The following is a 144,179-nucleotide window of genomic DNA, read 5'->3' on the forward strand; positions in this document are numbered from 1 at the left end:
GGATCTGAGGGCTCTGAGGATAAGATGCTGATAGTATTTCTGTACTACACTCAGACAGCCTTTCCAAGTAGGGCATGCATATTTCAAGCATCTGCAGGCACCCCAAAATGTCTTTTCCTTTTATAGTTTAAATTCGTTTCCTGTATTTCAAGCATATTTTAAAACAAGTTTTAAAATATATGCATATAACTGTCCATCTTAAATCCAAGTCCTCTACCTTACATTTGAGAACTTTTATTTCCATATAATTTTCATATCCATTCTCCAGTGAGGTGGAGGACCATATAAAATAATTTATACTATATCCTTCTCTGATTAAAGTAGTATAGCATCACTAACTGTAGCGTTAGTTTGCTGGCACCAGTTCTAACCCTTTCAATGGCTGTTTACCTGAAGGAAATTAGGTTGGCTTGTAACAGAAACATACACTACACCTGCCTGTGACAAATCTCACTAGGATCCTCCCAACAGATTGAACTTTCAGCCTGTGTTGAATATTCTGTTGGCCTAAAGACACGGAGGAGAGACTAACACTTCAAAGGTGAAAAGGTGTTCCTTGCCAGTATTTCTTCACATCCAGATCCTAAGGAGTGCACATCCTCCTACATTAACTGGCCAGGTTGTTGGAATTTATAAACTACAGCTTGTTGAAAGAAACCTCAAATCACTTAGCTGTTACATATAACAATTTAGTAGTTTACTTAATCCTCTCCAAACACCAATATATAAATGCATGGCAACATGGGAAAATATTTTTTAAAAAACAACCAAAAAAACCCCTCCTCCACAAAGCACAGAAATAGCTTCAGGCAACACCTTTCCCAAGATAGTGTAAATTATTACTTAATCCAGCATCACATCTCAGGCCCTCTTGAAAATCACTTAAGTGATGACTACTTTGGTCAGAGCTTCAGCTGGAGAACAGATAAGCACCCCAACCATGTGAGGTATGAGACTCATGCAAATTTATGTAGTCACAGGTTCACTTCTGCTTCACATATTCCTTTAGTGTTCTTTACCATGCCTATAAATAAGGATTTGAATCCTGGAAATGTTAATCTTTTTTTTTGTTGAATAGGTCTTTTTTCTCCAAAAGGTGCCACGACTCAATGCATGGGCAAATTGTCACCTATTCAGTCTGTGTAGGAAATGTGATTCTTACTTCCTGAAAGAATTTAACAACACTTCACAAGTTTCCTGTGAGCCAGAAGTGAACTAAGTGTTTGTCAGAACGGCCTTCAAGAGACAAAGAATAAGGGCAACTCATTTTTTAAACTAAATATCAATTAAACTTCAGAACAACACATTCAATAAAAGACATGGAAGATCATTTGGCTCTTTAATTTCCAAGCACTATTATGATATTGCTTTAAATGGCATGAGTTACACTACTTTCAGGAAAGAAATCTGTGGCCTGCTGGAGTTGTGTGCATAGAACCATCCTCAGAAATGCATATTCCCAAAAAATGCAGTCCTGGAATGGCCAGTGTCTGGACAAGAGGAACGCACCCCTTACACTTCCCCTCGGAAGACTGTTAGCTACCCAGACAACATCCTTGTAGCACTGCAAGGGTCCCTTGCACCTCTGCTTCAGGACAGGATTAACTTAACAGCCCCACCGAGCACAAAGCTCCTCCATGGCACGGACTGGAGCCTGTATTTTAAACACTTTGAGCCAAAGTCAGTGAACCACTGGTGTCACATGAAAAACACAGGACTTCCCAGCCCTCCCCTTGCCTCCTGATGCTCATATGGTCACTACTGGGTAACTTCTGTTACAACCCATCCTGTGGCTAAGCTCCAGCAGCTCATCATTGATACAGGCTGATCCTGGCTTGCCCAAGATCCTGCTCCCCCTAATCAGTTCATGGGCAATACTGCACAATGATGTGGAACACAACAGTCCTGTAAAAGTCAGCGGGGCTGTACATCTGCACAAACTTGCTGACACGTGTATGCATTTTCACAATCAGTGTTATCCTATATGATAACTCTTAATTTAAAATTGGTCAATTAGCATAGTGACTGGGCGATGCCTGAGCAGATTGACACATTTGATAAACAGACAGCTTCTCTCCCAAACATGCCTGCTCAAAGGACAGGTAATCAGCTGGCAAATGCAAGGAGAAAAATTGATGAGAACCACAAAAGTACTTGGGAAGAGGTATAGGGTTCCAAGACAAAAGGAAGAGCATACACAGACCATATCCTTACATGAACACTGTTTTTGTATTTTACAGGGTTTGCAAAGGAGAAAGGAACACACATATTCCCCTTTGTTCTCCCCCTCTGAGCCTGCAGATCATCAGGGCTGTGTTTAGAGGCACAGGATACCTCGCAGGTACCTGAGAGAGAGTTGGCAAACACTGGGGTTTAAGACATACTCCGGCACCTCAAGCTATGTCCAGCTGTAGGCCAGACAACCTGGGCATCAGAGTTTTCCTCCAGCATTTTCAAAACAGAGTACTTACTATCTCAGCTGGCATGATTCTCTAAGTAAGGACAGCACATCCTGGGAAGTTTCTGTATACCTTTTAGGTTTTGTGTTTCCTATGCTATTTTTATATGCATTACATTCATTGTCTCTTTTCCCTATTCAAGTGGGTTTACCTATCTTTTGCTCTTCACTCAATTCCTACTAACAATATCAGAAACAATATTATACATCCCATATGATTGCATGAGGTAACACTAGGTAAAACGTTGCAGATCATTCCAGGCCGACAATTCTATAAAACAAAATAATGTAGTATGGTGTTAGCTGGGAATACAGCAGTGAAAAGTCTTCTGTATCTCTCACTAAGCAGGGGTATCAGACTTGCTAAGCTGTAATGTTTTTCATTGAGAAATCACTTTCTTGGCTTTTCCACAGACTGCACTCTAATTTATAAAGCAGAATTATTTCTGTGGTGACTCACAGGTTCTGTTTACTAACAAAGACTTGCTTCACTCACACAAGGCAGCAGATGATTAGCACCCACATTCCAGAGAATTTGCTGCACCAGGGCACCAGGCCAGTTTTGTAAGGACTGAGCCTCCAGGCTGACTACAATTAATTCAGCACTTAGGGAGAGATCTCCAAACATACTGTGTTTTTACAGAGTTCATGGAAATGGCTTGGAAGAAGCAAGAAATCTTGTTATCATCCTCCCTGAGTCAAAGTTCACACAATGTTTTCAAACTTAATTCAATACCTGAGAATCCCTACAGAAGCAGGCTAATTGAGAGCAAACTGGTCTTTGCATGTTGTGGTGTTCACTGAACAACACATTTAGGAATGTGTGAGTGGTGCTAAATACACACCTTTTGAATAATTTGAATTTTTGTTCTAAGTTTACCTAACAAAGAATTGTCCCCAGGCAATCTGCAAACAGCAGTTCAGAAACCAAATGACAGGTGTGGAAACAGTGACCACACCAGCTTCTGTACAAACCACAGCAGCAGAGAACGTGTTCATTGGTAGAAAATGTTGAGAAAAGCTGGACTCTTCCTCCTCTTCATCCCAAAATAATGTGGTCACAGCACTCCCCAAGACAGGCAGCAGTACAGATCAAGATCTCCCACAGCCTCAGAGGACAAGAATCCCCCAGGTCCCTGCTAAATATTCTAATCACAGGTTAGACGCCTCTTTACCTCTCCTGCTCCATGGTGCAATTTGGTCTTTCAGAATGTCATGCAATGGTGCTGTTTATCATAAAATAACTCCACTCCTTAACTACTGCCAAATCAGCACTTAAACACTGCTCTGCTATGCATGCAGACATCACTCAGCACTCTACTGCTGCTCCTTTTATCAGTGCAGGTTTCTGCCAGTGAATCAGTCTGCTAGTGGAGACAGACAGACTGGGAACTGCAGCAGAAGTCAAAGGGCAGGGCAGTCAAAGCAGAGGTAAGTTGCTTGTACATATGTATTCACTGTCTCTTTCTCTGTTGCCTATCTCCATAAAGATGTGCGGTCTCACTTTTGTGCAGTTGCTTGTCAGAGTAGACAGCCTGCATCCTTTCTGATCTGCAAGCCTGATGCTGTGCATCAGAGTGCATGTTTGCTAAAGTGGAGGTGAGGAAGAAGACTTTGACCTGTGCAAATGGGAAAAAGAGTAACTGATGGTTTCATTTTGTTCTACTTGTTGGGGTTTTTTATCTAAGGATGTCACTGTGGATGCATGAAAATCTTGGTATCAAAAGTGTGTACATAAATTGGACCTTTTGCTCTCATAGTTCCAAATGCATTAAGCTTTTCTTGTAAGTTCACCAGAAGATTCTGACATCTGCTAGCCACATTAATTGCCCTGGTGCCTTTCTGTCCCATTTACAGTGTATGTGAAAAAAATGTTATTACTTTCTCAAGAGTACACTGATGAATTTCTAGAAGGTTTAAAGCTTATTTTCATCAAATATAAAAAGTCTCCAGAAATGGCCTTTTGAATGTATCTTTCAGGTCTCTTCCTCTACTTTTTTTTTTTTACATTAAACATTTCAGTTAATTCCAGTTTGCCATGGTAAATGCCACTCTTTGGCATTGTTTCATTACATAAAAAGACTAGATTGCTGTTCAAGGCTCCTACAGTCAAGACTTTGCCGCTGAAATTAATGAGAGTGCATGCCAAGCCTTGAAGTTAATTGGTGCACTCTATCTGATTTACAAAGCATTCATCTGGAAGTGCCTTAAAGCACGCCAGCTAAGCCAGGTGACAATATAGTATACATAAAAAAAGTATACTCTAAGAAGTGCAACAATTTAGCTACCCCATTGCCCCACCTTTAGTAGAAAAACCAACTGTGACTTAAGCTGAACTTCTTAGTTTTTGTTCCCAAATGATGTTCCACATGCAGAAATAGAGGAACAAGTTTTACTTCTGTTTGAACTGAATAAAACAGCAGAAAGCAGTGGAATATCTACTATACAACTGTGCTTGCAGAGCACACAGTGGGAGGATTTCTGTTCTGTTGACAGAAGAATGAAAGTATTCTCCTACAAAGTGGATGGACTAGAGTCAGTTTGGATGCCAATATTAAAATTAAGGGTATATCCCAGTTTTGGTTTAATCCAAATGCTCTAGTGACCCAAAGGGTATGACAGATTTAATAAAAAATGAAAAGAACTGAGAACTCCCTTCCTCATGAAGAAGTTCAGAGAAAACAAATCTTTTAGCTATCCTTTCCAGGCTCTCCAAACCTTAAAAATCTTCCCCATGATATGTCAGATAATACACTCTGTTTGTATGACCAGTCTGTTTCTTCTATGCTGATTACAAAGGTGGCTACAGCCAAAAAGCAGGGCACTAACTAGATAGACTGCACTCAATTTCTATTCAGAAAAGCTTCCCTGTGACCATCAGTCAACCCCTAAAAACCATGAAAATGCAGTCTTTCCCCCAGGTGGCCAAGACGCAGAATTACAATATGGAGCACCATATGTGAGAGAGAAAGGAAGGAACTCGTGGCACAAACCAGCACTGATATCATACAAGCACATTCCCCCAGGTTGGTTCTACATCCTCCTGGAGCCTTTGACTCATTCCTGGCCCCTGTTAAATGGGGTAAGCTGTAGACAGTCCCTCCTCACACACGTCCTTATTCTGGCAGCCCCTTGGGGAATAGACCTTGGGCAACCTTCAGGAGACTCCCCACTTGGGTCTTCCTGTGGAATTTCACACCACTCTCTTCCTAACACAGATACCCCTGCATGTGCTCTTTCACACAGCCCCAAGATGTGGTGCCTCCTCGTGCTGCTCTGCTCCCAAGGAATTGCCTTTTTATCAGGATTCACAACACCCTCCACTCTGAATTCAGACACAAGCCAGTACAGGAAGCCTCGCAACCCTGAATGCTTTATGAATGTTGTAAGTTGGGTCACTTTCTCTCCCTTTCTTTCTAAAGTGTCTCTCCCAGTACCGCTAACACTGCCCCATCACTAACAGTCCCTGCCAGAAGGCTCAAAGTAGCCCCCTTCAAAGGGTTCCCTCCAGCGTTGTGATAGGGAGCACCCACCCAGAAGAAACCTTGATGCTCCTACCCAAAAAGTCTGAGCTGCCGGAGAGAAAAATTCCTTTGCAGTAGAGACAAAGGCTGCTTTCTAGTCTCAAGGGAAGCAGAGTCCTCCCTTTCTGTAACAACCTGTTTCCTCAGTACAGTGGCAAGGGAGGATGAATCTCTTATTCAAACTGCAGATTCTCACAACACAAAGTAATGCAATGATTGTCATGACCCAGACTGGACAGACCAGGGAGTCATTTTTAATTCAAAATTCCCTCAGGCTAAATTAAGGTGAAACAACACCAAATGATTAGTTAAAGATTTTATTCATGACAGAAGCAAACTGAACCAGTGAGGAGTGGTAGTAGGTGGCAGGGTTTCTCACAACAGGAATTGGCATAAGACTACTGCTGTAAACTGTGTGACCCAGGGTAACCATATACATCAATTCAGAGAATAAGGAGATCCCTCCCGTTGAGTCACGAGGTTCAGAGCAGACCCCCTTGCTTTCTAGACTCCTCCTCAGAGAAGGGCCCAGGGGCTGCTGGATCCACTCTTAGTCTCAGACTTAGTCAACCGTTTTTGTCTTGAACGGATGAGGTGCAGGGATTGTGGAAAAGGAAAGGGAAAGAGAGAGAAGACAGAGAGAGAAAGAGGAAGAGAGAAAAAGATTTCACCGGTCCTGGGTCCAGAGTTGGTTCAGTCAGCCGAGGGGTCCAGTCAGCCGATGGGTCCAGTTCCGGTGGGCTTGCACACCCGGGGCTTCAGTTTGTGTCCTTTTATCATCCTTGCCCCTCCTTCAGGAGGGCACCCGAACTCATCAGGCTAATGAGCAGTTTGTGAGCCTTTGGGCTTGAGGGTCATTTGTCGAGTAGCTTCTCCTTCCCTGCAGATGTGGCCATTGTTTGATCTTTGTATCAGAACAGCTTATCAGAACAGGGAGCTGCGCACCCTCCAGCACACCCTCCCCCTCCTGTTGCTGATGTCTGAACTGATGGGCTTTTCACCTCCTTTCCTTGCAGTGCAGGGTTTGTCTTTAAGCAGAACTTGCCCCACCACAATGTTAGAGACATTAACTCTTTCAGTCTCTCACAATGATTTCCTCAGAATAGTGGCAAGAGTGTGATGGGTGGTGCTGTGAGTGAGTCTGTAACAGGATATCCACCCTACCTGGCTTGCCTAACCTGACTTTGGCAAAAAAGGATTCATTATGGCCCAAAACACACAGCCTTTGCAACTGTCTTATACAGATACTGCTGCATGTTTACTCTCTAGAAAGGTATGATCTGTATCAACCTTACAAAACATGACAAACTATCTCCCAAAAGGTTAGTCACTCAACACAGTTCTGCTTTGTCCCATCATATGGGGTCAAATACCAGACAACTACCACCTAAGCAGGTCTGAAGAAGACTTTGATGCATCTTTGTACAAGACCTGTAATATTTATTCTCAGCCATGGTCCCAGTGGCCAGGGGCTTTGCACTACCATTACAGAACAGCCCACATCCACACCGCTTAGCTTGGTTACCTTCCAAAGCAGGACAGCTTTATCCGAGCTGTTTAATAGCATCATCCCTGAAGTCTAAAAGAACAAAGATGCATCCAGGAAAAGTGGTGGAGAGCACTGGCATGCTCAGGGAAAAGCTACTTCCAGGACAGTCCTAACACATGACAGCACATACAACCAAGCTGCAGGTCCCAGGAACAGTCTCATTTACTGCACAGGTGAACTCCGCCATCCTGCCACTCTTATAAGCCTGTGTAGTGCTTGGGTACCACTGCTACAGCAATTACTACCTAGCCAAAAGCTAAGCAATATGGGGTATGTCAGGAAAGCTCCAAGTATAACTAGGTGCTTCTACCTGAGCAAACACAGCTCTTGGTACTTCAATTTGAGAGATACAACATTAAAGAGCATACACAAACAACTTCACACAAACACAGCTCAACTGCTCTCACTGCCATTTGCATGCTCCAGCCTCCATGGCTTTGTAATAGCACATATCTGGTCATCCCTGAAAGAGAGAGGCATGGGTTGTGCTGATCTGCAGGAATCTCTTTTGGGTCCCTTCCTACCAGTACAACACAGAGCAGTAGAGAAAAAGCCAGTGATATGTTATCACATTCATCTTCCTGGCACGTTCTTGGTTAGCTTTACATTCCTGGACAGAACCAGCCTCTAGACACCTTCTCCACCCATCTCTACAACATAAATGCATGTTAACAAACTCTCCTTTGGCTTACCACAGAGTGAAATTATCAGATATCATGGATACCCCAGTGAGGAATATCAAGTTACCACGGAGGATGGATACATTCTTGATGTCTTCAGAATTCCTGCTGGGAGGAACAGCCAAAATACAGGTGTGACGCAGTTATAGGTCATAAGGAAATTCTGAGACCCAACTCTTACATGGGGCCCCCACCTTTCCCCTTTGCACATGCAATGGCATGTTCCACAACTTTCCCTCTCAGCAAGAGCACCTAGTCAGGAATGTGGCCTGAATTCTGTATACAGGTTAAAAAACTCCTGCAAAGCCAGACTTTGCATGCCAGTTTTAACTACACATTACTTACTACTACAGAATAAGAAAACCCACTTCTTTTTCAGGGAAAAAGCCTGCAGTCTTGCTACACCATGGTACTTTAGCAGATTCTACTTACTGGATTTCTAACCTGCCCAACAACAGCCTAGGCTTCATCCTCGCAGATGCCGGCTATGATGTCTGGATGGGAAACAGCCGAGGGAACACTTTGTCTTTAAAACACAAGACCCTTAAGCCCTGCCAGAAAGAGTTCTGGCAGTACAGGTACTCCATGGAGAAAGAATTACTGAAGAAAGTAACTTTTAGGGGACTAGCAAGATTGGGCAGTTAATATTTGGATGCAGAACCTTTCCCCTTGAAAGTTATATGAAAAAGTATGGTTATATGAAAAAATCCCCTTCTGGATTATATGAAAACCCTACTGGTTTTCATATAATCTGACTTCAGGTGGGACATGCAACATCTAAGGAGACTAGACCAACTCTTTTCCGCAGATGCAGCCATTTCTGGGTATGTCAAGGGGGTCATTGGCTACATGATCTGGACAGGCCCTTCTGGAATCAGCACATACAGAAGCAAAGCTGGAAGTACATAGGACACCTTTCTCCATACACAGTGCTGGTTTCCTTGAGGAAAAGATTTCCAAAACTGGGAGGCATTGGTAACCTTGAAGTCTCCCACCAGATACCATGTCCCAAGTGCAGACAGGAGAGGACACTGCTCAGCTCAGCCTAGAAATCTGATCTATCACAACTGATGTTAACTGAGACAGAAATACTTTTTGCAACCCATGCTGGTGAGAGCAATGATTAAATTAACTTCTGCAAGAGCCTGAGCTAACGGACAAAACTGGCACCTCCTTTGCAGAGAGCCCAAGGCATCAGGCAGCCTGGCAGTACAGCTGCATCTCCCTACCCCCTTCCCCAACTCACGCAAAATGCAGACGAAGTGTGCAACCTCGTCTTTCAGTGGGTCCTGCTTGGTGCAATGAACAAAACTGACATTCAGTTACTCACACTGTGATACTTGAATTATCTGCTAGCTTTTTGTGTTTCTCCCCTGTAGCTTTGATGAGATAGGTAAATACGATATTCCAGCAGAGCTGTACTTCGTCATGAATAAAACTGGACAGAAGGATGTATATTATGTTGGTCACTCAGAAGCTTCAACTGCAGGTAATGTTAGGACTGCCTGGGGTACAAAACAGTTATAGTGTTTATGATTTATATAGAGATCCATGAGTAGATATTGGGGTTTATGCCATGGTGTGCCATGGCTCTTTTACAAAAATAAACCCAGAAATAGACAAGAAAATGGGGGAAATTGGCATGTGGCCACATTCTTAGACAATTATTTTCCTTTCTTCTCATATGTGCATCCTAAGGATCTTTTTGCAGAACAAATCATTCAGGCCAAGACATCACCTTCTTTGTCTTTAGATACCTATGTTTTAGGCAACCAGTTAAAGTTCTCACCAAATCCATCAGTGGAGAAATTTAGACATGTTCAGAAAACAGGATGGAATGCACCCTTTTTGGTTTTCCTTCCTTCCTTCCTTCCTTCCTTCCTTCCCCATACTCTTCCTTTATGTGTGCATTCATTCTTACCTGAGTTTGCACTTAGTTACAAGTAAAAATTCTGCTCTTAATCTTCAGATAATTATTATATTACTGCATGCCAACATAAACATATACAGTCTTTTAGAGACTGCAAGCTGAAAAACTCATAATTTTATTAGAGTTTGGGGAACTTTAGAGGGAATTTGAGTTAAGAAAATCTGATTAATGCATATTCTCCCCCAAAAATGGCCTTAACACAAAACTGTCAGTTCTGAGAAAATCAATATCTGGACATACTCTAATGAACCTGTATCTTTAGAATGAACTCTGTCTCCCAAACAAAAGTTTCAAGAATCAAGCACTTTCCTTAGGTCTGCAGCACAGAAATGGACAACAGCCAATGGGCTGCTAATCTAGTCTCACTTCTTTGATGCCTACTGCTTTTTTATTTATTTGGTCTGTGGAGATCTCTTCACTAACTTGACTTTTGTCTTCTGTGTTTGCAGGCTTCGTAGCATTTTCTACTTATCCTGAGTTGGCACAAAGGGTTAAAGTGTTCTTTGCTATGGGACCAGTAGCCACAGCCACACATGCTACCAGTCCTCTGGTAACATTTACACGTCTTCCCCAATCACTGATCAGGGTATGTCATTCCTCTTTCTAAAAGACATAATTATCTGCTTTGTCTCTACTGGACTCACTCAACCTGAACTGATTTTAAGGGGGTGATGAGTTAAGAATGAACTCAGTGTATCAGACTGCTGACAGTGCTGGTAGACTTCAGACTTTCCTCAGAGGTAAGCTGCAAGGCTTGACACGGTATCTCTTTTGCAACTTCTTTAAGATAACAAGCATACTTTCACCACTATTTGTTTAAATCAAATATTTTTGGAGGAAGTTCACAAATACCAGAATAAAAGGAGCCTAACATTGTCCACTAAATCTAGCCTTAAGCACTAGTAGAAAACTACAAAGAAGATATTTCACATCTTAATTTTATTAGACATGCAGTTCATTTATGCTTGTGAAATATTTACTTGTAAAATGATAAAGGAAACTTAAAGGGAAATACCTATTTCACACCAGAATTTGCCAATTTAATAATTTGCTGGGAATGGTGAAAATCCTGCATGCTATACCTATACCTTCTATACCTTATGTCAAACTGTGGGAGCACATCCTCTTACTCTCCAAGCTGTACCCATTATGTGACTATAGAGCATCCAGCTCTACACCCTTCTCGCTTGTCTGTTCCCTCTTTACTTAGTAGCAATACTCACAGTACGGTTAGTGCACCTGCCTGGAAGAAATACTAGGGCAAAAAGGGACTTCCTACACTCTGCAGTCATGAGTGCAGCCAACTGCCCTTTCTCACTGAGGTCAGTGCACTAAAACCAGGTGGATAGTGACCTCCAGCACTCATGCCTAGTAAAAAGAAGCAGGAAGAACACGTGGTATACTGTTGGGAAGAACACACTTAAAGGATACTGGGATAGTAAGCAGTTTCAGCAATCTTGATTAAGAGGCAAGGCTATTAGAAAAGAGGGAGTGACAGTTTTCTGCATTAAATAATCCTGCAACAAGCTGAAAAAAAACCCAGTTTTGCACTTTTCCTCCCCTCAGTTACTACTTGGCTGCAAAGGAACTCTTCACCAGAATAAACTGCTGAAAGGGCCTCTCACACGGATCTGCAGATCTCTGGGAAAATTTTGTGGCAGTGTGCTCTACTACGTAGCTGGGGGCAGGGTACAAAATGTGAACACGGTAAGCATGTCCCAGAACACCTTAATACAAGTGAAGCTAAAGTAATTTTGAAGGAAAACAATTTTTCTGCCTTATGTCTACATACAGTTGCAGGGACATAGAGAAATATGTTGGGGTTTTCAAGTACTACCAACTAGGACCTCAGCTAAAGATGAGATGTGCCACCTGACACATTCAAATCACACAAGGAAGAAAGGCTGAGTTCAGAATGGTCCTATCTTGCAATGATGTCCCTCAGTGTCCTCTCTTCTGGGGCTAAGCCAAAGAAAAGTTGGACAGATACCAAAGCTTTTTAAAAGAGATAACTGGGTAGAGGAAGATCTTTTTTCTTTTGCACAATTCATATTTTCCTTCCTAAAGAGAAAGACATCCAGATCATCTGAACATAAGAGATTGTTTCTTTTTGGTCGTTACACATCAAAACATTTACAGGCAGAACTCAAAGCTGTTTCTTCACATTTCTCTCAACAGCAAGATTTCATTCCTTTACTCTGGTTGCTGCCTTTTTTTCTTGTAGACCTTCCACATGTCTATTCTCCAGTGGCCTTTGATCTCTCATACTCAGAATATTTAACAAGTGTTCCCATAAAAAGCTCCCACACATGTAGCCGCATTATGCTTAAGCAGACAGTCTATTAAGGATCCTCCACTACTGATTAAGCAGAGCACTACGTAAAAGCATCATACAAACTGTAGAAACTGGAGAAAACAGAGACAATACACACTCCTCAAATGATGTTTTCCATATAACTAGGCACTAATGTGGGAAAGACTCTCCCAAAGGGATAAAATTCTACATACTCATTCCCACTGTAAACACGCATATTTGTGAGTCTCTCCTCAACTTTCTTTTTGATGCTTAAAGAACATCCTATTAAAATGGAGTTTTAACACAGCAGTAGTATGTTGCTCAGGTCCTTCACAGCTTTATTCAGTCACAGCACTGGATCACTGCCTTTATAACACTTCTGCTTTCTCTCCAGAGTCGGATAGATACCTACGTAGCACATTACCCTGCTGGAACATCCGTACAGAACGTTATTCATTGGCATCAGGTATAACTGTGTACTGATGTGTAAACAGACTCTTACTACTGCTTTTTATGCAACCAACTGCCTACAGGGAATTCCAGAGGCAGTGGATCTGGGAATCTGCCCATCACATCTTCTCACAAGCTGCCGTGAGCACCTGCCACAGAGGGAGCACTCTTTCCCATGGCTCACCAGACCATCACCTGAATTGCCCCTTTGGTATCAAGCACCGAGATTTCCCCAGGGCATATCAGGCCTCTCTGCATGTTGGGCTCTAATGGCTTCCAGCCTTCATTTTCATTTATGAAGACATTTGCCTTGAAAGCTGCAGAAGTGAGTGCAACCACAGCCTAGGCACTTGGCAGGCAGTAGGAGGATAGTGGAAATTGAGCAGCCAGGGGATGAGCTAGACAAAGAAGAGATCCAGGTTAAAGCTTTTCTCCCAGAGTGTTAATTGCAGCCTGGATCACTTCCCAAAGCCAGCTGACTTACACAAACGCTTCTGCTGGCACCAGCGGCAAGTGGGGAACTGCCTCTTCTGCTGGCACCTTACGTCACTCTCAGACCTAAGCTTGTTCTGCCCGTGCTCCAAATCAGACCAGGGCAAGAGAGCGTCGGCTCAGAAACGCATCACTGTATGTGCACAGAATTGTGGCCACTTCTGCCAGCACTTCAATACATGCATGCTCCTGCACACACCCCTGACTAAAATTCCAAGGATCCAGACTGCCAGCACCCAGACCCAGAAAACAGAGACAAGCTAGCAGATTTCTAGCATATCCTCAGTTACTTAAAGGCTTAGGTAAAAAATATGCACATACATTTTCAGTAAGACAGATTCATCTTTTTTTTTTTTCCCTTCTAGACAACACGCATTCAAGATGACAATAGTTTAGTGTTAAGCTGATCGCAGCCTGCTCCCAATAGCCAAACTCTTGTAAGAGGTACAGAGCTTCTGGAAATGTCGCCACTACTGTGAGCCGACCAGACAAAACTGACACACGAAAGTCAAGGTGTGTGAGCAGGTATCATATGTTACACTAGACTAGTAATAGTCCTGACACACCTCTGCATCACAAACAGGGACCCCAACTTTAGCTAACTAAGATAGTCAAGCAAAATTTTAACGATAAAACATGCCAAGGGTGGCGGCTGAGGATCAGGAGACAATGGTAGCAAGACAAAAGGCAATGAAGCCACTCACCCTACGACCCATCCTCAGAATCCCTGGAAGCCTGCCCACTGCCTGAGCCTTGGCTTCAATCAAAGGCAAGAAAACACCTCCTGCACTTTCCTCTGTCTCTTAACACTTTCATTTTATCTGTCCTTGTTACAATATTAACAGGTAATACGTGCAGACCAATTTCAAGCTTATGACTACGGCTCTAAGGAAAACATGAAGAAATACAACCAGGTAAGGCAATACAGATTTCCAGAGAACTCATCCTTGGGTCCTGGCAAAACTAAGAATAGAAAAATCCAGATTTCAGCACCTGTGAGTGCTAAAGAGGGGGAGAGTGGTCTGAGGTAATGTTTCACCTGAATCTAATACTCATACATGTAAAAGTCTATTCACAGACAAGGCATAGACACATCCTTGTGGACAGCTAACAGAAGTTCGTTTTGCCTCCCCTACTGATGCAGGGATGTGTCCAATGACACGTCAATTTACCTGCCATTCCCAAAAGGCTGAGAGCCACACCCAAGTCCTAGGACTTCATGAGTATGGAGCTCTTCACTTCCCCCAAAATCCTCAAGGTCTGCCTTTCAGTTAAATGCTAGACTGGCCAAAGGGGGAAAGGAAAAAAAAAAAAAACAACGCGGGGCGGGGGGGGGGGCGGGGAGAAAAAGTGGAAATGCATACCTTGGTTTTGGGAAGCTACTTACCACAAAAATAAAACAGAAGGGATGATTCACTACAGCACAGTGGAGACTACTGCTGCGGTGAACTAATATATCCTGTATGGAAAAAAGGAAACGGACAAAACTTGGTCACTAGGAGCTTTGGTTACCACCTAGTCAACACTCAGAAATGCTGCGATTCTCCTGCAACACCGATAACTTGCCTGACAGTTTTTTAAGATTTGATCAGATCAGTTGACATGTCGTGAGCTTTTCTGAGTCAGGGCAGGTTATTTTATGGGTGGCACGTTATTTTACAGGTGGAGAAGGACTCCAAAGAGTTCTCAGACACCTTCCATGCACACATATGGTCTTTAAATACTGAAGTTTAAAGTCTGGAATGGGCAATGTTGTAGCCCCAGTACTTTGGATGGTTAGGAAACTGCCCCAAAAAACAGTCAATGAGAAAAAGAACAGAACCACCCTTAGATAATAGGGGTCAATTTAAAAGCATCTTGTGCCTGGTCCCTTACCACCCCATAGACGAATAATCATCCTGCATTAAGTCATTTGGCTCAGGTCTCAGAAGATCCCCATTCCACTTTTCCGTGTTTCTTTGATTTCCTCTGTGATGACAGACAAGGCAAGTATGCTCACGGGCTATTACTCCATCAGTAGCAACACTGTGACCTAGAGGGAGCGTCAAGTGAAGTCTGGAACAATACAACTAAATATCTTTCACTCCATGCCCCATAAAAGCATGAAGAGGACTGCATATAAGCCAGAAACGGAACACCCATGAACAACAACTCTGCGGTCCTTGCCTGGTAAACACAGACACTGCTCTTGCCATATCCCCACCTCTGAAGGGCATGAGTAGGTGTCAAACTGCAGGACAACTCTTAGCCATGCATTAAGGAAAGACACAGGAATAGGATGGATCATTTCCTTCCATGGTCAACAGGGAATGGGGTTAGGGCAACAGGCACTAAGAGGGTGGCCTTCGTCCTTACTGTTTTACTGTAGTGAGTGCAGAAGGGAAAGAGATGCTTGCACAGAATCCTTTCTCTAAACACAACTTCTGATACAACAGCATTCACTCAGGTCTCCTCCCTTTCTTACAGTCTACTCCTCCTGCATACCCAATAGAGAAGATAAGCACACCAATTGCTGTTTGGAGCGGTGGACGTGACAAATTTGCAGATCCCAAAGACATAGCAAAGCTACTTCCTCGGATTACTAATCTCATTTACCACGAGCATTTCCCTGCTTGGGGACATCTTGATTTCGTCTGGGGCCTTGATGCAACTGAGAAAATGTATTGGAAAATCATTGAACTAATAAGAAAACACCCTTAAATCTTCACACAGGGAATTCATTTATCCAGTAGATATTTATTTAGCAGTAGAATATGGGTATAGGGATTGGTGTAGGGGTTTACAAACCACTGTCAATTGGTTTGCAATGTTTTTATGTTGTTTTCCATGGTGTTACATTACTTTGGTGACTGCAGTCTCTCTGAGTAAGTTGCGGTACATGGGGATGACCACTGAAAATACAAACATGTTAGAAGGAATACTTCAGGGATCACTTATTTTGGAAGATTTTAGCTTTTATAGGGCTGATTTTGCTTCAACTAAGGTTTCATTTTCTCTTCCCTTGTAGAACAATGCCACATATTCCACGTGACACACAGGTGTTATCCCATGAAAACCCAAAAATGGGAGATACTAATTTCTCTGTTGATGTATTACTTACCTTTGTTTAAATTAAATCATCTATCCTCTTGATAGAGTGTTTTGCCTGTTTTCCTCTCCTCATGTTACCAACAGCAGCAAGCGAGACCCAAAAGACCTTCACCTGTAAGACTACCCTGGAATCTAAGCATACAGTAGTTGGCTTTGATGGCCCAAATGCCAAGGAATCCAACATCAGAAAACCTATGTCAGAGAGAAATCACTTGATTGTTGGACAGATGCAGATACTCGCTTACCCTCACACTAAGTAATAGTTTGTTAACCCTCTTACTACAAAGAACACAACTGTCTTCATGCTCATAACCTGGCAACTGAGGACTGAGGAGATGCAGACATAGCAGCAGCCTGCACACGTAGGAGGACACCATCCATCTCAAGAAATATTCCTGGCACTGTCAGTAAAGAAGTTGTTTCAAGTTCTTCTGGCTTCTCAGTTCACTGTGTTAGTGTGTCCCACTTGCTCACCTACAATATTATTCCAGGAGGTGAAAGATCATGTTAAAGGGTTCATCATTACAGGCCAAGACAGGGTAGCTCAGGCACTATGGGTGTTTCTGGGTGGGAGCTTAAGCCCAGATTCTTCAGTCAAGGCTTGTGGCAAATGAAACTCATTTGATGATAATCCGAGAGAGAGACATCAATATATAAGCAAAACATGCTTGTCTCATGCAATATAGAAAACATATGCTATGGAGATGACACATCTTCTCTAGCAGCCTGTGGTACCACTGGGAACTGAGCTCACAACTTCTGGAGAGGTTCACAGTCCAAAACACAGATTGCCAAGTGGCTACTCTCACTTACACCACACTATTTATAAACCCCAGTGTCCTGACTGCCACAGAGAACTCAGAACAGACCTAGCCCACCTCCACAACACAGCAGGGCAGACCTGGCACAGGCACATCAAACATTATACCCAATAAAAACACGAGCTCTAGGTCTGAAGGGAAGGGGAGCAGGACCAAGAATTCCAGCTTAGGTAAAAAGGAAGCAATCACCTCTTTGAACTGTCTGGCAGCAAAGCCCTTCACCTCTGCTCTCACTCACACTTCTGCAGCACCACCTAACATTCAGACAAGATGCACATGATGAACCTGCACAAAACTTATGACGGAAGGTAGGGAAAACAAAGAATCGCAACACCAAACTCCTTCTGCCCTCACCAGTCCCTTTTCCATGCTGCAGAATCAGGGCTAACCATGAACTAAGATTCTCCATAAACCAGAGCACATAGCTCTGTCCAGCTGAAGAAAGCAATGGGCAGACACTGAGGACCGCCCCTCCTGGGAGATGAATGAAGGGGGAATCTAGCAGTTCCTCAAAACCTGGTTGTGTGAACACAGGTCTGAGATTAAGCTCACTCAGCTTGGAAGCAGCCACCACGGGGCACTCCACGACATCAAGTTCAAACTTCCCTAGAGGGCCTTCCCATGCTGTACAAGAAGAACCAGCCACAGACACGCCCTGCAAGAGGTTACAGGGAAGCATTCAGGTCAGCGACCAACACTGCTTGGGAAAGAACACAACATGCATGTCTTCCATACCAAGCACCTAAATCAACGTAATGTTTAACCTAACATGACCTCTGACCTGAGTTTTACAAAGGATCGCCAAATTCTCTAATGGAAGACAACAGTTTCCAAATGCTCATCAAATAATAGGCTCTCCACTTACCAGAGCTTCCTGCAACCAGTTGTTATCTTCTTATTGCCATCCGTCAGGAATGCAGTCCTGGAATGGCCAGTGTCTGGACAACAGGAACACCCATCCCTTACACTTCCCCTTGGAACACTGTTAGCTACCCAGACAACATCCTTGCAGCACTGTAAGGGTCTCTTGCACCTCTGCTTCAGGACAGGATTAACTCAACTCTCTACACTGAGCACAGACAAACCCCTCCATGGCATGGACTGGAGCCTGTACTTTATAACACTTTGAGCCAAACTCAGTGAACCACTGGTGTTGCATGAAAAATCCAAGATAACAAGGTAGATGTTCAAACAAACAGGATTTTTGTTGCTTGCCCAAATCAGACCCTCCCGTTCTTAAAGCCAGAACCAAGACCTGTTGCCCCACACCACAGCCACTAGCACCAGGAGCGGTACTTCCAGGCTGGGATGCCAAGCGGCCACGCGCACAACGAAAGGAAGGAAGGGAAATGCCCTTACTGTCCCTGGGGGTGCAGGATGAGCTAAATACAAGTATCTTAGACCACATCTAGACTTCCCTGTCCAGGTTTGGGCCCCAGGAAAGACATCAATATGATCAATATCTGCTGAGCAAGTTCAGCAGAAGGCCACCAAGAAGGTCATCCAAATTCGTCATGGAGCAACTGCTGTGTTGGCTAGACATTCCCAGCAGAGATGTGGGCCAGCCCACAGCACAGCACAGTACTGCACTGCTCTGCCCTGCCCTGCCCTGTCCTGCTGCCTCAGAAACCCAGGCTGACTGACTGCCTTCCTCCTGCAACTCCCTACCTCCTCTGCCTCCGGGGACAAAGTCTCCTCCTCTCCATCGATCCCTCTTCCCAGGTACCACAGCCCCATACTGACCACCACGCCTCAATTTCGACCTTCCTCCTTACCCACAGACACCTTCCTCAGCAACAGTGCTAACCGGGTTTCCCCTCAGATCGCCGCATCCGAGGTTTAGATTAGCCCAGGTGCGGCGTGCTTGCCCGCCGGTACCCAAGGAGGCGCGGACTTAACTGAACCGATGGCCGGACTGACAACGCCAGGAGCGAGGGAAGCGTGGAGGGGACACACGCCAGGTGAGCACGGGCCATGCTGCAGCCCCCCGCCCCTCCCCTCCGTCCCCCTGCCCTCGCCCCCGCCGCCGCCTCCCTCGCCCTCCCGGGCAGCCGTTGGGCTGCAACGGCGGCCCCGAGCGCGCGGCGGCGCCCCACGGCCGTCGGGCTGCAGCGGCGGCGGACCCCGCGGCGCAGAGCGGGCCGCGGCCACGCCGCTCGCCCCGGCGGCGCGCAGGCTCCTCCCTTCGCCCCGCACCGTAACCTGGGCCGGCTGCGGCGGCGCAGGGCGCTCGGCTCCCCTCGGCTCGGCTCGGCTCGGCTCCGCGGCGCCGCCGGCACCTGCCGCGCCGTCCCGCCCCGCCCCGCCCCACCCGCCGCTCCTGCGCGGGGCGCCCGGGGCGCCGAGTGCCGGCGGGGCGAGGCGAGGCGAGACGAGGCCGGGCGGCGGAGGCCCAGGCCCCGGCCCCCCGCCGCTCCCGCCTCCCCCGCCGCGGCGGGGCGGGCGCCCCTCGCTTTGTCTCCAGGAGCACCGGCCCGCTGGGGCCGCGCGGACGGAGGCGAGATCCGGTAAGCGGCCGCCGCCTTCCCCGGTCTGGGGAGCGCGGGGCAGGGAGCTGGCGGGGCGCTGCCTCCCCGCCTCCATCCCGCCGCTTTGCGCCAGCGGCCCCCGCGGACTGAGGGAGAAAGGGACGGCGCCGCGCCGCGCCGCGCCCCCTCCGCGGCCGCTACGAGCTCCATCAGCTCGGCTGCCCTGGCGAACGCCCCCGGTGCGCGATCGGTCCGGGCCGTCCCCGCCTCGGGTGTCAGGTGCCGCGATCCCAGGAGGCCTGTCGGAAATCGCCCTCCTCCGGGCAGGGCGGACCTTTCGGCACGAACGGCCTCAGGCGGGGCGCGCCGCGGGGCACGGAGGAGCGAGGGAGCGGCCGTGGGTGCGTGGACGCAGCGCGGGCATCGTGGTGCCACCGGCGACTTCTGGGTGTGCGGGGCGGCGGGGGAGCGGCCAGCCCGGGCTGGGCAAAGCTGCCGGCTTCACTGCGCCTACGAAAATAGGCGATTGTGGTACAGTGGGTAGCAGAGTTCAGAACGCCGCTGCGTTTCGGAGAGAAAGCGAACTTAGAACAGTACTCTGTTCTTAAATAATTTCCGTAGGCATGTGAAAGATTAGCATCGGAACAGAAAGCGAAATCGTGTAAAAAAAGAAGAAATCGTGTCCGCTGGGCACCCCTCTCAGAAGCTGTTTCTGCTCTTGTACTTCATTTTGTACCTGCCTCGTTCAGACCTCTGTAGGATCTACGGTGCGCCTCAAGCGCACTGAGGAACGTAACTCGCTTCTCTCACACGTGGATGCACTGTCCTCTTTCAGGAGGGTGGCAAAAAGTCTCTTCTGGGGGAATTCCTCTTGGTTTGGAATTCTTTTTATTTAATATGCACATGGTTCTGAATGCTTGTCTCAGAAGTCATGGGCAGGAAAAACATCACCTTCTACTGAGAATGTAAAGTGGTGAGATTATGAGGTCTTGGATGGACTGCAGTTCCCAGGGAGTTCATTCCTCAGGTGAAGACTGGCTTTGAGAAAGTTCTGTCTTCGCAGAAGTGGGTTTTCGCCTCGTTGCAGGCTAAAGTGATTGACTGTCCAAAGCTGTAGTTAGCATATATTTGATAAATTGCCTTAGACCATCAGGTCCTAGAAAATAGGATACAGACTCAGAACTTCATGAAATATTCCTGGGAGAATGGAGTCCAGGTTTGTTGTTGTGGGTGTTGCTGAGGCAATATATTGTGTTACTCTGTAACAGCTGGGTTTCCTGACTGGCTAAATGTATTACTGCCTGGTATATTGCATGCCTAGGTGCTAAAGGTACCAACAACTAAACCAAAGGCTGGTGCTGACAAGTCCAGAGTTTCATGGATCACAGGAGAGTGTAGGAAGCATTCCTCCCAAACCCTGTATAATTCTGTAGGTGCGACTTTCATAGTTATGGTTTTTTAATAGTATTTAAAATGGCTATAAGTGCAGAGAGGTTATTTTGTAGTATTATGATTAAAAACAGGGTTCAGTGTCTCGATCAATCCTGCAGTCGTGTATTAGTGATATTGCTGTGGGGATACTGTGAAGGCATTTCTCATGTGGTTTTCTTTATGTGCGTGAAGTATGCTCAAGGTCAGGCCTTAAGGCATTTCCTGGAAGTTAATCACCAAGCTGAGGAAGGGTATAGCTCAAGGTGAGGAGTGCAGTGAAATCTTCAACTGCTGATGGAGCGGCAAGGTGACTTATGCATTAAGACACTGAGCAAGTGCTGTATAAAAATAAATATTTGGTCTCTGCTGAACTTGTATGCGTAGTGGTTTTTTTCCTGTTCTTACCTGACTTCTGAGATTTTATTTCTGTGTTAAAGTTTACATTTCCAGTTTGTGTTCTGAAACTTAGTTTGCTGCCGTGTAATGAAAGTCTTTGTCTACATCTTTTTAATAAATATTTAACATTTAGATTGCCATGCCAGAAAACATGTTTTCTGGTCATAGTTTCCATTATAAATAGAAGTATCAGTCCATGAAAGCAAACGGTCTTGCTTGTACAGTTCCTGAATGATCTGCGTGTAGTGGCTTAGTTGCACAGGCATCCCTTTTATAAAAACCCAGCATTTTCAGTCTTACATGGATGATGATACCTCATGGTAATGCAGTGAGTCAGGCACCTGCTCAGACACAACCCGTTGCCTACCACTTCCTGCTGGCAGCTCTAGATGACTCACAGTTCAGCAGACAACATATGGAATTGCATTAGGGAAGCTGTGGGCTCACTACATAATCAATGTAGAAAGTATCTTCCTCTTTTAGCATCTCTGAACCACTGTCAAAAGGCCTTCAGAGATGTCTAGCTCTCTCAATTGATATAGAAAGGAGCTTGGATAGGCTGCAAAGATCATTGGACTCATCCTGAAGGGAAAAGCAAATAATTTGGAAATAGGCTCAAAGGTAGCCGGTGCATAACTTCACTGGAATGAATAGCCTGTTGGTCTTCCAGCGTACGAGATGTTAGCCACAAATCATTGTGCTCAGCTTTGATACTTTAGATAATTCAGATGACTTTCAAGCAGCCCTTGAGCTGTCTGTGTTACAGTCAGTGCTGCTATAAAACTTGTGTTTGCCATTGTCAATCTTAGCAAACTTACAAAAGAGAAATTAAATATTGTAATTATCCAAGTAGAAAAAATGGTCTAAAGCACACTGAATTCTTCTTGTGAAGCCAGACATTCCTGGTTTTTGTTTGTTTGGGTTTTTTTTTTTTTTCCCATCTGCTCATGGTATGAGACATCCTGAATCATCTAGGATAGGGCAGGAGGTCAAAGACTTCATTATGAAATCAACTAACTGTGTTATCTTGATATAAGCATTGTACTGCAGAAACATGCCAGATTAACTGGTAGTTATTTTTACTGGTTGACCACGCTCCATCCATTTACCTACAGGTAAACTATCGGGTTTTTACCTGCACTTTTCTTACTTAACCATTAGTGTACTAAATAGTCAGAATCCATTGAACTAATGTGCCAAATTATTTTTTCAAGATCTAAGGCCACAAGACAAGCTTCATTCTTTATAGACGATTTAATAGACTTCAGATGAACTGTGAATTTGTATATCAGAAATGCCAATTAAATTTAATTCTCCTTTTTTTTTTGTCACCTACATTATGAACAGTAAGAAGTAAGACAGAATAGGAATTCATCATCAGATAGAAACAGAAATTGATTGTTGCAACCAGTTACCCAATTAACAAATGTCTGTATTAGAGGTTATGGAGTGTGAAAGTGTTATAAAACCAAGTAGCAAATAGTGCCAGAAAAATCGTTGCCTTTTATAGGAAGAACAAGAAGGTTCTTAACCCTTCTATCCTAGTGGGACTTTGCCTCTGAGAGAAATAGGGCTACAGGCAGAAAAATCTGTGAAACCTGAGGATTTGCAAAGAATCATGCTTGCTTTGGTTTTGGAAGTCTAAGAAGTGTTGCAGACCTCTGTGCTGATTTTAGCCTCTCATTTGTTTCCCTTAGCAACACAGCTTCTTGTCTTCATGGTGGAAGTTAGTTTTATCAGTGATGTTATGTATTGCAGGTATCTTTTTTCAGTATTTCAGCTGAATCATCAGAGAAGAAATTATATAACAACAGCTAATTTTTTATTTCTGTCCCCTTCTGGCTTAATGTGTCCTGGTACACTAATTTTGATGGGGGATTGTTGTGAATTTTCTAAAGGAAGGAAATGGCACTGTTTTTCTACACCATGTCTAGAACATCCTTTTAGTGGGTCGCTGGAATGATGCCGTTCTGTGTTGCATAAGTATATTTCAGTGACTGCCTAAGAAGGCTATTGCTTGTAATCCAAGACATTCTAACAATGGTGATACTTTATCCGTTATGTTAAAAATGCTTTTCTGCTGAAACTGAACGGTGTTGCCAAAAAAGGGAGAGGGAGGGAGGGATTTTGTTTTGTTTTACACAAGAAATCACAAGAGAAAGAACTGTCAGCAGTTCACAGATGCATGTTTCAATGTTCGATATTTCCAGTCTGTTTTTCAGGACATTCTTTTAAAAGTGACTAATATCTTTGTAGACAGAGCATATTAATAAATCTGGTAGCAAGCCATCACCTATGTGTACAGCTCAAATGCATAGGGTTATGCTGTAGTAGCACAAACATATTAGATCTTGACTTCAAAATAGTCTGCATGAAAATGAATAAGAAAATAGGTGAAAGTCAGTGATCTCCTCTGTGCTCTGAAGCAATGGGAAAAGCCTGTAGGTTCTACATTCCTGTTCTCTGTAGGGAGTCATGTTGGACGTTATCTGCATATTGTAGTGGTTTATCAGAGTCTTAGCAGACCCAGTAGCAATCTAATTTTATTGATGTAGCTTCTTAATGCAGTAATGTTTGTATCTGTTCCAAAAGGAAAACTGTCCCTAGACAACAGCCAGTCAATGATATTCAAGTAGCTACATTAACTAATTGCAGTCATCCAAATATTTGCAGAACAACTTTTAAAGTCTTCAAATAATTGTTCTAACTTTTTTATCTGTGAGAAAACAGAACCTTGTGTCACTCACATTTTCTTTAGATGAAAATAATGCTCAGTTTTGTGTTATAAGATACAGCACTGAGTGGCATAACCATATAGGCAAGACTTGGGTTTGGCAGACCTGTGCATGGAGAATTTCCACTGCATGGTGATTTCTCCCTCCCAGTACCCAAGCAGGTGAAGCTGCTACTGTCAGCACGTCGCCGACACAGTCTGCAGAGGGACCTCCAGGCCGCCTGCTGGGAGGTGGGTGGGACTGGTCCTTCACAGCAGGTAAAAAAGAGGATATAACCTTGACCCACTTCTAAGAGATTGTATAGCTCAGCAGCTGCCTCTGGGAGATTGTGGGGCCTGGGAGGGGATCTTGGCAGTGCTGTTTAAATGGAGCCATGGAGCTAAGGGGCAGTGTTAAATTATGAACCATTACTGAGACAGGCTTTTCTAGACCCAAGCCTAGTAGCTCCTACTATGAAGAGCAATTTCTCCATTGAAAGACGCGGGCTTCTCAGCAAGCGGTTCCTTACGGTGCTTCTTTTCACTGAATGGCCATTCTCTTGGTTTTGGTTGTCTGGGTTTTTTCTCTGTGCAAGAGAATGATCTTGCCATGACATTCAGTGCTTTGTTGTTTTTTTCCAGAAGAGACTACTTAACTATACTAGCTGAATCACTTGCTGTAACAGTGAACAGTTGTTTCAAAAAACATGTTGACAGAAGAACATGCTGTTTCTTTTTGGAGAGAACCAACAGAAGGCAGTTTGCTATTTAGGCTGGTTTTCAGCATATTTTATATCAAACCCAAGTGTGTGTATAAATGATTATGTGCTGTGCCAATACATGGCCTAGCACTTCAAAAAGAGCTGAATGAGTTTGGTTGCCTGTATTTCTAACATATTTTTCACCAAATTCCCTTGAACATCCACTTCGAAGTTGTGGTGGCTTGACCCTGGCCGGATGCCAGGTGCCCATCAAAGCCATTCTATCACTCCCCCTCTCAGCTGGATAGGGGAGAGAAAATATAACAAAGGGCTCGTGGGTCGAGATAAGGACAGGGAGAGATCACTCAACCAATTACCATCACGGGCAAAACAGACTTGACTTGGGGAAAAATAACTTAATTTATTGCCAATCAACTAGAGTAGGGTAATGAGAAATAAAACCAAATCTCAAAACACCTTCCTTCCACCCCTCTCTTCTTCCCGGGCACAACTTCACTCCCAGATTCTCTGCCTAGCCCCCCTGCCAGCGGCACAGGGGGATGGGGAATGGGGGTTATGACCAGTTCATCACACGTTGTTTCTGCCGCTCTATCCTTTTCAGAGGCAAGACTCCTCACACTCTTCCCCTGCTCCAGCGTGGGGTCCCTCCCATGGGAGACAGTCCTCCATGAGCTTCTCCAACGTGGGTCCTTCCCACGGGCTGCAGTTCTTCACAAACTGCTCCAGCGTGGGTCCCTTCCACAGGGTGCAGTCCTTCAGGCACAGACTGCTCCAGCATGGGTCCCCCACAGGGTCACAAGTCCTGCCAGAAAACCTGCTCCAGTGTGGGATTCTCTCTCCACAGATCAGCAGGTCCTGCCAGGAGCCTGCTCCAGTGCGGGCTTCCCACGAGGTCACAGCCTCCTTCAGGTACCCACCTGCTCGGGCGTGGGGTCCTCCATGGGCTGCAGGTGGATATCTGCTCCACCGCGGGCCTCCCTGGGCTGCAGGGGGACAGCCTGCCTCACCATGGTCTTCCCCACGGGCTGCAGGGGAATCTCTGCTCCGGTGCCTGGAGCATCTCCTCCCCCTCCTTCTTCACTGACCTGGGGGTCTGCAGGGTTGTTTCTCCTACATGTTCTCACTCCTCTCTCCAGCTGCTGTTTCTGTGCCCGCCACAACTTTTTTCCCTTCTTAAATCTGTTCTCCCTGGGGCGCTACCACTATCGCTGATGAGCTCGGCCTTGGCCGGTGGTGGGTCTGTCTTAGAGCCGGCTGGCATTGGCTCTGTTGGACATAGGGGAAGCTTCCAGCAGCTTCTCACAGAAGCCACCCCTGTAGCCACCCCCACCCCCCCCAAAACCTTGCCACACAAACCCAATACAAAAGTACAGAAGTACAAGTATCTGGATCATGCATGACTTATTGCTATGAAACAGTCCTTTATCTTCATGTGGCAATGACTGGATGTGCCCTATTTCAAGTTTGCTGAGACAATTTAGTTCCATTATGGGTAATTAAAAGGTGGGTTTTGCACTTGCTAATTTGGCTATTTTAATGAGAACTGACCCCTTTATTGTTTAAGATGCATCTTTATTCTAGGATTCTATAATCACCACACTTCCTAGTATAGTAAATGGAATATTACTGTTTTAACTCCTCACAACAATACTAAAGTAAGCTTTTTCTTACCATGGGATGAATGCAGAATAGTGCTCTCAGGAATAGTTTGTAAAAAACAGAACTATGACACATTTTAGCTCCTATATTAGCAAATATTTCTACATATACTGTAAGGATCCAATCCCAATGAACCAAAGTGAATGATTTTGATGGGAAACACATCTGGGCTTTACATTCCACCAAAATATCAAGCAAAAGGATGAGTATTTCTGAAACAATCCACTATTAAAAAATATGTAAAGAATAAATCATTGGTAATGTCCCAAGTCCCTGTCATTCTTAACAGAACCTAAGCTTTGAGTGGAAAAAAGTGCTTTGGAAAATTTTACCAGTGATCTCTTTAATGCAGCTTTTTAGTAAGACCAATAGTCAAAATATTGACAGATGTTGCTGACGGCAGTGAGGTCAGTGTCTTATGACTAATTCACTTGGAATTTAAAAATATCTTACAAAGGGGAAACTAATGTTTCAAAGTAACTAATAACAATGTTTCAAAGTAACGAATGTTATAAAGTGGAAACTAATGATTAAACTAATGCTTATTGAAGTTAGGCAGTTACTTCTTTAAAAATCTGAAAAGCTCATTCAGCATTTAAAAACCTCTTCTGAAGAAGGAAAAGCAGCCTCAAGATGATGATAAGGAGCTGAAATTCAGTCCTCATGCTCTGCAGTCAGCTAGTTTCTGGGAGGTACTGGTACCCTGAGCTCCTCTGTGGCTGTGTCTTCTCCAGAAAGTCTGAGCAGTGCAACTCCTGCTGGGGCACCACCAGTCCCTGTGTGCATCCTTTGGCAGAGGATGGTCCTGCTTGGCTTCGTTGTCTTTGCTGGTACAGTCACCTCACACAGTCAGGTGAAGGACATGCCATACTAAATAGACATTTCAGAGCCAGTCATAGGAATGCATGAAGACTGATACAAGCTCTTTCTGCCCAGACTGTGAGCTGGCTCCACACAAGGCATTGCAAACACAAACTGTGTAACTTAAATAGTTCATACTGCGCTTGAGCTAATAAGTCTTGCTGTGCAGCCATGTGTGCCACCTTTCGCTTTCACAGAGCGCCGTTACATAGCTTGCAAACTTAGCTGGGTCATGCCTCCCGGGCTCTGAGCACAGGCAGAGGGGCTCTTGTTTGTCCACATCCATCCATCCCGGCAATTGAAACATGCCAGCATGCAGCGAACTGTGAGGACATTGGAGAATTTGTGATGAATTATGATATTATACCTCTCAGAAAACTATGAGAGTTTGTGTATGCATTCTCCAGATCTTCTCATACCACCTCTGTCTTACTAGCCTACTCTTGAGGTACTTGATGTATCTTGATATACTTATTCTATCTTCACGTACTACTATTTGCCTATACTTTTAAGTTGAAATTGCTCTCTCTGCTTTTCACTTCCCTGGTACTTGGCACCACGGTCTTTAGCCTGAACAAAAAGAATGACTTTCAATGCCATTTAAAATGCTTATTTTCTCACTTTGCTCTATTTCCTGTGGCTGAAGGCCTTCAATTTAATAAAGCTGGATTTTACAAAGGATTAATGCATAGTATAATAAGCTGGATCGTATAGGAAAACAAGTGGGTTTTGAGGAGGAAATGGGATTTGGTAAGGAGTGCCGTTACCAATGAAATCAAGAAAAGTTTCTTAACCGTTGAGTGAATTCTTATATTCTGATAATGACTTTCAGAATATTCATCATTAGAAAAAGCTTGATTTGCATGCTAAATGTCCAAACGTTTCTTCTTATTCAAACATTACCTAAGTCCATCTAAGTTAGTTGGAGTGCCCAAAATTGTAAAGCAGAAAAATGCATCTTTACTCTTAGAATTTAGAGCACTTTTTACACTCTAATAAACTAATGCATCTTTACTCTTAGACTTTAGAGAACTTTACACTCTAATAAACTAAGACAGCTCCAAGCTAGCATTGCTACTTATCCCTGGTGGTTGGGGTTGGAGTGTGGTTCACTGTATTAACATAACAATGTTGAATATTTAAATATAATTAGTTTCAGTTACACAGAGAGGTTTGATATTTGAATTTCTCTTTACTCTTGTAGAGTGAAATATAAGTGTATTTCCAGAAGACAAAGAGTCACTCATCAGGACTGGGCAATTCTTATAGGTGCTGTACAAGCCCTTAGGGTGCGTTTTCAAAGACAGCTCATATCAGTCTAGGACAGCACTGCCTTGGAAAGGGGCAAGTCTGTCTGTTTTGCTGGCTTCATGTTTCTGCCTCCTCCCTTGCATTCAGAGTTTGAGAAGGAAGTAATTAAGTTTAAAAGTCCATTTGATTTTAATTTAGATCAGCTACAACTCGCCTTGAAGTCACTGATGCCAACAAAGTGGAAGTACAAAGAAGTATGGTGGGGGCGAGGGGAGCCCCTTGGCAGTGTCATGGCCTTGGACCAGCTGAAGGTGATTGTGGAGCTGCACCAGGAGGAACATTATGCACAAAGACATTCCAGGGAGCTGGCAGACATGCCTGTGGCGGTGTTTTTAGTAAAGCTTAACTTTCTGCATTTTAATTGGTTACAATTCTGGCCGGTGTGTCCACGTGTTAAGGATAATATATCAGAGTGCAGTCATAAGTCAGCCCATGTTCTTTTTAGGATTTTCTTTTTTTTTAATTACACTGCCACCTGTAATAGCTACTATAGTTGAGGCTCATTTGACATTTTTGTAGAATTGATACAAATTCATCCTAGTAGTTCTTTATTTACAGTGTCTGGGTTTTAATATGCTCCTGAAGCCAAATTTTAGAAGTCAGTTTCCTCTTTCATTTGCAGCGATTCTTCTGCTAAGCTCTTGCACTGTGGCTTGACTTGTGCTCTCTGCAGAGCTTCTTCATCCTTTCAAAGCTCTGACACAATTTTGAGGAAGTGTGAGTTTCTGCTGTTACCAGATGTCTCCTCTTTAAAATACCTGGCATTAGACCTTTTTTTTCTTATTTTTAATGCTGCTTTAGGTTACAAAAAAATTTTTAAAAATCACTGAATTAGCTTATAAAGATAACTTTTTTTTTCTTAGAGGCAACCAAGATGAGAAATGTTTGCAAGTAAAGGATTCCATGATGTCTTCCTGTGCCAGTTCCAAAGAGATTTTGGCTGGGGGATACCATAGGCTTCTTTAACAAAGACCTCTTTGGGAATACTGCCCCCCTCAAAACCAAACCAACCAAAACACCAATTAGTGGCTTTTGTGTTTCCACTTGCTGCACTAACATTTTTCCACTTCCCTACCAGCTAGGCTGAAAGGTCTTTAAGGTGTGGTAATAGTTGAAAGCAGCATATGATCCATATCCCACGTCCTCCCTAGGGAAGCATCTCAAGAGCTTTCTCTTAAGTGTCCATTTCCTCACTAGATTTTGGAGAAAGTCTGTAAGGGAGAAAGTGCTTGAAAAGCAGTTTTCTTGCTCAATAGTTGCTAACTGAAATAGGGAATTGAATAGAAATACATTTCTGCACCCTTTACTTTTGAACAATATTTTTTTTGATAAATTGAATTATGAGAATATTTTGCAGTTTGTCATACTTGGATGCATACTTTAGACCAAAATCAGCCTTTGATTCAGCTATCGTAGATCTCCCAGTTGCTTGAAGGGGAAATTAAAAAACAAAACAAAACAACACAAAACAAGACCACAAGTGATGGATAAATGAGTAAATAAATGGTTTTAAAATATATGCTTTTTAGCTCTCAGCTATGTTTTTTTAAATGTTATTCCTGAGCCACACAGAGCATAGGAATGCAGAGTCTCTTACTGAAGATTTTATTCCTGCTTGGAATCTGAGCTGCAGGGGCAGAAGACTGACATGATCTCTGTGCTGGCCAAGCTTTTAGCCCTCTCCTTTCACAGTCCACCACATCTACAGTGGTCCAGCTGAAGAAGGGTTTCAGGTGGAACAAGCCATAAGGCAGTATGTTTCTTGGTGTAGGCTAAAGCAAAAATATTTAATTATTGTTGTCCCACAGGGCCTTTCTGCAGTCTGTGAATAGGCAATGAATAGGCTGTCTGGCCAAGCTGATCATTTACATGAGAGCTCCACGTATGTACAATTAAATCATTTAGAGAACTGTTTCCACTAGCGCTGCAACCACAACTAATGTTGATGTCTTGGGTGTACAAGCCATGCTCCATTTTTTTTGTCACAAATTGTGCAAGCATTTTGAATACCTTAATTTGAAAAAAGCAGGTCTTGAAATTGAATTCACAGACCTGTGACGTACCTGATGATGAGAATAAAAATCTTGAAAATGGAAAACATGGATATAAAGTTAAGCCAGAACACATTCATTGAGACTGGGAGGTCATACATAAAAGCAGAGTAAGATTGAATTAATAAGGTGGAATAAGTACACCAGTAAGGGCTTTTGCAAGTAAAACAGGATGATTCTGATTATTTTAAAGAAAGTGTATTACTTAAATGAATTTAATCTCTCCTGTAATACTTGCACTAATTGTTAAAATTAAAGACGGATCTAATAGACACTGTTAATTTTTGGAAAAAAATGAGGAAGACCCAAATACGGAAATCAATACTTGAGAAATGCAGCCAGCTAAAAACACATTAGGGTTGTTTTTCTCTAACCCAGAGTCCTCTGGCCTCTAGAGAGAGCTGTGCTTAGAAAATATCTTTGCCAAACACACTCTTTATGTTTTTACAAAAGCATAAAGCATATTCATTGCAATATATAAAGTGCCTTCAACATTCAGGATCAAATCTGTTTAGATTGAGTGCACAGAAGTGAAAAAACACATTAGGAGCTTCATTTTCATATTTCCAGTGCAATTTAAATAATTCATTTCCCTTTCAGGGGTTTGTTGTTTTTTGGTTTTTTTTTTTTTTCTGATGACCAAAACATGTCTAAATATTTGTCTTTACTTGTTTAAAGCTGTGCAGGAAGCAATTACTATCAGTTGATTCATCAGAGTTCATTGTATTTTGAGTGGTGTTGAAGTCAGCAAGCTGTGCAGGTGGAACATGTGGTGCTTGAAATATTTTCTCTGCTTTATATTACTGATATGAGTTCATGTGATAAATTTTATTTTTAATTATAGGCTTAGCAGGAAAAAAGATGCCAGATTCACACTGTTTATAAATATTTTTGTCAAAACATATGCTCAAGGAAACACAGATTCTGTGATTAGTCTTTGACCTTTGAGTTTTTCACTTAATGCTTGAAAATTGGGGTTTTTTGAAGTTGCTGTAAAAATTGTAAAAATAATTTGTTATATTGTGTTTAAATCCACTGTAATAACATTAGAACAGGTCAGCTAGTCCACAACTGTCCTGTAAGCCCCCATGCATTCCCATTTTAAATTCTAGATGCCTGGTAAATTTTAGATTATTATTAAATATGTAAGTACTATGATACCGAAGTAATGAGTGGGTGCAGGCATGCAAACTTATGTGACGTTTGAATGTATTTCTAATCTAAATGACTTGTCATATTTTTTCCAGCACAAGACCACAATCAACATATCTATGTTCAAGTTTCCCTTGGGTTAATAAACCCTGAGACAGCTGGCTGCAAATATTGAGCGCTGGATTGATACTGCCCTTAGCAGTCAGATGGAGACTTTGGAGGAAAAGAGCGATCTCCTTGGTTTGCAGACAGAGAACAACATGGAACAACCATTCACTGTTAGCTCATTGGTATGTATTACAAATAAATGCTTTAATGGTTTAGCACTCTTTCAAATAGGAAACAATTCAAGAGGGCTGTTTAGCAGTGTTGGCTGTCAGCTACAAGGGTCTCTTCCTGCATGTTGCTGGTTCCTTGCACATTCTGCCTCATGGTTTTGTTGGAATTTATTTTATTTCTATATATGTGCTTTATGGGGGTTTAGCTTGTTTTGGTGATCAGGTTTTTAAGAAGTTGAAGTGAACATTTTGAATAGGAAGAGTAAAAATTTTCATCAAAGCAGGAGGAAACAACTTGCTGCAGCCCTTATTTAGCCACCTAACAGGAAGGTAATGACTATAATAAGCAGCTGTGCTTCTTCTTCAGTAGAATTAGTTCTAACTTCTTAGACTTTAACTGCCTTGTTTGAAACTGGAAATGAACATTTGAAGTGAACTGTTGACTGACCAGGGAAACTTACTCCTCTCTCTTAGCTGAACTATACCCAGCAGTCATACCCTATACATCATATAATAGGAGTCTGAGTATTCAGGCCCTCCACCAATTATCTCAATAACTTAAGGCAGAATCTTATAGAATTGGGGGGGGGGGGGGGGGGGGATTCTAAAGAGGCCACACTTTATGTTGCCTTTGATAATTTCTACAGGGTTTTACTTAATTTTTTTTTTTCCCCCTAGGATTTTTTTGTATTTTGACGATTTGGGGAGGAGAATAGATCACTTCTTATTTGTAATTGCAATCACTATTTATTTGCAATTGAGAAACATGTTGGAATGTTTCAGCTGTGGCTAGCGATGGGGAAACCAATGCCCATTTTGAGAAAAAAGCTGAAGATTTCCCTTGAGTTTCTTGAATTAGATCACTTACTGAAAGTGAAACGTAATATATGGTTCTCTTTGCTAATCTCTCTGTTCTTTCTCAGAAAAAGCTCGTAGCTATTCCTGACCATACAGACATCTCTGTGACCCCAGAAGAGAGAGTACGTGCCTTAAGCAAACTTGGCAGCAATATCACAATCAATGAAGATATCACTCCACGTCGTTACTTTAGATCTGGAGTAGAGATGGAGCGAATGGCATCAGTATATATGGAGGAGGGAAACCTGGAGAATGCTTTTGTTTTTTATAATAAGTTTATAACGTAAGAAGCCATTTGTAGTCATTACAACTTATAATTCTGAGTAAACCAAAATGAAGAGTTGCAATGAAAACAGGGAACCCCTTTAGATTAGGAGAAAAATGTTTAGTGTTTTCTTGCAGAATAGCTTTGCTCTCTGAAGATCTTTACTCTAACCACAGGCTTTGTTATAAATTCATCTCAACTGTTAGTCTAGTAGTCCTGTCTATCTATTGACTGCCAGGCTAATATACAGAGGTTTAAGTTTACTGTACCAGGCTATACTATGAGCACTGTTTCCCACAGATTATGCTGTATCTATCAGCATGTTGGTTAAATACAGCGTGTGGCTTAAAAAGCAATGTTTAGATAAGATTTCTGAGCCTTTAATAGTTATGCTCTATGAGCTTCTGCTGATCTTAAAGATGGTAATATTGCACAACACTTAAGAAAATGAAAAAATGGCTTTTTGCCTCTTTTTACTTTTCTTCCCCAAAAGGATTAAGTATAATTTATTGCTTCTTACAGGAGTAAATGCAAAATTCACTATATATGTTCATTATATGATTATTCTCCCCACCCAGAAGAAACCAAATCCGGGCAGCTTTCATTACAACTCTCAAAATAGCCAGCTGAAAAATACATCAGTGGCAGATTTAAACTTTTTAACTGGCTAGTTTTGCTGTAGGATTGATCAGTTTGTTTACTTACTTCTGAAAGGGTTGGGGTTTTTATATGCATATTTTAAAATTTTTATAATTGGAGACCTCCTTCCCACCCACCTTATTTTTCTCATACTCTGAAAACCAGACCAAATCTTTCTTATTCCACTGAATTTTACATGTATGTATCTCTATAAAAAGAGGGTCTGGAGGTGAACATTGCACAAATTGCTGAAAGAATGATAGCAGCTGTGTATTCCAAACTCTTTGCAGCTGAGTGTTGCCATAATTTAGATGTCTGGGTAGGTTAATAATACTGAAGTTGGCTGTGCAGCTTGGTCTGGTAAAAATAACTGCTTTAATGGTAGTCGCTGCTGCATTCTGGACTTCCCATTTAAGATGCAGCATTTCAGCTAAGGACAGATAAAGACAGTAGAAATAGGATTTATTAACTCTGGCTAGGGTGGAGGGTGCTTATGAGGGCTGTTTTTAAGTGCTGTCTGTTAGTTAGTCCTTTTTTTCACCCAACCCACTACAATGAAAACGAAAATATATTCAGATGTAGAAAATAATCTCCTGTCATTACCGTATGTGTCCCATACAAGTCTATACAAGAATGTCAGTGTTAGTTTAAACAAATGTGTAGAAACCTGCTCCAAGTCATCTGGAATTCAGTGTTTAACAGTTACGTGAAACTTATTTGTCTGCCAACATAAAAGCTATTGCGGATATTCCTCTGGCTACTGAGGTGAATACATGCATGTTTAATTTTCTAGGTTGTTTGTAGAAAAGCTGCCCAGTCACCGAGACTATCATCAATGTGCAGTACCAGAAAAACAAGATATTATTAAGGTAGGGTTGTGGTTTCCTAGCCTTTAAGAAATATTTCCCCCAGAATCTGTCCATTCTTTCCTAGCACTCCTCTTCTCCCAGTACACACATAGCCCACGGCAACCACCACAGCTTGAATTTCTGATACCTCTCTGCACTAGTCATTCATGTTTTATTTTGGTTTAATCACTTGATCATTACTGGAAATGAAATTGTTCTAAAAGGTGAACAAGAATGGTCTCTGAATAAGTTGGTAGACTTTTGGAAACCTAGGTACAGCTACTTCTGAAAGTTTACATATTAAACATACACTAATTTAACAACACTTAAGAGTTTGATTCTGGTCCCAGTTATGTGAGTGGCTAATGGTCCAAACTGACTATTGCAAAGAGAGGAAAAGAGAGATATGTGGCACTACTGGTGTCTGTGCATTATTTGATTACCCTGCTAAATAATCAGAGTATATTTTTGCTTTCTTTATTACCAAATATATATTTACTTAGTTCTTACAAGATTTTTTTTTCTCTACTTGTATACAAAATAGTTTCACTTTTTTTTTCCCCCTGAAAAAGAAATTTCAAATACAGCCTTATACTGAGCTTAAAACATCTGGAATTGCCCAATGAGAATTATTAGAATAAGCATAAGTGTCTCTTGCTTCACGCTGCCATATTCACATACTTTCTCTACTGTTACAGCTTAGTAAAGTTATATTCAAAGCCAAAATGCTTCATGCCAAATTTTTCACTGTGGGCCACCATCTAGGAAAACACCCCTGTTGAGAAAGGGCATCTAACATGTGCTCCCTCCTATGGCACTTAGTAGGATTAAGCACATGGTCTCCCTCCCTTGCCTACAGCCTCTAAATTATTTTGTAGTAGCCTCTGCATCAGTAGAAAACATTGGGCATTGTTTTTGTTTTACAAAAGAAATTTGTTTTGTCTGCCAGGGCTGTCACAGGAAGCTATATTTGTAGCTATATCTGCAAATAAACACACACACACACACACCCCTCCCCCCCCAGAAATGGGCATATTCAGTCATATTTCTGTCCAGGGAGTCCCAGAGAAAAATGTGATGATCTTACTTGAAACATTGAAAGTTGGATTTAGCTTTTTTTTTAAATAAATTACACCTACAACAAAAATGTTAGTCATCACACAGCTATTAAACAAAACAGAGATAACAGATTGCTAGAAAAAGGACTAATCTTTCCTTGAGATAAGAAGTACTCGTATCACACCTTTCACTGACATAAATTAATATAGCTTTATTGAGATCAGTGTACTATAGAAGTTTCATAAGCTGATGATTTAGTGTGTATTTCTCCCTTTCTTTCCTGGGAGAAGAGCAGTATTTTTTTTATTTTGTATTTTTTTAAATTTGTATTACAGATGAGTTTCTTTTCCAGGTGGTTCTTTTAAAAAGTGAAAAATAAACTTGTTTGTCTTTCTTCCCCACCCCAAAGAAATTGAAGGAGGTTGCATTTCCACGGACAGATGAATTGAAGAGAGATCTTTTAAAAAAATATAACTTAGAATATCAAGAATACATGCAAAACAAAGTAAGTTTTATATGGTTATTAAATCTTTGATACAATATTTTTTCTGTCCTATGAATCTTCTTAGAAATTAAGCAGTAAAATGCCAGTTCTACAAGAACATAATCATTTCACGGGCTGCTTAGAATGACTTCTCACTTCTTCTCACGGTCTAATCGGTTGGTCATTTGAAAATAAGTAATAAAAGTGTGTGTTTGGAAACAAACATGCTGTGATATTTATGTAATATCAGTGTATGAATATCTGAATAGTCCTGGGTACACTCTGATTTTGTTTTATAAAGAGGATACTGTTCAGACACTTGCATGAGTATGTGGAAAAAGTCTCTTGGCTCCGAAAGTGCTCGAGTTTGAAGCGATCCTCTTTGAGTCTTTAAGTAACTGTAAATACTTGCATCTTGTGTATTGAAGTCACTGAAAACAGGACCTGTAGTTTTAAAAACTTGTCTTGGAAAGAGCATCTGAGAAAAAACACCTTTTCTTTTCTTCCCTTGAAATGGACCTAGAGAATTAAGAAGAAAACAATAAACCACAATCCAACCCAATGCCCACACCTGTCACTGACTGGTTTGAGGTTTTCTTTCCTGTTCTATTTTGTTCATGACATTTAAGAAATTACTTTGCTCTGGTTTTTTTTCCTTTGTTTCTGGAGATGCTTGATGCTCTCCTTTACCAGGGAGCAGGAAGGGCTGTTGAAACCTGAAGCTTCTCTTGCAGTCTGTGAGACAGCAGGTGGCTTGGAGGCAAGGGGGCATAGACCAGAGTGGGGAAGGCACCTACTGTGTCTGAGGCTGGGGAGTCTAGGCACCAAAGCCAGGTTAAGCAATCCAGGGAAAGCTCAGGAAGGAAAGTGGCAGAAGAAAGTCAACAAACCTATCCAAACAGCAGCGACAAGCAACAAAACCAGATAACAAAATGGATTATGAAATCTACCCAGAAACCCCACGTGCTTATGGATCTGCTGTTGCATTGAAAATTGTAAGGGCTTACACTTGTGTCTAGTCTCTTTACCGTCACTGTTCTGAAAAGCCTTTTTCTAATGACTTTATTATAATGGGGAAATGAGGCCAGCGCTATCAGTACTGAAGTAAAAACACAAAGCACCGCAGGTATGCAGATTGGAAGCTTTGTGATAGGAATTCCTTACTTACTGTATTTCCTTCCATATCACAGTACTTTTGGGGATATAGTTGTATTTGCCAGTTGAGCAAATGGGTTCCAAAAGGCTTAATTTTTAATGACAGGATTTAATGGTTTTATTAAACAATTAGATTCCTTCTTTCCCTTCATTTTTTGTAGCTTTTTTTAGTGTTCTGAGAATGTCACTCTTTTGCATATGTTTCAGAACAAATGTAAAACGGAATTTCTGAAGAAACTAGAGCATCAAAAGCTAATAGAGGCAGAGAAGAAACGAATCGCACATATGCGGCAACAGCAGCTTGAATCAGAACAGTTTCAATTCTTTGAGGATCAACTAAAGAAGCAAGAACTAGCTCGAGATCAGAAAACCAAAGAGGGCATGGTTATGTCTGAACAGATAGATGGAAGTATGCTATCTTGTATTTCTGTACCACAGAACAGTTCCTTATCTACTGCACTGCTAGAGAAAAAGGAGAGGAGCGGCATATCTGGCTGCACTGGACATTCACCTCCAGTAAACCGGGTCTTAAAGCCAGCAGCTACTTTAAGTGCTGTTCAGAGTAAGTGCAGAGACCTCTTTTTTTTTCCTTTTTGCAGCCTCTTTGCTGCTTATAGGAGTCCACATATTGCATATACATATGTATTTACTCACCGTGAGGATGTCCATAGTGAAATAAGCATGAACAGGTTGATGTACACACAACAGTTCCATATAGTCCCTTCATTTTAAGGGAGGAGATTAGGTGCACAGTTTCACATTTTCCAGTTGAGTACCAATAGATGGATCTAGAGATTGAGCCTTAGTGATCCTGTGGAATGAAATCTGAATCTTGCTGTGGACTTCAAGGGAACAGAAGCAGAACCTGCAGTGGTTCACCCTGGAAAGCCCTGGCCTGGGAGATGGCATCAGCTCACTGTCACCGCAGGGGCAGGCTACTGAGTGTATCTTATCTTATGGGCTGGTGACCTCAGTTTAGGGTGAAGTGCTTGTGCTGTAGATTTATACTCATTAGAAATCTGTGATGTGGTAAGTATAATTCTTTCACTTTTAGTAATTTTCTGTAACCGTGTATATTTTCTTATTTTAGGGAACTTCACTGTGTAAGCTGCAAATGTCTTTTTACGTCTTTCTCCTTTTTTTTTTTGTTTGGTTTTTTTTTTGTTTGTTTGGTTTTTTTGTTAGCTCAATTGGCCGAAGCACTCAGAGGCGTCATTTTGCCCAGGGATCTCTGTCACAAATTTCTGCTGCTAGCAGAGGCAAATACAGTAAGAGGAATAGAGACATGTGGAATTCTCTGTGGAAAACTGGTACAGTTTAACTCTCACATTTGTATGGGGAAGACATATTTGATAGTACTGTATTTTCCTGTAATGTATCAATTTCAGAGCAAAAGCAGATCTAAACAATTAGTCTTTAATGTAATTAACTTCATATTATAACCTGAGTGGTCACTTCAGCAGTGTGGGCTTGCCTTACTGGGGAAACATCTGATCAAAGTACACTGCTGTCATTATAAAATGTAGCAGGTTTTTCAGCATGCTGTACAATACAGGCTTTTTCGAGTACTTTCTCTGGCATTCATCTAAGGTAAGTGAGGTTTAGTTACAGGACAATGAAATATAAAGACTGTTAGAATCTACTGGAGTCATCAAATTCATAATGGCACAACAAAAAAGAAGAAGAAAATCCCCCCATCAAGCTGCAGAACGTCTGATTTTCAGGCTGTTTTTTTCCTTTGACCTAGATAACACTTCATGTCCTTTCAGAGCAGGGAAAGATGTCATGGCTGATGCTGGCATAGAAAGAATGTTAAAGATGATGTCCAAGTGTATTTGAATTGCATGAAGAGAAAGAATAGCAAGAGTAGTGATGTTCCAAGTTTCATAGAAAGTAGCTATAGTGTTATCAAACCTCTTTTTTCATGTTTTCAATTATTTTAAAGGACAACCTTTTCACACTGGTCTCTGAGAACATTTCAATACAACAATCTCATGTTATTACTAATATTACCCTGTATGTTTCAATGATAAAATGTTAAGGCATATTTTCAGGTGCAGTCAGTCAGTATAGCTGCACTGGAATCAGTGGAGTTACACTGCTTTGTTTTAGCTGATAGGCTGACATCTTTCAGATTCTGATTCAGCATTTATTCACTAGATCATTTCTTCCACTCTAAGTCAATGTTTGTTTTACAGACACATAATGAATTTACTATTACCCATGTAGTAGTGCCAAAGCAATCTGCAGGACCAGACTACTGCGACATGGAGAATGTGGAAGAATTGTTTGGTATTCAGGATCAGTATGATCTCCTCACTTTGGGTTGGATCCATGTATGTACAGCTCATAGATTCTGGCTTTTCTATATTGGTTCTGCATACTATGTGAAAAAAAAGCCAACCTGGAAATAACAAAGAAATAACTGGAATAATCCAAATTAACTTGCTTACTTAATTCTAATTGTAGTGATGTAAATGAGCACTAATGTTCACCACAGATGAGTATTTCTTAATGCAGTTGAGGCATCCTGTTGACACTATGTGCCTTCTTTTGCCAGTGCAACTTTTGTTTATGTTGATTTAGAGGTATTTTATTACTTTGTAATGCTATTTATTTTTCTACTGTATTCAAAATGTGGGGGGAAGGTATTGTGTTGTTTAAACTTTATATTAATTTATTTCACTCTTAGGGATTTTGGACAATCAAGTCATTTCCCTTTGTCTTGTGCTTCTTCATTCCACCCTTTCCCCCACCGATCAGAAAATTGCTTGTACATCTGGTTGTGAATGTGACTCCATAAACCTCGTACTGAAAAGCCCCCCTAACAATGTAGAATCTGGGTTAGCAGGAACTTAAGAAACCAACCTGGGGAAGTACTGATGCTTCACTTGTTACAAATTATTGTTCCTTCTTGAATGTATGTCAACCTTGATTTGTAAGAAATATTTCATGATGTTGAGTTTTCCCTTTCTTTTTGTAGACACATCCAACACAAACTGCATTCTTATCCAGTGTTGACCTTCATACTCATTGTTCTTATCAGCTAATGTTGCCAGAGGCCATTGCAATTGTTTGTTCACCAAAGCATAATGAGTGAGTTCTGATTTTTCTAAGTAATATTTAGATATTTTCCCCTGCTCCTTATTGTAAAATTTGATCAAATGCAAACAGCACATGTGAACTGGGATGAAGGGCAGAAACATTGTATTGTAAGTTTGTTTTCTTTAAGCTGTTTAGACTTGCATTCCAGTCAGTCTTTATGCACAGTATTGTTTCTGGCTTCTCTCTCCTCCTCCCTTCCCAGCCTTAGGTTTTAAATTTTATTTATTTTTATACTCTGCTTAACCAAGTAGTAATGACAGGAGCTGTTCTTCTGGAGAAGTCATTGCCAGTGCCCTACCACAGCCCTATCTTCATTCTGTCTGATGAAGGAAGTGGAGAGGTTAGATGTATTTCTCTAGCATGATATGAAAATTGCAGTTTGGGGAGTAGAGGGAGAAAGATCTTTTTTTGATAATAAGGTCCCAATTTTGTATTTCATAAAATACAAACAATAAGTATCTGGAAAAAACTAGAACTGTGTAAGTATTAATGCGAAGGTTTATAATGGAACAGGTTACATTCTACATTATTGGAGATATTCAAAACCTGACTGGACAGGGTCCTGGGCAACCTGCTCAAGGTGATTCTGCTGGAGCAGGGGCATTGGACTAGACAATCTTCAGAGATTCCTTCCAACCTCAACACTTTTGTGATTCTGCTTTGATGTGCTTGGCGTTTCAAGGCTGCAGACCTAACTCCATAGTTTAGACTGTGCATTTCTTCAGCCTTTCTTTCTGGCCTTCCACCGCTGTAGGTGACTTCTGTGAATCCCATTCTGGTTGCCTAAGTTCCTGTATGGGTCATTCAGGTAGCACAGCTGTAAATACAGGCTGAGTGGCAAGTGCACAAGCACTAGGCTTTGTAACCTAGAGCACGTCTGCATACCTTTTCAAATCTCTGGTTGTCTTTCATAGTTTATGCTGATAGCCTGTAACTAACTCTAACCTGTTACTCCTATCATCTGTAACATTTATTAATCAGGTGCTGTTCTGTAGTTATTAGGTATTAATGTTCTTTACAGAAGAGTGATTTTTCTAAAGTTTTATTCAATACTCAAAGTGTTAGATCATACATATGGAGCATTGCATTTTTCTAGTGCTTTGTATTACTTGATTACCTAAAAGAGTGTGGAGGATGGGTACTCTCACTAGTCACTTACATAGCTAGTTTAAAGACTGTTCTCTTTAAGTTGCCCCTCTAGAGTTCAATGAGTGAAATGCAATCCAGAACATCTAAGTTTCTGGTTTGTATCTGCTCCTGTATGAACTAGCCTCGGCCTTTAGTAGGCTAACCTGCCTAATGGGAATAGCACCAGTACTGTGATTTTTCTCTCCCTTTCCTCTCAGCATCCCTTCCTTTACAGGAATACAACTCCCCTTGATTCTAAATACCTTTAAGAATCCAACTCAGCCTTGGCTCCTGTGTATCAAAGGTCCCTGAGTACCATTCTGTTGTCCATCTGTTAAGATAAGCCAAGTCATTTCTATGTGGAACCTTGGACTTGTATTATGGAAGCAGTATGTAACAGGAGTTTCACCTTTTGCTTTCCAGCACTGGCATCTTCAGACTTACTAATGCTGGTATGCTAGAAGTTTCTGCTTGTAAAAAGAAGGGATTCCATCCACATACAAAGGACCCTAGGTTATTTAATGTAAGTATATAATCCAACATGGTTTTGACTATTCAAATTCTTGCCCGTGGTTCTGCTGCAAGCAGAGATTGTATGTACTTCAGATTATATTTCTTTCTAATTTTCCCCCCATTTTAATAATTTATTACCCTCCTTCAGTGACCAAGGCAAACATCAGGAGTCTACTTAAGCAGTCGACAGCAGCCTTGAGTTGAGTGTTACACACTGCCATTCAAATGGTGGCTAACCAGAGGCAGTTACCATCAGTCACCACTTTTACCTGCTTTCAGAGTAAGCAAAAGCCACAGTTTCAAATAACTACTCCTGAGCTCTTCAGTTTTTAAACAGAGAATTCAGTTTGTGTCCCAAAAGAACATCCTAGCTGCTAAAAAGTGCAGCTATGAGTAGATTAAGCCCCATTTCCTTCATTGCCCATAATTTTCCCCAGCTTCTCATAAGCCTTTCTCAGTAACTACCTTATCTCCACCATATCTTTTGATGTTTTAATAGAATAGTATGCTATATGTATGGCTGAACAGTATAGTCAGTCAGAATTATCAGAAATGTCAATGTTATGTAGAAGACAACAATCTTTACCTTTGAATAATTAAGTTTGGTTTTTTTAAATGGGTCTCACTTCAGATACAGAGCATCTCATATAGCTCAAAATAAAATGATCAAATGCAGAGAAGTAATACTGAAAGAAAGACATTGGAAATTACTTCTTTGTTGCAGGACTCTCAGAATGTCAGTATTACTCCTCAAAGGAGAGGGTGGGGGTTCTTTGTTTTGTTCTGTTCTTTTTTCATTGACTGTAGGGATAATGAGAAGGTAGTCCAACTCTGAAAAATTTTAAGACTTTTGTTCCAGATGGGTTCTTTTCAGTGGTCCTGTGCAGACTTAGTTCATTAATGAAGTTACTGGCTACTTGAGCTCATTTATAATCATTAGACACGCTGCTGCTATCACAGATCAAATATCCTTTCAAGTACAATCCCCAAGCCACATTGATCTTCCAGCAAAACCAGATCACAGCCTCGTTTCCAGGGGTGATCTGGTAAAAACTCTTCTCCACCGTCCCAGTACAAGCTGTAACTTAGTGATGATTGTGTCTAAAGACACAAATCTAGTCTTAAATGCTTAAAAAAAAAAAATCCGTCATGCAGGCGGACACATCTGAAACCACTGTAGGAAGAGAACAGAGTTCACGCTTTCCTTGCTGCTGTCCCCCATGCACGTGTTCTAATGCAGCACACACCAGCTTCCTTCTCCATTTCAGGCATCCCATGCTGTGATACATAAAGGATAGCACAGAACTATAATCTGTTTCACAGGCTAAGCCGTAAACAATATCCTCTTTAGAAATTTCTGATTGGATGTTGTAGTCCTTGCTTTATTCAGCAGTCTATACCTGTGACAGTCACATTTGCCTGTGAACAGGCACAGTGACAGGCACACACAAAGTTGGATAGATAGGCATAGTATTAAGCAGGCTCAGAAAAATAAAAGGAAACAATAGCCCTCATATGCTATTTTACTGAAACTGATTTCTGTGAGTAATGGGTTGATTTCTTCTGCAGCCATGTACCCACGTGTTCGGGAAAGACATAAAGATAATTGTGCTGGATCTAAGGTGATACGGATGGATGATAGCGATGTTACTATACAAATGGCCAAAACAGAAAAATGGATTCCTGTTTTTCCTACATTTTCAGAAAGTACTTTTATATTTATACATTTTAGATTGAATGGTTTGATATTTATTGCTCTAGCCTGTTTTGGAGTTATTTTGTTGCTCTGTCAAGATGGAGTTCAGTGGCATTACCCTATAATCTGTAAACAAATCTCACCTATAAAACACAACAATAAAATGAACTTCAAACAACAGTAACTGTGTTGAAATAAGTAATGTTTCTTTTGTCACTTGTTGGCCTTAATTGCTTTCCGAGAATTAGAGATTTTTAGCAGTGGTTGGCTTTTTGTGACTTCCAGCTATGTACCACTGTTCACTGCTGCTATGAATTTACATGATATGTAGTAGAGGCAAATACATCAGTTTGGGTGATTTTCTTTCATCCTTTTCCCCATTCCATCCTTGTATAACTCAAGTTCCGGCTAAGTTATTATGCAGAAAACACTTAGGAAAACACAAGTCCTTTACCTGAGAGCTGACCCTCATCACATCTTGGAATAGCAGAGATGCATCAGCATCTCTTGGAGAAAAGTGTCTCCTCCAGCAACCATCCAGTAGAAACTTTTATTTGAAATCAAGTTCTTATCCTGAAAGGGATTCCCTGGATCTATCTAGAGTTAGATAAAAAGATCTAGATAAGTAGAGTTAGAAGGAAGAACCATACAAAGTTATTTGCTTTTACAAGAGTTTATTTAGTGTCTGTTCCAAGAACCTAGATGACCTATACTTTAAATAATAAGGTTAGTACAAAAAAGTTTGGAACATGTGCTAACAGTCAGAAGCTGGACAAGATCTGGAACCCAGGGGTTACACAGACATGGTAAATAACAGGTGGTGCTGCAAAGAGCTTACAGTTTGAAAGATAACAAGTAACAGGCGAGTGAGGTAAACTATTGAGTTTAGACAGGAAAATAGGTAACAAAAATAAATAGCATCCTCTATCCTGAACTCCAACGAATACAGATTGCAGCAAGTTCCTTAGAACTGACCTTTTCCAGGTCTGTCTTGGTGAATTCGTTATTCATATATATACTTTTAAGACAGTATTACTGGCTTCAGCTTATATGCATATACTTCTAGTTGAATATCAGTTCTGATGTATTTAAGACTATAAATGGAATCAGAAAAATCACAGAAAAAGCAAGCTGTCTAAATTATCTACTTTGATTACCCCCCCCAAAAAAAACAGTTCTGAAAAGAAAGTGTATTAAGCCAGCTTAATTACCCTTTAGACCTTGCCAGAATTCACAACATAAAAATAATAGGCTGCACTCATCCTGAGGGCATATGATAGGAAAGTCATATGTTCAGTCTAATATTAGTGTTTAGATATGCTCCCAAAGGAACAGGTCTCGTTTCTTTAAAGAAAACACACAGAATTGTGGTAGTACGCATCATACACCTCTGGGTCACACACTGTAAGAAATTAGCTTTTCCAGCATCACAGCTGTGAATTAAGAAGTGATGTGGATAGATACTACTTCTGGATAGAGCAGATGCAAAGCAGAGAGCACATGCTCATCCTGATATCGAACAGACACTATGCTCCTTTGGTACTGCCCAGAACTTTGGAAAAATCAAGACTGGCTCTGTTTGCAAACTAAAATGTTTTCTGAGGCTAAACTTTCACAACATGCAGCCTGATAGCTGAGCATTTTCTAGCATCGGTATCATTGAGCAAAAAGTACCACTTCTTCTAAGCTCAGTATAGTGTAGTAACAAATTCAGGCCACAAGATGGAGCTTCAAACCAGCTGTAATGGTACCTCCACAAATGCATGTTGGTTGTTTTTTTTTTTTAAATAGGAGCAGCAATTTCATAGCATATTTAAAATTTATAAAAAAAAAAATACACAGTATCCAATTAATTAGAGTAATTACGATGAAGGATTTATGGAATGAAATAATAAGAATGTATTTTCCTGAATACATTCACAGTAATACACTAAAGAGACATATAAAGATAAAGCAATTTAAAAGCATTTGCGGTGAACAATAGATGGGCCAGCTTCATCATATTCCTGTTTGCTGATCCACATCTGCTGGAAAGTAGACAGGGAGGCAAGAATAGAGCCTCCGATCCAGACAGAGTACTTGCGTTCAGGAGGAGCAATGATCTGTTTAAGAAATAAAAGCATTAAGTACAACAGTCTACTGTGAATAAAATACATTTGTTGTAAAAATATATCAAAGCAGTGATATTTGATATTAACAAAAACATTGTATCTATGTGCTAGTGTTATCCCTGGCATTACAGTAAGCCATTGCTACAAGCAGTAAAGTTAGTCTAAGCCTAAATCCTCAATTTCTCTGCCTGAGTTAGTCTGCCCAGTAAGAGTAGTGCATTTGTGTATTCATGGCTGCCTATGAGAAAAGGGGAGATAATTGCTCTGGAAACATATAATGATAGCCCAGGAGGGCTTGGAAAAACAAGTGACCTATGGAGCACTCTTATTGGTATAGCTGATAAAATGTTTGTAAAGCAAGGAACAGAAGACTTGAAACAGCAGAAGGAAGATTGGCTTGTCAGAGGCTCTTTCCTTAACTTGTGGGCCAACGACGAAACCAGCATTTTCTCTCTCCCGATTCCATCAGCCAAAAAGGGCTGAAGAAGCTCACATGTAGCCCCAGAGGAAAATTTATGCTGCTGGGTCCACGTTATTCTTCTTTGGTCATGTTAGGGCAGTTTGCAGAATTCACCACGAACAAGGAAATGAGAGGAGAGAAGGCTCTCTTCTTCCAGCAACAAAGTTACCAGGTGGTAATTATTGGCTAGAAGGTACTGACATGATTCAACATATGTACAAAGCACTTACTTTGTAAAGTGTTGCTATGTTTCACTAGGTTTTTGAGGACTTTGTAGATGCCAACTCAAATAATCTACAAGATTGCACCATACCTTGATCTTCATAGTGCTGGGAGCCAGAGCAGTTATTTCCTTCTGCATCCTGTCTGCAATACCCGGGTACATTGTAGTGCCTCCAGACAGCACGTTGTTGGCATAAAGATCCTTTCTGATGTCTATGTCACACTTCATGATGCTGTTGTAAGTGGTTTCATGAATGCCAGCAGATTCCATGCCTGGGGAGGGGTACAGAAGAGCACTGAGGAAGCAACTCCGTAAAAAGAGTTAAAATTGTTAACACAAAACTGACAACATGAACTTCAGTGTCTCTTTGGAAGACAGCAGTCTTCAGAGCTGTGGAAATCTGGAACGTCATTCTGGAGCTGCCTAAATTATTTGCTTAGGAGTTCCTTGGTGTACAACCCTCCTCTCCCCCTTACACACACAACACATCCCTAAAAAGAAAGCTTGGGGGGTGGAACAGTAAAGTTTCCACTAGGCTTTTGCAGGCAATCTCAAATGTCCTAAGAATTCCTTATATGGTCTTGGAATAATTTCTTTTTTTTTTTTTTAATTAAGCCAGCTCAGAGCCAGAACAGTCAAAATATGTCCTAATACCTCTACGTATGCAACTACTTTATCTATTTCTGAGCTGAAATTCTGCCGATTGGCAGAACCAACACTGGATTTCTGTGTGACCTCGTTGCAAGTCTGCCTTCATGGCTGTTGATTAGCATGGCATTGTCTTGGCTTTGCTCTGCAAATATGATGAACCATGGATTCAGGACTTGGAGCAGTCTTTTTGAAAAATAAAGTAGTGCTTCCTCTCATCCATCCGTCGTGTGTGTCCCCCCCCCACCTCCCTGCAAACACATTCAAACTACAATCCTCACACTATTTATAAAAGTGACTTTGCAGCTACACTTCTTGTAGTAGCCAACTGTATAACATACAAAAAATGGCATGGGTCCAATGCCAGAAGCCAGGAATAAACATTCAGGGTTTATCTGGGGAAAGCATTTTGCCTTATTGTTTGACATGAGGTTCCTCCCACCATACTATCACTAAAAGATTATTTCATAATGGGTGCTAGGACATACTTGTGTATAGGTCTGAACGAGTTTGCAATGGGACACAATCAAAAGAAAGCGGGGGCTCGATATTTATGTGCAGTTTACCAAGGCAGAACAATCATTCAATTTACCAATGAAAGATGGCTGGAAGAGGGTCTCTGGGCAGCGGAAGCGTTCATTTCCAATGGTGATCACCTGACCATCAGGAAGCTCATAGCTTTTTTCCAGAGAGGAGGAAGAGGCAGCAGTAGCCATCTCATTTTCAAAGTCCAGGGCCACATAACACAGCTTCTCCTTGATGTCACGGACAATTTCACGCTCCGCTGTAAAGAGGATTCAGTCTTTAGAATGGCATTCAGGAAGGACCCAGACATGTTGATAGGTTGTTCCCTTACATCCTCCAACACCCTCCCCATTTTTTAAACAAGTCCTCTGCTAGTCTTGCAGGGGACTTGCCTGTTGGATTCCTTCTTGTGTCTATTCAACTGCAGAACCACTGCTAATTCTTCTAAAGCCACTAGAAACATTGCACATTAAACAACTCTCCTCCTCAGTCAGCAGCGTGTCCTTACCAGTGGTCACAAAGGAGTAGCCACGTTCCGTCAGGATTTTCATGAGGTAGTCTGTCAGGTCACGGCCAGCCAGGTCCAGACGCATTATGGCATGTGGCAGGGCGTAGCCTTCATAAATTGGCACATTGTGGGTGACACCATCTCCAGAGTCAAGCACAATCCCTTTGAGAAGATAACACACAATTCATTCCCAGGTGCACATCAACACACTTAACTATTTCAAACATCTATGCCATGTTCCCCAGAGGCCTACCTGTGGTACGTCCAGAAGCATAGAGGGACAGAACGGCTTGAATAGCTACATACATTGCTGGCACATTGAAAGTCTCGAACATAATCTGAAATGCAATGAAAATAATTGCCTTAACACTAGGGGTTTTAGCTTAGTTGAAGCAATTTACTGAAAGAGGAAGACAAGATTTTCATATTTCTTGATGGTTGGTAATAACAAGAAAGGAAAATACAAATCTAAATCAAAAAATATTTGGTCCATAAGACATGTCCCTGTATCTGGCCTATATCCTTAATGTATGTATATAGACACATGCGCATATTAAAGATAATTTTGTAATAGGCCTGGGCATAAAACCAGATTAAGATGACATAAAGCTTGCACAGACTGAAGTACTCACATTCAAAGCGGATACACTGATTTTCTGAAGTAAATATGATAATATGCAAATATGATAGGTGGCCACTATGCACTTTCCATCTTCCATAACTAAGAGAGATAGACTACTGGACAGCATGACTACCTGAAATGATGAAGTTCACATCCTGTTGAATTCACCAAGTTGGAATTATTCCGTAGCTTTAGTGTGAGCTTACCTGGGTCATCTTCTCTCGGTTGGCTTTGGGATTCAGTGGTGCTTCAGTCAGCAGAGTTGGGTGTTCTTCAGGTGCAACACGGAGCTCATTATAGAAAGAGTGATGCCAGATCTGAGGACAGTGGGAGAAGCCAAAGGGAACACCATCAGCCAACAGCTCAGAATCACTTCCAGACAGGTATTGTGCTCCAGCACTCTGCTTACAGGCCTAGAGATGGGCTAGTAATGTTTCTCATGCAGTTGTTCTTACTGCCTTCATAGAGATTACCAAAGTAACTTAGAAATAAAAGCACTATCCTCAGGTTTTACTGCTAGTAATATATGACTTATTTTAAGGACATATAAGTTCATGAAAATAAATATGTTATTCTTACAGTAGAAGAGACAGAGGAGGACAGACTTGGTTCCAGCAACACTATTTCAATAATGACTGAAAGTGAAACAGTTCCAGACCAGCTCTAGAACATATGCAGACCTATGTAGTAGAGTTCAATAGATAATGGGTCTTGAAGATAGTTTCATCTTTTGGTTTGTAGAGGCCAGCCCAAGAATTCATAAAAAGAAAGGAAGGCAAATGGTTTGTGAGGCTGAAAGCCAACTTGTATTCATCACCTTCACATGACACATTCCTACCAGCTATAAAAATCCGAGGCCAAGTGGACCGCAATGAGGAGGTTAATACACCAGTAAGAAGTAAAACCACCAGAGACTTTCTAAAGGCCAAGAGTTTTTTCCTAAGCTTGTTTTCAAGCTGGTGGTAATTAGGGACTTGTTGATATGTTAGGCATCTGAAAGGTTCTGCTTCCAAGTAAAACCTACAATGTTATGAGTGTCAGTAAGTTCTGTGTGACTCCACACACTTGCAGTGTATTGTGATGTCCTGACTCTTCCAAATAGCCCTATTTCCACAGCATGACATTAAATAGAAATACCATCTTAGAAATTATATCAACCATACACACTATAACTATAAATATGGTTCTAGAACCTTTTCATCCAAATACTGGCTCTGAAATGGATGCATTACACTGCAATATTGCTAATCTTTCAAGCACTAAAAAGTAAGTGTGTAAACAGTTCCCTTCACATCAGAATTACATGCTTTGCATTTTTGCAGAAACAGATACCTTCTTAAATTCCATCTTCTTGCTAGCAAATTGAGGATATTCCTTTTCTTTCCTTTTTTTTTCCTCCCCCTCCAGTAATTAGCAAAGATTTATAGATCAGACTGGAGTAAAAGAACTCCCAATAACTATTTTGATGTACTCCTAGTGATACTTCAGCTTTAGATGCAAGTTAACCTTTGCTGTTAACAAGCTTCTCATTAAACCATACTTGATAGCATGATGTTTTCATCTAAAATTTAGTGGGTATTCTGTAAACATTTGGTTCAATTAGTTCTGTTTACCAGCAATATACATGAACTTTCAAAGCTGCAATACCTTCTCCATGTCATCCCAGTTTGTAATGATGCCGTGTTCTATGGGGTATTTCAAGGTCAGGATTCCTCTCTTGCTTTGAGCCTCATCACCTACGTAGCTGTCTTTTTGACCCATACCAACCATCACACCCTATAAAATAACACAAATGGAGTTAGTCGCTCAGGGAGAGGTGTCACAAAGTAGATAGAACATTAGCTCTGAAATAAACCCAGTTGCCAGTTATACTAGTTGCAAAATACGAATACTAATGAATGGAGAATTACTCACTGCTCTTTAATTGCCAAAATTAAATGTTTAGTTCACTTAAATCTCTGGAGTTCATGTTTCCACTACAGTTTAAGTAAACAGGACAAGTACAACATTAAATGCATCAAGATAAAGTGGAAAAATAGGGTTGTTTTAATGTTTGTTATTATTTAGGGATGAACTGTCTGCTGAACTATATAATAAAGTGGAGTAAAAGCAGAAAATGATGTTGTGCCATGTAAGGGTGAAGACAGAGCAATATACACTTTACATTTCCCAAAGCTTAAATTTCAACATTTTTTGATCTTCTTTTTGAACACTATCATACTGTCATTAGAGACAGACAATTTAAAATCTAGTGGTGCAGGCTTCTTTTTAGGTATTTTCATGGATCCTGTAGAAATGGTCCATGGACCAGAAGCTGGAAACTACTCTGGATATACAGTAGTCTCTATGTTAAAGGCAGAAATACTGGAAAAAAATAGTATATAGTAGGATGTTTTGAGTGCATAACACTCTTATCAGAACTTAGTCATTACAGACTCCAAACCTTGGCTTTGCAATTTTTGATGGGATGATCCTTCCTCCAGGGGACTAATACTATCTGTGATATGTGATCAGGAAAGAAAGGTTCTAGAAATCTGTATTTGTTTCCACTGTGACTGTATGGCTTGGTTTTGAGCAATTAGTACCCTTCACACTATCTACAGAAGCTGGCATTTGAATATATTTTTTTAATTATGGTAATGCCCAGAGGCCTCAATTAGACCTCCAGCCCTAGCTGCTATACTGAAAGGCAGACATTTCTCCAGCCCTGAAGAACTTAAGATGCAGTTGCTGGGTATATAAAGTGCCACATCTTACAACCAGTTTACTTCTTTCCACTTCATCAGGGCCTTGGATGGCACAGAAGCAATTAGGTGGATCTGCTAATTAGGTGGATTAGTTTGTTGTGGTCTAGCCAAGCTGCTCTAGTTCATGCTAATGATGATCTGGCTCAGAAACTCTCTAATTTAACAGCTCAGATAATAAATGTATTTTGCAAACTATTAAAATTGAGTGGAATGCATCATATACTCAAATGTAAACCTTGAAGCTAAAGAAACTAAACCCTAGACAGGTGCCCATTTGTGATACAGCTAAATGAATAAAGTCAGGAAGGTTACAAGGAAGCTGACTGAAAACCTCCTTCTTCTTTTAGTTTTCCACACATCACCTATCATCAGCTTTTAGGGCAGTCAAAATTTCCAGATACTTCTGCGTTGGGCTTTTTTGTTTTGTGTTTTTTAAACTAGCTTTACTCACCAAAGTTCTCTGGGTGATCCAAAAGTAAGCAGGGGAAAGAAGGCATAGAAAGGAGTGACAAATTTTAGAAGGATTCCTCTCACAAGGCAAGAGACCTGCTTTGACTCAGGTGAGTGCACCGCTGGACTCATTTTGCCTGGAAATACTGTGTTACCCAGGGCTGGGCTAACCCCAGACACAGGAAAAGGTGGCTCTGGGGTGGAAAGCTGGGGATGGGGCAGCAAAGCCTTCTACAAGCCCAGTATGGAACAACCAAAGCAGTTCATCACCTGGTGCCTGGGACGACCCACAATGGAAGGGAATACTGCTCTTGGAGCATCGTCCCCAGCGAAGCCGGCTTTACAGAGCCCTGACCCATTGTCACAAACAAGGGCAGTGCTGTCCTCTTCCTCGCACATCTTCTACGTCAATGTCCTCAGGCCCTCCAGACAGAAAACGGCCCTATGAAACAGCAGGAAAGAATTTAAAAAAAAAACAAAACAAGGCCAAAAAACATACTCAGGTAGCAGACCCACCCTTGAAGACAGAGATGGCTGTATGAAAGCAACCAGCACCAGCAAAGAGACGTATGGCACCGGTTTGGCAATCGCAGGGCCATACAAGGGAAGAGGCTTCCTTTTGAAAGCACAAGAGGTTTCAACCACGTTTGCCGGAGGGTTGTATGCACCAGAGATTATCCCTGGGATTCCAGAGGAGACTTCCAGTCCTGCAGCATGGTCAGACAGATCAGGGAGCAGCAAAAGTTTATCTAAATTTGGTCACAGAAATCCACGACTGGGGATGGGTGGGAGACAAAAGAGAATGCTAGACTGACAGCTGCAAAAACAAAGATCCATTTGCGTCGGATTCAGCACAACTTCCCCCACTTTTCTATCACCCTGACAAAACCCTGACATGTGGAAAGCTGTCAAAGGTAAGAGCAGTTCAGTCTTCCACATTCAGTCTTGGGCTTCCCAAAACCTAACCACGTTAAATGCTATGCATGTACCAGGGGTGTTTCCCTGATGCAGATATTAACCCACTGGGGCGAGGGGGGAAGCCTTTTCCAGCCCTCCCTTAGTCACTCAGAAGAAATAACCCACATTTAAAATGAAGTCAGGAACAGTATGTGTTTTAAAAACAGGCCATAGCATATGCTCTATCATCATTTCAAAGCAGCTAATAAACTCAATTTGTAGAGTGGCAGAGTAATTTATGTTGGCTCCTTGTCTCAGTAAAAAGAAACTGTTTTCCTCCTCTGGCAACAGGAAGATAATATGGGTAATAAAAATGCTTTGAAGGCTTTGTATTAAAGTGAATTACAGAAACAAGCACTGAATACCAGGACTTGAGAAGAACTATTTGCTCGTAATTTATAGCGTAGCAGGGAATCACTTGGCTAGCTCTGAGCTCCGGCTTTCATGCAGAGTTCAACAAATTGCAATGTGTTAACAGCTAAAGGAGACAGCTGTCATCTACAGACCAGCTGGCTCCACATGCAGTCTCCGAAACCTTCTGCCACAGGAATACTGGAAGCACAGGACGAAGTGGGAATGGGGTCAGCGAGAGCCATGGCCGATGAGCAAGGGAGCCCACAATCCGTTTAGCCTCTACAACGGATGGAACAAGCATGGACAGTTCTCCCAAATCCTTCATTTGAGATCCTCTGTCACTCCCCAGCCAGGCAACCACGAGACATGGCTGCAGCCCCGCTCCTGCTGCATGGGCATAGCTCCCAGGAGAAGACAAGGATAGGGAAATCCTAACCTGATGTACTCCAAATATTTTATCATTATTATTGGAAAAGGAAAGTAGGTTGCAATTTTTGCATTTATTAAACTCCTGGGAAAAAAGGCTCTTTATATTCAAACATTTACTGAATGGAGTACAATTGCCATCTCACATGAATGAACAGACTGGTTTGGACAAACCATTTCCTAATTAGGAAATAGGCTTTTCAACCGTCTGTTTTTGGAACAGAGTTCGAGGTCAGGGGGTTTGCTCAAACCCATGCAGCTAATGCAATGCCAAAAATCACTTGGGGGAGGGGAAAGAAGGGGGCAGGAAAGGCTACATTTCTGAGCTTAGTGGACTCTAAATGAAAACCATATTTAGTAATAAAGCACAAAAAGTCGAAAAATCAAAGCTGAATGATTTCAGACAGGGCGCTCTGCTGCCAACCAGTGAGTTACAGCTCAGGACTGCCATGGCATGCAGTAGCAACATCTTACAGCAGCAAATGTCACTCAGTACTGTGGAAGAAAGGAAATTTTCCTCCCAAGTAATTAACAGAGTATTTAGCCTCTTTCTTCTACCTGCTTTACACCTAAAGATAACCAATCACCTCACCAATCTCCACAACAAGCTACTAAGAGAACTCCAGCCCCACAAGAAATACTGTGTGTAGCCTGTTCCTTAATGAAATGTTTGGCATTTTACAGAACAGTACTTTCATATACATAGAGACAAGGATGAATACACACACATCCTCATTGTATCCTATTAGACACTGCTAATTTGCACACTTCCAGCTCTTCTTACAGTCACATTCCCCAAAACACTCACGTCACCTTACACCAGGTTAACAGCACTGAAGCAAACCTGCTGAGAAATGCTACCACACACCCCTTCAGGAACTTTGTTCTGTCCCAAACTAACACCCCAAGGTCACATGGGTTCATTTAAACATGAATATAGCTGTAATTCCAGCTGTGGCATTACACAGACTGTGTCTTTATACAATTGCTGGAGAGCTGGTGGAATCAGGAAAATCATCAGGTAGAACTTTTCCTTCCCTTTCAGGAGTGCTGTAAAATACAGACAACTCAGTATAGATATTACAAGCATTTTATCAGTTCAATTCTAACAAGTAAGTTTGCTTAAGCAAACTACAGCACAGCAGTGCATCCTCCTGAATTTGCTTCCATTTGACATTTATTTACTTTAAGTCCTCCAGCAATCTGTAAATCATGCTATTGGTTCAGTGCCACTTACCCTGACAGTGCTTGGCTGGGGATAGCTGCTCTGAGAAGGTGCACTGTGTATCTGAAAGCTCTGAGGTTATATAGCCCCTTCAGCTCTTCTCCTCCCACTAGCTTCCCAAACAAGGAGCAGAGACAGACAGAGACAGAGCTGAAGTCTCTAACAAAACCATATAGGGACCTTATTACAAAAACCTCTAATCTGGGTGGCCACAGGCCCTGGGTTTCTTCCACTGCATTCCAGTGTAGAGCTCATGAAACAGGAGGAGACTTTCAGCTGTGTAAGGTAAACACTTTAAAACTTCAGGAGAGTTGCTAAAATACAGAGAGACAGAGTATGCCCACAATAGACACCCTTTGGCAGGAGGAGCATGTGTTCAAACAAGAGAGGTCCGGGCCTCCATAGTAACATCGAAGAGGCAGAATGAGAAATTGGAAGAGCAGTCATTTATAATAGGGAAGGCGTTTTTAAAGAAACTTTGCTTTCATTAAATATTTTGATAAAAACAATGAAAATGTTTCTGGCAAGCTAAACAGCTGCTGAATTTTGCTACAAAGTCTCTTTAAAAGCTTGGCATTTTGCTTGTATGCTAAATAGTGCCCATAGGCTTAAGGGTAGTGAAAAAAGTATCTGCTGTTGTATAGGGTTCACAGTGAATTCTTTGAAGTTGTGAAAATGTTCTGTTAAAAGATTGTTATGATCCCCCTCTGGATTGTGATGGGCTAGAATCCATCCTGTTTCTCTGTCAGCTTATTTTCAAAACCCTAGGACCTGTGGGCCAACTTTGCCCTAGTGCTACTCCACTGATGGCCACGAGTCTGGACTGTCGTAAACTCACATCTCATTGTTCATCATAAAGTTGTTGAATTTTATAACCCCAGCTAGCTTTTCTGTTGAACATATTTTTAGCAAATAAAGCAAGGGTTCTCACTGTACAAGTTATTTTCAGCACAGGACTGGATTTTTACAGCTGTAGCCAGCTGTTCTCTGGACAGGCTGATTCTAGCGAAGCAGCCCTTTCGTAGTCAATAATATTTTGTCATTAAGTTTGTTCTAAAGACCAGAAACCAGCACCTCTAAACTCCAATACTAAACCATTACAAATTCAAAACTGCTCTATGCACACGAGCTAAGAAAGATGTAAGAATCCAACTGAGATCCTTGCTTTGTGGGTCCTGTTACAATGGGGAGGGGCTTCATGTGTTTGCTTACAGAGTGTTTGCTGCCTAATTGAGTAGTCATAATGCAAGAAAATCTCCCATAAAACCGCAGCGGGAGTTTTTCTGATGTGGAGATTTAAGGATTAGGCCACTAGCAGAGTTAGCAGATAGGCAGAATTATGGATTGAAGACCAAAAGGAATTTAACTTTTAAGGAAAGGAACTTTTAAGGAATGTAACTGCCTTTGAGGGTCAGAAACAGAAGCTAACAAGCGTTGGAACATGAGCCCTGCAAAAGCTATTTATTTTTTCACTTCCAGCATCGGGGCAAAAGATATTTATTTTTAAAAAAAAGGGGGGAGGGGGGAACCCCACCAAGGTAAGTAACATAAAACAGAGGATATAAACAGATCCTTTTTTGCATATCTCCAACTGACACTCAAAGGACAGCCAAAACCAAATTCTTTGTTTTCAAACAACACTCAAAAAACACAGCTGAGAAAAGTTACGTACCTCCTATAGAACGTATAGTATTAGATCAGGGAACTCAGGTCAAGGGGAAGGAGAATTTCACACAGCAGAACCCTTCACTGCAGTATCATGTCTGATTTTGATACAAACATCAATTACCTCCTAGATTGGAGGAAACATAATCCAAGGTTTTCAGAAGCATCATCTACTACTACTACTTGGAAATACCAAGACTGGGACAAAGATCCAAAAGAATCCAAAATCTTCACCTTAATGAGAAGAGGTTCATACTCCCAAAAAATCTTACTGGTGATGATGCTGTAGTGGATACAGCACTGCAGACCCAAGTCAACAACCCTTCAGTAGAACTGGTATATCATTCATACTGCACCTAAGCATAGCTAGAAATACAGGCAACAGTTTTCTACAAGAGGCCTCTGTGGATATTATAGGAGGCAGTGGCCACGCAGATACCACAGACACCTTCATATCTCTGTTAAGCTTCATCACAATTCCTGTAAACTTAGCTTGGTACGTACCACAATTACCAGTGGTGACAAAGATAGCAGCAGCAGCCCCTTGGTTGCTATGACTAATGGTTGTTTGGGTGGGGATCACACATCAGCTTGCCTGTCATGGGCTCCAGATTTGGGAATCTTAGCTTTCAGGGTGCTCATCAAAAAGATACAGCTGACACAGAGTCTTATTCAGAGCAGGCAGTTGTTGATACGGCGATAAAGAGGAAACACTCTGAGAGGAGTTGTCTGGAGGTATCTACCATATGAAGGATATTTGTTAGAGACAGGGTTATGCAGACTAGAAGAGAGAAGTAAGCCCAGAGGCTGACTGAGCAGTAGTGATGGATACACAGGAACGGCACTGGAAAAACGTAGAGTTGTTGCACAGCCGAGCCTCCAGCACACAATGGAGAGCCAGCGCTCAGCAGGCAGCTTGTCTCTGGGGAGTTACATTATGGAAGGTCCCGGGGCAGGAAGGAAGGCAGGCAAACAGGTGAACTATGCAAGGAAATTAGGTCAGTCTGGCTCAAGGGACATTATAGAATAAAGGTATTTCTTTTCTTTTTAGTGATTCCATGCTCGAATTGTGATCACACAGATATTACTATAGATAAAAACACACAGGGGAAAAAAAACCCCAACATTAGTAGTTTACACCTTTCTTCTTAGCAACATAGGTCACTTCCAGAGGGGTAGGGGGGAGGTGGAGAATGTACTTGGCATGAGACAGGAATAAGAACCTAAAGAGAACTGAACAGAACAAGTCTTCTGAGGACCAAGTCTAAATGCTGGGGATTAAACCTCTGAACCCTCCTCTGTAGCTACAGACACATACCAGCTTAGCCCAAATATATAAATAATTTTTTGCAAGAAAAAGAACATAACACCATTCCTGAAAGTAGTTTATCTTCCACCTTGGAGGCCAGTTCCATCACCACTTTCTGCTGCCTATCTTTCAGTACTTATCCCACTCATTTGTAAAGAAACAGCCACAGCGCAATCTGCCCAGTGTGTCTATACCCCGAAGTTCCTGTTCTTTCATTGTATCCATAGCCAAACCCCATGGTTTTCATTTGTCTTCCCCTGAGAACTTCTCTGTCCACGCTATACCCTTTTTCAGTCTCCATCACAGGAGCGTGTCTGGAGTACGATCAGAAGAAGGACAATAAGTGGAAAAAATAATTTTGGCTCTTTCTTTCATACCCTTTTTCCTGATCTCTTTATAGTGATACTAGCAAAGCTCCAATGCACATCGTGAACTTCCTTATTGACTTCAAGCATCTTCCAAGATGTCAGTGGAAACTCTTAGCTACATGTTCCTTAAATTCTTTGCTTTTCAGTAACTTGTGCAGATTGTCATATGGACACAAAATGTGCTTGGGACTCCACAGCAGCGGGAGCTGTATAGACACCACGCCTAGGAAATGGGCTTCAGCTGACCTGAAGAATGCCAGCTCAGAGGCCATGCACCGGTTTGTAGATGCCATACTTTTTTGGTAAAGGAGGGCAGAAGCTGCAGTCTTATCCCAACTGCTATAGAAAACTGGGAATAAAGTAACCCCTTTGCTCATAATGTTACAAGCCATTACTTTATAAGGGAAAACAACTTCTGAGACGTACATGGAGACCTTCCTGCCTACATCCAATTGGCTGTTTAGGAATGAGGCTCTGCTAAATATGTCTCTGGCTCCTTTTTATTTGGGGATTCCTTTCATCTTCATAGCATTAGCAGAATCTCTAAATGTTTTAGTTTGTCTGGCTTCAGGCCCTCTCCCCTATCTCATTGATAGGCTTTACACTTCCCCCACCCCCTGTTTTGAGAAAGGCAGGAATAAATAAGTTTTAGGGAGCAGAAAGTCCCTCTAATAACCTGATTCATTGCAGCTGTCACACAGTATGCATCTGTAAAGCGTCAGATCAACCACAAGCTGTCAGACCCATAGACTAGCTTTCTCTATGATTGTCAGGTTCTTGCACTGGTCTCTCTCTAACAACTGAGACAAAACAGCTCTAATCATTCTCAAATATGGCAGCTTTCAACCTACAAAGTTTGGAAAACAGTTTTGTCAGTGCTGTTCAAGAGCTCGAGGATACAGTGTTTGCCTCCTGGGCCTCTTGAGCAGGGTGATGAAGTGTGTTAATTCACAACCTTCCTTCATCTTCTTGACCAGGTATCTTCCTCCATGGTAATGTGGTAAAGTTATCATTCAAGGAACGTATTCAAAGTAAAAATGAGCTAATGGCTCCCTCCCCACCCTTCTTAGATAAATAAATAGAGTATAAGAATGAGCCCTGCTGGGTCAGGCTGATATCCATCTAGCTCAGTATCCTGTCTCTGAGATTTCCTGATAGCAGATGCTTAGGAAAGAAATGGGACGCCTACAATGATAATTTTCTTCCTATATCCTTTCTGCTTCCTTATGTGCAGCATAAGGATTTCTTGAGACAGGAGTTTGCACCTTTATCTTCATGCATAATAGACAGATTTTTTCCTCCATAAATTTGCCTTATTTAAACACATAGTTTTGGAGATAGAGTGCCCTCCATGATTTTTTGTGGAAATAAGCTCTACATTTTATCTGCAAGGCAGCACCCATAGCTGACACTCCAGCTGGTGTAGACATGCCTAATGTTAGAAAGAAAATATCAAATATATCAGAAGCATAGTCGAAGGAACACTATCTTTATACCAAGAGCTGAAAATCCACCAGAGATCCTGGATAAGCCCTCAGGCCACTGGCCCAGGCTGAGCCCACCCCACTGTTCGTGAACTCTTAGCAGCACCTCAGTAGCTTGTTCACAGTTCATGCAGACATATATGACCTAAATGACACTGTAGACAAGGCTTCATGATAATGTTATATTGGCAGATCTCCTAAGAGCTAAGAGGGAACAAATTCCCCCAGACGATTATCAGAACCTCTCCAGTGACATCCTATCTAAATTTGTCAAAACGTAAATGAAATCTTCCCACCATATCACTGCAAAAACCAAGCCCTGTACTCCTAAGGAAGTCGGACCTACACAGCATGTGTGTGTGTGTGGGGCAGGCAGAGCACAGGGGTCCTTCCTCCACAATAACTTCTGAGCTCCCCAACCAACATATTCCCAGACTGACAGCAACAAGAAGGCTGAGTTCCCACCACATTTTTGGAAGCTGTTGCCCTGTTATTATCTCACCAAAAGAAAGGTTTCAAGGTGAGCTTGCACATTATGAGAAATCAGATCATTCCCATCTCAATTCTCAAACTGAGAAATTTGCTGGAAGTGGGTTTCATAAGGCTATTACTTAGATTAAACCTGTGGACTCTGCATGCCTACTTCTATCACACGGCTTCACAAGCTCAAGTGCCTGTATCAGCCAATTTGGCTGGCCCTCCAGCAAACAGTGAGGAAAAGGACCTCTGCAGGTAATTTCTTTCACTACCAAATTTAATGGTTTTCTGTAGGGCCAGAGTTTCGCTTTTTCTGACCAACACAGCTTCTTTGCCCATGGGCTCTGGATGATGACAAACTGTGGAGTCCCTCTCACCACAAATGTCAACAAGTGGGTACCTGCCTCTCCAGATGGCCCAGCCCTGGTCTCCAGCCCCCTTCTCCTGGCGCCTGGGCTGGGCGCACTCGGGGCAGTTAGGTGTTGCTGCGAGGCAGGACAAGGAGACATAGCCCTGCTGCCACTTCCTCATCTTCTGTATGAGCCACGCAGCACAACCTGTAAACAAAAAACTCCTGAGAGCACAGATGAACTCTTTTTTTAAATCTACATGAGAACCACTGTGTCACAGCGAAGCAATGAGCATTACGTGGCAATAAACTGAAGAACGTACAAAAAATACAAGGGGAAATCTACAACCTGTGTGACAAAAAGTGAACACATACTTTTAAAAATACCTTAGGATAAAAAGGAAACATATTTCTGGAATTGGCATGCTATTATATGGAAATATATGCTGTTATATGGAATTGTCAAAAATAACGTGGCAAATGCAAACATATTTAATACACGTGCATTTTCTGTACCAGGAAAAAGTCAGATGTCAATTCAAAGGATTGCAAAACACTTTGGGGTTTTCTATTTCAACTCCATTGCAGGAAGGTGCTAAAAGAGCCAGCAGTAAAGTTGTGCGTGCGGCAGGTCTGGAGAGCCTGCATCCATCCAGGTGTTCCAGAGAACAGGCCAAAGTGCCTCCAGAACAATTAACGCTTATTTTCATTAGTCCTTAAAAATGCTTAAGGGGCTTTCCCAGAACAGGAAGAAAGGCAGTTTAACAAAAATTTCAAGCATGTAATGGTGAGAAGTAGCTAATTACAAACCTGCCAGATGAACACACCACTGTAAGTCAAACTATCACAGCTGCCAATATAGCATCCAAATAATAAAAAATAAAAGGAGATAATATAATAAATGGTGATGAATAAGGCTTTATAAAAATGACTTCTTGTCAAAATTTTTTTGACAAATATTACAAATGTAATAGCCCTCTAAAGCCTTTTGCTTTCTAAAACATGAAATAATTAAAAATAAGGCAAATGCAGAACTGACCTATGGAGACTAGCATGAGAACTGTCTAGCAGAAGTCTCACAGCACAGCAGCGCAGGGAAATACTGCTGAGTGGGTGCGATTCTGTGGGACTTTCCCTACCCATCATTGGCTACGCACCTTAATGCCTTTATCAGTGATCTGAACAATAATATAAGTTACAGATAAATGCCACAGATAAAGCGTGTATGTATTTTTATAACTTGCTACAATCTACATTATAGATCTAGAATAAAACAGAGTCCTCCCCAGCAGAATCCTGTTTATAATACGAAGCCTTTAGAAAACTCCTTGCATCTCGGACCTGTGGAAAAGGATCTCTACCCCCATACATCACACTTTTGCTGAATGTAATTTTGGTTGATGAAAACAAGGTGCAAACACACCCGGCAAAGTGGTGCCTAACTCACCGCAGGTTGCAGGAAGGATAGGACTTCACTGGTGCTCTCCTCTGCCCTGTGTCCAGTGTCAACCTGCCTCTGTCACACCTTCCTGCACGCATCCCGAATGCTGCTTGGGCCTGGAAGACCCTCCTGTTATCTACTGTGGTGCTCAAGGAGACTGACAGCTGATGACGCTTGGTCACTTAGCCAGGAGGAACTTAGCACACAGCTATTACTCATGCTCTAGCACATTCAGTTTATAAACCTCTCCCCGAATGATGCTCAAGTCTCACAAGAAGACTGAAACAGGCAGGTTTTTCGCCTTTGCTTTGCAGATGCATCTTAGTTACGTAAGGCAGTTTCTTCTTCCTCTTTCTTACAGACAGTCACAAGAACTATGGAAAAGTACAGATAACTTGCTATTTTTGTTTAACAATTTGGTTGGTTTTCTGAAAGTGCGCCAGCATTTTCCAGCCAAATGTAGGGGGGTTTTCTCTCTTCCACTAAATGGGTTTTACATGTCCACCTTTAACTGTTTGCTCAAATTCCCTATCAGACCAAAGAGCAATGCTTTGTTCTTTTCTTTTTATAACTGTAAGAGAGACTTAGACACACATTTCTGAAATAAACATAACCATCCCTCAGAAATAAGGAAAAATACAGAATCCTGCAAAGCTTTTGGTCATTCCAGCCCATTTCAAGACCAACTGTTGTACCACTGGCCTTGTGGGGGATGAAAACTGTCAGGACTCAGGTCTACAGCTGGAGATTTCTCAGCTGCGTTTTGATCCATTTCTTAACCAGGATAAGATCACAGATACTGTCCTGTATTGCACATACACATATAGTGTGCCCACAGGGACCGGTACAGACACAGCTCTCACTGCACACAGCTCTCCATTCCATAGACGGAAGGCTAACATCTGCCTGGTTTCACTGCAGTTTTCAGGACTTCAAGAATAACCCAAGTACCTACAGGCAGAAAATGCCAGAGCCAGCTGATTCGTGTTCTGTTCTTCTTGCAAGTCAGTAACAGCGCTAAATAAAAGACAAGGTTTTGTATATCTCTGTCTCAGAATTATAGTTTCTACCGTGTTGTCATTCCTGTAAGTACTTCCCAGGTTTCTCTTTCTTTCAGTTCCTTGCTAGTAACTTCTTGAATAGACATAGTAACTCCTTTCACTGCTGCAAAACACTCGTGCCCAAGGATCTTGAAAATGCCTGGATAGTTTCCACATTAGGATACCAGAACTACATACAACTCTTTCAGCTTCCTAATTAGAGCCTGTTACTTACTGCAGTGTATTTAGCTGTCTCTGGGAATTCATTTACAAGGTCAAATGCTCAGACCTCTTCAGCATAATATAAATCATTCCCCTGCACTCTGATTAGTCTGCGTTACACAGCGTGAACACGCTGTTTAATAAAAGGAGAAAATTATGCAATTAGGACATCTTCAGCATAAACACGTCCTTTCTGAATCACATTTAAAAAAACAGTGTTGCTATAGCATTTTATAGCATTAAAAACTCAGCGCCACTTGCACCGCAAATGGCCAGGCCTTCCCAGAAAAATGGGCTGGGGGGAACAGGGGACCACCACACTCGGGGAAAAAGGGCTAACTTCTGTTTTCTTTTTTTCTGCTTACACAATACAAGCCACTGTTTTCATGGGGGCTAAACCTTCCCTATTACCTTGATTTTAATAATTTATAGTTATTTTTCTGTAGATCTGTTTTTGTCAGATCCTGTTTTTCAGGTATGCCCCCTGAAAAGAAAACATGTGGGGTTTGTACCAGGTCACTCAGGAATAGTGGAACAGTAGCTGGGGGAGCAGGGAACAAGCTCCCCGTAGCAACAGCCCTGCACTGCACCAAGCTGAGATGCTCCAGGCTCTGCCACATGGCAAGTGCAGGGCAGACCAGGCTGCCCCTTTGGGGGGCTGATGGAGAAGGGGCTGGCGGCCAGCCCTGCCTCCCAGAGGGAGAGAAGTCCCCAGCTGCCAACACAACGTATCTTTACATCCGCTTTATGCACATGTAGTGAAATCTTAGCTTCACTCAAAACAACATCAAAATTACCATTGATCTCAAGTAAAATCACGGCTCACTGAAGTGATACAATGCGAGCTGAGAATGCAGTCCAAAACCTCTACTTTAAGGAGGTAAGACAATTTCCTTACACTATTGCAGCAAAGGGATGCGAGCCCCTCTTCATTTCTCACACAAAACTGAGGAACTGCTCTCCTCTCAGCAGGCTACCTCCAGACAGGGGGTTTTCTGAGCACCCCTGAGCTGGGAGAAACGCATGGGAAACCTGTGGCTGTTAAAGCTGCAGCCTGCGCTGGCACCAGACTCTCCTGTCCATCCCAGGGAACCAGAAATGCACGTTCTGCTGTTCATCCCTCTGCGGTCCCCCATCCGGTCTCCCGTTCTTGTGTGTGAGCTGGCTGACAGCAGAGAGGCAGCTACTGTGCAGTGTGGAAAGGATGCCTCTTCCAAAATACTCGGCTTCCAAGAAGTATTGAAAGAAATTATTCAGCTGAAAAATATCACTCATGTCTTATCTGGGAACTTAACAGACTGCTTCAGACAGCAAACATCAGGGTATCCCCCCTTGCTATGACCACCCCTGGAGACGCACAGCTTTCTAAGCCCATCATTTAATTGCTGATGAGAACCACCGACAGAAAACAATCAACTGCATTTTGATAGAAATATAAATTAATCTGTACTACATACTCATTTCATTTGCTTCATGCTCATAAAAGCTTGACTATGCAGTGGGCTGTGCAGCTGAACAGAGAAGATATGACTCACTCCTGTAACTGCATGAGCTACCCAGGCCTCTTGCCTGTTTGTGCAGATGTGTGGTAGAAGTGGGCGAGTAGGTAAAGGTAGGGAAAAGCGACAGCCCCACCACCTCCAGACCTTGCTCCTACCACAACAGCCCCTCTCTACCAGAATTTAGCTCTTGATCATCTACCTGAAGCACAAGCCCTGGTTAAAAGCGCACAGCAGTGCCCAGGAGACAAACATTCAGAGCGAGATCACTGCATCCTGTTCTCGCTCTGAAGAACATTTGATGCTGCAGAGGATGCCAAACTGCATCTGAGACGTTAGTGGGAGGAATAAAACTCTTCACATCACTGTCCACCCCCCCAAGAATTTTAAAGGTTAAGCAATATCCAAAAAAAACCCTCGAGAGAGTTTGGAGTCTCAGCCACAAGGCATTGCTTTATCTAAGCATGCTAGTCTCACTTGTTAGACGACATCCCAGAAAGAGGAGCATGACAGAGCAAAGCAAAATGGTGGAACTAAATCCCAAAAGACATAATATTTCTTAGTTTCAGAAATTCTGATCAACTTACAGTATGCTAAGATCTTTTAAAATCCTTCCTTTAGCTTCTCCCCCCCCCTTTAATAAAATTTGTCTTAGTTAACCTTAAAATTATTATGAAAATTTTTTTCCTTGAAGGGTGGCTGTTTGAGTGTCACTTACTTAACATCTGAAATAAAGCCATCTGTTAGCGCCTGTTACTGCCATCTTCAGATCAAGGGTTAAAAGCAGAACTAAAGACCTCCTTTTACTTGCATTTACCTTTTAACTCCAGACATTTCTCTACAGATCTTTCCTGTCTCATCCTCAGTAGGAGGATTCAGCCTTGGATTTAACTCACAAATGCAGGAAACTACTACTACTCCCAGACTAAATCAGCTGTGCTCTGTCCAGGCAGTGCCTGAAGGGAAAAGGTTTGAAGACTTCCTCACTCACCTCTGGAGAACATCTAGCCTCCCTAGCACATTATCTCAAGAGCTTTTACAGTTCATCCATTACACATTTGACAGTTAGTATTTGTTGTACACCAAGCTTTGCAAGTATAAAGCATAATCTTAGTATTAGTAATACCATCCTTAAAAAACAACTAAGAGCAATTAGCCTGAAAAAAGAGAAAAGAGCATCAGCCAACCTCTGAAGCTAAAGTTGCCTGCTGCAAGTTCTGGATGGAAACAGAGCTCTGCAAAACATTTAAAAAGAGATGCGTTTACAATATATCAAGTCACAAAGTCAAATTTTAAGTGAGTGCGTGTGATGTGCAAGATATTTGCTAAATAATGCAGCATTCAGGATCTCAGCACTCGCTGGTAGAGTGCACACACAGAGGACTGGGACAGAATGGTCCCATGGCTAAAATAAAGTCAATAATCAACCCTAAGATAGAAACACATCTACATTTATGGTAAGGTTATAGTGATTGGTTGTAGGAGCCACTAGGCATCCAGCCAATTTGCTTTTCCAGTCTAAGGAAATGCTCGGTTTGTTTGAAAAATGATATTTTTTCCCTGCTGTGAAGAATGCATTGACGTCATCAAGCTGGGTCTGTTGAACAAAAGCACGGATCCAGGGTTGTGGCAAGAAGTTGAATTACAAGAGAAAGAACACACATCTGTTTCAGCTTTCTTTTAGAGTGACAGAGACTATTCCGAATTCTCCTTTATCACCTTCTCCAGAGGAGAACTGCTAGAGGGGACAAGTGACTTGCTATGAGTTTTGTTTTCCAATCTGTTTTGTTCCACTCTGTTTTGTTGCTAGTGTGGGGTTTTTTTAGATAAACACGAGCATCTATGGCTCCACAGGCCTGTGTATCAGATCACTATTACTTCTAATAGGAACATGCTGTATGCCAGAACTCCCTGATCTGATTTGATGTAACACCATGCAGCACCCTTACAAAAAAAACCCACAGGGTGTTCATAAACCTCTCTGATCACACACTGCTTTCCCACTTCTATGCTGTCATATCAGCTTCTCCACCCGCAGAATGGGGTGTTTGGGCCAATAAAGTGCTTTGCTACCACATCCTCTGACCAAGAACTTTTCACTATACCACTAACCCATGTGACTATAAGTACTATCTTAGAAAGTGAGAAGGATAACCTCGAATTGTCAGAATCCAGCCATATCACACTGCAAAAAAAATAGCCAATAATTATGGTAGTTACAGATCATTTCTGGTCCACAAGACCATAGATCAAAGGGTGCAGCTGGTGGGTGGAACAAGGTCACCAGTTTAATGTTTCACTGAAGATTTGGAAAACGAAGGGCAAAACTGTATTCAATAAGAGCTGATGATTTAAGGACTGATGTCACTCCAATCATTTCCCAGTAGGGTTATCTGATGCTTGTGAAAAGAGTCACAGAATGGAACAGGTTTGAACCAAGGATGAAGGAGATGCAATAGAGCTGCGTGAGTAATGGATTATTCAGTCTAGTACTTGAACCAAAAGCCCAAATTACGTTGTTCTGAACATACATGAAGGTGGGGAGATGCAAAACAGAAAAACAAAACAAAATGCAGACAGAAATGACTCTACTTTGGGCCCGATTATTAAGTGTTTGAGCTTTATCCCCCTTCCCTTTAAACTTCAGGTTATTTAGAAAACATGAATCAGATAACAAAATGTTCATTAAGTATCTCCAAAACGTATATTCTGTATTCTCTCCTATTTTCCTCCTCTTGCAGCCAAATCAAGTTGTCCAAATACAACAGTTGTGTCCATTAATCTACATTTTAAGGCAAACTTACTATCTACTAAAAGACAGATGAATAAGTAAACATATAAAGACAAGAAAATGCAAAGCTAACAGGAAGACAATTGTAGTGAGGAGCTCATAACTCTTCTCAAATTCAACAACTCCTACATTTATGATATTAAGATATCCCAGTGTAAGTCTTCCGTGCAACAATAACCTTCTAATGTGTATTGTAGGTCAAAAGAGAATTTAGGTCAAAAGAGAATTTAAGTTTGATGGAACTACTTTGGTTAAGTTATACTACATTAATCTAATTGCCCAATCTTAGTATAGAAGAACTGCTAAATAATTACCAATATGCCAAAACAAATCTAAACCAAGTATTTAAAAAAACCTCACAGTATATTTAAATGAAAAAAAGTCTGTAACAATTTAGCAAAGAAAGAAGTAGTAGAAAGCAAGTCAGATCTTATGCTTCCCCCCCTGTTATTTTCCCCCTGGAATATAAATATGGCTTCAACATTCTGAAATGAGACCAATACAATGCACAGGCCTCTGGGCCCTCAGTCATTTCACCTTGACATATTTTTCTTCACCTGGAGAGACTAATGAAGTTAGCCTTCTCAAAAACTTAGCAATTCATAAGGTCATAATATCCTGATGGAGTCAGTTTCTCTAGGTGCAAGCATGCTTCTGGAGAGGGAAGAAAAGGTTTGATGCCAGTTAAGGCATGAATACAGATTCCAACTCAGCGACTCTCAGAGCCAGAACATTGCAGTCGTGTGTGTCCAAAATTATTCCTTGGGTGTTTTTACAGCTATCTTGAACAGAATTTCCTATGACCAGTGCACACATGTGGACATACAACAACAATAACAAGAAAAAAAAAAAAACAACACAAAAATTAAAACAGCACAGTAAAAAAAAAAACCCACAAAACTTCACTTTAATTCCAAAACCTTACATTTTTAAAGCTGGAATTGCAAAGGCACTAACAAGTCAGTCTCCTGTGTGTTAACTGTTCCTGGAGTTTGATCCTGCCACTGTCTGATCCCTCTTCGCACATTAGGAAAGGCGCAAGGCCACCTGCTGGAAGGAAAAACAGTGCAGCGTCTTGTACTCCTGAATTAAGCTTTAGGTGAAGGGTGAGTAAATAAAATAGACAAGGCTGCCACTTTTACCAGCCCCAAAAAAGCTGCTGCAACCCCAGGAACAGTGAAAAGATGAAAACACTGACCTTACAGTGCTGACTGATACCAACTCAGGATAGTCAAACAACAAACAAAAACACATTGCTGCCTCTCGGTTTGTATCCATTATATATATAAAAAAAACCCAAACAGCTATGCTTATTAACTACATGAGGTATGACTCCAAGTCATATGCAGACACTTGTTTTGACAAGAATTCGGTGGCTTCTCAATGTCTCTCAAAACTCCCTACCAAGACAGAAAACACTCCACCGCAAAACAGATAACGTGCATGCAGTCATCACACCTCCGTGGGGGCGGGGAAGAGTGTAAAACACACGCGGCTAATAGACCCTAGCTACATTAGTGGAGGATATTGGGTAACTAGAGCAAGCAGCACACCAAGGTGTTACTGAATGCTAAGCGATGCCTGCTGAGGGTCCAGTCACGTCAAGTTTTGGTTTTAGGACAAATAACAATCCCCCAAGTGATGAATTTAGAAACAACTCTGCTGAGCTTTCTGCTGCAGCAGCCATCCAGATTTGGACAACGCTGCTCACAGTCCCTACTCCACCCCTACCCGCACGCAAATTTCCGCTAAAATTAACAGCCTTGGGTACACACTGATTTGGGTTTGCCCAGTAGGAACTACAGACGTGTAACACAGGCACTGCACCCAAGAGAGATGCCTCTCGTTCATCATACTTGGTACTGCCACTGGAAAGGCAAAAAGTTGGTTGTTAAAGGATACTCCAGAGGCAGCACCTCTAAAAATGTGTCAGCAGTACATTTTGTTTTATCCGGAAGTGGTTAAAAAGCCTGAAATATTTAAAACAGCAGCTATTTTTTGATGATGTTATGAACCCAGCTCATCTGTATGGCAGCTAAGAGCCATACACACAGAAAATCTGAAGGGTTTCTGAAAATCTGAGTCATAAACCACTGAAAAATGGTGTTTAAAATGAAAACGCCAGCTCAATTGCAACCATGGTCTTCCCAAGGCAACGGCATCATGTCAAAACCTGAAAGATCAAAACACGTATTGATAACTGACACCATCACCCTATTTCTAACACTACAAAGGAGGCCAGACTACCAGCATTTCAAACCACTGAAAGCTTACAGGAAAAACACAAGGAGTGACTGGAAATAGCCACGAAATAGAGGTCACAGGCTCGAGCAATCCTTTCGATAGGACGGCAAAAGGCAGTATCTTCTGCTACAGTGAATTTAGCCTATTCGGAATGACTGCTCCACCCCTACGGATTCAGGACTCCCTGCCCCAAGCCTGTCCTTACCAAAAGTGCCGAGTTGTGGAGTTTCTGCCCTCGGTGGGGAGGCAATTGCTCCACCCAGCATCTGAAGTACACGAAGCAAACGCCTTATGCCCAGCCCAAAGTCTGTTGGCACTTTGCTTCATCACCTCGGGGCCGCGCCTGGCATTCTCAACCTGCCAAGCGGGTGCACCCACGCCCGTACAGCCCAAAGACTTAAGATCCCCGTGGGGAGCGTGGACACCCAAAAGGAGCCGGCGTGCCCTTGCCTCCCTTCCGCAGAGCGGAGCTCAGCGCGGAGAGCGGGGGACCGCCCGTCCCATGCCTGCGGGGTCATTCGGGGGCCGAAGCCCCCGCCCGACGCCGGCTCCCGAAGCCGCGGGGCGGGGAAGGGGCGGCCCTGCCCGCTGCCGGCCCCTCCGCGGGCCCCCCTCGGCGCGGCGCCTGGACGGGGCCGGGGCGGGGGCCGGGCCCGCCCCGTGTTTACCAACATGGGAGGAGCCGGGCGCGGGCAGGGTGCAGGCTGCCGGCGGCCGCGGCGGGTCGGGCCGCTTTCGCTTTGCCGGAGGGTGCGGGACAGCGCTGGGCCGCGGCGGCATGGCCCGGGGACTCCTTCCCCTGCTTCTCGTAAGTGTCTGCCCGAGCGGGTGGGTGAGCGGGGCGGGCGGCGGCGGGGCCAGCCCCGGCCGGGGACAGCCGGAGCCGGGCGGGGACGCGGGGTGCTGCGGCAGGCGGTGCCAGAAGCGCTGCCTGGTTTCGGGTCGCCGCCGGCCTCGGCGAACTTTTTTTTCCGAGATTTCAGGTAATTCATTTAGGCGATTTTTTTTTTTTTTGTCTCCCTTTAAAAAACCGCCACCTTCAAGTTCAGGCACTTTATGATTTTACAGTCCCTTCTTAGGGTGCCAGGTGAAGGGAAGCGGGCCTTGTGGAAAAGCGGAAGGAAAGAATAGGGGGGATGGATGCAGGTGGCTGCCAGGGACACCAGGTTGTGTGCCATAGCTGGGGGCGACCCAGGGACAGCTGGTGTTGGCCTCGGTCTGCAGCCACCCAGACCCGGCCAGAGGCACTGGCGAGGCAGGTTCAGCATCCATGCGTAGACAGGATGGTTAGATCTGCGGCTGGGTATCTGCCTGGGCAAAGACCATGTTAGTGAAAGTCAACTTGCGCTGCACCTCAGGGATCTGTAACAAAGTGATCTGGTAAGGCAACATAAAAGGCAATACCTGTGGCAGAGGAGTTTTGAACCACTACCAACAGTGACCCAGGAAAAGCTAGAGCAATAGTCTGAGTCTGGTGGCATGAAGTGCAGCGTTTACTGGAAGTAGTAGGGCAGGGCCTTCCTTACTTGCCTTAATCATCCCCTATGCACAATACGAGCCTCTGCAGCTTCAGAGCTTAGGTCATGTGTTTAACTGTCATCAGTAAAGTTACCATCACAAACACTCATTTTGAAGGGCTACTGCCAACAAGGAAGGTAAGGAAGTGTTTCAGTGTCTGCAGCACAGGGATCTCCACTGCTACAGGTACATTAGGCCAAAGAGCTGTAGTGGCAACAAGCTCCTGGGCAGGAGACCTAGGCATGGGCAGGCGCAGATGCACTGGCTCTGTCTACACGCTGGCACAGCTGCCCCGAGGCAGCCCTGCCCTGAGAGCCCAGAGGTAGGATAGTGGGGATTAGGCAGGTGGCAGTAAGCCCTGCTGCGTGGTAGAGCCGTGACCTGCGTGGAAGTGTGGATGCAATATACATTGCTTCCCCAACCCCAATTCTCACCTATTTCAGAGAGAACGTACTGGAGTTCACATTCAAAATGTCTTCACGGTGTAGTTACAGTGCTAATGAATGCAGTTTGCTTTGAGGTTTGGCAGGTTAAAATCAGGTGTTAAGGTAAAAACTACTCAAATTCTGATCTGATTTACTATATAGCAGGTAGTAAACTATTTAAAGTGATTCAGAGGGTTATATCCATGCCCCTGCACAAAGCACCAGAGCATAGTTAAATACAAAGAAGGGTGTTCATCTGCTGACAGAAGTGTGTACTATCTATTCCTGTACAGGAGCAGCAAATGACTGCCAGAAATGTCAGTCTAGCTCAGTATCTTGGAATTATTCAGAATATAAATTAAGATTAAAAAATACTTTCTCTTATCACACTGCTCCCAGAGAATAAACATAATTTCTACTCTTATTTTCCACTTGTTTACAAATTTCAGTACCCCTTAGACTATAGCACTCCCACATACTTTCTGTTTTAAAAAAATTAGGGCATTTTTTTTTTTTATTAGCATGTTGTTCCACTATTTGTAAATCAGTAAACCTGGGCAGTATTTGACATACTGCTTTGATTAAACCAGAACATGAAAGTAGTTTGTTGAATGAGACCTCAATTTTGCAAGGAGCTCCGTGTTGCACTAAAGTAGAAGCAGTTGCAGGGATAGTCATGCGAAATAGCAATGGCCTATGTAGTTAGAAAACTAACTTTACTGTGTAAAACAAGCTGCAAAACCACATACTATTCGGAGGCACACTCTAAAGTAATAGGCCATCTTAAGAGAGTGAAGTGTTACCTAAATATTTTGTAATTGTCTGATATGACTACAGAGCAGGCAGTTTTCTGGAAATTTAGAAGACATACCTTTGAAAACAGGACTCCTACGTTGCCACGCTGACCCTTCTTTCTCATTTCCCAGGCAACTAATGCACGCATTTAAATGTATATGTCTAAACAGCCATAAAGTCATGGGATGACCCAAGACAAGTGAAAACTATAAGGACCCCAATTCTGGAAACATTTGTCTGCTCGCATTTCCACAATTAACTGCCTTTATCTTTGAAGCAACTCACTGAACAAAGAGAAAGTGCCAACAATAAAACTGTATTGTGTTACAAAAGGAAAAAGGGAAAGAGTTGCTAAATTTCTATGCCGTCCAGCTCTTATTCATCCTTAGCCACAACATCATCAAAGTGAGGTGGGAGCTGTTAATATTGCTCCAACTCTCCCAAACTGTATGGTATTTATTAGGTGTTCACTAGTACAGTACTCCTAAAAACAAAAAAAAAAACCCAAACAAAATGACCAACCATACAACCCCCACCCCCCAATATATTACAATAATTTGCATGTGAGCCAGCTGAGATGTGAAATAGTAATGGATTGAATTTGGACAGCGACTGTTTTAAAACACTGGACAGCAACTGAAACTTCTTACTCTCACAGGCACTGAACACATGCAGCTCACTTGAAATTTAAGCAGCTCAGGATGCTTCTAGTTGTAGGGAAATACCAGCTCCCATTGCTGGGCTTCAGAAAATGGACCTGGATTCTTTTTGTCCTTCTCATAAAAGATTTTAGAACTCAAAATACTATTTTTAGTGGTTATTTTGGTGCTAACTATCAACTTCTGCCTTGGGGGGGGTGGGGGGAAGAGATGGGGGAAAAATTATACTGGAGGTATTGGAAGCAGAAATTACTTACCATAGTAAAAGAATTGGAGTAGAGAATCCTCTTAACAAGCAGTGTGAAATTACTTAGTCTTTGAAAAAGCCATCCTGACAGGGTTAATGCAAGGGAGATTAATTACATAGAAACTGTATTGAATGGATGTAACTCTAGCAACCATTTGTAAAAAGTACCAGAAGCAAATCAAAACTCAGAAAATGAGTTAAGGTTTTTCTCAGCTCCCACTAGGCAAAAAAGCAAGAAAAATCCTCCTCCCCCCCCCCCCCCTTTTTTAAACACTTAGAAAGCCCCCGATGAGCTCATGCATGTTGCCCCATGTAACAAATGTGGAGTGGAAGAAAAAGGCCACCAAGTTCTGAAGGCATCAGCCTTCTCATCTATAAGCATCTATGGATAAGAAATGGGAGAAGTGGTTTGCTAAAATGTATTATAAAGATAACAGGAGAAAGCAGAGACAATTTTTTTCTCAGCATTAAAAGTTGTAAAGCTTTAAAAAGTCCTGTATGCAAATAACATGTTCACACACTTCCAAAGCTGAGGTTACATCCCCATAAGGTAGGGCTGCTGAAACTTTTCAGTTGAAGGAAGTGGACCCGTTGCAAAGAATACTCTGATGCAGGAAGGATTGGAAGCCTGAGAATCTCAAAATGACATGAGTTTTCAAAGAAACTAAAGTTCATGTCACTCTGCCTTGGGAACACAGATGAAAATAGGTTTTATAAGTCTCCTTAGCAGATGCCTGGTGGTGAAAGTATTTTGGAGGACTCTGTAGGAGTGAAGGAGAGGGAGGAGGTAGAAAGCTTTCTTAAATGCCTGGGCAATGCAAAAGGAGAGAAACTAAAAAATTTGGGCTTGTGATAATTTTTATGGATTCTGCTAAGGTTGGATATCCCTGATTTTATTCCTATTGACTTCTTGGTTGAATCTAAGTCTTCAGTTTAGATGACAACTATTTGTTAGGCTTAAGATGAGGAAGATAGAAGAGAGCCTCTGTGAGTCATTTTAGCCTGAAAACATACAGCCGCTGTTTGAAAGTACACATCATAAAAAAGCACCTAGCACCCCTGCCTATGTAAAAGCCCCTAAAGTGCTTCCTTTCCACTATTAGCGCTCACTGCTCAGTGACAAGGAAAGCAATTAAGGTGTGCACAGGAAGCTAAATGACTATTGACTTTTTTTTTTCCCTATAAGACACACCAAAATTTTTATATAGCAAATGCATTGCTTTTAAGAGGGTGCAAATCCAGGAGGAGAAAAAAAGTTTGAAAAAATTAGGGTGTTGCTTTGAAAAATCTCCACGGTTTTCTCATTATTCCTTGTACGGGAAGGCGGTGTAAGACGACCCTGTGAGCAGAACTGATGTAGGTGTTTGGTGCTGCTTTAATGTCAAATTCTGAGAAGTGATCCCCACTTCTTGTAAGTGTACCAGGAAGTTCATCGCTGTGAGCGACAGTGGAGGGCTTCCATCAAAAAGCATTATATTTCTGTCGTGTGTCCCCCCCCCCCACTGTATCAGCATAGCTCATTTGTATAAAAGCATAAGCAGGAGGTGGAGAGGTTTGTTCACGTGAGGGAAGGCTGTGTCTGCACACACACTGTGATTGCAGGCATCCAGTAAACACACACACACACACACACACAAAAATCGGCTAAGTGTTACTGTTAGTCATTTAGAAAGATGTTTCCTTCTTTCATTATATCTCATTTTCTGCACGACTCTGGACGTTTTCTTTCTTTGTGTGTGCTCTGTGCTTCACCAGTGCTGTTCAGGTACCGTTTGTGGGTGCGTTAGGGCTGTGGTAATCTTCTCTCTCCCTCTTCTCTTTACTGTTGCCCAGGGTCTTCCCCCCCCCCCCCCAAAAAAAAAAAAAAAAAAAAAGGCTTGACTTCTCTGGTCTAAAAAGGGGAGATGTGGGTGCCGAAATCGGGATGCAAGGTGTCCCTGTGGGTGCAGAGTTTCTCCAGGTGCGGCTGTGAGGGCAGGCGAGGCGGCGGGAGCCGGGCCCTCACAGCGGGGTGGGTTAGTCAGAGCATCGGCTGCGGCGGTGTTCAGGCGCGGCGGGGAGCGGGCTGAGTCACGGTTCCTCCATCAGCGCGGGGAGATGAAGGAGTCGTTGCCCCACCAACTTCCTCTCGCCACGAGCGGCGCTTGCGTTGGCCCGCCACATGCCCCAGCCGCGGCGCCTGCCTCCAGCACTGGAAGCCTTCTGGCACCATCAGCTTTCCTGGGGCGACCAAAGATCTACCGTGCCGCCTCAGGGCCCCCCCGCCCCGGCGACTGCCTCGCTTCCGCACCGTTCTGCTGGCCGAGGCCTCACGGCAGGCAGGCCGGGTCAGGGTGTCACCATCCTCCAGCTCCGAGAGCCATGGCAACGCGCGTCCCCCAGTGTTGTCCTGTGACCGTCCCCTCGCTCAGCCCAGTCCAACATGTGACAGAGGAGCCACAGAGGAGCGATGGAGGTACAGGTGTTCACCCTGCTTCGGGGAAAGCCAAACTAGACTGGACACACGTCCCCGACTACATTTTAGTAATTATTTTTCCAATCAAACTTGCTATCCCAGTTTTTAGTAAGACAGTTCTCCCAGGCAAAAGGAACACAAATCACGCTAATTTGGCACATCCATTTGACAGCTTCTGGTAAGGCCTTACGCTAACTTTAGCCTTTTAACATCATTATGCTGGGATTCGGAGAAGAGCACCCTCAAAGCTTTGGCAGCAAAGGAAGAGAGTCAGAGTGCTGAACTGGGGAAGTGACCGGCTGAGCACCTGTTCCCACAGTTTCTGAAGTGCTAAACTGCTTTTTTAGCAGCTGAAGCTTCTCCTCCAGGTGCAAAGAAAGGCCTTCTTAATTTCAGTCTAGTAACTAATGTTATATAAATTTTAAAACAGATGGCTGCTAAGGAAAGAAAATGCTTTTCACCTTCCCATCTCTGAATAGACTGGAGGATCAAAAGAAGTGGCTACTTGTAGAAGTCAGCAGACAGTGGTCGTATTGGTTACTTCAATTAATTAGCCACAGATAACACTTCCTTCATTTGAGAGCCCAGTTTGAAATCCAAACCCATTTTTCAGTAAGTTAATATTTAAGATAATTAAAGAATTTTCTGTATCTAACTAAAGTTACAGTCAGCATCCAAGCAGTTTCACACAAAATCATGAAGATTGAATCAATCAGCCATTAAATATCACCCTCTGGCGGGGGGTGTGGGGGAGAGTGTAACAATAAAAATAACCAGTCCTCGAATTATTAGAGAATTCTTTAAATACATATGTCCCTTGTTATTAGCATTAACAGATACAGTCAAATTTGTATTAAGATGCAATTCAAAAGTATTCAAAGATAACCAACCATTCAGAATTAACCTCTTTCAAATATCCAGGACAAAATTAAAAATAAATTATTCTAGTCAAGGTGTTTTGCATGCTGATTTAAAATGTGAGTCAATCTGTGATCAGTCCTTTGGATTTTTAGTCCATGCAGTGTGCCATTGGTATGAGGATTTGGCAGTTTCTTTACATTGCACCTCATTCCCCACTAATCTCCTTTCCGAGAAAGGTACCCTGCCGCCCCTCTCCTTCACAACTTGGCCTGCTCTTTCATTTTGCCAAGGACAATAGAATTGCTCCATTTCTTCCCAGGCATAAGTTTTCCCCCCTTCCTCAGTATCCCTGGCAGTGTTTACTCAAGTCTTTTGTAAACTATGAAACAATATTTTAATTAAAGAGGAGCAAGAACAGTGAATTTAGAGCTCAGCTTAGATGTTAAGACTTCACACTCTTCAAGACAAGGACTGTCTTAATTTTTTCTGTTACAGCTCCACACAGATAGTAACACATAAGTAAAATAAATCATGGAAATGTTCAAACCACTCCAGACTATCCACAGAAACTGGGTTAAGTAAAGGCAGGCTGTCCTGCACAATAATATTTCTAGGAGGGAATCTAGTTCTCCAGCCAACAAGCGTTACATAGTTCCATTATACAGACATCTCATACTTAGTGCATGCAAAGTATATACAGAATTCCCCACAAACCATTGCCAAGGTGGCAGCAAACTATAGCAGATCTACCCTTCTCATTTTCTTGCCTTACTCCTAACACAGAAAAAAAGAATGGTTTGGCCTCCGGTCCACAGTGCTTTCTTATTACCACGAAAAGAGGCAGGACAGTGACAGCTAGTAATGTTACTACTAGCAGGAAAAAAATAAAAAAGCAAGCACTATGCAATTTAACTTGACAGTGCATTCAAAGAAATTAATCAGGGTGTAAATTAATTTGAAAGGAGGGTGATACATCTTTCCAGAATATATAGGCATCATCTGCTAAGAAGAAAAACAATTGAATTGGAAAACAAATTGAGAACAAGATCATTTTATAAATCAGGTATTTTTGGCCAAGATTAAAACATTAGATTTTTTTTTTTTTCTTCAAAGATGCATTAACACTGTTCAGTTTGCAAGCAACAGTAGGATGGCAAGAAATTAAGAAAGATATAATTTGAATTTAGGAAGATCTGTATGGAAGATTATTATTACTAGCTAAGAAAGGGCAGATTTAGGCACAGTAATCTGAGGCAGAGAAAGCTCCTCCAGAAAATAATGAGAGTTCCTTTGCTTTGCACTATAATTAGTCATATGAGGTCATCTGTTACAACTCAGATGTATGGGCCTGTTCTAAAGCATTAATGTTCAAATGATGAGTACCTGTAGTGGCAGGGTTGATAGCATTAAATCTAATATGTGTCCTCTTTGTCCATTAACTCTTCTGAAATAATGAACAACTTTAATAAGGGGGTGAATATCAATATGTTTAGCAATAGAGTAACAGCACTGATTTAACTCTGTGCTAGTAGTAAAACACACCTACAGTCCTTGACAGTTTCTTTTTTATAACTTGCTGTTTTTCTCTCCTAGGTGGTTGTCTTAATTATTGAAACACAGTGCAAAAATGATACGGAAGCTCTAATACACAGACCGTACAATAAATTAATTACAAGGAGGATCATTGCTAAGAGGGGAATTAAGTGTAACCTGGATGAGTACATTTTAGGTGTTCAGTGTTGCAAGAAATGTGAACGTGGTGAGTATCATTTTAAGACTGTGTTGAAAAGTCATTAAGAGTGGAAACCACAACATGCACAATTGCTTTCTACTGGGATAGCTAAGCAGTATGCTGTGATTTCCTGGACGCAATGCTTCATTCTAGCTGTATCTTTCTGTTACAGGACATCAGACACTTAAAAAGTATTTCTTGAGCTCAATACACCAATAATTTTTCACTATAGATAGTAGTTCTTGCATAACATGCTTGTCACAAAAGAGCCAAGAACTACATACACATCTTTGAAAGAGGTTAAAAAAGTGCAAGCACAGGCTTTTGCCTACAAGACTCCATATATTCATGGGTTTTCCGATTTTGCATGTACCGTTCTCCTTGAGTCCTAAATTGGAGGAAGGGGGGGGGATAATTAGATCTTATGTATACTACGTTCCTGAAGACCATATACGTATGTGTAAAGAATATAGATTCTGTCCATATTTGTAAAACAAAAAGTATTAGAGATTAAAAAGTGTGACATAGGTCTTAGAGCTGATGGCTTCTGTCCAAAGGTATTGCAAATCTTAATTCTTGTTTTTCTGTCTGTACAGGTTTTGTTAAAAATACCAGCTGCCCAACAGATATTAGCAAACACTGTGTTCCATGTAAAAATGGAAAGGAGTACATAGACCATGTCAATGATTTGGACAAGTGTTTGAGATGCTATTCATGTGACAGCATATTCGGTATGTCTATAGAAATAGGAACTCTAGCAGTGACTCTTTTTTGATACAGGATTTGACTGAAAATTCTCCACAATCCCTGAATAGTGGGTAGCATGCAGATTAAAATTTTTTAGTGGTAGTACATGAAAGAATTTATAACAAAGTCATAAGTTTATCCTCCAGTTCCCTTTCATCAAGCACAAAGTAGAAAGAAGAACAAGCTATGTTGGTCCATTATTTCTCCTTATATCTGCCTTTGCTCAGCCAAAGCAGTCCTTGCAAAGCAGACCTTATACAAACTGGTTAGAGTCAAGGAAGAAAAGCACTCTCTCTTCTTCACCCTCTATTTAAAAGAAGGGTGTTGTAAGAAGCAGGGATGGGAGAATTCCCAGTGGTTCCTTTTGTAGTCTTTCATGTCATTAATAATATTATTTTAAAATGCTAGAGCTGATAGAGTGATGTCTTTCATGCATTCAAGATGCTGTGTGGGATATAGGGTCAAATTATGAGACTATGAGGCATGCCCTACTGGGTCAGACCAGTGGTCTGCCTACCCCAGTATTCTACATTCAGCAGTGGAGGCAAGAGATGCTATTTAGAGAAAACACAAACCCATCTACTTTCTGTGGTCTGTCCCCTGCAAAGTCTACCAGCATCCACAGTTGTGGGAAAGGATGTTAGAAGGTACATCTCTACCTAGTCATTTTAGTATCTATTTATGAGCCCTTTGTGCATGAACCTGCTGGGAGACACCAGGTTCCAGAAATTCATTACCTGTTGCATGAATACCCATCATAGATTTTTGTTCTTCTTAAATCCATTAAACTGATCTCCTACAAGTTCCACCAGGTGTCCTGTAGTTCTAGTATACTTGGGCTTACGGAATGATAGTTCTGCGTTCCTTGTATCCAAAATCAAGTTTGGTGAGCGGAGAAACAGCTTTTAACTCTGATATGGTTGTACTCAGATCACCTGCTGGACTATCAATCTTTAGTACTTTTCTCTTCCTGCAACGCCTCCGCATGCATAGAAAATTTTGTACTCATTAGCTACTATAATAAGCATTTTTGGATGGGTAATGAAGTTGAGTACAACAAAACAATTCAGTATTTTGTACAGTACCACAAAGGAAACTATTAGTTAAACTGAATGGGAAAAAAAGGGTAATGGGATGACTAGTCACATTATCCCATGGACAATAATGTAGTTGAGGAGAAGTCAGTAGAAAACATTAGGCAGGAGGAAAATTACCACTGAAGTTCCACAAGAACCATTCTTAGCATCATTCACGTTTAATATTTCCATGAATGGCTTCAGCACTGGTTTCACAGTAGAGCTTCATCAAATTTTGAAAGATAACAGGGTTTCCCATTACAGCAGGGCACTGAATGTGGTAACTCAAAAATTCACTTCTATTCCTCCTATATGCCTATGAAAATAGCTTTCATACTAGGTAGATACTTACAGTAATTTTTAATGCAGAAATAATATTTCATAGATGGAGATAGCTTCATCATATACACTGAGTATAGGAGAAAATTAATTCACTTGTTTTGATACTTAAGCAGGGAATATGTTAGCTAAAAAGAGACAGTGGAATTCCTCACCACTGGAGGTCCTCAAGAAGAGATAAAACTTGTTGTCTGTCAGGGAGAGTAAAGACCCCGTCTCTGACATCAAGCAGGGAGATGGGCTACGTGATCTTCCAAGTTTCCTTCTGGCCTTACACTTCTGAATGGGAAAAAGAAGCTGACAACATTTGGCAGTGCTAAATGACTCCTCTTCTAGCAAGTACTTTATGGCGTTATCAGTTGTTTGAGCCCTTGGCCAGCAGAGGTCTCTTTGTCATCTCCATATTTCCAGTACTCCAGGAGCAGGGCTCCTTGTAAAAGCTATGTTGTTCTTAAAATTAAGCCTCACCAGTGCCAGCAGTGGTAGAGCTAAAAGCACGTAAGTCTCAGGACAAGAGCATGTGAGCAGAGGCTTGCTTTTAAGGCCTACTTTTTCAAACTAACAAACTTTAAGAAATTTATTTTAGGTTTGGAGGTTGCAAAAAACTGTACCCCAGCACAGAACACAGAATGCACCTGTGCAAAAGACTATTTTTGCAATTCTTCTGTGCCATGTAGGCATTGCGATCAATGTACCATGTAAGTTTATGCCTTCATCCTTAAATATGAAATTTTTAATATCGTATGTTATCACACTTTTTTCCAGACAGTTTCAAGACAGAGGCTAAGGTAATGTATAACCTGAGGGAAAACATACTAGTTTTCCTTTGCACTTAGCTTGTTGAGCTGACTTAGCTCAGTCAACTTAACTTGCATCCATGCAGGCTTTCCAAAGGCATGCAGAAAAACTTGTATACATCCACCACATCTGTATATACTTTTCAAAAAATGTAATGAAGTATCTGAGCTTTCCTGTTGTCTTTGTGTGATCTGTTACATCTAGAAAACCATTTCCACACCTTTTTCCACTCTCATACCTTTCCATACCATTTTCATACCTATTAAATTCCAAACTCCAACATCTTGATATATGAAATATTTAGCTGATAAAAAATGTTAGAAGATTTTGATTTGCTCTCTTGACAGAGTTTATAAAGAGAGAAACAAATCCCATAATAATTTTTGTTCATGTTTTCTGCAGATGTGAAAGTGGCGTAATTGAAAAACAATGTACTTCAACTTCAGACACTGTGTGTGGAACGAAAGGTACTGTTTTAAAATCTAGCATGGTCTAGCATCTGCTGTATTTTTAGTGGCTATTGCAATTGCACTGTCCTACACAATGGCCCATAGTGATTCCTGACAGCTAAGGGCATCATATCTACTGGCCCTGTACTGAACTGCAGAGCATGATTGCTCTTTTCCCTTGATCACTGTGCAGATGTAGGAACTATTACTCCTTTTCTAGGGGAGACTCACAACAGGTAAGACTTTAACAGAGGTAGCTTCTGCCATTAGGAGACAATGAAAAGGCTTTTATTATCTGACACAATCTTGTTTAAAATTTAGTGGGATGCTGTATTGCATTTCTTGACTTAACTTTCATGTAATGTTTCCAATGTTCCAACATAAACAGGAGCACCATGGTGGGCCGTTGCTTTGACAATTGCGTTAGCACTGCTAGCAATAGCTGGAGCAATATTCTGGTGTAAGTGATTCCCTATTCCTTATTCCTGTCATACTCTGAATAAGATATTCAGCTGCTTAATCAGGTGTAATTTTATATTATTGGAGTCCAGAGGAGTGATACACTGCCCTGGATTTTAAAAATGCTTTTTTGTTTCAGACAGAAGAAAACGGAAGGGTCGTACTAGCAAGGAGAACCTAGGTGAAGTAGTCCCCAAAGCAGAGGCTTCTTATGTAAGTATTGTTGCTTAGATAACAAAAAACCTCAGCTTCATGCAAGGAACTTTGTTCCATTTAAATTACACTGGGACTCCCCAAGCATGTGCGTGCCTCTCTTCTATGACATTAACAAAGTAAATTTCACCATGAGGACTCTTTGGGGAGAAGTAAGAGATACCTTGTATCTTCAGGATTTGTTGACATGTTTCCTAAGTTAGGTGACCAAGATCAAAACTTCATAAATCATCAGGCCTCCACTGACCCAGGATACTTTTTGGCAGTATCAATTGTGAAGTGATTCCCCAAGCTTACCCAAGTCAAAAGAGGTCTGTCTGTCCAATCCAATTCCCTCACTCTTAAAACAGGGGAATCATGGAGAAAACTAAATGAAAATTACAGAAGTCAAGCGTCATGAAATGTGTTTATCCCGTTATACAAGGTTGGTATTTTACAATACTTTTTTCTACTCATTTCTCTCTTGCTTCTCTTTTCAGGAGAACGTACCTCTCATATACACAGGTAAGAGACAAGTACTTTCTCAAAATTCAGTAGAAGGAAAAAAAATATAGACCTGTAAATCCTACACTAGAAAAAGGGTATTTTTGTGTAGACTTTGCCACTGCCTAGAACTGTCATTCTAGCACAACAGTGAACACTTATTAAAGAAATGCCAGTTCATATTGTGCTTATTAAGGCATTTAGTTGTATCGTGAAAGTTTTGCGTCAGGAGGAATTTCTGTCGTATAGGAAGCAATTACTAGTTGACAATAGGTGAATTTCTGTTCTGCATATGGTACAGACACTAGCAGGCAGCAAGCTGGGTTTCTAGAATCATGGATAATTATGATAATGGAGTAGTCCCACACCCAGCAGTGGGATCACAGAAACACAAACCTACCTTATGTTCAAGGGCAAATCCACAGTAGTAACACACAATAGCAAAAGACCATAAGCTCCAGGGCTGTATCACAACAAAAGACCTGTCCTGTTCCAGGACCTTTCCCAACATTATTTTGAGCAAAACAGTTACCTGAGGGATGACCAGACTTTAATGATAGAGGACAGAGTAGGTTACAGAGGGAACTGAGATTCTATTTCAAGTGGTAGAAAGCAATATGGATGCAACCCCAAATACTTGAATTACCTAGCATTTGGTAGGAACATGTGGAAGCAGACCCGCTATATATTGTAAAAAGATCACACATAAAACATACTGAGTCATGAATACCTGAAACTTAATCTATTTTGGATAGGAAAAGTATCAACTCTGAGCACAGGTGATAAAAAACAGTAAGATAAAAGTGCCAAGAGCATTAATTTCCTTTTATGCTTCTAGATGTTGACCTGAGCAGCCATGTTGCTGGTATTGTGGAGGAGATGACGCTCCAAGAAGTCAAGACATTTGTTCGTAATCACAAAGTACCAGAACCTGTCATAGATCAAACTGTTCGGGATTATTTTAGCGATACATCTGAACAGAAGATTAAGCTGTTTCAAGTCTGGTATCAAAGGCATGGGATAAAAGGAGCCTATGGAACCCTAATAAGCAGTCTGAGAGACTTTAAAATGTGCACTGCAGCTGATAAAATTGAGGAAAAACTGAAGGCAGCTGTTTCCAGCTGTCAGGAAGGGGGACAGTCTTACAATGATGACACTGAGCAAAGCAAAACCTGCACTCAGGAATGTAGAAACTCGTACAATGGTAGTGCTGAGCTAAGCAAAACCTATTCTGGTAGTTTGGAAGAGACATAGCACAGAGTCATTTGAAACTTATTTCTGACCAAACTAGTATTTTTATAATAATATAAATAACAAAGCTTTTAAATGCCATTTTCATTGGCAGTTCTGACTGATTCAAAGAAGTTTTAATATGGACAAGGAATAATTATGATTTTTGTAGCAGTAGCTTTCCTTTAAAAAAAGTTTTAGCTTTTTTTTTGGTTGTTAAGTGGGAAGAGAAGTTTTATGGCTCATTTACAAAAAGGTACAATATAAGAGTCCAGCTATAGGATTCACTACAAGAAGAAAGTAGTCATTATTTGAAGAAAAGGTTTAGTCTATATGTATGGTCCTGCATTACTAATCAATGTAGTGTTTTACATACATTAAAATTGTGGGATGTTGCATTTTTCAAAGTGAAAACTCTGGTGTTAAGAGTCTATGAAGTGTACCAGGAAGAAGACTTGAACAACAACAACAAAAATATATATAATATATACCTAATTAATTTTGAATATAGGTGTTGCTGTGTAATTAAATTCTACTCTGTTATAAATGGGATTTCTCTCTTGTATAAAAGCACCTTTGTGTGTATACAGAGTTTTGTGTGTGTGTATTTGTGTGTGTATATATGTGCAAGTTTTCTATGCAAAAGCTCCCAGTGCTAAGTAAAAATTATTATTTCCCTTGTTCTCTGCAATGATTGCAAGCCTTTTCTAATGTTAAAACCCTTCAAAGAAGCAGGAGCTGAAGCAGCACAGCAGAACCATGATTTTTGGAAGGCAATCTGCAGAAGCCATTAAGTCCTCACAAGCAAGTGTGCAACACTAGCTTTTCTAATGCAGGAACCGATACAATGAAAACATTGTCCTTAAAAAAAAATAATGCACATAGTGCATGACTTCTGTCTTTCGTTCTTATCATGCAACCTATAGATATCATGTTTAGGTTTTCTTTTACTCAGGTTAGTAAATCGCAAAAAGGGAGATCACTCTCCTGAAAAAAAAAAAAACCACCTTACCTTTCTTCCATCACAGGGCTCGGCTCCTAAATTCAAAGGACCAGTAGTGCTGGCTGCTTTGCAGCAAGGCTTTTCCCACTTACACACCTGTTTATGCAAAGTCTCACAAAATCTTTCAACAGAAGAGGAAACTTCAGTGGAAAGGTTTGATTTTTCCAGGTCATGCAGTAAGCCGGGTGACTTTCTTCTCTAGCTCTGCCATCAGTTCCCTAGAGATACTCTCCAGCCAGTGTCAAGACTCAGCCAAAACACGAGGAGACCTGCCTGGGCTTGTTGCCACCTGCCAGCCAGGGTGTACCCCTGTGGGGGGGGGGTTCCAATTGCTGCCACCTGGCCCCAGGGGTGTGGAAAGAGCAGGGCAGGTCTGGCAGCAGGGTGCCAGACACCCACAGCTGTGTGAGGTTGCTCCAAAAGGTCACATTGCTAGAAGTGAGGTGTCTGGGAGGGCAGTGTGTGGCCCTTGAAAACAGCTAGAAATCTGTGTATGGCATTAAGCAGGAGTCTGAAAGGAAAGGCGGGGCTTAGATCAGCTTCAAAAACTTTAAGCCTTTCATAGACTTGACCCGTTGAAGGTCTGAAGGACACACAGCATGTTTTGTTGCTAAGCCCAGGCCCAATTTAGGCTGTGCAGTTCTTCCCCAGGTCTCAAGCACCACATAGATGTTAAGTGATCAGAAAAACCTTCCACCCCACTTTGGAGCCTCTCGCCTCTAACCTTTCTGCATTTTCTAAGCATCTAATCAATCAGCTTACCACTACTATACTGCCAAAATTGCCACACTGTGATGCTTTTCAAAGGAAAACCTTGAGGCTGCTGTAGCTGGATGGTTTAATAGCCATGCACCGGAGTTGTGCACATATGGACTGATTAAGGCATAGCATTGTATAAATGACTTGTGTCAGTGCTATCCATGTACAGATCTGACGTGCTGTGACAGTGTGTTGCTCATTGCCATGTTTTGGCTAGGCTCCACATATATAGGAGAATAAAATGTCTGCCTTTCAGAAAAGCAGCATGGCAGTGGTGTTGGCTATGCCATCTTTCCTAGGTTACAGTTACGCAGAAGCACAGCCAAGACAGGAAGAAAGGAAAGCTCCACATTCTCACAAGCCCTGGTAGACAGACCATGTCCCACACAGGAAGGCATAAATGTAGTTTCAAGGTATGTTGGCAGGTGCTTGGCTTAATCTTTGGCTTTTCTGGGCTTCCAGCTTTATCTGTCAGAGTGAGGCATCTGGCCACCAGAAACTAAGGTTGTACACCTCTCGGATTCAGTGGGTTAGTTAGTATAACTGATCTGAACTAGACAGATCTTAAAATGGAGGTACCAAACCTCATAAATTTGTGGCAGTGAAACAGAATGCGAAATTTTTCTTTCATCACACTGGAATCCCCCAACCTCAGTATAATGAGGATGGTTAAAAATAAAAAAAGTCCCTGAGTAATGAGTCATATTCTCCTTAGGAGATGTCTGCAAGGCTGAACCCAGGCTGCCATTAACTCTAGTGGTTAGCATACATCATAATTTTTTTTCTTAACTTGAACACTGTGCATCAAAGAAGAGGATTGATTATATTGTGCAGTTGGTTTTCCAAAGGAGTGCGTATGTGTCTACATTGCAGTCAGCAGAGCAGCGTAGAGCTATCAGATCGAGCTTAACAGGAACAGGGACCAGAAGTGATGTAGTTCTGCAGACTCACGGTAACACACCCAGCTTTCCATTGCATCCTGCTTCTGGCCTCATTTTCAAATTAGGGCTGCACAGGAAAATCATACCAAGCAGGTTATATTAGCACTGTTTCATCTCTTGCTCCCACCTTTCATTCTCAGAAGGAAAGTCCATGCAGAGTCTCGTGCTGATAAGCAAGATGACTGCCACCACCTTAGCTGCTCACTGAAATACAGTTCTGATATCTTTATGCTCTGCACCTTGCACACTTGCCATGACCAGCCTCTTTCTCCCAAACAACAAGACTGTGTTGTGAGTAGGGTAAAGTAACTTTTCTCAGCATTAGGTAGGGGAAAAGAATAAAAAAGAAAAAATGAAAGCAACAGAAATTACTTTGAAAACAGAAACTCTCCTGTTTTATGGAAACCCAGCATTAGAAAAGCAAGTGGAAACTGAAACAGAAACTTGCCCAGGGAATGACTTAGCACATTTTGAAAAGCAGATTACAAAGGGGAAGGTCCCTTTTCAGGAAGCCAAAACTTTGCAAAACACTTGCATTTGTTATTTAATAGGAAAACCTGAACAATTGTTATTTAAAAATAAGAATAGAAGAACAGGAACATAGAAATAAAAGGCCAGAAGGATGATCTTACTTCAGTCCCCTGCAAACCGAAAGTGACCACACGAGCAAAGGGTCTGTTCAGAAATTCCACCAGCTGTTTTGCTGCGCGCACCTACCCCATCTGCTCACCCACGCTGCAAGCTGTAGTATAGTTCCTGCTGCCCTGCAAGCAAACCAAACACCTGCGAGAAGACAGAAACAAGACCACTATAACAGTGTGGCACTAGAAGAAAGCAAGAGAAGTTCAAGACAGCTCCAGTATGCAGTATTGCTGCAATATGAAATGAATTATTTTTAAAGTTATCCTGCAGGCTGCCAGTTCTTGAAAAGACGTGGCTGAGAAACAAAGTGCTGAGTACAAAGAGTCTGAAATGTTTCTGTACAGATAGCATGACAAGCATATTAAAGTGTGAGAGAGCCGTAGGCTTGTTTCCTGTACGGAGTAGAGGAAAGTAAAATGATACAAACAAATTTGTGAGAAGAACTGCATTGGGAAAAGCCTTGGAGTTGCTACGGTTTTCTTGTTTTGAGGGAAGATACAACCTCAAAAGTCACATTTCTCTCTTACTGTTTGTCAGTACTTTGATTTTGGACTTGAAAGGGAAGCTTGCATTCCTGCTATCCCACTGCTAGCAAGAGGAAAAATGCCCACCATGTGCATCTAGCCTCTAGTATGGAGCTGCGGTTGAGAATTATGAGGGATGTGGGAACAATCACAAGATTTAACGTACAGTCAGTGTTTTCTGGATAGCTTTTCGATGGTTTTAGTTCAAGTTCCTTTCCAAACTGAAAGCAAGACTTCTAAGGCAGACAGAATGCTAGGGGGCCCTTTCCCATAGCTTTACACAGAGATCTCTCACTCCCCCAGTCAACCAGCAGCTGTGACAAAGTGCTATTTTCATAGCAGGCAACCTAGTGGGGAATCAGCAAAAAATGTCTGTGATCACAGGGATGCTGAAAAGAGGGTCCTGAACAAATGCAGGGGAGGAGTTAGTGATGGAAAGCACTGGCAGGAGAAGGCCGAAGGTGCAGTCCTTGGAGGGACAGTACTCAGCCTCCCGTGCCCCGGGGGCATGCAGCACACGGACGTCACTGACCCTGCCTCCCATACATCTTCCAGCAGTGGTGTCCATACCACTGGCTGTCCCCATATGTGTGTCGTTGGGATATGAACAAGAAATGATAGTACCCAGGTTCATTTCCTGCATATTTATCCTACAGTCACTAATGGGATTGATAGGTTTTCCAGATTATCAGTATCTGAAGATTTACATTCTCTTTCTTGGTCTTTTCCTGGTCCTTCCTTCATACTATGTGAAGATCCCTCCCCCAACATACCTCTGGGATAGCTGAAGCTGCAGGGAATGTTTTACACCACTCCTCAAATTGCTCTGATGCATAGTCAGGCCTCTGGCAAGCCAGCCCCCGTCCCCGCTGGGGCTGGCTGTGCCCTGGCACCTCCACTCTTCTGGGTGGGGACCGCAGTTGTCACTGCAGTTCGTGGGGAAAGACGGCTGTGATCTGGGCTGATCTCAAAGTGTTTTGAGGTTCAAGGTCTGTCTCTAAGACGTGAGGACGACACCTGTACTTTGGGGCACAAGGGGGCAACTAAGTTTATACCAGGCAGTGCCCCCTCATTTATCCAAGAATGGATAGCGGTCGCTAAATAATTGAGTATTTTGGAACCTCTCAATCAAATCTCTTCGGATTTAAATTTCTTTAAACTTGTTTAAACTGTAAACAACCACCCTGGGGGGTGCAGGGGAGTTGTTGCTGGGGGGAGAAGGGAGGTACTAGCCAGCGCCTGCCTCGCGGTTCACAGAAGGCACGCACCAAGCGCTGCAGACTGTCTTTCCCTGCCCCTGCTCAGCAGGTGGCACCCTGGGTCCGTGCAGGCCCACGCGTGTCCCCTCCTCCCGGTCCCCGTGCACACCCCCGGGCTGGCTTGGCAAGGATGGACAGACAGCCTGCAAGAGCTCCTTCCCCGCCGCCGCCTCCCCTTGCTCCTTCCCAGGCTCTCCGGCTGCCTCGCGCTCTGGGGGACGTGTTATCCTCACAGGGAAAGGACATTTAATAAACGAGCTCGCACACGAAGCAAGCAGCGGGCTGGCTATGACGAGAAGGCACAAAGCCTTGCCCTGGTAGAGCTGAGCCTGCCATCAGGCTGAGCCAGTTCCAACTCCAGTTTTACATGCGATCCCTCATGTTCCACAAGACTTAAAATGACACCTACAACATCATAAAAGGGTGTGTGACAGCTTTTGTAACGTTCCTCAGGTTGGAGGATGAGCACAGCCTGACTCTCTTCAACCAGCCCTAGGATTAAGCAGCTCAGGAAAGTCCCACACTGCAATGCCAAACTGCTGCAGCACAGCGGATGACTTGGCATCACCAGTTTTAAGTTTAATACCACATGGAAAAAACTGTGTCATAACAAAACATTTGGGCTGCAAACTGAGCACTCTGAATTGGCACTGTTACTGAAGTACGTGCAACATTACCTGTGCCAACATGAATATGCATTGCAGTAAAGTCTTAATAAATGTTCACATATAAAATAAAACAGTTGAGAATTAGACATTCACTTGATCATTACTTATGCAACTGCCAAGATACCAATCAAAGGTAGGCGTTAGCAGTGGCTGAGAAAGTCGAGGGAAGACAGGATGGCTGTCCTGAAATTTGGCCCTCTGAAGGGTAGACTTTGTATCACCATAATGAAGTGAAAAAGCAACTGGTGAAGATGGGGGAGGAGAAGGGGTGGGTGGTGACAGCTTAGAGGCTTTCTGGAGGAACTGGGTTATGAATAATACCCTTAATTGCTACAACATGCTATTGTAAATGATCTTGTCTTCTTTCTCTTCCAGGCTTGTAAGTTAGCCTATCATTTTAGACAACTATACGGTAAATGCAGTTTTTACTTGTGTTCTAGCTATAGAAATGTTGGGAATAACCACCTCAGGAAGCTTGCTGCCAAGATTTTTTTTAATGTTACAAAATCTATGCCTGTTGCTTCCATCAGAAAAACTGGAATGACTATGAGTGCTTGAAAATATATAATCCTGTACCATGAGACATCAGAGCTTGCAAAGTACTCCATGTGTTATGCTTTTTGTTAGCTCTATTTATCTATCTTTAGCAAACAGCAAATCAGCAACTAGGTCTGCAAGGTACACATCTCCTTTACTGGGATGTCTTTCCTGAGAAAGCATCTTATTGTAGGAGCTTTATTCAGATCGCCCTACAGCCCTCAAAAGCCCTTCCCTGACATCAGGCACACTGGTGTAAAGAACTTCCAGAGAGCAGCCCATAAAGATGCTATAAGGAAAGTAATGAGCAATGTTACTCAGTACAACTTAAATAATAGGTTACATGGGCAGGTCTCTTAGGCACCCTTTAGGGGGCCCGGGTTAAGTGGTTTGTTGAACAGTTACACTAACATGTGCTTCCAAGAACTCCTGAGTTGTGGCCCCACTGCAAGGTACTTGGGGCTCAATGCCTATGGACTGCAGGACAGAGTTACATTTACCTGGTGACCGAGGGAATATACACTGCAGGGGAAAGCCAAGGAGATGCATAGAAAATTCACAGAGTTATTTGTCCTCACATCATTGCTTGTCTTTACAACTCTAAGACTCTATTAACCTGCTGTCAGTGCAACAGTTTAGGCTCTCTTTTTATTTGCAAATGAAAACAGATGAATAAATTCATGAGCTGGAATTTGGGGGCTGGACACAAGATAAAAGCTCTGTTCTGTTTAAGGGCTGGAGTCAAACAGCCTTTCAGAGACCAGCTTCCTCCTCCCTCCTCCAAAGGGATTTCTATATACATCACAATAAAAATGCACAGATCCTCCAAGAAATGCTGTTTTCAACATCCCCTAACTCATCCAAGTCCAAACCAACTACCAACAGAACGTGCAAAAGCATTTCTCGGAAAGAAATGTTTTCCTACTTTCTTCTCTCAGCTGTGGACCTATTCCAAGAAAAGATAGTCATGTATTCATTTTGTACTTAAATGGAGGAAATGGTTCTTCCAAATGTGACTGAAAATATTGTTGGTCAAATTAAATCAATACATTATGTTTGGACAGCAACCAGGTCCAGAAAATTTCAGCAAAGAAAAGAAAGCCTTAGAAGCTGTAAGTAGGTCAAAATAGGACTTCAGGTGAAATCCTGCTCTACTTGAATCCAAGTTAGCAATTGGGATCAAAGAGGCAAACTGTTATCACTAGAAAGCAAGAAGAGTTTTTCTTTTCTAGGCAGCATTTCACCTGCAGATCTAATCAGTCATGAGCTTATACTCACTACCTAACAAATCTGGCCAGACTTACAGACAACCTTAGTATAGATAAGACTGTAGGGGAGTCCATGACAGAGCCAAAAAGCAAAGCAGACTTTTTAAATCTAAAAATACTAGAACAGGTTTCTTGGAGCTAAAGGCATGACTTAAAATGGTATGATGCCTACCTCTTTCGTGTCTTGCCACACTATCAAACACAGAAATGCAAGTCAGATGTTCTTCCTCCTTCTTCCACTCTAACCCCATACTGATTGGCGCAGTAGATGTTAACATTCACAGGAGATGTGGCAGAACCTGGCTGGAATCCCCTTCTCTGCTCTGGAGCAGAAAACTGCATGCAAGCCTCCCACCTCCTAGAAGCAGGAGTCTGGGCTATTTGAGGACATCTCTTTCCCGAAAACTCTTGCGGAAGCTGTTCCACTATGTGTAATTAAACATCCATTACCATGTAAGTTTGCCCCCCTCTCTCTGTTCCAGGGGATGCCTAAACTATTAGGTTATTCACATTAGTTATCTAGTGGACCTCATGCCCCAGGAAAGGCAGCCAAGGAGTTGTCCAGTTTGTGAACCCAACTAACGCACAGGGGCTCAGCAGCTCAGCACTGAGAACTCACTTGTAGACAGTGGCACTTACTGAGATATTAGGTACTTAAATTCTTCTGTGAGACTAATTTGGGTTAGACTGCAGGAGGTAGCAAGAGCAAATAACATGCTGTGAAGGCAGTGTTACACTATAAATTTTTTTACTTTGTCACACTACACTGTCCTTTGGGATTTTTTTTTTTTATTCTTTTTTCCTAATAAGGTATCTGGGAGTTTCTTCTTTGAGAATACAGTACTGTTTATGATATCACAGGAAATTAAGTCTTCTAGCTAAGGTGAAACCCAGGAATTTTTCCCATTGAACAATAGACTCCAGAGAGAGTTCCTATTTAAAAAGAAAGGGCTGGAAATTCCAGCCACCTTAAAATAGATGCACACAGTCCTTCTGCTTTAAAACCTACTGGTTACTTTTTGAGACTCATAAGACTAGAAGGGACTTTGAAAGGTCATTTACTCCAGTCCTTTGCCCTGAGGCAGGATTAACTAAAATGTTTTTGTCCTATCTCAGAGATGGAGACTCCAAAACTCTCTAGGTAATTCATACTGATGCTTCACAATCTCTACTCTTAAAAACTTTCTCTTAATATCAAAATGAACCCTTGGTTTGTTTTCAGTCCTCTACATCTTGCCATACGCACTATGACATAGAGAAAAGATTGCTCCCTTCCTTTTTACAACAGCCTTTTACGTACTTGAACGTCATTATCATGCATCCCATCTCATCTTTTTTGCTCCTTTAAGCTACACAGCACCAGTTTGTTCAGCCTTTCATTGAAGGGCACATCTTCTCGCAATGACAAGCACACAAAAATGAAAAGAATATTTTTTTCTGCATGATCACATTAGCATGATTAAGCATGCTAATTCAGTTACCCTTGAACTTCCCTTTGGTTATCTATCTTTGAAACTTGCTAATTAGTCCCCAAAGTAGGAGTGTATTTTTAGATGCATACATTTCTGTGTACATTGCAATCCAGAATTAAACAAGTAGGGAATTCTGACTCTCCCTCATGGGGCAGTATATATGCTTAGGGGTATATAATGTCTAATCCAGTTTTCTTTTTGAAAATCTTATGTTCAAAAAATTTCAATCTAATTCTGCTAAATCTCTCGTATTCATTACCACCTCAGCAAAGGAAGCAGAATTTATGCAGTTAGTGCTTTAGTTCCACAAATAGTTGGCAAAAATATAATGGCTGAAATTAATTTCCTTGGCCCCTAACCAGGCACCTTTTGCAAGTGTGAAGGTATTTTACACATGACCAAGTGTGCAGTCACAACCAGACCTTGGCCTACTCTGGCTCTTTTTCACATATCCTCTAAATATTGCTCTGTGAGAAGCCCCATGGGGTTGGGCGCTGTACAAAATCATTGGGTATTACAATGCTTTGGATTTCATTTCCAGGGGAAATGTTGCTTTCATCAGGATGAAGTCTGTATTCACCTACTTTAGATATATGATCTAAAAGAGCTCTGTGCATCTGTTTCCTTTATTCTGCTGTCACACTAAAGGTCTGCTGAGGAATTCTGTCTTTCCTGCCTCATCCTTATTGTAATAAGGCCACAAGCATGCAGTTTATTTCTTTTAATGGATGGCTTTTTCTCTTATTGTCTCAGGTCCTAAATGCATTTCTTAACTTTTATGGAATCATTAAATCACTGGAAATGTTAGGAGTTATGACTTTAAAACTACAAGAACGAGACGTTAACATTTTGTGCTAACCAGAGTCCTTTAACCCCTGCCCTTGTGGTGACAGCTTTGCTGCTTTATACATGCTCTCAATATTTAGTTACAAGATACAGCCAGAGCATTACCAGAAAAATTAATGTAGTTGTGATTTGTCTAAAATCAGTTCTTTCCCGGAATTAGTCTTCAAAATTTAATTTCAACATTACTTTTATGCTCTTTGTGACTGAAGCTCTTTCTGAATTGCTGTAATGACTTTCTGAATCATTATAATTAATCAGCTCCTCCTCCGCTGTTGGGACATTGCAGGCAGTCAAAAAAGGTGCCAACTCGTTCTTTTAAGACATAACTCCTGGTGCGCCCTACCTCAGCTGCTGTCCCCACAGGGTAGCCAACACACCATGCTCCACCATATATCATTACTCTGCTGGCAACAGCGCAGCAACAGTAGTTACAGACAACAGTAATAAAAAAAGACAGAAGAACAAATGAAATAAACAGAAATATCTTTAGATTAAAAATTAAAGTTTTTTCTTGAGGACCAGTAACAAACGGCCAACCTCCTAGGAAAGGACCCCTTCCCTAAACACACAAATTCAGGCACTGTTGTTCAAAGCAGGTTTCAGGTGTGTGTAGATAGGAACTCCAGCGAGAACACTGCTCAATGCCAGAGGAAACTCTTTTTAAAATACCTTATCACTCAAATAAAATCTTCATCTAAATTAGATAATTGGATATCAATAATACTAAACACATTAAACTAAGCAAGGTAAATAAGTACTTCTATCCCTAACTCAAAGGCATCACTTTGTATATAAATATATTCTAAATGGGTTATGAGAGCAGATGCGATAATCTAGATGAACAAAATAAAGGTGGTGGCTACTAGAACACAGGCATTGTGTACCCTAAAACTCACATATTCATGTATCCTGCATGCCATCCATTACTGGTGGGATTCCTTTCACGTCAGGGGTTTGTCAACATTGTTGGTGTATTGATTACACAACTAAGACCCTACAGATGTAATTATTTTGTGGTCTATCTCTGCCCTGAAGAACACCAGTTGTCAGCTGACACTAGTGAACCATTTTGTTCCCAGTATAACTTTGAATTCCAAACAATTTTTGGAGCTTGAACCTAGGCAGGGATCTAATCTGCCATTTGGATCTACATCCTTAGAGATGCTAAGTGACTCACCAGCTTGGGGGGAAGCTCTGTGATCCAAGCTAGGCACTGGCTCCTTTGGCACCTTTCCCTACACCAGCAGTCCGCCTTGCTGCATTCTGATGAAGTGAGGAGGAAAAGAAAAAGAAATATGGAAAATGTTTAACACAAACCCCATTTGAATGCAAATAAAGTAAACAGCATGTGCCACAGCAACAGAAAAATGTTTGGAAGAACACAGTGCTAGAGGGCTGCCAGTGGTTACATGGCTAAAACACTTCCAGGATTTGGCACACCAGTCACAATGTTTATCATAAGCCAAAACACAGCCTGATCAGCAAAACAGTCAAGCACTGAATGTGGCCAACATCTAAAAAGTCATTCTGAGGACTCACAGGTGTGTTGCAGTTTTAGATATGGTAGCGTTTGACAGAAGTTCATCTCAGCAGCCTCTCCGCACACCCACTAACCTGCCAAAGCTCTACATTTGTAGTGGCACTTAAACATCCACGTTAAAATATGCAGAGCATGACTGTAAATGCACTGTAACTGCAGACATACAGATGTGTCAGATTTTGTCCTTTACATACAATCGCTATATGTGGCCACAGTGGTACAGATGTCCAGAACATAAGCAACACATGTCAAAATTCACTTTCTGTTTCTAGAAATCTGTTTTTCTTTTTCCATCTGCATATCTGTTACTTTTAGTTATGCCAGATAACAAAAAGCTCGGGGCACCTCTGGAAGGAAAGCAACAATGATGATGGTGCATCACAGATGGAAACACTGCCACTGGCACCACACCACCAACCTAATGCCTTCCCACCTCTCCCTGGGATTAGCAGCATTGGTGACAGCCAGGCAGACAGACAGCAAGTTTCTCTTTGGGTGTTCAAGATTGCATTATTATAGAGCAGATATAGGATAGACTGTAGGGAGACAGTCCTAATAATTAGGAAGAACTGTAAATACATGGTAGGGACCAGCTAGAAATCACAGCTGATTACATATGGGATGCAAGCAGGAACCTAAGATGAAGCGGGAAAGGACCTGGCCAGAAACCAGGCTGAGAAGGAGACAGATACAGGAGAAGGAAGTCTCAATAGATTCCCAAAACAGGCCTGTATTTTCATGGGAACACAAACTGCTATCGCTTGCAGATTGGAAGTGCTGACTAAACAGAACCATGAGTTTGTGCAGGCACCACGCTACAACCCCACCCCAGTCCAGCACTCCAAATTCACCGATGGACATTACCCAACTTTACCTTAATATCAGAGCCAGACAACAGCAATTCGACCTCCTCTGGGAAAGTTGCCTATGTATCGACACTACTACCTTCCCCAAGGCGAGTATGAGGATTGCCTTGAGCGTTGTGTTATTTGGCTCCTTACAGCTAAGTGACAGATTTCAGGATCTCAAGGCCTTCCTTGTTCATCAGTGCACTGGGCGAGTACTCAGAGCTTTACTGTAACTGCAGATACCATCAGGCTTACTCTGCAATAAGGTGGACTTTTTCGCGTCCTAATTGTGGCAGCACTACACGCACCAGTCTCATTACACTTTAGTATGTCCTAGGGAGGCTCCACGTGGAGTGCCAAGAGGGTGAAGAGGAGTAGTTACCCTGCCAGGAGGAGTTAGAGACAAGCAGGTCATCTGGATAGTGAAGTAGGTCTGGGATCAGAGTCCAGCAGCTTTGAGATGTGGCAGAAAATTGCAGATATTGCTGGAGGCTCCATGTGCTGATATCTGATCCATGGGAATATGGAGGCTGTGTGAGAAGAAAAGCATAGGTAAGTAGGTAAATTATTTAAAAAAAAAAAAAAAGTAACTATAAATTAAAGGAAGAAAGTAAAGGATGCTACTGAAGCACAAAACAAAACAAGTCTTACAGCTACATGTACATTTGACATTTTTCCTCCCTTGGCCTGACCAATGTCGTATAAGACGTTTCCCATGCCATTGCTGTAGGTAATGCAGCTAAATGCAGCTGATTTTGGATATCTAGCTATAGTCAGAGAAAGTGCTTCCTTGTTTACAATAGGCACTAAATCAAGCCTAAGCTTAGTAGAAGGAAGAGTCCCTTGGAAATTAATAGATTGGATTGTCCTCACATTTAGATGGCTGGCATAATTCATTCATTTCAATAGAATTACTTTTAATTTCTAACAGTGTAAGAGCAGAATTGTAATAGGATGATGTGTTCTTACCACAGGACTCAAACTAAATCTTCCAGACAACTGGTAGCACCTAATGACTGCCCATGGCATTATGCAATGGCTGCAGAAATTTTCAGTTCCATCCATGTGTAGAAAGAATAAAAATAGAGAACTGAAGATGACTGATTTTGAGATGTGTAGGAAAAAGCCCAAACCAAGGGCTACAGTGTGTTGCATCATGGCAAATGACAGGAAGAGAACTTCCTGTTACCTAATATAGAAGCAGAAATGAAAAGGAAATATAATACATACAATTTTGATACTTAAATGAGATGTTGACCCAAATAATTCCAGGACCTAAATTTAAATAGAAAGGTATATTTGGGGGTTGCTTTTATTAATTGGATAAATGTCAATATTCAGTTTTCCCATTTTTTAAGTTTAAAAAAAAAAGAAACAGCATAAAGATTTTACTGTCTTTCACAGAAAGCTCAACTGTTTAAACAGCTGCAGTCATACCACTTCAAGTGGAAGATAAAACTTTTGCATGACAAACAACATGACAGTGGCTCCACATAGGCTACCACTGCAAAAATTTGGTTTTCCTCCTTCACTGTTAAATCACGGTGTCAAAAACAATAGCCAAACTGCATATATGGCCACATACCTTTCTCCCTATCCTTCACCTACCTTTTTTTAAACATCAGGCTATCTCTTTTCTTGGGTTGTACTTAAATTTCTGTCATGGCCTTTAGCATCCCCAGTGTTGAGGACAGAAATGCACCAGAACATCTAAGCTTTTTCAGTCAACGTTACTTAGGGGTCATCAGTTCAGTTGTACCTTAAAACCCACAAAGTCCTATGCTAGCCTTGTGCCTTCTCCCTACGGTGCAGCTGTTTAGTCCTCAGTTTCCTTGCCACAGGTCTCTTGGGGGAGTGGGATCGAGGGCCCTGTACGTCACTGAGTAGCAGAGCAGTGCCCAGCTGGTTCCCTTAGCCCCCTCCAGTAAGCCATGTACACAGCTCTCCTTCGTCACACAACTGCATCAGCTGCACTTTGAACAGTACAGCCTATTTCTGCAAGAACAGCGGGTCTGCTGCTATTGCAGAAAACTGGATTTGTTGCACACACATATACAGACTGGTTGTGTAATGCACACACGGCCAACATGATGCTCCTTGAAAGCACTGGAGCTACTGTTCAGGCATGGTGCAGCCACCCAGTGAAGCGTGTGCATGCTCAGGGAGGACGCCAGCAAGGAACAGGCTGCCACTGCCAGAATAATTGGTGCAAGCTACTGCTAGCCACCTTCTTCCTCAGGAGTAACCTGAGAGTGCACAGGGACTGAGCCAAAGAATTGTTCTGGCAACAGAAATAGCTTGAACCTGGCCACCTTGAGCTCCTCAGCCCCTCCCATCCAATATATGCCCATCTTTCTATCTTGGAAACCACTATGTGCAGTTCAGGATGACAAACAAGGAGGCAGTTCCCAGCTTTGTTCCCAGAACGTGCTAGTACATACCTGGGGCAAACAGGGAGAAGAATGTTGGATGCTTTGCCTGGTCTTGAGGGCATCTGCTTCTCACCTGGCACTGGTGCATCCTTGCCAAGGGTCCTGTTCTGCACAGAAACTTTCCACTGATCCTGCAAGACTGCCCCTGGAAGAGTAATTTTATCAGCCTTTCCTTGAGGTTCTACATTTTCTCTCCTCTGTAACAGGAATATTCTAGGACAGTAACTAGGACAGAAAAGCTGTGGGCTTGGTAGAAAATATACTTCTACCAAGCCCACAGCTTTTCTGTCCTGGTTAGCAGAAGGGATCAGAAGTCCTGCCTTTCAGGACACATTGCTTCCAGCACTTGCTTCCTCCCATAGCATCCACCCTTACCAAGGGAAATAGCCCAGATTTCAAGCACCTTTATGGAGCATTTCTAGATGTTTGCTTTTCCACTGTGACAGCCTAGTGTGCCTCTTTGCTCTCTCCCACCAGGGAAAGGCAGTGACTCTCTGTGCCTGGCAAATTTACCATGACATATGCCACCAATGCATCTCCCAAAAAACACTCCACAAAAAGAGCTTATTCCCAGCACTGTTGTCCAGAGGGAGTTTACTGGAGAAGAAACAATAGGCTGTTTCCACAGTGTCATAACTACCTTGTTTCCTGCCTTCTCAGTAAAGCAGTCGTAAGAGTGGGAGCAACAAAGTGGGAGCAACTAAGTGGGAGCAACAAAGCTAACACCAGTGAGATGAAATAAAAGACAGGATATGTCTGTGGAGCAGCTGAAGTTGATGGCATCGGCTGAAACAGGGACAGAGCAAGCATGCTGGAGACAGAGATGGGGTGAAAATGAGTTGAGTAAACAGCAAAAAAAGACTGATTGTGTCATGTTTCTGTGGCAGTAGCTAACAGAGATGCTGTAGAAATGGATAGGCCACTGCAGAAAGGAGGATCAGCTATACCCCTTGACTGGGGCAATTCTAGTATATGTAGACTGCTCTGCTGTCCTGGCAAAAAACTCTGGGGTGCTGTGTGTTCTCATTTTGCCAACAAGATGCAGTGTTCACCCATTAAGCAGCAGCGCCAGGCATGTTTATCCTGCTTCCATCATTATTTCATGACAGGGGAAGATACGGATCTCAGCCCAAGCTCTTGCACGGCCCATCTGACCCAGCAGCACATCTTCCTCTTCCTTAAAAAGATGCAAGAAGGATCTTCCCCCTCTGCCCCTTAAAAACGAAACATCTGGTCACTCTAACCAGAGCTAGCTAAGTCCTTCCATCCTCCCACTCCACCACTTCTCACTTCCCCTCTGGAGCAGGGTTTTATAATTTTCTGTGTTCCACAGCACTGGTGGTACAGGCTCTTCTGCCTCCAGATATTCCACTTGATGTGGCTGAAAAGGAAAGAGAAGTAAGACGTGACGCATGGAGTCAGTGCGTGAGTCTTATGTGCTGCCTCTTCCTCCGAACTTGGCATGATGCACTGGCAACAGTTTCCAGGAGTGTTTACATGGAAGTGGTTTGGTTTTGTCCGGCTGCTTGCTTGTCATTTGCTTGCTCTGTCTGTTTTCTCTACTCTAAATTCTCATCCTAAGCAGAAGTTTTATTGCAGTGGTGTGCAGATCTTTTTCTGCCCACTACAAAACCATGCACAGGCTGCATCCCTTTCCTCCCTAGTCTGAGCTCTCTTAAAGCCAGGTGCAAATGCAAACATTAACACACTGCAGCAGAGTGTCATCTCAACATTAAGGGAAGTTATTTTTTGTTTTGGTTTGGTTTGGTTTTTTTTTAAAACTGACCTTGCATAAGGCCATTCAAAATCAGGGAACAGTTGCTTTATTTCCTCCCACCACATGCTAAACGAGACTTCTTCTTTCATCTTCTTGCAGGGTATGCCAGCTCCCTGCCTCTGCATGCTGTGCCTCCAGAGATGCTGCTGGAGCCCCTGGCATGGCAAGCCCTGCACAAGGCTGCTCACCGCAAAGGTGCCGGGCACGGGCCTGGCACTGCCGCACCCACACAGCTCTGGTTCAGTGACTCAGCAAGGAGCTGCCAACAAAAGCCCACACCACGGATGCCATTTCTACCAAGTCCCTCTAGCTTTCCTTGAACTTCAGGCTGGAGTTGTCCTCCCACCAGAAACTGGGGTACCAACACCTCCCCGAGGATCACGGACAGCCGCCGTGTGCCTTAAAGCACAGCTTTTTCCCTCACTGACCTGGAGGGTCTGTGGCTGCCAATGGGGCAGTGGACCTACATCTGTACATACAGAATGTGGAAGAACAAAATTATGTAGACATCACTGAAAAAAAAAAAATCATACTTAGCAATTACAAAAGTAATTACTTATATGCAAATTTTACTCTAATATGTAGTTTGAGTTCACAGTGAAATCACTAAGACTTTCCCAGAAATCAAGAGCAGAAGTAAGCCCAAAACCAATTCAAAGTTTTTAAAATTCAGAAGAATCTAGATTCCCAGCTGGTTAAATGGGAGAAGCTCTGCTGAATTCAATACATCCACACTGATGGACGAGAAAACTTGCTGCCCATATTGCTTAAACCTGTGGGCTGGCACCTATCTAAATCATCAGAATCTAAATGTAAATTTTCTGTCTGGCCACTGCTGAGAACATTCTAGTTCTTCACACCATGATGAACAGACCAAACCCAGTGATCCCTACAAAAGCTGCCACAAGCAGTCATGGGGGCTTGGGCCTTCATATTGTAGAGATATTTTGCTATCTCAGAGACTCTCTTAAGAACAATTTTTGGTGGCATGTTAATGTCACAATTTTTCTTTGTTGATTAATGTAGCAATTCATCTTCTGTGCTATTTTTTTCTTTCATATGAAACTCATACAGAGTAAGAACAGTCCCTGGGGGGGGGGGGGGACCAACCAAACAACAAAAAAACCAAACATAATCCTTGTTGCAAAGTCAGTACCATCTGAAATACTGTGTCTGCTTGCTGTTAATAGGGAAACTATTAGAACATTTGGTCAAAGGTCAGAAAGCAGCAGGGGCTACTTAGGAACTTTGCCATAGCAAATTAATAGATTCAGATGGAAATTTGACTGGAAAATGTTTTTTATGTATCTATCTCAAATAAAATCACCTGACCAGGAAGTCTCATCGGAAACAAAAGTATTCTACACTCTGAAACAAACAGCCAAGCGAGTCTGATCTTGTATACACTGAATTCAATGGAAGTAATTCCAGTAGGTTCCCTCAAAGTAGAAATAGATCAAATCTACCCTGACTAATTATAAGCAAAAATAAATACTTTTTAGTGAAGAATCATTGCTTTAATAGAATACCCTAAATTTTAGTAATTTTCACAAAACATTCAAAAGCCTATGGAAGAGAAATTTTCATCTCAGCTACCTTGCAAAAAGGCAAAAAAACTTCCCAGGTTTGCATCGGTAAGGATTCCCTCAGCGCTGGCTCCTTGGAGCATAGCGATAGGGTAGGGAAGTCCATTTGCACAGCAGACAATACAATGAAATGCCCAGGTTTTATTCTGAACCATAAATCAGTCACCCCTTACATAAACATCCAGTTCTACTGAATTATACCTAAGTCTCCTCCAGCTCCCAGAAGAATATGAATGGGGCTTAAACAGCCCACAGCTCACTGAGCCTGAAGCTTTGTATTGCATTCTTGAGAGGTACAGCCCAGAACTTTACCTTTAGACCTTCCTGAAGCTATTGCGCAGCCAGGATCATTTAAGCGTCTGCCAATGCTAGTGCAGGTAACAGGATGCCCGTAGTTGGCAGAATCCTTAATTTTTAGTCTTGCATACTTTTCAAGATTTTGTCTCAGCAAGTCACTCTGGACATACCATTCAGATTATAATAAGAGCCACAAGTATTTTACTTCAAAGATGCCCTTAATGCCGTCTAACTTAGCTGGCAACAACATCAATAATGTTATGTAAGCGTGACACAGCTGCCTATTTGCCAACACAATATTCATTAGGCATTAGCTATTGTTCTGACACCAAATGGTGAAACTTCTCCTCAATTTCTATTCAGCCTTTCTGAAGGGAATGCGCCTGTGGTCTTGGCAGGTGCTCTGTGTGCTGGTCCTGCTCCATGGAGATCTCCATGGATCTGCTGCGCATATAAATGGAGATTTATAAGACAAGGAGCTATAGTTCATATGGCAGAGAAGCAAACAGATACTAAGAAAAACTACTCAAAAATATTTGTGGAATAGGAAATATTTCTGCATATCGCATTGCCTTTTCAGTTACCGCCATCAGAAAACTTTTTATCATTTTTACTGTGTTTCATTTTTACTAATCTCACACATGCACAATAAGCCACACAGATGATTGGAACCAGTTTTGAAGAGAAGCCAGCAGAGTCTCTATGGATTCAGAGTTGTCCCCAAGGCTAGGCTAGAGTTATATAAAAGAATGAAGTCTGGCTTATTCCACTCTACCCAAATTAAATCCAGCCAAATACCAGCAATAGCCACTTTAATCTCAAAGGAAAACATCAAGGCATAAGAGAGAACAGACATTCAGAATGACTGTGCTTACACTGCTCACAAAGGGCTTGATCTTGTGGCTGCATTCCCAAGGCAAAGGCGTCAGGGGATGGAGAAATTCCATGGAGTGACCTTTAAGTTCTTGATTCCTGGAAAGCAGTAGAGGGAAAAGTCAGCTGACTCTTCCAACACCAATGTTCAAAGTTCTCTCCTCTTTATAGCAACAAAGATTTAAAGGTTCCTGCTCTTCTGCAGATGACAGCTTTTCAGTACTTGGAGGCCTCCCCAGAAGCAGAAAGGCAGAATACCCTGTGCCACTTGCACGGCCAGGGCAGCTGCTCCTGCAGCCCATAGCTGCAACCTACTCGGGAGGTGTATGGCAAGGTCTACGCAGCCGTTGCCACAGGTAGGCAGCTCACAAACGCCCCTGTCTGCTTTGGTGGAAAAAGCTATCCAAAGCAGGCTTTGCATGGACTAGAGAATTCCCCTGCATCACTTCCTCTGCTCCACTCTGCCTCCCTTTCCTCCCATCACAGGGCAGTAAAACTGTCACATTCATCACAGAGGTTTTTGTGATCACTCTGCCAGTGTATGGCAGTTTGTCTGTCTTTCATGCTGTTGCCTCCTTTTCCCAATGGCTTTACACTCTCTGACCAATTTCAAGCAAATCTGATGATAGGATACCAGCCAAAGAAGATGTTCTCCAGGTTGCAGAAAAACAGACAAGGAGAAGGGACATTTTATAATGAAGAAAGGGTTACAGTGTGGCTGCCACTTAGATTAGACATTGGGGAATCCAGGCACAAGCCATGACGCTGCAAGACCGGCATGCCATTAACTCTGCTGCTTGTGCAACAGTTTGACATCCATGCCCGCAGAAGCATTCTGTCCTTTTGTTATTTATCCAGGGAAAGTGGGTACATCATCAGTACAGGAAGTAAAAATCAGTTATTAACTGCATGGTCTTTTCACACCTGGAGAAACTTGCTGTCTTGAAGATTATTATGCCACCATCAAATTTACTTGACAGTAGCCAAAGGCTGGGTAGGAAGATGTTGGGAAAAGAGAGCGAATAGATAGCAGACAACTGTATTAGTCACTAACTTAATTCCGTTTAGACAAGGATTACCAAAATATAACAAAAGTAATTGGTAAAAAGTAAAGCTACTTCTAGAAGTGTTTACTTATGAAGCAGCTTCTGTAAACACAGGGCTTTCTCAGAACCTGAATATAATGAAGATCATAAAATTTTCAGGGCAGTACAATTTTCTTATGCAAGCAGAAGATTATTCAAGAGTTCTCTGTTTTAAACATGACAGCATTAGGGAAAAGTCATACATCGTATGAGAAATCTTGGATTGCACCCTGTAGAAAACTTCTTTCTGTTTGTCAGGCTCCTGTCTTCCTCTACATTTTCTGCTTTGCCATTCAGTAACTAATCAAATGTAAAATCAGGGGGTTTGTGCCTGTAAGTCTACATGAAGGAGAAAGGTTATTATAATGATTTAGTAAAAACAGAGAAGCAGTGTGGTTATCCACCACCACGTCATGGTCATTCTGGCATCTGTAGGAAAATTCATATTATGGTTTTGTAACACAAGGTTTTGGTAGCAAGAGTGCCTTAAAGTAGTCCTGCTCAGGCCTGTCAGCCACTTACTCCTGGCACACTGGTCTCCGCCACCATGCCAGACCATATCAAGGAACAGATTTGACTTTAAAAAAAATAAACTAAAGATGACCCTTTTTCTTTTTTGCCCAGAGTTGTTTTTCCAGGGCAGATCAACTTCCTGAGGCAGCTCGCAGGATAGCTGGGCAAACACTTGGACTAGTGTTCCTGAAAGAACAGCAACACGCCGCAGGTGCCTGGGATCTGGAGTTGGAACAAGAACATCTTTGCTGATACAACATTCAGGACTTCCTGCTGTAAAACCACAGCCTCAGGCTCTGGCTCGACTATATGCAAAAGCCAGCTGTGGCCTTCTGTTGCCAGACTGGGCATGCCACAGGCAGATCAAACGAACTGTTGATCCTTTCTAGAAATGTCCCAACATCTCCAAAAATTTTTGCCAGTTTGCAGCTGTGCCCCCAGGATTTATGGTAGCAGGTGCTGCCTGTGTAGCCAGAGGCTACCCTGCATGTATTTCCACCAACCCATTCTTTCCCTCTGGTGTCTTCTGCTCTTCTTTAAACACAGGTTTGTGCTCCGTGTTTTCCATTTCAATTTTTCACCCAATTTCTAGTCATTTCACCTGGATCTTGACCTCAAATTTCTTCTTCGACTGTGACTTTATGAGCTAATTGCCTCAGTCCCTCTCCAGCCCCCGGTTTTGTGTCCAGCACGCTGTGTGACAGCGTAATATCAGCGCCAAACCGGAACCTCTCCCTCTGCACTGCAGAGGCTTATCCTTCTGCTGGATCTCATCCCACACCACGAGCTGTGCATGGGAACCCGGTGGAGCCGGCAGACCTGCTAGTGCTGTGGCAGGACACCTCGGGGCGGCTGGGGGCCTCAGCGAGAGGTAGTGTCACACAGGTGGCTCAGCGTGTGCTCCAAAGGGGGCTGGGAGAGAGCAGAGCCCAAGGTGGACTCGGGGTGCAGGACAGCATGGGATGGCAGGGACGGCTACACATAGTGGAAGGCATCTTGCCCATACCCCTGGGAGCTTATCCACATCCTGAGTGGGACCGTATGTCCTGAAGAGGCCCCAAGGACTTCACAGGAGAATCCTAGGGCTTTCCTGCACTCAGGGATAGTTTGCCTACCTAGGAGGAGGGGGAAGAATTTATGGGGGAGAACTGGGAGGGAGGGAGAAATCCCTCATAAAGACAGGGCTTTGGGGAGTCAGAATAACCTCAGTTCCCCAGTAACTCAGGAGATAGCTGAAGAGCAGTGTAAGCTGCTACCTGGCTAGTAAAAAGCTTGTCCTTCTCACCTATTTCTGTTTCTCATTACTTTCTAGCTTTACAGCTGGAAACAGCTCACACAGAGAGTGCTGCTGCTGCCCTCTCCTAGCCTACTCTGGCCTGAGCCTCTTTGCCTCTGTGCCTGCTCAGCCTCTGGAGCAGTGCCACGTCCTCCTCCATGACAACTCCCCACCTGACCTTGCAGCCCTCTCTGGTCCAGGATTTCATTTCTGCCCCACCTCTGGAGCAGGTCCCAGAGCCACACCTCTCACCATGCCTTCCCAGCAGCCTTCCTCCCTGCCGCACATACTCCTCCAGTTGTGTGCTGCTGGCTTCCTCTGCCAGTTGGATTACCTTTTTTGGGAAGAAATGCAGGCACAAGACAGGCACAGCCCCAGCAATAGCTTACTGAGCAGTAGTTTATGACAAGGGTGCAGTATACACCAGGACACCAGGCTTCCTCATTAACCCTCTGGGGACACTTTTCCCTGTTCACGTGGCTTGGACCCACTTGCTCTTGTCTTGGGCAAGTCCTGACATGGATGAGTGCTGTATTAAGCTAGCCTGCAAAAAGATACTTGTGGAACTTTCTTTCTCCATTACATCTGACTCCCCTACTCCTTGGATCCCATTTTATCAGCCCATCTTGCTCACACAAGAGGTCCAGGCCAAGGATCACAGTACTGCTGAAGCTACAATGAAACCATGCATGTTCCAGAAAAGCAGCATTCACTTTCCCCCAGACATACTCTGCATGGGATCAGCACTGCTTAGGACAGTTCACTAAGTGCCAACCACCTCAAAAGATGGTCCAAGCAGAGAACTGCAGCACTTTGAGCAAATTAGTAGAATGAAGACCTGATGGGGAGAAAATGACAGGTTTTATTTTCTCACTTCAGGAGTACTGACATCCTCACCCAAAGCTGGATGACCACTAGTGGCTAATCTACAGCCACAGAGCCCAGGCACAGAGAATTGACTGGAAGTGACCCTGGGGGACTACGGTGTGGATTGAATCATTCTGTGGCTGCCATGAATCAGAACCACATGACAAGTGCCCTGAGGTCTTGCACACAAGCATCGAATAAGAGCAGCATGGGTCAAGACAATGTTGAAGGCTGTGTGAGGTGTAGTGCAGTGACAAGACGACCGCTGGAGCTGTCACCTCTTCACCTCTCCCAGACCTGTACTTATCTCTGCTCCATGGGTCCAACCCCTCCAGCACACACTCTAACACAACAGGATCCGTGATCTGGTGGACCAACAGCAGGCTGCAAGACATACCTTGTGTCTGAGCATCAGCAAGACTCCATCTGTGATTTAATCCAGCACTGTAGCTCTGCAATCTCTCTATATTGCATACAACCTAACACTGAAGGAAGCCAATGGCCAGCAACATACTTAGCTCTGTGCAGAGGCTGGCAGAAGCTTAGCCAAGCCAAGATCCATACTGCATGGTTTGCTGCAGCATTCCTTGGTAGTTCTTGACAGGAGGCTAAAGGGGAACACTACTTTCACAATGACAAGATGCAAATAATTACTAGCTCTGACACTGCTTAGAAAAAGTCCTTCCTGAGACAGTAACTGATCTGAGAAACAGAAGGCTGAATCACCAAGAAAACTGCCCCCAAATCCCCACAAGGGAACAGACTATACACCAGGAAATCTATGATATAACACATCCCTAACTCATGTCAGCACAAAATCATTATTATCATATGATCTTACATACTGGGCCAAAGGGAGTCAGATCCAACTACAACCACACCTTAAACTGTGTCAAAACTTCTCAACTGGCAGATCTGCCATGCCCACATGTTGTAAGTGCTCATAAGAGCACATCCTCACTGATCTCTGGACTTCCACATGGTATGCAGATCCTGCCATATCTTCTGCCAGCTACCCCTTCTCAACTTAGGCAATCCAATCAACCATTCAGTGAGTGTTCTGTTTATCCCTACAGGAACTGAGTTGCAGATCAGACCTTGGGTATTTTACACTGATTCAACCTGCATTAACAGGCAGGAATTCCAAAAGGGAATGCCTGGGTTTGCCAGGAATACTGCCACAGGCATGAGAACAGTCACTGTCCTTCTACTGTGACACCTCTACCCTCCACATGTACCTCTCAAAGCCATGGAGCCTCACAAACAAGATGTTCCTGGTAGATGTCCTCTCTTGGTCAAGTAGAAGGGCTTGTTCTTCTACCTCAGCCAGTTTTGGAAAGGTATTTGTATTGTTTCAATTCTCTGATATAACAAAACAAAGCAGATGGATGACCGAACCCATGGTATTTAATTAATTAATTGGTCAGTGTATCTCCTAAGGTTGTTACTGGAGCATTACCACAGCATCTTCACCCGTATTCTGCTATAGTCCCGTTTTGCGAGGCAGAGAATGGTGACTTGTGGTATAGTTGCCCCCAAATTAATCTTTTATACATTTGTATAATTTGGGGGCAATGAGAGCGTCTAGGTAGGGTGCAGAGATAGTGAAAACGTATTCCACCTATTATGCTTCACTTTGGCATTCAAGTGCCAAGGACACAGAGATATTTAAATAAACACCAAATTACTATTTAGATACCAAAGTTCTAAGTGATTTCAGTGAAGGTCTAGGTGCCTAAGTTCCTCTGTGTTTCTCAGCTAAGCTTTTAGAGACAGGCTAAACTTATTATTTTACCAAAAAAATAGAAGAATAAGGCTACAAAATTATGTGATGGGAGAGAACATGAAGGAAAGGCAGTGAGAGCAGAAAGAGGGTAAAATTTATAACTAACTATTCTTATCAAGCAAAGAAAGATGACTTAGAATGTGATACATGGATCGAGAAGAAACAGTGGGGTTGTTAAGTCAAGAAAATAAAAGTTCAGAAATTGTCGGTCTGGCCCATCTGCATGTGGGCAGTGGGAAGGGCTCTGCAATCCTTGCTGTTCAAGCATGCACAACAGTACTGAGCTGCATGCTGGGGAGTTTCCAGAATATCCCAGGCCACCAGTTATCCACAAGGCTAACAAGGGTGCACCGCTTACCCTTTGGGTAGTCTGGAGAATGCACTAGAGAAAGCAGGTACTTGTGACAAGGCCGTGTCCCAGCTCATCAGTTCCCTAAATAGATGGATGAGGAAAGCCTCACTGTTGGATAAACCTTAAACCCCGAGTCACCTTAAACCAACACTGAACTCAGGTCAGACTGAAGATAAAATAGAGATAAAAGAGCATTTGTTCATCACATCCAAGATAGACAGAAATCTGTAGATTTTACAGAAATTACTGAAGGAATCAGAAAATTCTTGTTCTGATATCCAGACAATTTGTTTTTAAATGGGATTAAAATATATTGCCCTTGACTGAGACCAGATGTGACCAACCAGTTCAGGATAATCATTAGTTTGAGGTGACTGCTCCCCACAATCTTTAAAAAAATGCTGTACCACACTCTGAGTGTGTTTCATGACATAAGCTCCACACCATACTTTTCACAGACCAGTGGAAAACACACAGGCTCTCTCAGGATGCACCGAGACACATTTCAGAGACAGAGAGGGTTAAAAAATGAAAAAGAAAGGCACGTTTTCTCTTCTTCCCACTGACGACAGCCTTAAACTCTCTTCACCTCACTCCTGCCTTTTACCTCCCCACCATCTGGTCTGGCTCTTGACTCCTCAGCATTCAAATCAAGCATGGGGAACCAGCTCACAGTCCCTTGCCCTTATGAGTCAGAAAGGACCGAGCATGCTCGGCCGCTAGAGTCCTTCAGAAAATTTTGATCTTCTATTTTAAGAAGCCAGTGTTGAGCTACTTGTCAGTGGCCCAAATGTGCGACAGTTTTCATTAGAAAAGCAACATGTTTGTTACAGATTCAAAGGTCACCCTCTGCTGATTGTTGAGGCCCTGGTCTGATGCACAAGGGCAGGAGACCACCTGAAAGAAGGTCTCGTCAGAATAGTTTTAGCATTGCAAACAAACTCATTCTCAATCCCTAATGTAAATTTATCCCTTTTGTTTGTTTATTATGGGACTTAATCCTGTCTTTAACTGTTCTCAGTTTTGTCCTCCTAACCTTAAGGAACGATTGTCATTAGAGTATTTGGAGCAGATCTTGTGCAATGACTTTTGTGAGGGACTGGCTCAAGATTTTCACTCTCTAAGGTTTATACCAAAAGCAAAGCTGTCCATTTTGCAGTGGTGCATGGTTTGGCAAGAGATCATGTATCCCATGTAAAGCTGTGTGCAATGTGTACAGGATTTTGGATGTCGTTTCTGATCAGGCTCTTGATGTCCTTAGTTAATAGTATGTCATGCATGTTTGCACAGATATGTGTATATTATATGTATATATTCTTGCTGAAGTACAATTGCTTTTGGTGTGTGGTCTGCCGAGATGAACTGTTGAAGTCTGGCCTCAGTGGAAGCTGTAAAATCTTCGTGTCACACAGCAACTATGACAGTAAATGGTCAAGTACACAGTCCTTTTTGACATCAAAGTGTAGAACCCCCAATAATTTTCTCAAAAGAAATCTGAAGACATTTCCAGCTTTCAGCAGAGACAGTTTACAGTATTTCAATAAGAGGAAGGTCAGACAGACAACACTTGACACTGCTGGGAACTGACAGATGTTTTTGAGAAAGAAACAAAAAAAGCCATTTAAAAAAAGCAGCTGAAAGATTCCCATTTCTTTACTACATTGGTAATAAACTGAGGTTTCAGAAACAGTCACAAAAGAGAACAGGGAATTTCCCAAGATTTTAGGAGCTGTTGTCCATCTATGTTCCTGTTCATATTTAAAAGCAAATACACATTATGTAACAGAAGAGAGACAGTTATATATCATTAGCCAGAAGTGCGTTTCTAGCAACTAAGAGATTATAAATGCAGAGAAACAGCACAAGAAACCTGCAAAATCCAGCCAGTAGAGAAAGTAACTTAAATTCACAAGAGACCAGTGTTTCAATCTTTCCACGTTATATCAAATCTGTCTGCCTAGATCACATTAGCATTCATGAAACACAGTTGGGCTGCCTTCCAGCCCACTTGGGCTTTCCTTATCTGAAATGGAACTACTAACTTTCCTGGTTTACTAGTAATTCTATTTATAGTTTACACGTGTTTTCCTTTTACATAGAGGCATAGAACGAGCAGCTCACCAGGAACTGAACTGACAGTGCTCAGAGGATGAAAGGAGGGGGATAAACACGTGGACACAGTAGGCAGTGGGAGTTCAAGCACAGGTTAACAGTTGAGGTTAACAGTGAGCTGCTAACAGGGCAGAAGTGTGCTCCACACAACATACAACAGATCTGTACTGCAGGCCCCAGCCAGCCACAAGCTTCTGGTTTTTCCCAGGACTGTACAGAATTGAGTAAGATGAGAACCGTGTTAATGTATATCTGTTAACACTCCCTGTTTTAGGGCAGAATCACGAATCCATATGGATCCTAATGGATGTCTCTGAACTGTTCTTTCTGATGATGATGACTGAAAACCCTCCTGAGAATCATCTTCCAGCCTTTTGTGATCCTTACCCTCATACATTTTCTTAATACATTTCCCTAATGTCTAAGTAAATCTTCCTTTATTGCAGTTGAAACTCACTGTTTCTATCCTACTTACAGAGAAAAAAAAAAAGCTATTGCTTCTATCTTTGAAGCAGCCCTTTATGCATTTGAAGATCAGTATGTCTCCCCTTAGTCTTCCTTTTTGATTAAGCAACTTCAGAGTCCCAATTTTTTCCATCTTTCCTCATAGATCAAGTATCCTAAAAGACTCCTTATTGCTGTTCCTCTTCTCTGAATTATCTTCAACCTGTCTACATCCTTCTAAAGCCATACTGCTCCAACTAGACATAGTGCTGCAGCTAACGTTTTGCTAATGCCAAGTGGAAAACCTTGATGTATCCTGCAAGCTAAGCTCTTTGTTTATATGACCCAGGATTTGTTATTTGCAGAGTAGCAGCACTGTTGATGCATTTTCATGTTTTCACCCACTCAATCTTTTTTCTGCCACTTAACCACTTGTTCCCCACCAAAACCTGTGACAGACTGCTTGATTTGTTTTAAAATCACATCCTATTTTTATCAGACCATTTCTTCAATTTGTCAGGATCATTTACTGAAAATATTATTGGATACAAGACATGCTCATGAAGCACCTGATTCTTCCACTTTATCCATCTTATACTAGATTAATCTACATCTTCTTTCCCTGGTTTGCTTATCTGAACAGCATCAAAAGTCTCAGTAAAATCACAAACATCTGAAACCTACTCCTTCCTCCATGCTCACAAGGCCAGTTACATGAAGTCTTAGAAGGGAAAGAGGCTGATCTGCTTAGAAATAGTTTCATAGTTTATTATGACTTGAATTTAAACTAAGCTGATGAGTCTTAGTCCTCAGTTCTTCTTTCCTACTTTTTTTCTCACTGATGCAGAGAAAATACAAAAAGAGAGTCTAAGCAGTAGATACAAGTGTGTATTCAGCTCACCTCAGAAGAATTTTGCAGATGAAGTCACTGAAGTTAGCAGTATACAAGGAAATACCAGAAAAAAAAATTATTATAGAATTAAACCTAACACTACAATCAGTTTACTGCAGCAACGCAGGATCTACTGGAAGGTTAGAGACTTCACAGGTAAGCAGCAAAGAGCTAGTGTTCAAAAGGAAATAGTAGAAAGCGTCATCAAAAGTGCATGAAAATTCTTAGGACAATGTGAAAAATATTTCTAAACTGTAGTCTAGAAGTGAGTTTAACAATTGGAGGACATCCTGTCATTTCCAGGAAAAGAGAAAAGCCTACTTTATCTTGTTTACATATTCCTGGCAAGAAAAAATAAAATCATATTTCCAAACTTGTTTTTAATTTGAATAGCCTGAAAATTCTGAGTAGATACTCTGAAAAGAAAAGGAGCAAATGCCTTTCTTAAACAAGAAAATTATTGGCTAATTATGCCCATTCCGAAAAGATTTTAATGGGCTGGATAGGATTCCTTTCAACTACCTATGAAAGTGCTTCAGTCGTTACAGTTAAGTATGCTGATGACAGGGGTTTTTTTCATACAGACAACCCTTCTGTAGCTTCCTACTATTATGACAATGTAATATTTCTATTTTCACCCATTAGATCTCATGAAATCATTGAAGAAGTTAATCAGTTAAAAGGTCGGTTAATGTATGGATAGAATCAGTGAAGTTGGAGAGGACCTCTGGAGGTCATCTATTCCAACCCCCTGCTCAGGGCCAGTTTCGAAGTCAGATCAAGATGCTCAGGGCCTTGTCTAAACAAGTTCTGAAAATCTCTGGTTCTTATTATTATTACAGCAGTTATCCACCATGAAAGCCTTTCTTGAGGAATGCTGTTGCAATTTGCCATGTTCGTTGGCTTTACTATGCATGCCGCATGGGGTACAGCCTTGGTCCTCTCGTGCTAGATGCAGCCAAAGTCAATGACTGCAGCATCAGCACTCCGATTACCACATACTTTTTATATTTTATTCACATAGGCACTCCTAAAAGAAGTGCTGCCAGCATATATGATATGAACTGAAATGGTTAAGTATCAACCAATTAATTTCAGGAGTTTCTTCTCCCGTAATATCTTTGTGCTTACAAAAATCACCTATAAAAACTTTCCAAAGAGCAGCAGAACTACAGCTTCCACGCATTTTTATGGTACTATTTAGTGAAGAAAGAAACCTTTGGGGGACTAGTATAGAACAAGGAAGGTGGGATTTGGGATCAGCAAGCTATTTGAAAAGCTTTGCAATTTTTCATAATGAGAAAGGAGAATTTGTCTGCCAAATAACCATGCTGCACGGAGCTACGCAAAGTGCCCCCGGGGGCACGGAAAAGTTCTGGAGCACCTCCCTGGTGGAATGGAAAGTTTGAATGCCTCTGCATGCTGACAGAAGTACATGTAGGAGTGCAAAACAATTATATTTCACTTAGTGAAAGTCCACAGGCCTACTTCAGTTTCAACCACCTGACGTCAGCTAGTAGAAACAAGTCTCATACAGGCAGGTCTTCTGGTCATGGCACTGCTGGAGGGAGGTGTGGGTAGATAACTATTCTCATTAGCAAAATTTCCATTCACCTATTCAGCTGCAAGAAATGGGAATCCCTTATAAATAGAGAGTAATGCTCCCACATTCTTTCCCAGGTGTTAGGGCATGCAGATTGGCATAAGGCTCAGAGATCTTGGACTTAATTTAGTTAAATTATCTCTTCTCTGTTGATCCCTGTGCAGGAGGGAGAACCTGACACGTGAGGAAAACTTATAGCTTTTACATACATGTTTCTTAAAAAATTTATAAATTGAAACACACTTCATCTAATCTTACCACTATTTTCAGCCAACTTGTTTTATTCGCTACAGATTCATAGTAAAAAAGAAACCCTTCAAATAAAATAAAATTAAAAAAAAAAAACAGAAAGAAAATTGCAGAACTAATTTCAACATTCAGAAATCATGATTTTAATTTAGACTCCTTTGAGAAACAATCCTATTCTTAATATATTTCATCCCTGCTTTATTCTGTTATCACTTTACATGTTTAAAAACAACCACCCTGAAAACAAAACATGTGATCTACCACAAAGTCAATAATCTGATGGAAGTGGTTCCTGGGAGAAAAAGAAGAGTTACAGACTGCTTCAGCTAGACCAGTCCCCACTTGCAGCCATGCTAATTTTTCTCTTTGTATCCAAAAATTAATATGTTCTCACCACTGAACATCCCTGCCATTACTGAAAGCAAAAATATATCTATGCAATGCAGTGAAGCATCCAACTAGCCTTACCATGGCCCAGCTGCCTCTAAAGAGTAAAATGAACTGGCTGATCCTGCTTCCAGCCATCCATGTCTGCTTTTTGCTCTCGCTGTTCCCAGGAGCCCAGTTAGATGGATGCACACTGGAACGCTTGAACTGAGTTGTCTCCCTTTTTACCAGTGCTTACTGGCTGACAAAATATCCCTCCCTTCCACATTCATAGCATAATCCTTACCAGGTTTGCAATCATGTTACTCCTCAGTTTGTATTGGCAGAGAGACAGACTCTACAGAGGCTTTCAGCCTTATGGCTCCCTCTATAACATAAAACACAGGGAAGAATATGGGAAGATTGCTTTCCATGTAGAAGGGATTACCATTTATTAAAGCTCAGTGGGAGAGTAGTACTGTCCTGGTGCCATGTTTTCACTGCCATCATGTACCAAAGTAAGATTCCCTTCCTGAAACAGCAACGCTGGTATTTTCTATAATACCAAAGTGTCACTTTGAGATGGTAGGTGGACGCTCCACCCCCAAAATTATTCCATAGTGAACTCCAATTTTTTTGCCAGGCACTGGTTCACAGTGAATGCTGCAGACAATCATACACAGATACAAGAACTACCGAAGCTTAGCTCAAGGTGACAGTTATGCTTATGTTATGTGAATTGAGGCTGGCTCTAGGGCAATTCAATTTTCCCAAAAAGATTTTGTATAATTATGTCAGGTGGTCTTGTCTGACCCCCATTTATCTCATCTACTATTGAAGTGATGTTATGTGACTGACATTGAAAGAAGAAAGTTCAGAATCATTCCTACATTTTTCCTAGAAATGCCCCAGCATTGCCTCCCATACAGATACAAGTTTTGCAACATGAATAATGGGTTTAGTGCAAACTACCTAAAGGAGCAATATGGAAATGAAACATCAGTCTCAAGATCACCCAAAGTTCTTGGCTGCTCTGGGCCTGGCCAGCTCAGGTAGAACACAGACATGGTCAGAAAGTCTTTGACCATTTGGACCTACCCAATTGAAGGAAGATGCCCACAGGGACCACCTAAGGAATGGACAAATCCTGTTTCTCTGGGAAAGTGCTCTGAAGAGAAGGGTAGAAGAGCAGTTAAAGCAGATTAATGGAAAAAAACCCCAATACAGTATTAGTTTCCTGGATAAAACTTGTAAGGATTATATGCATTTTAGCTGTAGAAGTTGAGAGAAGAGGAATAGAGAAAGACGTAAAGGCTTAACACTAGCCACAAAATCTGACACCTGAGAAGTGGTTTGAGCTCCCAAAAGTGGGTGTCAGATGCACAGATAGTGAATACTCCAACTAAGGAAATGCTAGATTGCTAATACTTCACCTGAGGAAACATCTCATTAATAACCTTATGAGAATAAACACTTATCCTGACTACAAAAGATAACTCTCCTCTGTACATTCCAGTTGCTCAGCTCTCACCAAAAGGGAAACCTTTAGTAGTTTAACAAAGGCATAAACACTGAAAGAGACAACTTAATGACTCACCAAACATGTTGAGATCCCAAAGAGAAGGGCATGTCCCTAGAGGAAATATCTGGACAGATCAAGGGCTTTTTACTTTGTTTGGTTCTGGAAAACATAATCTTTCAAGCCTAGCTTCTTCCTGTAAGTAGACAAAGGTTTTCTTAGTGGAAGACTAATTTTCTGAAGAAGTATTGGCTTAGTTATATTTAGTAGAAAATAAATATACATATTACAATATGTGAGTGATACGGAGAATCTGTTAGAGATAAACGTATGCCAGGGAAAATTCTTTAGCTTTCTTTATCAGAATTACTTAATCTTAAAAACAAAGGGTGTTGGGTTTTGTACAGTGAAAATTGAAACCAAATTAATCTCATTTTCTAAGTCTCAAGACCTACTTACCAAATTGCTCTGTCTCAGCTCAGACTTGGTAATGTTTAATAAGTGGTGGAAGAAACAGCTGGGAGCATGCTGAATCTTTGAAAACTACAAATGAAACAAATGCACACAAATTTCTCTGACTTCATAGTGTTCGCTTCTCAAATGAAATTAATTCAGCACTGACTTACAGCTGTCCCCAAATGTTGTTTATACTAGGCTGACCACTCTGCAAGTGTTTTCTGTGATTAGATCCCACTTATTTTGCTGTTTCTGACAAAAGAACCCTAACATTTTGGTTGTCCCTGCTGATGCAGAGCACCAGGATATGGCCACTCCTGTCAGAGTGGAACTGGTTGGCACATCAGAAGAGTACATGCACTACCGTTCTGGTCATATCAATGAACATCACTATAGAAAAAAAACTTTATTCTTACTCCCAACTTGCTTGATAAATGGCACCATGGATTTTCAGCACACTGTAATGAACACCTGACAATTCTTAGATGCACCTGCAAGCTGATACCAATGTAGACTAATTATCCTCTTAAAATACCTCCCTGCCTCTCCCTTCTCACTCCTGACTTTACCCTGTAACTTGCTTTAAGAGGGAGCATAACCACTCAAAAGACCACTTCAAACTTGAAACTGGTCATCTCTACTGTATACAGTGGAGAGGCATACATTCAGATGAGTAGGAGAAAATTTGGAAATGAAGCTACTGTTCTAATTAGTTGGAAACTATGGATTATTGAACTGTATAATAAAAAAACAACATTTCTGAAAAAGCAGCTTTGAAATGCACAGTTGGAGTTCATATGTGGAGTTGGCTACAGCTTCCCCAAGCACTTGCTGTGCTTTGGGGAAAGCATCATAGAAATAGGAATTATATGGTATTTAATAAGTTAAAATGTTTAGTCACAACATAGGTCACTGTTTCATGCAGGACTTGCTCAAAGATATTACGTTCACTTACAATCCATATACTCTATAATTTAAACAAAGCCATCCAATTTGTCAGTAAACGTTGCCTTTATAGGAAAATGCAGTAAAGTTTAGCTTTTCCTGTATTTACATAACAATCTGTCCACTGAGACTTATTGTTGTTATTGGCTTGCCTGAAACCATTCATAGCATAAATCTTCTCCTACTTAAAAATCATGTATTAGTCTTGAATACACTCATCGTTCTTGCAACAACACCATCACCAGGGAGCCAGCATAAAGAAAGTGAGCTTCCAAAACGGGTCTGCAAGGGCCACAAGAAAATGAATACAAGATTTTGCACCATCAAATAAAATTAGGTAACAGCGTAGGCGACTTTGTTAAGCAAACAACATTATAGACTGGCACTACACATTTCTGAGAAAAAGTGGCATGCTGCATCAATGTTTTTTCAAGAGGAAAACAAATAGAAGAAAGGATGCTACTAAAACACACGAGAGACCATGAGCCTGAATCTAAAACTATAGGTCTTGTATATACCCTAAATGTCAGCAGCCCTGGAATTTCCTTAAGAAACAGAATAGGGAAGTAGAACTCTGACAAAGCATGCTTTTGTGATGATATCTAGAATGTCATCTGGAAGTCAAATAAAGACATCAGCCATGTCATCTGCAACTGTGAGACTTTTAAATGGAATACTATCAATGCCAAAAAGCTTTTGATGTTTCTAAGTAGGACAAAATGGTACATACTAAAAATGTAAGAATAAATGTGTGCTCTTAGTACTTTTGGTTTTAGTTTTCCTCAAGATTTACTCTTGCCCATTCTGATGGCCGCCGATGCAGTCTGCAGAGTCCCTATGTCCATGAGGTAACTTTGTTTAAGGGTAGAGGAGATTCTACAGGAAGCAAATACACATGAATAATATTTTAACTGAGGTTAAGCATATGAATACAATGTCTTCAGGAAGCGATTGCTAATAAAATAGTGATAGCAATAGTAGTGCAACATTCATCATTAGGAAATCACAAAACTAAGGAACAGTTTACCATCCAGGATAATTTTCTAATAAACTGTTCTCTGCACAGACAATTATTTGGAAGTAAATTGCTACTCCAGAAACAAGAGGGGAAAAAGCTTGCTGCCCTCACTACACCTTGCCTTTCCTTTCAAAGGAACATATAAACAAAACATTGTTCACCCTTCATTTCATAAAAACAAGTAATTTGAATAGCTTCTTGAATAGCTCCCGAAGAGAGAAATTTTTAGAAAAATTTTATGGCAGTAGGGTGTTGAGAACATCTGTTATACTTCTCTCAAAGCCAAGAATAAAACATTAAAAATGCAGGAGCCGTTCTGTATGACATAGTGCCAAATGTAGTCATAGTATAAATCAATAGCATTGTCCTGTCTTTTATCCCCAGCCTAACACACCTCTAAATCAAGCTCATGTGGGTTACTTTAACATGTTCATGAAAACCAGAAAGATCTACCATGTCATTGAACTCATGCTTTTTCCCGCCAGAAGCAGAAGCAACTCCCATGTTCCAAATCACCCAGTATCCACTGCATGTTTGGCACAAGCCGAAGGCCAGGGTGAGGTCCCAAAGCTGTTTGGTCCATTACTGTTATATCCAAATGAGGAAAGAGTCAGCTTGTGAGTCCGAGCTGAAAAGCAGCAGACATCACATCCACCAAGAGGTCAAGTTGAAACTGGCAGCCAGCTGCAGAAGTGCTTCTCCATTATCCTAGGGATAAGTGACACTGGGAATCTTAATCTATGCTTGGCTTGAACTTATGTGCTTGCTCCTGCGTGGGAACAGATAACAGCACTTAAACAGTCAGATCACTGTACTGGATGTTAATTGCTGTAGTTTCCATTGCCCTTGTTGAAAGGGGCTTAAAATACCCTGAACCAGTGCCTGTCCTCTCACCTGTTGCTCCCAGTTGGCTTCAGAATGGAAACATGAAGCCAAAGGAGGTGCCAAGAGATGGACCAGAAAGATTAACTGCTTGAATGATCCACAACGCAGCTCAGAAGCTCTGGCCTGACGGGTCTCCCTAATGCTTAAAAAGAATGCCAAAAACCAACAAAAAAAAAGTCCCAACACTTGACTTTTACCCAGTTATTTTCTGTGGAATAGTTGCTGTGTATTCTACAGAGAGATGAAGCTGAAAAACAAGCTCCCATTAAAGTCAATGAGAATTTTACCACATGACGCCAGCTGGAACAGAGCATTGCTCAAAGAGCTTTTTGAAAGTGGCCTTCTCAACACTATTTTAAAAGCCATTAGTGTGGCATGTCTAATGATTAACTAAATTTCAGAAGTCTCAAGAAATGCTTGAAATTGTTGGCTCGGGTTAGCTGCAGTCCTTCTGCAAGAGCAGGCAACCTTATTCACTAGTTTCACCCTCAGAAGGACCTTGGAGGCTGAGTGCTTGTGTATTTTCTGAAGAAAGCCCTGAGTTCTTGCAGGCAGCTGAAACATTTCCAAGATAGACACACTCCTTGCTGTTCACGGGTTCCTTGGAATTAGAGCTTTCCACAAAAATCTGTTTCTTTCAAGAAATACTGTCTTCTGTGAAGGAAGCGTTTACCTATTACTAGTGGCACAAGTTCTGACGCAATAAATGAAAGGATTTCCAACTCTTTCCGGAAAACAAGTCAGACAGATCCATAGTTAGACGGCCACCTTCCTAGCAAGGACATGCTCAGGCATAAGTTGTACAGACTTCTGCTGAAGGCGTGAACAGGTCGGGTTTCAGGCAGCACACAGTAAATTTTGTATCTTTCTCTTCTTCCAAAAGGCACATATTTAGTCTCTAGCAGACTGAAAGAAATTTGGTCCTCTTCAGTTTCTTACCAGCCTTCTAAACAGTCAGAGAATGACTTGCATGTAGAGAGTCAGATCTTTAACAAGAGAGAAAAGAAGTACTTTACATATAGCATGTATCAAGCAGCCCAGCTGACACGTACAGATAACTGTGCTCTCATCATTTGGGTGAACACAGCTCTGACGATATATTCTCAAAACACACCTTCTTCACCTTTTGTGGAGTTTCTTCCAGCTCTGCTGTCACTGCACTCACCTGAACACACTTTTGTGATAGCTCTGTCTCCGCTTAGGGAAGAGGCCCATGTAATTCAAAGACACTATGTTAAATAAGGGATTGAAAATATCTGTACAGAAAGAGATTTATATTCTGGGTTTCTCTGAATTAGAGTTGGTTTCAATATGACCAGCAATGTGCAAGGCCAGGTTTATCAGAAACTTGTCAGTAGTCCAGATCTGAAGCCTGAATCAAAGTTGGAGCCGACTATCCCATTTCCTCCAAAGCTAAAAGGTTTCTTTCCTCTGCTCATTTTCTTTTGTCCTAGGCAAACAAAAGGTCATAAACTTTTTACTTATTAACCTGACAAAAAGAAGATGATTCATATTCCTGTCATCCTGTGCCTTTCTCTGTAAGGGAAGGGATCCAGGACTTGAATCCAACATTCAATCATTTTGATCCCTGACCGCTTGAGATGTTTGTTCTCATTAGGGCCATTGAGATCATTAGGCCACATAATCTGACCTCCTATATATCATAATCCATACATTTCACTCAGATTGGTGCTGGCCAAGAATGTCAGTCCTCTAAGACAACCCTTAAAATAGGTGCAGAGAACAGGAGAAATCAAGTGTAGTCACTGCTACTTGGAATGGTGGTGGCACGAGGCAGCTGCAGGGGCTAGACAGGTTTCCAGATGCTGGCAGGAGCAAGGGGATCTCAAGGCACAGAGGAGACTGCATGAAAGCAGAGACAAGTAAGAGAGAAAGAATAAAAGATAACATTGTCTTCATCCAAAATTGACTCTACTATTAATTCTTTATCTCATTCTGAGACCCCTTGCAATGTCCTTTCCCTCTCTCAGCTTCCTTTTTATTTCACCCCAAACACCACTTCCCTGCTCCCAGCCTTCCTTCCCTTTTTCCTCTTCTGCTGACCCTCTTTTTGCTACTGCTAAAAAAATAGATTTGGAAGCCTCCAGCTTTCTCTGCATAGGAACATTCAAATTGGCCTACTCCACTAAAAAGATTTTGTCTGCCTCTGTCAGCCAGGAGTTTCCCAGCATATAAAGACCTGATTAATGTGAGATTTGACAGTCAAGTATCATTCATACCTACATTTTCAAAACATCTAAAAATACTAACAGAAGTTATTATTATGCTTCCACAGCAGAAACATTCCCTAATTTCCCATAATTATAGCTAAGCCTTATGCAGAGAAGGTATAATCAGAATAATAAAACTGTTGGAGCATTCTTTTGGTAGAACTAAAACTGCAGTTTTAAGCAAGATGCTTGTGCTTCCTGAAAACTGCAAGCAACAATTCTCTTAACAGGAATATGGCATGAAAATAATTTTTATACAGTATTATCAAGTCAGTTTTATACTGGAAATTAGCATTTTCTGGAAAGCAGAAGGAAGAGACATTGCTACTCAGCCTATTCCCTGTTAACATCAGCAAAGACTGAACCTAACTTCAGGCAAAGCTGGTACAAACTCTCCAACAGAAAGAAATCCATTGATAGAAGGAGGCTTCTCTCTGACCTGTGCAGAAATGAATTTGTGTTTTATTGTATGAACTAGAAAAAATGTATTTTGCAAATATGTTTGTAACCATACTCATGCCCTCTCGTATATAATTAAACACTGCCCTTATTTTTCAAAGGAACAAATTACATAAGGCAAGAATGAATTTGGAATTAGAGATAGATTCTACCATATTATATCTAGCCAGACTGGTTCTCATCTTTATTCAAATTATTTCATATTATTCCTGAAAATCCTCAAAATGACTGAAAAATTCCTTGGAGCCCCACTTCAACATCAGAAATGCTGTTCGTTCAATGTGGAAGTAAAAACATCTATTAGATGTTCCTCCATGAGTCTTGGCTACAGAGATTACAATGATAAATCTCATCATCACTGATGACTTGCGCAAATTAGGAAACTACCCTTGTGATGAAGGAATTATGTCAGCTCCCATACACTGACAACCTCTTCCTTCCCTCCCACACAGGCATATACTTATTTGATTAGTCTGCCACCTGCATAGCTCCTTCTACAAGTGAAAAAATATTCCTACTACCCATATCCCTCAAATACATGGAGGCTCTTTGTGTTGGTGAAATTGTGAAGTCCAGGAAATGGCAAGGCTCATAAAAACCATACATCATAGTAAGAAAAAGCTAGAGCTTAAAATGTCCTTCTGGAAAAAAAGCCCTGCACTTTGAAAATCCACAGAAAGTGAGTTATGGACATCAAGAAAACTCAGTCCAGCTGTATAAGGTAAGGCAAATCAATACTCCAGAGTTAACTAAGGCAGTAAGGTTGACCTTCACGCATGAAGCAGATTGGTTTGATCTGCATTTAAAAGTCAGTCACAGTTCTCTCATGTTATCTGGACCCTCCAGAAACTCTTGGAGATCTAAGGACATTGAAAGCTCAAACAAAAAGAGTCACATTAGGTGCACCCCATTAAAAGGAATGACTGGCTATCATCCCAACCAAATCCACCAGGTTAACAGATCCTCCAAACCCCTACCCTTATGCCTGGTACAGTTATCTCCACAGTACTTCAAATATGGCAGAGAACACTGGCTCTCATTTCTATCTCTGCAGACACTACAGTTTCTAACAGTTAATATCGTTTCCCAGGCTCTGCTTGCTTGAAGCCTATTTCTAAGCTAAAAGCCCACCCTAACCCTTCCTCAGCAGACCCTGAATTCAACATAATCTTTACTGGCCATAGAAGCTCTCTCTTGCTGCATTACTATAAACATTTCATGATGAAAGAGCAAGCCCCCTTTCTAGACTTTGTTTTCTGCAGCTGACTGAAGTACCATATGGTGCTAAAGCTACCTTGAGTTTGGGGACTGGAATTAGCGTTTGAGAAAGCAATGAGAGCCATTTGCTTTCAGAGATCCCAGTTTTCCTTTTACCTTCATAGATGTTGCAGGATCCAATAACAAACTTTGCTCTCCCAGCCCTACTTTCTCAAATGTTGTCCTTGAACTCGGCTTTATATACATACTGCAGATATTTCAACAAGCCCAAGAAACAACCATAAGGTATTTGTTCCCAGGTGCTTAGGATCCCACTCTACCTGACAATATCCAGTAGTAAAACATCCTCTCTGGGCCTGGGTTTCTTCAACCACCTCTCTAACCACAACCCTAATTTACCCAGCTCCATGACCAGATTAAGCACTTCAGTCATTACCAGACCTAAATAAAATACTATCTGAAGCAGTCAGTCAGCTCTGTTTCTATAGTTTCCACCAGTAAACCTTCCTCACCATGTCCAGGTGCCTCAAACACTCAGCCTAATCCCAAACAACACACTATCCCTAGGTCTAATGTAGGTATCCCAGCTGGCCATTGAACTCAGCGTAATCCATTCTTTCCCATTTGTACAAGTTCAAAGCCTATCTTTACAGGCAATACAGGCTTCCTCCTCACGTGAGCAAGACAGGGTTGAGAGGGCAAAGCTATACTGGTATGAATTGGGCAGGGTCTTCTAGGAACACATATGTAATGGCAGCAGATCCAACTTTCAAGGGTGCACTTTGAGAGATAAGAGATGGGACAGGAAAGGGGCTAGCTCATATGATGATGTCAGTGTTAACTTAGTCAAATGAGGAAAGCACAGCGTCCTGTTCATGGGAAGATGGAGAAGGAAATGCTATTCAGAATTTGTATGACAGCAATTTTACTTCCTCATTAAGGTTCACATTGCTGATTACATTTTCCCATTATATTTGCTGAGCCAAGCTTTTGTACTGCACTTGAAAGAAAATGATTGAATGAAAGAACATGCACGCTAGAAAACTTCCTGTCAAGTCATTAATGAAAAAAAACCAAAAAAACAACATCATTTCTGAGAGTCTTTTTTTTTTTTAAGGGAGTTTGTACTACTTTTTGTTTCTTTACCTGTCATAGCTGCGACAGCAACAATTTTATAAATCTCTCCCTATGTTTTTCAGGAGTTAAGCTATAAAGCATCCCTTTGATGTTTTCTGCTCTCACTAAGTTTAGCTACCAGTAAGTTAATTCTCCGTATGTTAACAATTAAATTAAAGTAAAATTAAATATTAATTTAATATTGTAAAGTAAAATACTAATCTGTAATATTAGTATAACTATGTATTAATATAATAATTATTAATTTATATTCTATATTAATACATTGGATATTATTATGGATAATATAGTAAAACTATGAATAAATTTAAGTAAAAAATTAAATCTGACTGTGAAATCCATCCTATGCCTGATCTAGAAATGTTGCAAAGGTGCCTTTTTTTTCTTGTATTTTGGAATACTAACAGTTTGACTTATCTATAGTTCCAGACCTAAAATAAAGCCCCAAGTAGCATTTTTGTGACAACTGAAACCAATAACCAATTTAACCAAAACCGTGAATAGTTTCAACTAAAGACGACAGCCAGCAAGAATGCTTTTTGGAGGTCAAAAAAAGCTGTTAAGAGTCCCAAAGCTAGTAAGAAGTAAGCAAAAGCTTGGGTTCTAGGTTTTCATATTATTTTGATATCAAAGTTAACTGTTACTCTGAAGCAATGTTTATTTCTATGCTTGAAGGAAAAAAGCTTTATTCCATATAAACCCCACATTACATATTTGGGTTCTGAACATGCTATGAGATTGAAAAAGCCATTATGTCAGGTATTATATTTTATTAGGCAATTCAATATCGCTGGAAAAAAAAGATTGTAGGTGTGTTATTTTCCAGCAACATCGGTTAGTCTAACAAAAGATAATACAACTTCCTACAAACTCTGTTACTCATTTTTATAATAGTTAAATTAATTTGTAGTCTGCTTAGCTTCCTTCCCTTCTTCCTTGCTAAAATCAGCTCTTCATGCCTCAGTCCATCAACTCCATCCTTCCTGAAACCAATAGTGAAAGCAAGTCTGGATTTTAATTTTCCTCTTTCATTTTTGTTTGAGTTCAGGATTGGGTCAGTCTAAGCCAAATTGTTCAAGAAGTTTCAAATATAACATGAACCTCTCTCAGCAAACTATGTACTGGTGCTTCTACATTCAGACACAGTTTAAATCATGTAGTGCAATTTTTTTCTTGAGTATACAAGGGTGAATTTTGGAAAGTATTTGTGAAGTCTGATGAGCAATGTCACAAGGTTGCCTTCATAGATTCCTCTAAAGAGGCTCATTCAGAGCAGGAGACTTGCAGGTGATCTGAAGTATCTCCTGTAGAAACCATGTCCCCTTGGCTATAACAGGAGTATTGGGAATCAAACTCCTGTGTGTAGAAACTAGTCTTTGCAACTAACTCCTTACAGCTGGATTCCTGTGAAAGTAAGAGATTCTTTTTTTTAAATCCAGAAACATATTTAAGATGTCCATGTTGCATACAAAATAATTGCATACAGCAAGTTTTACCTGCTGAACCCAGGTAAACTGACCCACACAAATCCTATTTACATGTACTTACATTCACAAATACAAAGTTTAATTAATATCCTAGGACATAAAGCCCTCTAATTTACATGCAAAAGAAAGCCACCAAAGTTTCTCATTTGATGTCTCCCTCTACTTACTTCACTTATTCCTGTCATTCCCTTCTGAGCATGTCCCCTGCTCTGTTTCATGCATAGTCATGTTACTTCCATTTCCTCCTAATTATTTCTGGATATTTCCTCTAAAGACTCCAACACGCCTTCAATTCTCCAGTATCAACAATGTCCAAGCAACGTCCAATGTCCTGGCTTCCTTTCACCTCCAAATTCATTGAGCGTATTCTGTGCAACTGCTGCCTGGAAGCAGCTTCTTCCCTTGCCATCCTACCTCTTCTCCAGTCCTGGCGCTCAAAAGAAGCTGCTTCCAGGCTATAAGCAACCTGACAACCAATATTTAATCCTTACCTCCTTCTTGAGTGACAGCTGTTTTCCAAGATCATAAATATACAATCCTTCCCACTTCTCCATTTATACTTTATCTCCAGTAAATCATAAGATTTACAAACTCAGCTCCCACCTCTAGTCTGACAGTTTACAGATCTGCCGCTGAACACTGGATACTTTTGTTCCAACAAAAACTTTCTCCCATGTTTCAAGCATCTTCTTATAGACGTTAAGATGACACCTCAAGCCCATCAGAATCTAAAAAAGGCTCATAATTCCCTTCCAAATATCTGACACCCTTTTTCTCAGGCACAGTGGATAAGATGCATTGCCATCACTAAAACATTCGTGACACCGTTTCTGACATTGACTTGTCCTTAAGTCCTCATATTGAGGCTATGCCTAAGTCTTGCCAATCCTTTTCGTAAAACACCACCAAGATATATCCTTCCTTAACGTTTTACATATCTAAGACTTGCTCCTTGCGTAGTCATCTCATCACTGTAATATCTTTCTCCTTAAGAAGAACATTCTTGACCTTTTCATATGTAGCCTAGGTGCTACTTCAAAGTTAATTTCTTTCCTCTGTTTGAACTTCTCAGTTCTCTGCATCTTTCCTTTGCTGTAGTACATCAAACATAGACTATCGATCTTCACCTTCAAGATTTTTCATAACATGATCCATTTGTATTCATCATCTCTCATATAATATCAAGGTCAGATTTCAACTTTCACTGCCAGTGTGATGCTTGTTGCCTAATCATTACATTTTACATTTTTAAGCTTCTGCCTTTGTGTTTATATGCACTTTGCACTCAAAACTTGGAGGATGTCTCTGTTAATATTTGCAAAATAAAAATTATTATTCTCTTTCAAGTACCTGCTTAAAAATCTTCCCTTGTTGTGATACTTTACAGATTCTTGAAAAAAATTTGGCATACGATGACCACAGTGCCTCTTGGTGATCATTACTGCCCTATTGTCTCTGCACATAGGCCCTCCAGACACTTGTGTTGTTTTATACTTAAACTGCAAGCTTTGTGAGGCAGAGACCTTTTCTCTGTGCTACGGTCAAAACAGAATTCTCCTCTGTGACTACAATTGCCTGGCATTGCAATGTTACTGGTAGGAATAATAACAACAAATAAAACACAAACCAGAAGATTTGTGAGCTGGAAAAGAATGAAGTCAGCTGAATAAACCATTCACAAAATATAGCTCTACTCATTGAGCTTCAACTAAGGAATAGTTATTCCCTTTGCATTGAGACAAACTGGGCTTTTTCAGTTTAAATTTCTCAGTCTTCCATAGCCAAGAAGTTTGATGCGATGCAAAAGGAACACTCAGGATGCGATCACACACAATCATAAGAGGAGTTGCTTCTCCATGACAGTAAATTCCTCTAGGAGTTATTCTGTGAGAGTATGGTAAAATCCTGCTTCACAATTCTTCAAATAAGCAACTATTGATAACAGAGCTGAAGGAACAACAGTTTTGTATGGAACAGACATAATTTTAGTACTGGAATGGGTTATGTTCTCCAAAATAAGGGGCTTCCAGGAGCTTTATTTTAGTTGCAGAGTGCAATATCCTTTATTTTATACATATCTGAAATCTGATCTGAGAGCGAGGAAAATTTTCTCTTAAATGGAAACAGCCTTTGGGGAGTAGGGCTTGTTTGGTTTGCATTTTTTAGCTGTGACCTTACTTGTGAGACATTGTGGTTTTGGCAGCTACATTATTGCTAATCTGTTCTGGAAATTTTAAAATCAGTCTGAAAGGGTTATTTCTGTATTAATTTTATTTTTTCCAAGACTCTAAAATAAAAGAGATGATGAAGATATTAGTTCATACACTAAGGGGAAATTTTCTAAAACAATAATTTCAAGATAGGGAATGAGTGTATATGACAGACACACTTATAAAAAATTTTAGTATTAAGAAGCATTATGGTATGTCTTCAATACTAACACAATACTGAAGGAAGACAATATAATAAAGTACAAAGGTATATCTGATGAAAAACTAGAATTATTTACTGTACCATGAATTAGGTTTCTATAGTAGCTAAATATTGCAGGAAATAGCAAATGAGCCTTGTTTTTTGCCCCCTGTAGATTTTGGAAACAAATGCCTCATTTAGAAAAAAAGGATTACTAAACAGAACTGTTTGTATTCTCGAAAGAAAAATGTGCATTTCTTTTTTTAAATAAATGTGTTTCCAAAAGCTAGAATCATCTGATATGCATCAGGTCAAAATAGGGAAAACAGAATGGAAAGGGGAAAAAGCAGCTTTGGTTACATTTTTACACGCTATATGTAACGAAGACTGAAAAACAAGGGAAGTCTCTGGAATTGGTGAGACCCCTTTGAGGCTGGGAACCAGCACAATTACACCAGTCACATTTGCTTCTGTGTGCAAAACCTTGCCTGTGGTGTTCCCCTACGAGATGTAAGGTTTTAAACCTCAGAAGATAGATCAGGGTTGCAGCCATGAGATCCATAAGCACTGTTTCCTGCAGAAATTCTTCCAGATTTCCTCCCCTCCAGCTTCACTTCCATTTCCCAAGCTGCTCTCCTCAGACCTAATTACCCAGTGGTAATTAATTGGTGCATGAAAAGCTGGACATGAGCCCACAATGTGCGGTCACAGCCCAGAAAGCCAACCGTATCCTGGGCTGCATCAAAAGCAGCGTGGCCAGCAGGTCGAGGGAGGGGATTCTCCCCCTCTACTCTGCTCTGGTGGGACCCCACCTGGAGTACTGCATCCAGCTCGGGGGTCCTCAGCACAGGAAAGACATGGACCTGTTGGAGCGGGTCCAGAGGAGGGACACAAAAATGATCAGAGGGCTGGAACCCCTCTCCTATGAGGAAAGGCTGAGAGAGTTGGGGTTGTTCAGCCTGGAGAAGAGAAGGCTCTAGGAAGACCTTATTGCAGCCTTTCAATACTTAAAGGGGGCTTATAAGAAAGATGGAGACAAACTTTTTGGTAGGGCCTGTAGTGATAGGACAAGGGGTAATGGTTTTAAACTAAAAGGGGGTCGATTCAGACTAGATACAAGGAAGAAATTTTTTTACAGTGAGAGCAACACTGGAACAGGTTGGCCAGAGAGATTGTAGATGCCCCATCCCTGGAAACATTCAAGGTCAGGTTGGATGGGGCTCTGAGCAGCCTGAACTAGTTGAAGATGTCCCTGCTCACTGCAGGGGGGGTAGACTAGATGACCATAAAAGGTCCCTTCCAACCCAAAATATTCTATGTTTCTATGGTGTCGTCTTTCAGATCTTCCTCAGGCTTTGCTCACTGCTTCAACTAATGCAATACCCTGCACTCCTCTCTTCTAGCAGGGCTTGATTTCCTGCATCCTTTCTCTGTTGGCCTGCTTGGGTCTGACTTGGTCCCAGGCATCTCACTATCAATGGGTAACAGAAGCGTACATTTTATTTTCATATAAACAGAAACACAAGCATCCTCCACCTATCCCTATTTGCATGTATGAGAGGGTACAAATATTAGCATGAGGAAGTTTGATTTAACAAAGGGAAGAGTTAGAATAAACTTGTTACCATGGGATGCTTCGTTCCATCAAGATCTGTAGCTATGCACAAGCAGGTCACTTCATACTTTCCCTCTTCCTGCCAATTTGGCCTATGTTTTGGCTGTGAATGCTGTTAAAAATTACATACTGCAGACCAACAATTTTTATTAGATTCTTCATTGACACGGGATTTTCATATAATAAAAGCATACAAAATATACTCATCTAGCTAAAAGACTATATACTGAGCTTTCTGACAGCAGTCAAATGCCTTTGTTAACTTCAAAGCTGACCTTTGCAAGGTTACATCACCTTCCCTTGAAAAAAGGAGCATTTGATACAGGAAGCGGGGTCTGGCATTTTCAACTTTTGGACTGCCAATGGCCCCCCATTTGTGGCCCCTTGCTCCTCTGTCGCCATCAGCGAGGGGAAGCACAGCTAGGAAGGGCCTGTGTTCTCCCCCATCACGACCAATGCAGATGACCTGCAAGAAACCCCATATAGCCTTGGCTGGTGGTCCTGCAAAAGAAAGGGAATGTTGCCTAGAAGAAGCAGGCATAGGGTGAGCTGGAGCAAAGTCGGACAAGGGAGGAACAGAGCACAGTTTTGACTTGTAATCTCTAGGGATAACTACCTATATGCAATGCTGTGCTTGACTCATCAATAGGCTACTGCAGTAGTCTAAGACCAGAAAGGCATTGAGATATACCAAGTACTTGTCACTTCTCCAAGATATACTCCTGTCTTCCATAAGTAGAGCCTCTATTTTGAGACAAGTGGGTGGCAATTTTGAACAATTCAAGGCAAAAAGGAAACTTAACAGTATACACATAAGGATTAAAGGATACATAAGTCAAGATTAAAGCTCAGAGCCTTTACAGGTGATTCATTCAAACCCATGTTCTGAAGAACTGTATGGATCTTGAGGTCTCAGATTCCCTGAGCTACTGAGAGCTCTCTGAGAGTTGTCTACATTACTGTGCATGTAAGAGCTAAGGCCTTTTTGGCTGCTTGCCTGAGATTGGAAAGTTCACTCCCACAGACTAAAAATCCTCACAGATCTCACCACAGCACTGTCCTCATAGCAAAGGCAATTCTGACCTCCCCTCCCAGAACATATTAACACTATACTAACCTATTAAACAATAAATCCAGAACCTATTAACACTAAAAAAATAACACTAAAATAAAGGGAAAAAATTGAGCTCGATTACAAAATATACCTTCCATGATGCAGGACAAGGAAGCAGAGAACATTGCCAAGGCAGCTCAGTTCATACACTATGCTTCCCGAGGTGCTCTGATGCCAAAGCGCAAACACAAACCATGCAGAGTTGTGCTTACAACAGAGGGGCACCAGGTTGTGAAATTCCACTAGTGAAATAGCCATTTCTTGCTGTTTCGTACCACATACTCTATCTGCAAGGGTAGGCCAGAAGAATTTTTTGACACAAATTTACTACTGGGAAATTTTTGTTAAAAAAACTCCTACAGCTTGTGCACTGAAAACCGTAGCAGGAAATGTGACATAAAAGCAGAACAGTCAGTAAGTACTCTAGTCAGGGTAAAACCAAAAGAGAAGAAATGGCTTAGATGTAGTTTTATGTGCTATACCTGCAAAAGTTCCCACATCAGGTTTCATGGGTTTATGCTCATATTTTCCTTTAAAAGGTATTTTCTCCTTTCACTGTAAAAGAAGCTACACTGCCATCAGAGGAAACCAACCAGACAGAGTACTTTCTCTATAGTCAAGCTCACCCCAAAGCCAAACTGAAAAAAAATTACACGGATAGTTTGGCTCTGTAATTTCTCCCATTTAGCTTATAATAAAACAGGTAATGCAAAGTTTCGTTGTTCCTTGTGGTTGCTGAGCTGATAAAGATTAGTCTCTACTTGGGAATTTGCCAATCTCTATAGCAAATGGTTTTACCTACAACCTGGTCTCTGTGAATTGTTCAGGTATCAGTGTTAAACATGTCTAAATATGTCTAAACATGTACTTTGCTTTTTTTTTTACTTTAATGTTATTAGCCTTTACCATTGTGAGCTGCTACTCATTTGTTTAATTCTGTAGCTTTGTATTTCTGCATGGGAACTGAACCCTCTCAAAAATCTGATCCGATCAAAATTCGACCTTTGTTATGTGCTTTGCACTTAATGGGACTACTTCATCATCATTAAGCAAAAATCATACACTCTGGGCCTAATTCTGATCAGTAAAAAATTTCCAACTGTGAAATCAGGTTCAGACTCAGAAGGTTAAATGAAACCAGATCCCCCAGCCATGGGAAGGGGATCTGTCCCTCCCTACTTACCGGCCACTCAGAAATGGCAGGCAAGGGGACTCACCCATGGGACTGCCTAAAGTGTGCTCATGTCATTGCCCTGATGAGCTCTCATCTCCAGCACAGGAAAGGAGGAAATATGCCGCCTTATTTTATTCCCTCATGTCGTCGTCCTTCCTTGTATTGTGACTGGACTAACTCACATGTCATCCAGAGATGGGAGCCACCTCCTGTGGCTGCTGAATTCAGGGCCATGAGGAATTGTCTGCCTGACATCTGTGTGCCAGATGAGAGGAAAAAAAAATATTTCAACTCACCTGTGGGTGAATAGGTGTTTTTGGCTTTAACCCACTACAACTCACACATGCTGCTAGCTCATGAGTTGATCCACCTATGACACCAGCACACGCTTCAATTGCCAGACTTTCTCATGGGGCATAGAAGTGATTTTCTCATATGGGAGAACTTGCAAACTGCAGTGTAGACATCCCAGCAGTACAGGCCTCTGGTTACACTTCCATCTGTCAGAACTGCAGAAGTTTCTAATGCTTCTGGCAAACAAACAAATGTGCAATCCATTACAAAAGTGAAAAACCTTCCAGGGCTACAGGACCCACTTCTATGCTTTCACCAAACCAAACATTCTTAAAATATACCACTTAGGTTCTAAAACATTGAAAAAAATATTTTTAAGTGTTTAATAAAATCACAGTGATTGCCTCTAAATGAAAACCAAGGATTGATGTATTCCCCTCTGATGTATGTGGTAGAGATGATGCTGGGTATTCCAATACACAAGGTACAGACAGTCTGCTTAATGCAAGAGAATTCCCTTCAAGTTTCCTACAGAACAGACAGTTTCCTGTAACAGTATGTTTATCTGTAAGAAACTATCATCTTCTCAGCAGTGTGTCTGATGAAGACAAACCCTTGCTAAAGAGAAACTGAGCCCTGCTAGGAAGACAGTAAGAGGGTCATTGCATCACTCAGCACTGATCAACTTAGCCTTCGCTGGTATCTGATAAACTACAATTAACCTAAGGTATATTTTAACACTGTAATCACTTTCAGTCTCATTATTTTTGTCCAGATCAAACATAGGGAAACAAAAGGTGATAAAACTAATCCTTAAAAAAACCACCTTCTTTAGACTTACAAGTGGTCCCTCAGCACTGCAAACAAACACCACACCTCCTTTTTCAGAATTTTGGGGGTATGCAAAAGTACATTTAATTTTGGTTTTGTTCATTACTGGGGACCAGATGCTCCACTGTAGTTCAGAACTGTCTCTCCATCTTATGACTTCCACTGCTTTCCCTAAACTCTCATCTCACACTCCATGATCTCTGCTTATCTCTTCCCCCTGCTTTTTACTTTATCCTCTGCGAAAAAAACTGAAACACTTGTAACAAAATTAGCCTGCTCAATCCACCTATATGCTAAGTCCTTTTCATTTTCTATATTCCTGTGAGTCACTATTTTAACCAGAGTCTATTTTCAGCTGATCTGACCTTTTGTATACCTTCCTTCCATCCCTCGTTCCTTTTTCTTTATGTACAAGGCACACCCTGATAGCCAGTTCCTATCCTCTACCTCTAAGTGTTGTTATCTGGCCTCATAATTTTACGAGACAACTTAGAAAGATAACAGAAGTTTGTTGACAAGCTGCAATCTAATGTACATGAAACTGAAAAGGGAGTTAATGTATAATGGAAAAGGGAAATGTGTTAAAGGCAAGCTCCTAATAAAACCCCCTAAGAATGTGCCATGCTGCAGTGCCAAGGAACTGTAATGCAGATCATGGGCAAGACTATTCAATAAAGAGCTATAAAAAACTCCCGTAAAATAAGAGCTGCAATCCAACTGTTTACTTTTATCCAGACATGCTTAACTTTTAATCTAAATCAATGCCCTGTTTTTCCCATGTGCTTTTCAGAGCTAGCAACCACTTCCCCAGCTAACCCCATGTAAACACTCCAACTCATCAGTCACACAACTTTAGATGTCAGAGAAAATGTTTGCTTCCACACTACAAACTGGCAGCTTTGGTAAAACTAACTAGAACAAGTACATTAATTAATAGACTTCTGCTTTTGACAACAAAGAGAAGAAACCCTCACTAGCTCACCAAATGGCTGGTTTAGGCTCAGAAATAATGAAGGGACTACTGTGAAAGGAATAATGAAGTTCAGATGTCTGTTGCAAAGTGTTTCCAAAAAAGCAAAAGAATATTACTATATTTGCATCCTCAATAAAGCTTTTAATTCCTCTTATTCTCCTGTCTCCTCACTTAAAGCTATGTCTTTTGTCTACCCAAAACCAAGGAAAGAGACTTGGAGAATGGCTTCTCTTTGAGTCTTCGGGTTCAGCCCACAGCTAAATCGCAGCAGTTCTTCCTGTCTAAGACATTTCCTACCCCAGCCAGCCAGCCAAAAATCCTATCCATGTTCTCCTCATGTTGAGTATTGCAACATCCTTTTCTCAGGAGTTGTCAAGCACAGTCTTGTCCTGCTCCAATCCACCTAGAAAGCAGCTGAAAAGATCAGCGCTCTCATCTTTTCTCCATCGCATCCTTCCACTATTGGTCCCCAGATGAAATTGAAGCTCTTTATCTTCCCTTTCAAGGCCTTTCTGATTTCTGCCTATCTATCCATCTATACAGAAAGATTAGCTCCCAGTGCCAGTCAGCGTATTCATCACCACTGTTCATCTCAGGAAGGCACCTCTTGCAAAAACTCACACTTGCAAGGAGCTCCCATGAAACAAAATCAAAAGCATTTTGCTATCCTTTTCCAAGGATACACAATCCCTTTTGTCATGGTACACAGATAAGAGTGGTGACCAACATTGCCTCCCTATCTCCTTCCAACTGCTAGGACCTTCCTGTTATCCCATGCTTTACATTCAGTGCATACACTGTATTGGAGGGGGCGTGAGAAGGGGAAGGGAGGATGTTGTAGGTACCATGTGTTTACACAGTTCCAGTCACAACAGAGGTCGTCATCCATAAGTGCAGTTCCTAGACACTATGATAATAAACAAACAGCAACAGCATGCCCAGCAGAGACAGACTTCTCGATCCAGGCCACGAGCGCCAAATCCCTCTCCAGCACAGGGCAGATTTCACATACCATTGCTAGCTGCTCTCTTTCCAGCCCAGTTCCCCTGAAGAGGCCGTTCCCGGTGTCCTCAGCACTCAGCCCCACTCCCACCCATCGCCTGGAAGCAGCCAAAGCCATGACAAAGCCCCCCAGGCAGCTGGGGACTTGGAGCAGACCCCTGCACTGACGCACCCCAGCTGCTGGCAGGGCCCTTACTGGCCGGGCAGGTGTCAGGAGCTCCAGCGCTTGCGGTGAAGAAGGGAAAGCATGCCGCCAGCCCCGTGAAGTGATTCACAGCTCCCCAGTAAGCACTTTCCTATTGAGATGACTGCACTCTCTGCCTTACACGCACTCTGCTGACAGACTGCAAAGAAGTTCAAAGGGTCAGCGATCCTGCAGCAGACACTAGGGGAAGGCAACCGGCAGACCTGACTTCAGCTACATCACCAAAAAGGACGAAGACTGGTGCCACTGCATCGCATCGCAACGGCGGCGGGGAGAAAGGGGTCAGGACTCCTCCCAGGGAGCATTGCCAGGCAGTTTTGTAACTCCATGAACAGCACTGTCAAGGTTAAAAAAAAAAAAAAAGGTTCATCTACCTGCTAGCAGAAAGTAATGTAGAAGTCTCTCTAGAAGTCTCTGCACTTGAGAGGGGGTCCTGCTGGGGTTCGCTGCTCCTCTTCTAACTGTGAAGGCTGAGCACTGGTATAAGGGGGAGAAATACCGGGGGTGCAGCAGAGAACTGGAGAAAATTGAGAAGCCACCCATTTGCCCCAGGGAGCAGCAATGTGCTGGCACAGACGAGCACTGAGCTGGCTGGTTCAGGCCCAGCTGGAAACAGAGGGAACCACGTAATTCTGGAGGCTGGCAGGGACTTCTGGAGATCATCTAGTGCAACCTCCTGCTCACAGCAGGGCTAGCTTCAAATAGCACCCATAGACCTCGGGGAGCTCTTGTCTCTGTGCCAACCTCAGACAGCTCATGGGTTTCAGGGCCTGAGCTGAAGTCAGATGTTTGTAGTAATAGAAACAGAAGGTGGCTTAAACCAGGCTGAACACACCACATGAATGTCCACAGTGCCATAATCAAAGGGATTGGGGATACCTCCACCATATACACACATTTGTTCCTCTGCCCTTCTGCTTTCTCTGCATCTTCGGCCAGATACAGCTCACTATCTGCTGGAAAGCCAAGCAGCCTCTTCATCTGTGTGCAAGCATAAAAGGACAAAGAGCCAAGAGCCACTTGCACAATGAAGACATTGTGTCACAGACTTCTTCATTATCTGTGCTACTCGTGAAGGAACTGGGGGCGGGGAGGACATCAAAACCATCGGTATGGGAAGCATTTGAGTTGACATTCAAGTACAAACAGCTTTGCTCTATTAGACTTTCTGCCACCAAAAGTGATTACATCAGTCAGAATTTGAATATACTCTGACCTAGATTTTAAGAAGCCCACGAAGATGGTTGTCCCAATCCACTTTCACAGATATGTACTGATTCACTTAGGATTTGCTGTTCTCTTTGTTGAAAAAGAAAAGAAAATAAATTTTAAAAATCAACATATACAGACAGTGGCTTAAGAGTTGGATTTTGGCTGAGGACGCAAACGATCTGGTTAGGGAGTGGGAGCAGTAGGATTTTTTTCCCCAGAAAAGTCTGGGAATTTATATCTTGTATCACTGTTTGCGTATCAGCAGGAATGTTGTAAGCAGATTGAAGCAAGAAAATCAGTTAATTTCCTGGTCCTGCTGCTATGCTTCTTATTAGCCAGTGTCAACTGATGTTTGGACAATGAGTCATCTCATACTTATTATCAGTAATATGTTGTTTTTCCTTGTCAGTATTTCTAAGCCCCCCTGGAAAGCACAGTACACTGGGAACCTTACAGGAATCTTGTACTGCTTCTTTTGGGAAGTTACCTGGCAGACCTGGGCCTTGTGCTAGGTACCATCAAAGATCTGCTGTTGTCTTACAGTGATTTATGTAACAATACATTAGTGAGGAGCCATAAAAAGCCCTATTTCTCACAACATGAAGATTGAAAAGTATCAAGTTTTCTCCAAGAAGTATTAAGTCAGAGTTTTATGGTGGAAAGGAACTTAAAATTTTTAGCAGAGAGCACAAGTGAGATGATGGTGCTGATCTATTTTCTTTGACAATGTTTTAGTATCCCCTTTTTAAGTTTTTAATATATGAAGAATGTTTCTAATTAAGCTGAGTTGATCGGGAACACATCTCTAACCTTTAAGTGAGAAAATGCTTCTATGAGCACTCAAAAATTACTCACCGTTGCCATCTACTTTCATTTTCCTTCTTGTGGGTGTTCCTGTCATAAAAAGTTACCTTAGGCAATTTAGCAGTAAGCAATTGTAACCAACTGTTACAAGCCTCTTCCCCATCCTCACTAGTGATCCAGCAGCTCACCTTAAGCCATCTTCCTCCTCCTCCATAAATCACGTCCTACAGCCCTGCTATTCCAACCTCCTTTCCTTCTGCACCGTGCTCAGTTCCACTCCTTGTTTGTTATTTCCTTTGGCTCCACATCCCCCATGGCTCAGCCGGTTTCCCAATCAAAATAATCCTTTAGCATTTTGTGTCCCTCCTCCCTAAGGAAAATGGTAGCATCTAAAGCTACTAAATCTTCACAGAAGCTTGCTTTTTTTTTTTTTTTCTTTTTCTGTTGTTGTTTTTGGTGGGTTTTTTTGTTTGTAAAGAAAATAAAAGACAATGATGCCAGGACATACTGTCTTCCTTCACTCTTACATTCAAAATGTCTTTAAAAGTTGTGGAGCTTCGTTAGGAATCTCAGCTCTGATTCTGACCACACTTCTTGCAGAAAGCAGTGTCCCAGGCTGCTGAACTCTATGTGACCTTTAAGTTCTTTGAAATACAGACCACCCTCCCCTTCAGCCCATTTCCAACAGGCTGAGGGTCTACATCTCTTTAATCCAGCTCTACCCAGCATGTTACTGGGAGTTTCTTTGCTGTCCCGCCCTTGTTCGTGCGATACACAGTTAGAGATTACACTGGTCTTCAGAAAAGAACAGAGTTCAACAAAAGACCTTTGTAGACCAAACTCGTTCAAGCTTTAGTGACCTCTTCAGTAAAGAACTAATGATTAGTTTAAATTCTGAATTATATGTCATATTTTCTATGGGATGTAGCACCTATGGTTATGACTCCTGTCAAGTTAGAAGACATGTAATCAGAACAGATTAAGCAAGCAGAAATGAAATTGCTTTGTATGTGGCAAAATAATTCTTGGGTATAAAAAACCACAGCAATTAGGGTAAAAAAACCTCAGAGCGTATGTAAAATAAACACATGGGGATGACTCAGCTGCAAAATGCAGAATGATCAGCTGCTTTTAGGAGTGGTGGGATGTAGGTTTTTGCTCTTGCCGTTAGAAAACAGAAGCAGCATTTACAAGCTTTGCTTCTAGATAATCCCCAACCCAAAATAAGTCTCAAGTAAAATGAGAGCCCATTGGTAGGAATGTCATTATTTTCAGCATCTGGTTTATGCAAATTCAACGTACAAACTGTGCACAGCACCTTCAAAGTAGACTGCATTTTTCAGTTCTTCATGACATCAAATCATCCATCCAAATAAATTAAAGGATTAAAATATTCAATAAACCATAATACACACTGTCAGTAGCCCAACTAGGAAAAGCTTTTCATTAATGAAGTTATTAGATGAAATATACATAGCAATATGCAGAAAATAGAGGTCTTGTGTGCATTCCTGGTTGCTATACAATACCAAAAAGATAAGCCAGAGTAAAGCAATGTAAAGAAAGGAAAACGCACTGTCTTTTGATGTCAGAGTTGAAATACGAGAACGTATCCTCCAGAGATGTTGTCATGCATCAAATTCTCACATAGCAGCTAGGTGGGTTTTTTTCAGAATAAAACTAAACTTTTATTTCCTGCAAAATATGCATATTTTGATTACTAAAAACAACTAGGAAATTTATATTATTTTTCCTGGGGCTAAAAATCAATTTTTTAAAGTAACACATCTATATGATTAATTTCTATTTTTCAAAATTAAATGCTTTTAGTTTTGTTTCCAAATTAAACTAATAATTTTTGATTAATATAAAACTTAAAAATACCAAGAAATAGATAATGTAACTTTCCTTCTAAAACTAGAAGGAAAAATACCCCACTTGGTTTGACTCCAAATGACTGTTTTTCCAAGTGAGGCAATTAAAGTCACAGAAAGCTCCAATTTTTCTGTGATGCATGCACCTGGTTCTAGACAGCTCCGCACATCTGTGTACCCCTTCCCATGTGGCCCTGGAGGAGGGACGCCAAGGCTCTGCCCCTGCGGAGGCAGGTGGAGACACCGGAGGACTGCGCTCTCCTCCAGCCTTGAACCTGTCCCCCTCATAAGCAACTCTGCTGCCAGCTATCAAGCTGTCTCCTGCAGAGCCACCATGAGCTATGGCTACACTATGCTGTGGGTTCTGGGAGGGCACAGGAGCCTGAGATTAGAAACAGCAGATGTTAAGGATGAGAACAAGAGTTTGAGGGCAGAGGAGTAAGAGTCTGTGGAACTGATCATTAGGATCAATGTGGAGATGGTACGGTGTCGTGGTTTAACCCCAGCCAGTGACTAAGCATCATTCAGCCACTCACTCACTCCCCCCCCCAGTGGGATGGGGGAGAGAACCGGAAGGAAAAAGGTAAAACTCGTGGGTTGAGATAAGAACTGTTTAACAGAACAGAAAGAAAGAAACTAATAATGATAATAATAACAATAATAAAAAGATAATAATAATTAAAGGATTAGAATATACAAGTGATGCACAATGCAATTGCTCACCACTCGCCAAACGATGCCCAGTTAGTTCCCACACAGCAATCTCCCCCCAGGCCAGCTCTCCCCAGTTTATATACTGGGCATGACACACATGGTATGGAATACCCCTTTGGCCAGCTTGGGTCAGCTGCCCTGGCTGTGTCCCCTCCCAACTTCTTGTGCCCCTCCAGCCTTCTTGCTGGCTGGGCACGAGAAGCTGAACAATCCTTGACTTAGTCTAAACGCTACGTAGCAACAACTGAAAACATCAGTGTGTTATCAACATTCTTCTCACTATACCAGCTACTAGGAAGAAAATTAACTATATCCCAGCCAAAACCAGGACAATACAGGAAAATGCTACAGAATAGGATAAGATGAAACAAAGAGAGGAAAAAAAAACCCAACCCCAAAAAGACATTTTTAGCAAGTACTTTCGAAATGAAGTGCCAGAGCTTTGCAACCCAGTGAGGTCATCATGTTAAGTTTCCGTTTTCACTTCAGAATCAGTATTACATAAAAATAATTTATCTAAATTCTTACATTAATATAATTTATCTAATTCTAATTTCTTGCAGAATATTTGCATGTCATTAAGCTGATATGTCCCAGTATTGGCCAGCCTTATTCTTTCAGTCCTCAGCTCACCTGACTAGGAAAGGAGCTGGGAGGCAGGCGCTCTGTTTCTGCAACCCTTAGAAAAAGAGGTCAAACTGGATGCTAGACACATTTTGTGACCGAGCTACAGGTTCACTGTCTAGACAGAAAGCAGGTCCATCACTAGAAGCTGACCATTTGTGAGTGTCTTTCTTCTCAATCTTTTATCCAGACTGGTTAGTTTTCCTACACAATCCTAGAAAAATCACACAGTCTTCATTACAATTCTGGACCATTGCATCATCAGCATCACACAATCCTCTTCAAAGCTGAATCCACCCTTTCCATTCCACCTGTGGCCAGCCTGCATCTTGTAAAGTAAAATACACATAGGCAATACCAGTCATAGATCTATGTGGAATATATTCAACTAAGATTTGGTATCTATGTTGCTCATTACTTCCTAAGGGATCAGGAATGAACATTTTCAATCAAATGGAGTCCAGTCACCTAACAGCCTCAGTACAGGTTGGAATTTTCTTCAGTTCTGCAGATCTCCAAGAAAATCTTTCAATTATCCCAATTTCCAGAAAAATGTTCCAAAAGGTTACAACCAATCCATTCATTTAAAAAGTATACATTCATGAGTGAGACTTTTTTTTTCTTTAAACAAGGCTGACAGTGGATAAAAATAAGACTCCCAAAATCCTGACAGATGAAAGCCTTTGACACACATTATCATATTGTCCTCAGTGTGTGATTAGAAGAGTTGTGAACTAGCATCACTTCTGACTGTTGATGGTCTCTCAATTTTCATTCCCTTAAAGGAGGTCTAGTAATAAAGTTGACCAAGAACCAGAAAGCTTTTGGAGGCAAAACTAGCATTGCAAGGTGGTATGGCATCACAAAAAAGAAGGGGGGGGGGAATCACCCAAGTACAAAAATACCAGTATTCAACACAGAGCAATTCTCCTTGCTGCATAGGCAGAGAGAGTTAACCTTAGTCAGTGTTTAGACTAGTGATTTCCACAGATTTTGTTCTGCTACCTTCACAATGCTGCTTGAGGACTAACACAGGATTTCACATGGACTGGAAAATCCCTCTTTACCACAAGAAAAATTCCGCTCTCTCTGTCCTTAAAGACTGTTATTCCCCTTTTGTATCACAAAGCTGAGAAAACCCCAGAAAACATTTCAGATCCTTGCACTTTTGAGTAAGCTTTTTTTTCCCCTCTTCCAGATTCAGATGTTAGTTTCGACTTATAGGAAACATTGCTGAAGTCTTCATCAGCACTTCCTTTTTTTTGGCGGGGAGGTTTAATCTTCATCTTGACATGCTGCAAGCCAAAACCAAGCCTCTACCCGAGAGAAAGGATTAGGGCCCACTCAGGTGTTGGGTTTTTTTTTTTTTACTCTTTCTATTCCAGATGCAAAACAACTTATACCAGCCAAGATGACACAACTCAGATCAATGCAATACCTGCAGGTGAGGGGAATGCTTTCAGAGTATTGCTCAAGCAAAGTAAGCACAGCTCATTTCAACTGATCTCCAAAAGAGGAGGTGTTTCTGGCACTGGTAAGATGATGTTTTAGCCAGCTGTCACTTGCTCAAGCTGACAGCAAAATGGTAAAGAGAAACTAAATTAAGGAAAAAAAAAAATAAAATAAAAAAAAAAGCTGGAGTGTTTTCATTTTCAGATATACTCCAGGGCTTGTTCTCTCTCTGATGGGTGCAGGGATGTAGTAAGCCATGTAGGAGCAGGAGGAAGGGAGTATGGGGAAAGAGCTGGAACTACCTTGTGCAAAGAGGCTTTCTGGAGGTGGGCATGCAGAACTGGGGGGATAGCTGAGCTGGATGAGGCAAGGGCTGGTTTTGCTACGATGTGGGATTCACAGATATTTGTGAGATCATGTGTGGAAGGGAGTGGGCAGCATGGATTGCTACAGTCAAAGAGACTGGAGGCCAGAGTACACGGTTTGGGACAGACCGATCTGTTTGGATCTACAGGACAGTCACATGTAAGAAAAAAATGCTGGATGAACTGAATCTACCCATAGCTTCCTGACTAGTCTACTCAATTTTCAAAGATCTTACAGGTTTAAAGACAAATAAAAGCAATTTGCAACTTCTAGGAAAATTCTTCATAGTGATTTCATCTCCACTTAATGTGGAGTACCTTTCTTCTCAGAAAAGGCTACTACATTTGATGATTAATGTCTCTACTTCCAGAATTTATAATGGTTTACATTACTATCATGCAATCTTGGGTCTTAAACTCATCTAAACTAGATAAATTAAAAGAGAAGTGATTGACCTAGGAAAAAAGTTTACAACAATGATACTGCAAACATTTTTTGGTGGACAGTGACAATTAAAAATACAGAAAATAACATATTCAGGCAATTAAATCACAACATTTCTGTGCCTTCACTCAGAACTGCTGGCATTCTATAACAAAACTTCATTGGCTACAATTATCAGTCTTAA

General features: G+C 41.8%; 4 protein-coding genes and 2 long non-coding RNA genes across 8 annotated transcripts; 3 read left to right on the top strand and 3 right to left on the bottom strand.

Moving 5' to 3' along the window:
- Positions 1 to 3,798: 3,798 nt before the first annotated feature.
- LOC128147403 (lysosomal acid lipase/cholesteryl ester hydrolase-like) lies at positions 3,799 to 16,737 on the top strand. Its single transcript, XM_052799948.1, has 10 exons — positions 3,799 to 3,889; positions 5,705 to 5,843; positions 8,229 to 8,343; positions 8,591 to 8,789; positions 9,591 to 9,700; positions 10,591 to 10,727; positions 11,708 to 11,848; positions 12,832 to 12,903; positions 14,225 to 14,293; positions 15,846 to 16,737. Exons 2-10 carry the CDS (start codon positions 5,712 to 5,714, stop codon positions 16,077 to 16,079), a joined length of 1,209 nt encoding a protein of 402 aa, XP_052655908.1. The 5' UTR covers positions 3,799 to 3,889; positions 5,705 to 5,711; the 3' UTR covers positions 16,080 to 16,737.
- A 2,869-nt stretch (positions 16,738 to 19,606) lies between these two features.
- STAMBPL1 (STAM binding protein like 1) lies at positions 19,607 to 44,262 on the top strand. Of its 2 annotated transcripts, none has more exons than XM_052799947.1 (11): positions 19,607 to 19,797; positions 32,150 to 32,344; positions 33,256 to 33,473; positions 34,888 to 34,963; positions 36,411 to 36,506; positions 37,848 to 38,202; positions 38,826 to 38,908; positions 39,839 to 39,976; positions 40,624 to 40,736; positions 42,297 to 42,396; positions 43,956 to 44,262. In XM_052799947.1, the coding sequence occupies exons 2-11, from the start codon at positions 32,261 to 32,263 to the stop codon at positions 44,010 to 44,012; spliced, it is 1,320 nt and encodes a 439-aa protein (XP_052655907.1). In that variant the 5' UTR covers positions 19,607 to 19,797; positions 32,150 to 32,260; the 3' UTR covers positions 44,013 to 44,262. The 2 variants fall into 2 exon arrangements, with proteins under 2 accessions (XP_052655907.1, XP_052655906.1); XM_052799946.1 differs by having other exon boundaries at positions 19,610 to 19,797; positions 38,826 to 38,950.
- Positions 44,263 to 44,736: 474 nt separating this feature from the next.
- Positions 44,737 to 55,507, bottom strand: ACTA2 (actin alpha 2, smooth muscle). Its single transcript, XM_052799949.1, has 9 exons — positions 55,351 to 55,507; positions 52,647 to 52,818; positions 50,827 to 50,955; positions 49,386 to 49,496; positions 48,811 to 48,895; positions 48,558 to 48,719; positions 48,117 to 48,308; positions 46,967 to 47,148; positions 44,737 to 46,184 (listed from the first exon to the last, which is right to left on the bottom strand). Exons 2-9 carry the CDS (start codon positions 52,773 to 52,775, stop codon positions 46,041 to 46,043), a joined length of 1,134 nt encoding a protein of 377 aa, XP_052655909.1. The 5' UTR covers positions 52,776 to 52,818; positions 55,351 to 55,507; the 3' UTR covers positions 44,737 to 46,040.
- Positions 55,508 to 68,519: 13,012 nt separating this feature from the next.
- On the bottom strand, positions 68,520 to 70,747 carry LOC128147407 (uncharacterized). Its single transcript, XR_008237015.1, has 3 exons — positions 70,433 to 70,747; positions 68,909 to 69,033; positions 68,520 to 68,780 (listed from the first exon to the last, which is right to left on the bottom strand). It is a non-coding gene; the product is annotated as an uncharacterized LOC128147407 (long non-coding RNA).
- A 141-nt stretch (positions 70,748 to 70,888) lies between these two features.
- On the top strand, positions 70,889 to 85,298 carry FAS (Fas cell surface death receptor). 2 transcript variants are annotated; one of them, XM_052799944.1, is made up of 9 exons: positions 70,889 to 71,035; positions 78,781 to 78,946; positions 79,516 to 79,650; positions 81,668 to 81,779; positions 82,282 to 82,346; positions 82,717 to 82,788; positions 82,927 to 83,000; positions 83,480 to 83,504; positions 84,322 to 85,298. In XM_052799944.1, the coding sequence occupies exons 1-9, from the start codon at positions 71,006 to 71,008 to the stop codon at positions 84,735 to 84,737; spliced, it is 1,095 nt and encodes a 364-aa protein (XP_052655904.1). In that variant the 5' UTR covers positions 70,889 to 71,005; the 3' UTR covers positions 84,738 to 85,298. The 2 variants fall into 2 exon arrangements, with proteins under 2 accessions (XP_052655904.1, XP_052655905.1); XM_052799945.1 differs by lacking the exon at positions 82,717 to 82,788.
- Positions 85,299 to 87,786: 2,488 nt separating this feature from the next.
- On the bottom strand, positions 87,787 to 89,705 carry LOC128147408 (uncharacterized). Its single transcript, XR_008237016.1, has 2 exons — positions 89,356 to 89,705; positions 87,787 to 88,199 (listed from the first exon to the last, which is right to left on the bottom strand). It is a non-coding gene; the product is annotated as an uncharacterized LOC128147408 (long non-coding RNA).
- Positions 89,706 to 144,179: the final 54,474 nt, after the last annotated feature.

This window comes from Harpia harpyja, chromosome 10, assembly GCF_026419915.1.
Source record: "Harpia harpyja isolate bHarHar1 chromosome 10, bHarHar1 primary haplotype, whole genome shotgun sequence".
In the NCBI taxonomy this organism is placed as follows: domain Eukaryota; kingdom Metazoa; phylum Chordata; class Aves; order Accipitriformes; family Accipitridae; genus Harpia; species Harpia harpyja.

Bases quoted from the DNA above. Each gene is read 5' to 3' on its own strand.
- LOC128147403 (XM_052799948.1), top strand. From the start codon at position 5,712: ATGTGGTGCCTCCTCGTGCTGCTCTGCTCCCAAGGAATTGCCTTTTTA. The intron at 5,844-8,228 runs GTAAGTTGGGTC...GGCTTACCACAG, and splicing joins CTGAATGCTTTATGAATGTT to AGTGAAATTATCAGATATCA. The intron at 12,904-14,224 runs GTATAACTGTGT...CAATATTAACAG, and splicing joins ACGTTATTCATTGGCATCAG to GTAATACGTGCAGACCAATT.
- STAMBPL1 (XM_052799946.1), top strand. From the start codon at position 32,261: ATGGAGACTTTGGAGGAAAAGAGCGATCTCCTTGGTTTGCAGACAGAG. The intron at 33,474-34,887 runs GTAAGAAGCCAT...TTAATTTTCTAG, and splicing joins TTTTATAATAAGTTTATAAC to GTTGTTTGTAGAAAAGCTGC. The intron at 42,397-43,955 runs GTAAGTATATAA...TTTCTTCTGCAG, and splicing joins AGGACCCTAGGTTATTTAAT to CCATGTACCCACGTGTTCGG.
- ACTA2 (XM_052799949.1), bottom strand. From the start codon at position 52,775: ATGTGCGAGGAAGAGGACAGCACTGCCCTTGTTTGTGACAATGGGTCA. The intron at 50,956-52,646 runs GTGATGAACTGC...GTTATTTTATAG, and splicing joins TGGGTCGTCCCAGGCACCAG to GGTGTGATGGTTGGTATGGG. The intron at 48,309-48,557 runs GTAAGGACACGC...TCCTCTTTACAG, and splicing joins CTACTCCTTTGTGACCACTG to CGGAGCGTGAAATTGTCCGT.
- FAS (XM_052799944.1), top strand. From the start codon at position 71,006: ATGGCCCGGGGACTCCTTCCCCTGCTTCTC. The intron at 71,036-78,780 runs GTAAGTGTCTGC...TTTCTCTCCTAG, and splicing joins GACTCCTTCCCCTGCTTCTC to GTGGTTGTCTTAATTATTGA. The intron at 82,347-82,716 runs GTACTGTTTTAA...CAACATAAACAG, and splicing joins CACTGTGTGTGGAACGAAAG to GAGCACCATGGTGGGCCGTT.